Source organism: Aulonocara sp. 'chitande type north' Nkhata Bay, linkage group LG23 (genome assembly GCF_057382095.1).
Source record: "Aulonocara sp. 'chitande type north' Nkhata Bay isolate Kocher_YH1m ecotype deep benthic linkage group LG23, A_spYH_male_GT1.1, whole genome shotgun sequence".
Lineage (NCBI taxonomy): Eukaryota > Metazoa > Chordata > Actinopteri > Cichliformes > Cichlidae > Aulonocara > Aulonocara sp. 'chitande type north' Nkhata Bay.
The window spans coordinates 51,031,080-51,175,258 of record NC_141365.1 but is presented as its reverse complement, the minus strand read 5'-3'; the positions used below and the strand labels follow the sequence as shown (position 1 = coordinate 51,175,258).

At 42.5% G+C, this 144,179-nt stretch overlaps 4 protein-coding genes across 8 annotated transcripts in view; 2 read left to right on the top strand and 2 right to left on the bottom strand.

Annotated features, from left to right (window-relative positions):
* Window positions 1-21,101: 21,101 nt before the first annotated feature.
* Window positions 21,102-49,096, bottom strand: sonb (SON DNA and RNA binding protein b). Of its 4 annotated transcripts, none has more exons than XM_086282958.1 (20): window positions 48,984-49,096; window positions 48,288-48,488; window positions 47,902-47,936; window positions 45,654-45,826; window positions 44,304-44,458; window positions 41,276-41,466; window positions 38,271-38,538; window positions 35,660-35,853; window positions 34,805-34,957; window positions 33,080-33,255; window positions 32,396-32,530; window positions 31,303-31,389; window positions 29,694-29,912; window positions 28,059-28,169; window positions 26,814-26,930; window positions 25,637-25,784; window positions 25,325-25,393; window positions 24,210-24,325; window positions 22,910-23,011; window positions 21,102-22,129 (listed from the first exon to the last, which is right to left on the bottom strand). In XM_086282958.1, exons 1-20 carry the CDS (start codon window positions 49,064-49,066, stop codon window positions 22,052-22,054), a joined length of 2,811 nt encoding a protein of 936 aa, XP_086139084.1. In that variant the 5' UTR covers window positions 49,067-49,096; the 3' UTR covers window positions 21,102-22,051. The 4 variants fall into 4 exon arrangements, with proteins under 4 accessions (XP_086139084.1, XP_086139085.1, XP_086139086.1 ...); XM_086282959.1 differs by lacking the exon at window positions 48,984-49,096 and adding an exon at window positions 48,775-48,877; XM_086282960.1 differs by lacking the exon at window positions 48,984-49,096 and adding an exon at window positions 48,746-48,868.
* A 9,830-nt stretch (window positions 49,097-58,926) lies between these two features.
* hecw2b (HECT, C2 and WW domain containing E3 ubiquitin protein ligase 2b) lies at window positions 58,927-136,676 on the bottom strand. Of its 2 annotated transcripts, none has more exons than XM_086283631.1 (30): window positions 136,168-136,676; window positions 129,828-131,019; window positions 123,518-123,625; window positions 121,275-121,369; window positions 114,948-115,023; window positions 114,706-114,875; window positions 101,905-102,047; window positions 101,291-101,391; window positions 98,490-99,385; window positions 98,162-98,303; window positions 90,044-90,145; window positions 88,195-88,345; window positions 87,945-88,048; window positions 87,727-87,851; window positions 81,014-81,199; window positions 80,644-80,796; window positions 80,391-80,493; window positions 80,131-80,227; window positions 78,402-78,485; window positions 78,091-78,200; window positions 77,371-77,491; window positions 73,626-73,739; window positions 73,398-73,550; window positions 73,202-73,300; window positions 72,018-72,147; window positions 69,413-69,559; window positions 69,170-69,284; window positions 64,887-64,972; window positions 64,631-64,743; window positions 58,927-61,538 (listed from the first exon to the last, which is right to left on the bottom strand). In XM_086283631.1, the coding sequence occupies exons 2-30, from the start codon at window positions 130,207-130,209 to the stop codon at window positions 61,427-61,429; spliced, it is 4,518 nt and encodes a 1,505-aa protein (XP_086139757.1). In that variant the 5' UTR covers window positions 130,210-131,019; window positions 136,168-136,676; the 3' UTR covers window positions 58,927-61,426. The 2 variants fall into 2 exon arrangements, with proteins under 2 accessions (XP_086139757.1, XP_086139758.1); XM_086283632.1 differs by having other exon boundaries at window positions 136,405-136,676.
* On the top strand, window positions 69,965-71,338 carry LOC147302995 (uncharacterized). The gene has a single exon (XM_086283633.1). The coding sequence runs from the start codon at window positions 70,018-70,020 to the stop codon at window positions 70,624-70,626; it is 609 nt and encodes a 202-aa protein (XP_086139759.1). The 5' UTR covers window positions 69,965-70,017; the 3' UTR covers window positions 70,627-71,338.
* A 3,462-nt stretch (window positions 136,677-140,138) lies between the features above and the next one.
* The window catches only part of gtf3c3 (general transcription factor IIIC, polypeptide 3), a 10,666-nt gene continuing 6,625 nt past the window's right edge, over window positions 140,139-144,179 (top strand). Inside the window, exons 1-8 of the mRNA XM_086283200.1 lie at window positions 140,139-140,406; window positions 140,537-140,609; window positions 141,147-141,460; window positions 141,532-141,655; window positions 141,800-141,991; window positions 142,746-142,911; window positions 143,073-143,220; window positions 143,316-143,487. Of these exons, the coding sequence (XP_086139326.1) occupies window positions 140,314-140,406; window positions 140,537-140,609; window positions 141,147-141,460; window positions 141,532-141,655; window positions 141,800-141,991; window positions 142,746-142,911; window positions 143,073-143,220; window positions 143,316-143,487 (1,282 nt within the window). The 5' untranslated portion in view covers window positions 140,139-140,313. The remainder of the gene's footprint in view (window positions 140,407-140,536; window positions 140,610-141,146; window positions 141,461-141,531; window positions 141,656-141,799; window positions 141,992-142,745; window positions 142,912-143,072; window positions 143,221-143,315; window positions 143,488-144,179) is intronic.

Genomic DNA, 144,179 nt, shown 5'->3' with positions numbered 1-144,179 from the left:
TTTCAGCTAAAAAGAAACATGGTCTGACTCCTACCTAACTGTAGAAAGAGTAACTGAAGGTTAAATGCAGCTAACATGCCCTGTTTTAAGCCAGGCACTTACACCTCTGCACCGCTGCGTCTCAGCCACCATCGCTCTGGCAGCCAGAGCGCTAGAGTCAGAGTAGGGGAGAGCTGGAACAAACCATTTTGGGAGGGGGGGTTATCTATACTTTTGTTGTTAAAATATTACGCCTCAAACAAGTACAGTACTGTATGCTTTTTATATTTTTAGTAGTGTGTCACACAAACAGCAAATATTCTCAAAAAAGTAAGAAATCTTTGGGGGTGCTTTGATTAATTTCGCACAATTACACTGTGCTATCAAGTTGCTTGACCATTACACAACTTAAATTTAGTCCCAACTTATCACATATGATTAGGTGGTGTATTTGTGAATCAATACAAGTTTGTGACATGTTCTTTTAAACGACTCAACCTAATAAATTAACAAGACACTGTGCTACATGGAGAAATATAGAAACCAGGTAACCAGGTACTGCTCAACAGTAGCCGGGGGTGGAGCTTAGCAAATGCGTCAGATGCGTTCTGTTCAAATGAATGTTGTCATAGCATTTATGGAAAAAACACATTTTGAAAAATGCTGGCAGAGCTGGTACATGCACTTTGGATTACAGAGGAGAAAAAGAGAGGAGAGGAAAGAAAAAGAGATTATTTTTTAAGGTAAGGACCGCTCGACAAGTGACATTTGCTAAAGTGCAATTATTAAGGGGACATGCAGTGTCCACGTTTATGTTAAACTTTTCTAAACACAGTGTGGAGGGACCTGTACATGTGTTGGTCTTCTAATGCTGGGCAGACACTGTGCGATTTTTTCAGCTCCTGCTCAAACTGTACGGTTGACTCGCAGGGGTCATAGGTCACGATGCAGGGTCTCACACTATACCGCCCGATGCTCTGATGCGACCTGAGTGCTCACACTGTGCGTCCATAAAATGAAGGTTATAACAGACAATCTGTCGCTCGCTCTCTCTGTCTTTCACTCACACAGACACACCACCACCATCAACTTTGCTAAATTGCTAATGAAAAACATTGATCAGCTGTGATTGAGCAGCAGTGTAGATCCAACTATTTTCACGGTTGTTGTGGTCGTGATCATTTTGTGAGGCCACATCGAAAAGGCTCGGATGAGCTTTCCAAAGTTCTACAAGTTGTTCCTCCATCGCTTGTGTCCAGATCACAGCTGCACTGCTGTGCTGCTCCGTCTTTTTCGCTGACATTTGTGTTTGCGCGTGCGCAGTGTGACAAACTGCGGAGGGTCGCTCACGACCAAGCGATTGATGATCGGGAGCTGGTCGTGAGGGGTTAATCGCGTCTCGTTACCCCACGTATACTATACGATGCATGACGCACGATGAAGGCCAAAATCGGGCCGATCGCCAAAACGGTCGCACGACTCAAAAATCGGCTCAAAATGGGCCAAAAATCGCACAGTGTAAGCCCAGCATAAGGCAGCGGTCCCCAAACCACGGACCGGTTTATGCCCGACAATATTTTCACGGACTGGCTGTTCTAAGGCAGGGGTCCCCAACCCCCGGGCCTCGGACCGGTAGCGGTCCGTGAGTCGTTTGGTACCGGGCCGCGAGAGTTGAGGCTCAGGTGTGAAATGTCTGGTTTTCAGGGTTTTTATCGGTTTTCAGCGTTATTTTGTTATGGTTTTTATTGTTAACTCGGTTTTCCTGGGTCTTTTCACATGTGTTATGAATAAATCTTCTTTTTTTCGATACTGATACTAGTTTTATTTTGTTGTATTTATCTGAGACACTGGTCCGTGAAAATATTGTCGGGCATAAACCGGTCCGTGGTGCAAAAAAGGTTGGAGACCGCTGTTCAAAGGTACCTTCTTGCTGCATAAATGCTTTAAAGAGTAGAATTTGATATTCGCTGCATGCATGTACATGGGTGCTCACATTTTGTAATTTCTTTAGTGTGATATAACCAAGCAAGTACTATCTTACAGCCTGTTCTTAGACAAATCATGTTTGTGTTCATTTTCCTGCCTACCGCTAGACTCTGAGTAACTGCTAAAATCTAAGAGGAATGAAAATGTTTGTATCTTAGGATCTGTTATCTTTTGTTTGGCTACAGAAACTATGTGTTGTGTGTGTGTGTGTGTGTGTGTGTGTGTGTGCTTCTCTTTCCTAAAAAAAAAAGTGAGATTTGTGCCATAAATCAGGTCGATTATTTTAATTAGAATGTGTTTTGTTCAAATGAATGTTGTCATATTATTAATAGATTGAAACCTTTTGAAGAGTGCAGTAAGGACCGCTCAGCAGGTGACATTTGCTAAAGTGGAAATGTTAAGGGGACATGCAGTGTCCACGTTAATGTTGAACTTTTCTAAACTCAGTGTGGAGGGGACCGGAGTGTTTTTGTGGCGTGGGTGTGGTGTGATCCTGTGCGCGTGCAGGAGTAGCTCGGAGTGACATAATCTGGTGCGCGTGCGAGAGGTGGCCCGGATTGAGTGGTGGCTGGGTGTGGCCAACTCTCGTGTGCGTGCAGGAGGAGCTCCGAGTGGTGTAATCTGGTGCGTGTTTGAGAGGTGGACTGGATTGCGTGGTGGCGTGGGCGTTGCGCACTCTTGCAGGAAGGGCACAGAGTGGGTAATCTTGTGCAGGAGTAGCTCAGAGTGACATAATCTGGTGCGCGTGCGAGAGGTGGCCCGGATTGAGTGGTGGCTGGGTGTGGCCCCCTCTCGTGCGCGTGTAGGAGGGGCTTGGAAGGGTGTAATCTTGTTGCGAGTGCAAGAGGTTGTCCAGTGTGACACTCTCTTGCGCACGTGCAGGAGTGTGAGGTTCAACGCTGGAACGTTGAGCCTCCTCCCCCCCACTTCCGGACCAGGTTATGGATCGTTCCTCAGTGGGTTTGTGAGAGGTGGCCCAGATTGAGTGGTGGCTGGTTGTGGCGTAATCTTGTGCATGTGCAAGAGGTGTGTAGGAGTAGCTCAGAGTGTGAGGTTCATCTGTAGAACGTTGAACCTCCTGAATCCCTCCTCCCGGACCAGGTTATGGACCTTTCCTAAGTGCATGTGTGAGAGGTGGCCCGGATTGAGTGGTGGCTGGGTGTGGCCCCCTCTCGCACATGTGCAGGAGGAGCTCGGAGTGGTGTAATCTGGTGCGCATGCGAGAGGTGGCACGGATTGAGTGGTGGCTGGGTGTGGCCAACTCTTGTGTGCGTGCAGGAGGAGGTTGGAGTGTTCAATGTTCCAGCGTTGAACCTCCTGAATACCCCCTCCCGACCAGGTTATGGACCTTTCCTCAGTGCACGTGCGAGAGATGCCCCAGATTGAGTGGTGGCTGGGTGTGGCCAACTCTCGTGTGCGTGCAGGAGGAGCTCCGAGTGGTGTAATCTGGTGCGTGTTTGAGAGGTGGACTGGATTGCGTGGTGGCGTGGGCGTTGCGCACTCTTGCAGGAAGGGCACAGAGTGGGTAATCTTGTGCAGGAGTAGCTCAGAGTGACATAATCTGGTGCGCGTGCGAGAGGTGGCCCGGATTGAGTGGTGGCTGGGTGTGGCCCCCTCTCGTGCGCGTGTAGGAGGGGCTTGGAAGGGTGTAATCTTGTTGCGAGTGCAAGAGGTTGTCCAGTGTGACACTCTCTTGCGCACGTGCAGGAGTGTGAGGTTCAACGCTGGAACGTTGAGCCTCCTCCCCCCCACTTCCGGACCAGGTTATGGATCGTTCCTCAGTGGGTTTGTGAGATGAGCCCAGATTGAGTGGTGGCTGGTTGTGGCGACATCTTGCAGGACGAGCTCCGAGTGGCGTAATCTTGTGCATGTGCAAGAGGTGTGCAGGAGTAGCTCAGAGTGTGAGGTTCATCTGTAGAACGTTGAACCTCCTGAATCCCTCCTCCCGGACCAGGTTATGGATCGTTCCTCAGTGGGTTTGTGAGAGGTGGCCCAGATTGAGTGGTGGCTGGTTGTGGCGTAATCTTGTGCATGTGCAAGAGGTGTGCAGGAGTAGCTCAGAGTGTGAGGTTCATCTGTAGAACGCTGAACCTCCTGAATCCCTCCTCCCGGACCAGGTTATGGACCTTTCCTAAGTGCATGTGTGAGAGGTGGCCCGGATTGAGTGGTGGCTGGGTGTGGCCCCCTCTCGCACACGTGCAGGAGGAGCTCGGAGTGGTGTAATCTGGTGCGCATGCGAGAGGTGGCACGGATTGAGTGGTGGCTGGGTGTGGCCAACTCTTGTGTGCGTGCAGGAGGAGGTTGGAGTGTTCAATGTTCCAGCGTTGAACCTCCTGAATACCCCCTCCCGACCAGGTTATGGACCTTTCCTCAGTGCACGTGCGAGAGATGCCCCAGATTGAGTGGTGGCTGGGTGTGGCCAACTCTCGTGTGCGTGCAGGAGGAGCTCCGAGTGGTGTAATCTGGTGCGTGTTTGAGAGGTGGACTGGATTGTGTGGTGGCGTGGGCGTTGCGCACTCTTGCAGGAAGGGCTCAGAGCGGGTAATCTTGTGCGCCCAGATTTTATGTGGGAGCAGCGCCCTTTCGCACATTAGCGAGAGGGCGCTGCTCCCACGCGTTTTTCCTGTCCCTGCAGGAGCAACAGGAACTGAAGGAGGAGCAGGAGCGGCTGGAGATGCGACAGGAGTAGCAGGACCTGCCGGACGAGCATGAGCAGCATTCTTCACCTGATGGAAGAGACAGGAGCAGCAGCCATCATTAATAAATGCAACATCATATCAAAATAATAAAATCAATCAGTGTCATTCATAAAGTTGAAGTTGTGTCACTTCAGTCTTCAGCACTTCCTCAAAACATGAAGAAATCCTTTCTCCTTACAAATATCTCTGCCTCACATGATTCTTTGATTAAAACTCATTGTTTAAGTTTATTGGTAAATATTGACACTGATACACACTGTGAATGTGTATGCCAGTGTTGGTGGTCATCTCAAGTTCACTGTACAGATAAATATATATATACGTATACATAAATATATGTAAATACGTATAAAGTATGCATTTTTAATGTGCCGTGCTCAGTTATGTTGCAGCGCTGACTCAAAACTCAAAATAAACCCTTCAGATTTTTCAGCAATGTCTTCAAACCTGTTTTTTTGCTCTTCAAACATGGGAATTCCATTTAATATCACATATAATTGTGGGAGCCAAACTTAAGGTGCCAATGCTGTAATCCACAAACCTATGGGTGATGTCAGGGTGGCTGCATCGATCGTTTACATACAGTCTGTGGTTAAGATGCAGAAGTGCATCTTTTGTACCACTCTAACATAAACTGCATCAAGAAAAAAACATAAATCTATTTTTAAGTAAACTGAATTCACACATTGATCACACTTTCTGCTTCTTTTACCTGCACTGTTCACTATTGTCTGCAATGGATATTTAATCTCCTTTGTTTCAAGGCTTGAATTAGTCCAGCAGAAACTTCATTTAGATGAGAAAGAGAGAGAAAGTTGAGGGGTGATGATTATCTGGTTGTTCAGTCTGACGTCACTAGCCGTGTCTGGGCCTAAACTCCGCTGCAGGTCCATATATCAAACGATCACTGTGGCATTACTGAGAGTTGAAAAACTGTCTAAAGTCTTTCATCTTTAATAAAATGATCAGCGTTCTGCTCTACCAGGTGTAACAACTGAGTTTAACATCCAGGCATCCATGAAAACGGAATTTATGACATTTAACGGAGTTAGAAGTTAGCAGGGAGTTAGCTCGCTAGCTTCTATCTAAATACAATATAGCATGTCCTGACTGCGGGGTTTTGGAAACAAATTAAAACGTACAGCTCTGCTATCACTTCCAGCATAAATGAAGACAGAAAACTAAACAGCAGTGACGTTTGTAGGGTTACTGAAGTTGGGCTAGCTGGTATATAATGATGTGCTACGTGACCGCTAGCGACACAGCTATGTTAGCATAATATAAACAAGCTAACTTTTTTTCCACTTGATAAAAGTTACCGTGAGTGTTCTCGGTGGTCAGGAACAAATGTAATCGCATGGCAGGATGCTGTAAAAGGACCAAACTTCAGCCAGGAGAACAACTGAGATAATCCATCCACAATACGAGGTTAGTCATTCATATACTGCTGCATGGGCTGGGCTGCAGTTACATCCTAAGGTTTTAAAAACTGAGCTTAGACCATCACAGATTACAAGCCCCCACCACAGACTTGTGACAGCACTATCCCCCTGCTGAACGAGCTGAACACTTTCTTTGCTCGCTTTGAAGTCCGAAACAGCACCACTGCACAGAAGACCCCACCCCCTCCTGGTGACCAGGTGATGACTCTGTCCCCGGACAGCGTGAGGAGATCCCTCAGCAGGATCAATGCACATAAAGCTCCGGGTCCTGACAACATTCCTGGTCGTGCACTGAGAGACTGTGCAGTGGAACTCACTGATGTCTTCACTGACATCTTCAACATATCACTCATCCAGGCTGTCGTCCCCACATGTTTTAAAGCCACCACAATCATTCCGGTTCCAAAAAAGTCATCTCCCTCCTGCTTTAATGACTACCGTCCTGTTGCACTTACTCCCATCCTGATGAAGTGCTTCGAACGACTAGTCATGCAGCACATCAAGACTGTCCTACCCCCCTCCCTGGACCCCTTCCAGTTTGCGTATCGGCCCAATCGCTCAACCGATGATGCCATCTCCACTGCACTCCACTCAGCACTCACACACCTGGACAAAAAAGATTCATATGTTCGAATGCTGTTCATAGACTTCAGTTCAGCATTCAACACTATAATCCCCCAACAGCTCATTCAAAAACTGGTCCAGCTGGGGCTCAACACCTCACTGTGCAACTGGCTGTTGGATTTCCTCACCGGAAGACCTCAAGCAGTACGGGTCGGCAGTAATACATCCAGCACCATCATTTTAAACACGGGGGCCCCGCAGGGATGTGTGCTGAGCCCCCTCCTCTTCACTCTGCTGACCCATGACTGCACTCCATCACACAGCTCCAACCTCTTCATCAAGTTTGCGGACGACACAACGGTGGTGGGTCTCATTAGCAACAGGGATGAGACCGACTACAGAAGTGAGGTGAGACGCCTGGCCACGTGGTGTGCTGACAACAATCTCTCTCTGAATGTGGAGAAGACGAAGGAGATTGTTGTGGACTTCAGGAGAATGCACACCCAACGTGCTCCTCTGACCATTGACGGAGCGTCTGTGGAGAGAGTGAGCAGCACCAAGTTCTTGGGTGTGCACATCACAGAGGATCTCTCCTGGACGTACAACACCACAGCACTGGCCAAGAAATCACAGCAGCGTCTCTTCTTTCTCCGCAAACTAAGAAGAGCAGGAGCTCCAGCCCCCATCATGCACACTTTCTACAGAGGCACCATCGAGAGCATCCTGTCGTGCAGCATCACTGTGTGGTTTGGAGCCTGCAATGCGTCCTGCCATAGAACCCTCCAACGCATAGTGAGAGCTGCAGAGAGGATCATTGGTGTCTCTCTCCCCTCCCTCCAGGACATTTACAGCACCCGTCTCACTAAAAAAGCCCTTTGCATAGCGGCTGATCCCACGCACCCAATGCAAAGCTTCTTCAAGCTGCTGCCGTCAGGGAGGAGACTGCGGAGTCTCCAGGCCAGGACCAGCAGACTGAAGGACAGCTTCATCCATCAGGCTGTCAGGAAGCTTAACTCCCTCCCGATTCTGCCCCCTCTCCCCTCCTCTCCACCACGGTCTCACTGAACTCTGTCACACACACACACACACTCACTCTCTGACGCACTCACTGGCCTGCTCCAGTCACTTTGTGGAGCATTGGACTGCTTAAGCATTGGACCTCATAAGCCTTTGTTGTTACACTATCTCTTACCGTACACTACTAAATCCCCATTTGCACTATTTGCCTATTTTGCACCACTATGCCTTCTTACTTGAATATTGTATATTGTATATTGCATAGCTTTTTTTTGTTATACGTAAAATTGTATTGTATTTATTTAAATTTATTTAAATTTTTACTTTTTAATTATTTTATTTGCATTTTTCTAATCACTAGGATTTGAGAGTAACGCAATTTCTATTCTGTGTATGTCCTGTACATGTGGCAGAATTGACAAATAAAGTTGACTTGACTTGACTTGACTTAAATAAATGATTAGTGGTAATAAAAGCCGAGGGAGGTCAACAGGGATCACTGACTGTTTTAGGAGCTTTTTGAGATCAAATAGAAGAAAATACAAAACATTAAACATGTTAACAACACAAAAGCCAAAGCTCGCTTCTGTCAGACTGCCCCAGGGCAGCTGTGGCTACAACCGTAGCTTGCCTCCACCAGTGTGTGAATGTGAGAGTGAATGAATAGTGGCATTGTAAAGCGCTTTGGGTGCCTTGAAAAGCGCTATAAAAATCCAATCCATTATTATTATAACTCTGCTTCCTGGGGCCCGTTCTTCGTACGTCGCTCACTACATCCAAGATCAAATGACACATCCAAGACCAAATCATCGCGCTAACCGTGAACTCGCTAATCTGGTTCTCCGAACACACCTGCTGTTGACGATTAGTACAGCTAGATGAAGTAATGTGAGATCACTGGGTGTCGTAAAAGGGGCTACGCATCGATAGTAGAAACATTGATCGGCAACCCTCTGATTGGTCGGCGAAAATGTTGAAGGAGCGCGCTCGGTATTTGTCGGCAGCAGAGCAAGAACTCTTGAGAATATCAACAAATTAAATCCATAGTAAAAAAGAAATTTAACCTCAGTCAAGTTGAATTACAAACACCACTAAGTGCGGCACATTTTCTTACTCTTAAATCCCCCAAATTATTATCTAAAATATACAGAACACTTTCTAAATTAGATGAATCAATATCCCTTCCTATTGCAAAGTGGGAAGCAGATTTATCAGTCAACCTAGACCAAAACTTCTGGTCTCAGATTTGCTTAAAAACTTTTAAATTAATTAAAAATCCCAGTCTGCAATTAATACAATACAAAATACTTCATAGAGTGCACTATACAGGTCATCGGATGTTCAAGATGGGCTTTACATCTTCCAACAACTGCTCACACTGTCAAGGCAATACACCAGACAATTACATCCACGCTCTTTGGTTCTGTCCACCAGTGCAAAAGTTTTGGCGCGAGATATGTGAAGACTTATCGAAGTGTCTGAAATGTAACATTCCAACTTCCCCCTTAGTGTGTTTGTTGGGCAGCTTAGATAATGTCACTTCAGAAAAGAATATAGCCCATATGATTTTCACTGCCCTATGCATAGCCAAGAAAACAGTCCTCATGAACTGGAAAAATAAAAATAATCTTAATTCTAACCAATATAGAAATTATCTATTAGATTACATTAGTCTTGACACAGCCTCTGCCACCACATCAGATCAATTGCTCTGGGCCCCTTTTATCAGCTCCATCACCTAGTGGGGGTGGGGGGTCATAGTTTGGTCCCGCCTTCACTGTTGTGATTGGTGAGGGGGTAGGGACAGGCTTAGGGCGTCGGGGGGTTCCCCGGAGGCATCTTCCTTGGGGGGCTCAACCCGGGGTAGCGGTCACGTCCGGTTGGGGGCTCTGTTGGCTCTCAGGTGACTGTTTCCTCGCAGCTGCGTGCAGCGGGGCTAGGGGAGGGTCTGTGCTGACGGACGTGGGTTACTGACCTGGCAACCTGGCTGCCCCTGGGTGGGTCCGGGATGGGCGTGAGGTTCTGGGGGCGCTCCGTCTCTGGGCTTGGGCCCGGGCCGGGCCTCGGGGGCTTGGGTCCTGGTTGGTGTGTTGCCGGGGTTGTGGGCGGGTGGGTGCATGGGGGCCCGGCCCTGGAGCAGGGTGCCGCCGGTGCGTCGAGCCGCCTGGGGGGCTCTTCAACTGGTGGGGGGGATGGTCACATCTTGCAGGAGCTTTCCTCTCTTCAGGAACTCTCTGCAGGAGGGGGAGATACAGGAGAGGTGGAGGAAGATCTCAGCCTGGGCGTTTACCGTCTTATGTAGTCTGGAAGATGAGTGGATGGTGGGGTGGGTGCAGTTTTCTCTGTGGTGGGGTTGGGTGGACTGTCCAGGGCTCTGTGGAGCCGGAGGGCGCTACTGCACTGGGCCCCGGTCTGATGGGCCTGGGCCCCCTTTCCCTGGCGGGTCACGGAGTATGGGGGTGCCTACTGGGGTCAGCGGGGGAGCTGGCCCCAGGGAGGGGTTACCTGCCCCTCCCTTCCTTCCCTCCCCATCTCCAGCTGCCTCCCTCTTCCCGCTCCTCCACAACCACCCACACATGCAGGGCCTTGGAGTAGGGGTATGTCACCAGGGTGCAGAGGAGGCTACCCCCCCCCCCCCCCCCTGTCCCCTTCTGGCTGCCTCTGCCTCAATTTTATCCCACAACTTAGACATTCACATTATTCACACTCTCATTACACATACATATAGGATCTTGGGGGTGGGCACAATCACGGAGTCCATATTACCATCAGGGTGTACACCTCACCCCTGACGTCGTTGCCCACCTCTCAATTTTAAATACACTTAGTCATTGAGGGCTAGCAGGAGGGACTATGCGCTTACCTGCTGCTCCTTGGCAGGTAGCTCCATGCCCTCCTGGGTTTTAATTGCACCTTAGAACACATATGCATCAACACTACAATGAGCGGGTGGAGGGAGGTTTGGAGTCTTCTCCCACCCCCATTCTCTGCGGCCTGCTGGAGCGGGGGGGCTAGTAGGAGGAGTTGGCCGTCCGACTGCGGTCTGGGGTGTGGGGCCTCCCTGCTGCTGCGGAGTCGGGGTGGTCTGCCTCTCCCCACCGCAGGGAAAAGGGAAACACCACCTGGGTCTGGGTGCAATTCCCCCCTCCAGGGGCAAGGGTACCTAGACCCGGTTTGTAGAGTACGCTTGGGGAGTGTGATTGTGTGTACAGCGTCTCTTTATGTCTGTCTCCACGTTGGTTGAGTGTGGAGTGAGTGCATATGAGAGCATGAGGGTGGGAATGGATGTTTGTGTCTGTGTGTGCCTGTATGTCTGTGTCTATATGTCAGGTTGGGTATCAGACGCCACCTCTCTGGGGACATCTCAGGCCCTCCAAGGTTTGGAGGCCTATCTCCACCCACCACCACTTCCCCTGCCGGTGGCGGACTCCCTCAGGTGTTGATGTGTTGGTGGTTCTTTGTGTCTGGGGGTGGGCGTCCGGGTACACACCGGCTCACTCCTTGGCGGCCGCTTGTCGGGGCCTGGGGCCTGGGGCTCGCTCGGGCCCCTTTGGAGGTGGGGTGCCCCCGGCCTCTCGGCCTGGGGCTCGGTCACTCAGGCACAGCTGGGGGCCGGCGGAGCTCACGGGCGCGTCACTGCAACTCCCCCTGACTTCTGCTCCGCGGCTGCTGGGCGAGCCCTCATCTGGGACTCTCCTCAGCTCTTACTGGAACAGTGGCGCGGCTGCCCCTCTGTTGGTCTTCCTTGGTCTCTTGTGTTCTGGGGGCCTCTGGATCTCTGGAGTTTTGATCTCCTCCATACCTGCTTCATACCCTGGAGGACGGGGCTGTGGCCCCCCCACACTCCCTAGCAGATCATTACATGGAGAAACCTTTGGAATGCAAGCATGCTGATCCACACAGGTATGCACACATGGGTATTCACAGACACGGACTAAAGCTTTCTTGGCTGCTGCCTCAAAGCACACTGTGCGCTGTCTATCTTGCGTGCTGCACAATATCGTTTATTATTTAGTAAATATTGATATCTATGACTAGCTAGTTTATTGTGATGGTGCTTTGTTTTCTCTATTATTATGTTGCTCTTTGTTGTTTGCTGTCTCCTCTGTTTGTTTTTTTTGTTTGTTTTTTTTTTTTTTTCTCCATACAGGTGACCCAGGAGTTCTTTTTTTTTTCTCTCTCTTCCCCCCCCCTTCTCACCGTCTCTTCTCCCCTTTGGTTTTCTTTCTTTCTCTCCCCCTCTTTCTCTCATTCATTCCCCCTGTCCTATTTATTAAAAAAAAAAAAAAAAAAATGACAAAGGATGAACTGAAGCTCTGCCATCACGTAATGTCGCATACTGCTGTTTCTGATGTCATTTAAGAAAAAAAAAAAAAAAAAAAAAAAAAAAAAGAACTCTTGAGTGAGGGATTTCAGGAGTTTCAGAGTTTAATCAGAACGCAAGGGAACACTGCAAAGGCTGCAAAAGCAAGGAGCGAGGGCTGGCAGGAAGTTGCTGACAAATTAAACTCGTAAGTAATTTAATAATAACAATAATAATGGAGTGGATTTATATAGCGCTTTTCAAGGCACCCAAAGCGCATGACAATGCCACTATTCAGTCACTCTCACATTCACACACTGGTGGAAGCAGCTACAGTTGTAGCCACAGCTGCCCTGGGGCAGACTGACAGAAGCCAGGCTGCCATATCGCGCCATCGGCCCCTCTGGCCAACACCAGTAGGCGGTAGGGTAGATTTATCATATCACACTAAATATAGTGTGATATGATAAATATATCACAAAAATATAAATATATCCAATATTATATTACATCATAGCTTTGGTCTACAGCAATTGATTCATTTTGCCAACTTACTCCAAGAGCCATATTCTTGATATTATCTGTTGTTCTGGTGTTACTCCTTCAACCTCTCCATATCTGATCTCAAGCTGGTATCTTTTGATGTCAATTTAATATTATCTAAGTCAAATTATTTTCCCTCTGTTTCATATCACAACATAACTCGGGCGTCAGAGGGAGTGCTCGCCCAGGGCGCCAAACAGGCTAGGACCGCCACTGCTTGGAACACCTTTGCACAAAGACTAGTCTGAGGATGTGTCACTAACAGATGTGACAGTATAAGGATGCTCTCTCTGCAGCCAAATCTGAATATTATGCTGTTCTAATCAGGTCTGGTGAAGGAAAGGGTCAGACCCATCGGTCTACTTTAAACTGCATTCTTCAGTCACTTGACAGTTTTCCACCCCGGCTTCACTGGACTGGGCAGTGTAATATTTGTATGACCTTTTTTAATAGTAAGATCAGTAATATCTACTAACAGCTGGCTCTGGCACCTGCAGCGCTGTGCTCTGAAGCCCATTTCATTTCAGTAGTTGGGACAGTTACAAAGCTTTCTTCTTCATGAATAAGCAATACATGTTTGTTTTAATTTATTAAACATAATACAACACAAACTATTGTAGAGGATACAAAGTCAGAAAGATAGAAGGACCCTGTGTATCTAGTGGACTTAGAGCGAACACACAAATGACGTGTAGGCAGGGTGCAGCCTACAAGTTCCTTTGCTCTGCGGTCAGTGCAGCACATGCACCGTCCTTTGTGAAAAGGCCTTTAGGTCCCCTTCTATTTATTATTTATCTTTTACCCTTTGATGACATATTTAGGAAATTTGGCATATATTATCACTCTTATGCTAGTAATACCCAGCTCTGTCTGTCCACTAAGCCTAATTAGGCTCTCCCACCACCTTCTCTCACTTACTGCCTACGCGAGATTAAATCATGGTTGTCTGCTAAACTTCTTAAATTAATAAACACGGACAAAACAGAGGTTCTTCTGGTAGAAACTAAAATCGTTTTAGACAAAAGTGAAAGATTCTCGCTGTGCACTGACAATTTTCAAACGTCTTCCTTCCAGGTTAATAATTTAGGTGTTGTTTTTTAAGCTCCTTAACTTTTGGAGCACATCAATATTATTACTGTCTGCACATTTCCACTTACGTAATAGTTGGCTGTGCCCGTCCCTTACAGCTAACAGTACTGCTCTTCTTGTACATGCTCTGGTTATAACCCGTGTTTATTACTGTCATTCTATCCCCTCTGTCTTTGTATGCAGATTTCTTCACAGACTTGGTCTAAAATGCAGTCGCTTGTGTCATTAACAGAAACCCTTCTAGTACTCCTGTCCTTCAACAGCCTCACTGGCTTCCTTTAAAACATCGCATTCATTTTAAAATTCTGCTTCTTACTTTCAAGCCTCTTCATAATCTCGCACCTCCATGGCTCTGTTTTTTTGCACAGTGTCACTTCTGCCCATACTTTCCCTATCTTTAAAGCCGTTCTTAAAACACATCTTTTCTGTTTGATTTTAGTTTATGATGTTAATTCTATGGCGTCTTGCCACTGTTATTTTATCTATGCTATGATCTTTGTTTATTTGCTTGTAAGGTGTCCCTGAGTTTCTTGAAAGGTGATTATGAATGAAATGTTGTGTCTACATGGGAAACTCTTCACTATCATTCGCCTGCACTCAAAAACCAAGGTCAGGGCGGTCCTCATCCACGAATTGCTGTTGCAAACTGCACAGCAATTCGTGGATGAGGGACATGCGAATTATACTTCTGCCAGGCACGTTGGAGGCATTAGAGCTCCAAACCCACCCACTTCCTCATGCCAGAGGAGACGAGGCTCCGCGAGTAAAATTAAGACTGTGTTCACTGTTCCTGAGTTGGCTGGTAATAAGACTGTGTTTTCTGTTCCGATGTTAAAGACATGAAGACAGTAGTCTCTGCTTGTAAGCTCTCTGTGAGCTGGCTAAGAGACTTTAAGTGTTTCTGAGACGGCTGATCAGGTTACGTTTTGTGTTGCTGGCCGGTATTATAATAAAGAAATGAACTGTGTGTCTGGTTCGCTGAACTTAAAGACTGTTTTTGAAGGCTTAGACACCTCAGTGTGAGTCTAGTCGACATGCTTGTGAACAATGTATGTTACCAAAATGTTCTTGTGTATGAAAGACTCTTAGGTTTGAGGATAAGCCTTCTTTGTCACCAGTTTGTTACGCTCATTCTCAACCATCTCCTTGTGAGCCATTGCTGACCTGATACCTTTTAACGGACTCAAATTTTGCTCACTGTGAGCCAAAGCCAGCTTATTCAGACATTTCATGCATCCAAACCTGTTGCTCCATGCACTGCTTGTGGTCATTCTCTCTGTGTGCAGGCCTTGGCAATAAGTGTTTGTGTCCCAGCCTGCACCTTAAAAACTGATTATGCTACAGGACCAAAACGTCCCAGCTTACTGTGTCTATATGCCTATAATGGCACTATTTATGCACCACAGCCTGCACTCCCAACAACTATTGCTCTTGAGCCCCTTTTCAGTGATTTGCATCCTGAGGACTGTTTTGCTCCACAGCCTGTGACTTCAAAGACTGTTGCCAGTGTCCACCCCTGAGCCTATTACTCAACCTGTTCCAGTTCCCCAGGACAGACTGGCTAGGGCCCAGCTAGTCCCCTGTCTCTATTCCCAGGGAAGGTTGGGTCCAGCTTTTCCCAGCAACCATTTCAGTTCCTGGAGTAAGGTTGGTTAGGGCCCATCTGGTCCCTGTTCCAGTTCTCAGAGCAGCTAGGTCTCCGCCGCTCAGCTGCACCTGTTCCTATTCCCAGGGAGAGAGTGGCCAGTCTTCCTTATCAGCCTCAGCTATCAGTGGATGCAGCTAAGTGCCCTGCGCATCCCCAGTCGCAGCACCCAAAGCAGATTGAGCACCCTGTGTCTGGTCCTGTTCCATCCCAGCTAGAGGTCTTCATTTAGTTCTAAGAATCCTCCTGGGTCCAGTCCTTCCTTGCTTCACACAGCGTACATGACAGTTTGGCCCAGGATCTCTGCCCTAGACAACGTACCTCACCTACCTAACTCTGGCGATTCTCGTACTCTGTCTGAGAATGAGAATCGCCAAAGCTGTAACCATCATGCCAAGACTGAACAAACCCGTGTAGAGCAAGAGCTAGCTGACTTAAGACACCAAGCGGGAACAAGGCTATGGCATACATGGACAAGGGAGAGAATAGGGGACTGCTAGAATGCTGCTACACATGTAGCCTCAGTTAAAGGGGTTACATGAAGAGGATGTGGGAACTATGGGTTCTTTGACACCCAACTTCTACAATAACATCAATACAACTAGTAACTCATTGTTAAACATCCAGCACCCTGAGACTGTAGGCTAAGCTGAAGAACGGGGCACATGGACTAGGCCGTGTAAGAACCACTATAAAGGTCGAGACAACAAAGATCCATGAGTACATCGGAAGATGGCCACAACCACTAATGCGCTTAGTGAATACCTCAGGCGGAAGACACCAGAAAAAAGAATAGGAGCAAAAGGAGGCATTATGGAAGGACAGGCCCCCATATTCAATGTACCACCAGCAGGGAGAAGAAGTGGCTGAATAAAGCTGAACTAAATAACAGCACAGAGGCACTAATCATGGCAGCACAGGAAGAAGCTCTGAGCACAAGATCCATAGAGGCTGGGGTCTATCACACCAGGCAAGACCCCAGGTGCAGTAAAGATGCCCCTGAGACCCTCCGCTATTGATTTGGGACCCCTGGCAGAGTATTTTAAATCTGTTGTTACAAACCTGGGTTTTAAGATGGACAGTGATTTTAAATTAGAAAGTCAAATTAGGGCTACTGTCAAGTCCAGTTTTTATCATCTAAGGCGCTTGGCAAAGATAAGACCTGTTTTATCCAGGCCGCATATTGAAACGGTAATCCATGCTTTTATTTCATGTTGTGTAGATTACTGTAATGCACTATATTGTGGAGTTAGTCAGCATCTTCTCTCTCGTCTGCAGCTGGTCCAAAATTCTGCTGCACGACTTTTAACCAGAACTCGTAAAAGAGAGCAAATAACTCCCGTCCTGGCTTCACTCCATTGGCTGCCTGTATATCTTAGAGTTCATTTTAAAATTCTCATGTTTGTGTTTAAATGGTCTTGCCCCAACTTACCTCTCTGAGCTTCTGCATCCTTACTCACCCCCCAGGTCTCTCAGGTCAGCTGACAAGCTGCTCCTGGAGGTACCCAGGTCCAAGAGGAAGCTCAGAGGGGACAGGACCTTCTCTATTGTTGCTCCTAATCTGTGGAACAATCTTTCCCAGCACATTAGAGAGGCCCCTCACTGTCCACTTTTAAAACACGTCTTAAAACCCATTTTTACTCTTTGGCTTATGACACAGTCTGACCCTGATTTTATTGTTTTAAATGTGTTTTTATATATATATATATATTTTACCTCTCTTATATTATTATTACTATTTTTCTCATTTTTTTAACATGCTCAATGTATCATGTTTGGCATGTCAAGTGTACAGCACTTTGTGCTCAGCTGGTGGCTGATCTGAAAGCGCTATATAAATAAATTGCTTGCTTGCTGAGACAATCCAGCACATAACAGCAGGGTGCAAGATGCCAGCATAACCAAGTGGCCGGCATAGTGTACAGGAACATCTGTGCTGAGTACAGCCTAAAGGTGCGGAGGTTAAAATGGGATATGCCCCCCATGGTGGTTAAAAAAGACCAAGTTAAGATCTTGTGGGACTTCCAGACAAACTCGCAATGGCTAACAAACCGAACAATGCTTGTTGGTTGGCAAACAGTGGAAGAAGGCCTTAGTGATAGATCTAGCTATACCAAGTTAGAACAACATCAGGAAGAAGAGAAGCTGGAGAAAACAGCCACCACCACTCATTCATGTAAGTATCTAATCAGACAGTCAAATGGTAACAACTTACACATGATAAAGATGACGTGATGAAGCAGTGACTTTGAATGTGACAAGCTGTTGGTGTAAGACAGGCTGGCCTCAGAAAATCTGAAACTGCTGATCTACAGGGACACACAGACATCCTCAGGGTTTACAAAGATGGTAAACAAAAGAGAAAATAGGCCGTGAGCGTCGGTTCTGATGAAAATGCATTCTTGATGCTGGATTTAGAGAAGACTGAGTTTGAGCTGATAGGAAGGCAACAGAATCAACCACTCATTACAACCAAGGCATGCAAAGAGAGTATCTATGGATGAACAACACATTGAACCTTGAGGCAGATACACTGCAGCAGCAGAAGACCAAGCTGGGTGCCACTCCTGAAAATCCCTGGATGGTCTAGTGATGAGTCTGGACTCAAGGGTGATGGTGTAATGCTGTGGGAGGATACTTTCTTTCTTTGAATGCATTAGTCCTAATTAAGCGCCGTTCAATTAAGCACTTGTGATTCAGATTAAGGTCGGCTCAAATTACAGTGTCTGTCTCTGCACGTGTACACTGCTCTACAGTTTTTACTGAGGAAATTAGGATTCATATACTTTACAGGTGTTTTTGGATGTAATGCTACAAGAAAAAGTGGAACGAAATGATGCTTCTTGAATTCACTGAATACAGCAGTAAGATGAACTGTGTGCTTGTGTGTGTTTGATACAACAAGCTTACATAAGGAATTCTACTCAACCTCATCTCTGACTTGCACAAAAACACACTGCATGTGTCATTATGAGTTGAAGTGGAGCAATTTTGGCTCAGCCATTATCTGCTTACACAACCCACTACAGTGAGGAGAGTCTTGATGTGTGCTTGTGTGTGCGAGCACTAGCTGGTTTTTGTAGTGTACAAGGACAATGTCCACCACACGTTTTATATTACGAGGACTGGGCCGGTGCCCTCATAACCCACCTCCACGATTTCTCCAGATGTCATCATGGCTCAAAATAACTCAGCTTTTGTTTCAGGAATCTGAAATCTGTGTATTTAAACAGTGCCCCTTTGGTGGGCGTGTATTGGTTTGTAGCTCTTAGTTGGCAGCCTCATCAAGTAACCTCTTCTTTGATCCTCAAGCCCTATGTTGACTGCTTCACTCTAGCCCAGCCAGCTGCTGAGCTATTCAGATGGCATTCATGACTGCTCTTTGTTGTTAAGGTAACATTCTGTGATAGAGCTGAGTAATGAATAGCATCCCTCTCGGGACACAGCCCAGGGTGCAGTTATTAAATATTCTGTGGTTACAGAGAGAAACAGCACAGCCTCTGGCCATTTTCCTGTGTCCATGAAGGCGAAAATAGAAGAGGAACTATGTGCTACATGAAAATAAGGTGTTTCCTGCATGGGAAAAACAGTGTTGAGCATTCGAGAGCTGTGCCACTGCAGATATTACCAGGAAATACAGAAGAAGCCTTACATAAACATGCCTTTGGGACTGTGCAATTAGGGAAGAAGGGAGACCTACTGTGTGCTATTTCAGTAGTACACACAGACTGCATGTTAGTACTTGTGATTTAGTTGTGTGAGAGACGATGTGAAGCACTACTCTCGGTCATATCAAAACCCTGTGACTGCTGGCTTGTTGACTTCTTGTCTGCTAGAGGTCTGTGCTGCCACTGCTGTCCCTGGGATGTGAAATTCTGCCTATTTGTGCATGTTGCCCATTTTCTCACGAGCACATTGTCTAACACAGGCCTATGTCACAAGCACTGACATGCATTATTTCAAACTGGATAAATCTAGCTAGTTACAATGTTACTGTAACCTTTCCTGAGCCTGCTACCCCAGACCTCTGAGGTCATCAAGGGTAACCAGCAAAAATATACATTTCTAATTGGACTGGCATCTAAAATAGCAGTGTTTTTACACTAAAACCCAGTCTCTAAGCAGTTTTATATATAACAGCCCCAACATTAATGCATTGGTTTCACAAGAAATGCTAATATAGATTAACATAGACCTGCATTACAATTCAAAGGTTTGGACACAACTTCTCACTTAAGTTTTACTTTATTTTCATTTTCATTGTAGATTCTCACTGAAGGCATCAAAACTATGAATGAACACATATGGAATTCTGTAGTAAAGAAACATGTGGGGAAAAACTCAAAATATGTTTTATATTTAGATCCTTCAAAATAGCCACCCTTTGCTTTGGTTACTGCTTTGCACACTCTTGGCTCCCTCGATGAACTTCATGAGGTTGTCACCTGAAATTATTTTCCAACAGTCGTGAAGGAGTTCCCAGAGATGTTGGCCCTTTGCCCTCACTCTACGGCCACGGCATGTCACTGCAGGATGCTGTGGTAGCCATGCTGGTTCAGTTTGCCTTCAGTTTTGAATAAATCCCCAACAGTGTCAGCAGCTCCTGCACTGGGGAACACATTGACTGAGAAACTGTCATTTCTCTTTAATTAGCTGATTGGTTCTTGGTATAATATGAATTCAAATAGCTATCAAATAATGCTTTCGGCTGTGCACCAACTTGACTTCTGCACAACACAACTGATGGTCCCAACTCCATGAAGAAGGCAAGAAATTCCACAAATGAACCATGACAGGCTCACCTGTGAAGTGAAATGTATGGTTTTCGGGGTTTTTAACGTGAACTCTGTCTTTTCCCGTGTTGTAGCTGTGCATCTTATTTTGAAAGAAATATTTACGCGTTACCATAGCGACCAGAGAGCATTATGGGGCAGAGAGGAGGATGTTACTCTCTGTCGTTGGTGCATTTCAGGAGGACGCTGCTAACAACGTTGCACAATTACACAGTGAATTTGTGTTTATTATTATATTTACAAAATACCAGTTTCTGTCTCGGCCGTATGGTTTTATTTTGCTGTATTTATCTGCGACAGCTTAAAGGCCGCTCCGTTAAACTGGTCCGAGGCGCAAACAAGGCTGCGGAGCGCTGCACTAAATGTTACTAAATTATATTATAAAGTCCCACATTTCACCTCAAACGAATTCTTTATACAGAAACAGCATTCATATTTAAAGCTTTAAATCACCATTTATCCTCATGATACTGATTTAATTTGTTCAAATACTGACTTAGTTTGGTGAGCAGTGTGTATTTTACAGTGATGTCCTCAGGCTAAAATATCAGCATAATCTGTCTCCATTTAGGTCTATTTTTAGGAGGTATAATACCATGTTTATGCCTCAGCAATACCATTACACAAAGCTCTGATTAAAAAGTGTGTGGAGCACCAGTTTAGGTCCAGGTGTGACTCTGAGCGGAGGTCTCCCCCTCCCCTTTCTCCCTGCTTTCTTGAGTCACTAAAACTATTTAACAAAGGTGACAAAAATCTCCCCCAAATCAAAGCATCTTCTGCCATTTATAGTCCACAGTTTAATATGAACGATCAAACGGTTCTTTGCCTGACTGCATGTAATGTGTTGACATTTAGACAATATGTTGGTGCTCATGTTCACGGCAATTTAGCAGGATAAGTTACACTAAACATCAGGTCGAGACTCCAGAACAACGCCACCCTCATTAAAAATGTTGGTCTGAAGTCAAAAGTGCTAAAGAGTGCTGGTATAGGACTCTGAACAAAGAAAGACAATGCAGTCCGTCTACTAAATAACATAAATATAATCTTTATTTCTGTATACATATGTTTAGAAGGCCAGAATAAAAGTTTAACAGCCTTGTATGAGAAACACTTTTGTTTAAATTTAGGTCATCAATGTAACACAAAGACTAACATTAGCTGTCATTCACAGATACAACTTTTCACTAACAGTCCAGTTTGCTTCTGCTTTTGTGTGACTATGAGAAATGTCCTGCAGACTGTCGGCTGTGTGTTAGACGTAAGTGTTGATCAGCTAATAGAATATAGGGCTAAACTGCTACTAAACTATACATTTGTCATACATATGTACACACACGCATGCACACATCGTCCACTTTTACTATGATCACTTTTTACCACTCCTACCCCTACAAAAACAAACAAGGTGATCATTCAAGTACCTTTAGAAAAGGTGTGATGTCTTATAGGCATAACACTGGTCACGATCAGCACTCTGAACCTGCTTTCATTGTTCTCATGTTATGTGCCAAAGGTGGTAGTTCTTGAAATATAAATGAGCCTCCAGAGTGGAAACACTGGTTAATCACTGGGACTGAAACAAACAAAAAAACAACATTGGTGACAAACTAAAACTATCTAAACCACTCATGGAAGACCTCGTAGCAGTGCTGTGGTAGCTGTCGTTACTTCACAACAGTTGGTTCCCCTTTTTGTGTGGCATTTTCTTCAGGTGTTCTCTAACAGTACAAAGACACCTGAGTCTGTTTTCAGGTACCCTGTGTGATTGGTGTACCTGTGCCTGTTACCCAATGGGTGGGAGGACAGGGCCACATGACCCTGGTTGATTAAGCAATTAAGGAGCCAGGTAGACACTGTGACACTGGGAAAGTAGATGGACCATGGCACAAACCACAGGACCAGCTTCAGAGCTCTGGGCTTTCCTACTGTGACAAATCAAAATGTTTGCCTTGAACAGGGTCCATATTACATTTGTAATGTGTGCATGACTATGTAGAGAAAAGCGGGCCTGTAGAAGCAGCAGTGAAGACAGGGCCAGTGTAGAGTCCTGGTCCATCCACAGGAACCTTTGGATAGAAGAAAATAAAAAATTAATGCAACCTTGCATTTTTATTATTGATTATGCCACCAGGATTTAAAAAGCAATAAAAGCTATTTAAATTCTATGTGTAGTACAACTTTCAGAATGCCTTAATTACATTACAAAAACATTTACGTTAGTCTTCAAAATAAAAGGAATTTGATCATTTTAGTCTATTTTCCTACTGTATCCTATAACGTCTTTAGATTGTTGATTCTGTGCCAAAGGTTTTGGCTCCTTTAACCTCTTAAGCCCCGAGCCTGACTGATCTCCTGCCTTTTGCCCCCGTATCAGGGGGCGTTGGGGCTTAAGAGGTTAAGGACGCAAACAGAAGTGATTACGTTCACGGTTCATACTATCCATCTGTATATGTTTAAATAAAATCTTTTTGATGTGTTTTCTTTGTTGATTTAAGCACATAAAGACATTCAGAAGAAGTGCCCTTCAACTGCACACTATCACTGCTCTGTGAGGCTGAACCTGCACGGTGACATAAAGGTTCTCGATCATTTCAGGGTCACAGCACACAGACTTATGACTAACTACATAAATAAATGCTACATTTATTTATGTAGTTAGTCACAACTACATAAGCAATAGATTCTTTGAATTGTGTCAAAACTTGTTGAGTTATTACAGCAGCCAGTGTAGACTGAAGGCTCTCGCTGAGCAATCAGTTACAGCGGACCCACTCTTTTCTTTGTAGTTACACACTTGCAGGGTGACTTATATTAAAAGTGACGTGACTGTCAGAGCTGTGGGTTACCTCTCCCAGAGCTTGCAGGGCAACTGTGGCTGCCATGGCCTTGGCGTGCTTCTTATTGGGACTGGCTGTCTGGGGTTGGTAGTCCACACCATTCACTGTGACCTGGAGATAACACAACACATAACTCTGTTCACTAACAACATCCAACAAACACAGGTCCAGATTAACAAAATCCACTTTCTGGGATCGTAAACAACATTTATTAAAACACATTTTTAGCAGTTTTTTAAAAGGTTTTTAATTACATGCACTCTCAAGGATTTAGCATGAGGGACAATAACACGAGCTAGGAAGTACACCTGTGTGGTGCTCAATCATCTTTGATCAAATAGATTGAAATAAAAAAGTATCACATATACAAAAACATGTGTTTAAGAGTTGGCAATAGGGTCACAAATGAAGTTAAATAAGGCCAAAATGCATACGAGAGGAATAAAGAGCTGGCTGTATATAACAGAATCAGGTGCTTCCCTTTGTGACATACATTTCTTGGTACATCTTTACAGTCACATTGTACCACTACAGTAACATCTTTGAAACTGACACCACACCACAACAACTGGGAAGCAGCAGAGACTCCAAACTCCCCCTGAGATGCTGGATATTACGAACACAGATCACTATTTATAATTTTCATTTTCTCAGATGCACCTGTAAGTTACCCAAAAGTAATGAGATTACTGTTACTTTCCCATAAGCACGCTGCGTTACTGCGTTACTAAACCGTGGTTTGTTTGTGAGAGCGTCTCATGACAACGACGTACGAGCGTGCGACGCCCGTGGCAGCAACAGACGTGTGCAGATCAACAATGGATAAAATAGTGCAGAGAGAGTACATGCAGCGTTCAACGCTTGGAAGTAATCACATTACTTTGAGTTTGATTCTGTAAAAATCCACTGTTCACTCTGCGTGGGAAGAAAACTTTCTACAGCGAAAAATGAAACTTCAAATGTGAGCGAGCGGCGAGCATGCTGCCACGGGAACGCGACGCTCACAGAGAAACCCCTGAATGCGTAAATGAGTAAACAGTAAACTAATGGGATTACTTTCTTGGAGAAGTAATCAGTAATTAGTAACTAATTACTATTTTCAAGGCCAACACTGTTGGTCATATAAGGTGATTTACCCACCACCAGCAGTAATGTGATTACTATCGTCAGATGATTTTTGTTGCCTCTCGATTATAAAGCCCTGCAGAGCAGGAAGCTCCAGCTGCACAGAGTGACTGTGTGGGGTTTAATGACGTAGTGGAGAAGGTGCAGATTGTCGCCAGCTTCACGCAGAATGAAAATGACCCACCTTGAAAAGAAAATTCTTGCGGTGGTCAGGACCACTGTGATGGACCATAACAAAGTCTGGCTGCATTATCTTTCTCTTGTTACACAACTCAATGAGAGCAGACACCGGGTGCTTCCCTGCACACAGATAAAAGGACATCGTTAGATTTGGACAGCGCTCAGAGGAAGAGATGTTCTACAGAAGCATTGATATTTATGATGAATATTTTTTGTCCTTGTTTATGTTTGACATGCAGCTCAGACCCTTGCAGGAGCTTTTGCGGTTTACTGCAGATTTAGAAGTTACTATTCCTGAAAAAAGATCGACTGCAAAAACAGTTCAGAGAATTCTGTTTATTGTTTATGTGAGATCGCCATCTTGTGGAAAATATCAGTACTGCGGCTTGTTTGTTCTTGTTTTTGCACATTTTATATGTTGGAGTGGCAGAGCTGCGTAAGTATGTTGCACATAATCACGTATATCTGCACCTTTGTTCTGATTCACATCACTTTGCTGAGGATAAATTACACACACTGTTCTGATGCTACCGATACTTTGATCCTGTGGATGAAGGCTGAGAGCCAGACTTACAATGCAAACTGCACGTTGGAAATGAAAAGTTACTTCCTGGATTTACCAAAGACGTGCAGCAGCATGTTTGTAATTGACAGGCATGGTTGTTTATTGTTTATGTATTTGTTGGAATTTTCCTTTTAGAGGTGAATGCCTAAACATGTAAGTGCTGCTGCGTTTATGGACTTAACAGTAACTTCTTTAACATGCAAATTGGTTCGTTTCTGGACACAAATACTGTTTTATCTTCTTCTGTCAATCCTAAATGTCAGCTGATACACACGGATTTCAGATTTGGTGGAGTAATATATTCATTCTGTCAGATTTCTCCAGCTATCACACCCTCACAGATGACACTCACGCAGCAGAAACCTCTAACAGCAGGGTCTGATTCTCTGCCTCTCACTGGTCCTAAGCACCATCGTTATCATAAAGAAATGCATGTAGAACAAGTTTACTCTGTATTTGCTCCTGTGGGTCTGATTGGGTTTTTTTGATGAGCTGCAAGACTAAAGGTCAACAGTATCACCATCTTTAAGGAAACAAATTCAGGTGTATTTTACCCATTAGGTCCTTGGTTACTACCAGTCCACCAGTTTGCTTCTGTAGTTTCTCTCCTTCAGCAACTAGACCTAAAACATTAAAGTCAACATCAATAATGTGGTATTATTTATAATATCACCCATACACTTCCCTAAAGAGTGAAATGTGAGAATCGCACTATAAACTAATATTTGTGGCCAAATAACAGTAAATCCATGCAATATGACACCATATAGATCCCACTGCCTTCACTATCACCGTCTTGCAAAGCTTGTGTGAGCATCTATTGTCGAGACTCAGCAGCAAAAAGTGCATCACTTGGTTTCTCGTACCTTTGCGGTCAACCTTAAAGTCAATAACGATGGGTTCCACGGTACCCTCGCGGTTCCTTCCGAGCCCTTCGCCTGTCTTCCACCCCATCTTTCTCATCAGGAACTCCCCGACACCCCCTGACACTGGAGCTGCCCTGAGAAACTGGTCCTAGTCAGAACACAAACAACACAGTAAAAAGTCAGAAGGGAGAAAAGAAAGAAAACAACATCTACACGAGCGCAGGGATGGACAGGATGTGTTATCACATTTTCATCGCAAACATTTTCTTCTCATGCTCCTTGTCACAGTCGCAATTGTGTGGTGTCTCTTTAAGACAGCCTAAGGTGATGTTTTGTGATGTCACAAGTATGCGCTGCTGCCCATGCTGCACATGAACGCTGACTGAGATGAACCTCGTATCTTTACCTCCCTAACTCAAAGCAACGTTACGGGTTGTGTGAACACTGCTCGCTTCATATATGATGAGACAGCAGCCGTTCAACCGGGCCGTGTAAGGTTGATGAAGAGTGTGTTTATTAACGGACGAGCACTGTGGAATTCCCAGTGTGGTCGTGAGTTTGTGACCGTCCTGCCGAGTGTTTCTGCCGCCTCCTCTCAACCACTGAATACAACCCACGTTGCAGCATGCAGTGAAGTACACGCAGGTTAAATGTAGGTAACACTTAACTCGAACTGAACGTGAACCAGCGATCGATTAGAGCAGGCAGATACGTCTTCTTCATGTTTATGCTTTGAGAACATGCGATTCGATAAGACTCCAAAGGTTTTGATCACGACAGCAGTGATGAGTGCGGCTGCTGTCTTAAAAACACACTGTTTGTATTCCAGCTGTGTCAGACAGGAAGAAGAGGCTGCACAATAACTTACACACTTCTTTGCTGCTGTTGTTGAGAAAAAAAGGGTTGAATCTTGCATCACTTTCTATTTGCACTCAAGCTTTTGGATGTATATTACAGTACGCATGTGATGACACGGCTGCACTACTGCACGTTTTTTCTTTTATATTCTCTAGAAGAGTTATAACCTCTGCTTTCTAACAGCCTCAGATGTGAGGCTCAGTGTGAAAATACTGAGTATAGTATACTAGACGTGGTGCAGAGCTTCACTAGGAGATGACTACCAGGGGGTTAAAACTAAATCAAGCTTGATTTTTGCGTTGAATGCTGTGTACATTACCTTCTTCAGCCATGCTTGTGGTCCACTGGTCGAGAGCTCCTCAGAGCTGAGGACCTGGGCTCCAGTTGAACCAGTGAAAAGACCAGGAACCGTGCTGGATTGGGCCCAAGCATCTACCTATTGAAAAAGGACACTTCTATAAAATAAGAGCGTTTAAGCATGTCTGTATTTGTCTGACACAACTGTCAGTATTCCGAGATTAGCTATCCCCATTCTCTGGGCTTCACGTTTGCTACCATGGGTGGGAATGCAGATTTGATTTGGCAGGTTTTCTGACAGATCCACAGGCCTCTGGCTGCTCTTTTTGATTTTATAGAAGAAACACTGTCACATAAATCATTAAGACTAATTTCATTCACGAAGCGTCTACAAAACATCTGCTTCCAAACAGATCAACTGCAGCTGCTGCAGTCAGTATCAAAGTGGCAGCTCCACCTCACACTCATGACAGCCGCACAGATATTTATGAGGCTCAGTCACCACTTAATCAAAGCCTAATGTTTTCCCAAGTTTACGCTTTTGTGAAATTGTATAAAATACTATAACACTCAGAATTAGCTGTGAACTCACCAGCTACAACATTATACAAGTATTAATATGTGAGTAACGTCTCAGCAGTGGTACACCAGGGACAGATCACCTACTACTAGTGTGTGAATGTGTGTGTGACTGAATGTAGTGTAACGCACTTTGGGGTCCTTATGCACTGAGTAAAGCGCTGTGCAAATACAGGCCATTTACCATTTTTACCATCTACTAATCAGAAGGCTGGTGGTTCGACCCCCATCTGCTCCGGTCTGCATGTCATCCTTGGGCGACATACTGACGCCAAGTTGCTCGAATGTGTGTGACTGTTGGGTAGAAAGCACTTAGAGCGCATGGAACAAAGTGCTTGTGCAAATGTGTTTGAATGGGTGAAGGAGGCAAGTTGTGTAAGCAGCAAAGCACTCTATAAGAACCATTTACACTGAACAGGAAATGCTTTTGTATCTTTTGTCCATTTTCCTGTTTTACAAAATGCTGACCTGACAAAATGAGACAAGCCATGTTTTGTTTTTATTGAAAAAAGATGATATTAGGAGCTGAAACCCAGAACAACATATACATGCTGCACCTAAAACTGAGGCTGCCAGAGTGGTGATACAGTGTGATTATGCTGCTATTATAGCATCTTGCTAATAATATAAAGTTTTTATGGTGAGCACGTTAGCTGCTTTAAACGTTTATTCTTTTGAGACTTATTACCTGCTCTTGTGCTCGGGTGAGCATGCGGATGGCACTGATGTCATAGGGGTTCTCAGCCAATCGCCTCTGAGCTTTGATTCGTTCAGTTACAGCCTGGGTGATGTCTACTTGCTGGAGAGACAGAAAAACAGAGAGAGTCAGACACAGGTTTGAGGGTTAAGAAGGAGAGAAGACCCAAACTAGAGTTGTTTTAAACTCTTACAGTCTGAATAAGTCCGTGATACAAAAATATCTTAAACCATTCAATTGTTTTGCAGCTAGTTTATCCGTTTACCTGTAATTTGGAGAAAAAAGCAAACTGAATAAAAAAACGGAGCTTCCTCCAAAACCCTAAATACAAGCATACTGGGTTCATTGGTAACTCTTAACTGGTCAAAGGTTTGGCAGCTGTGTGGCTGAGACTTTGTGTTAGCCCACTGCTGGCTGGTTCACACTCCAGGGCCCCACTTATCTAGAAATCTCTGCTCACCTGTTTGTTCATAAACACTTCACTTTACTGATGATTACCTCGTTAAAGACTAAAGCATTGGGAAGTGTTTTCAAGAAACTGTTTAAATTCCATTTTCTCATTTTATATGTCAATAACAACATTACAAATTCAGCCACTTTATGTGCAGAATTGTGGTTTCCAAATCAATCCATGCCTGCCACCAAATCTAGTGCTTATAAATCAGAAGGTGTGGAAACACAGCAGTTCAACAATTCAGAGAAGATAAAATCTCGAACCACATAAAAAAATTGCACCCTATGTTTCAATTACATACTTCATTTAACTTTTGTAAAGCATTTAAACAATGTTTCCCACAGACAGGCAGTGTAAAAATAAGAGCTCTCCCACACAGCAAGACAAAATATCCCCAGAGATCCTTCCAGGAAAATTCATGTCAGCTCTGCCTTCACCACACAAAATCTGTTTCAACGCTGATATTGTCAAAGTTGAACATTAATTAGCATCTCATTAAGCCGCATTTTAAAAACAGCGACCTTTCCAGTCCAATAAAAGTAATGTCTCTGTGCCTTCCCTCAGAGCACATCTTTGGTGGGACGGGAGTAATCTTGTCCCATCACTGTAGACAAACACTGTCAAATCACGGTCCAGGCAAATGGCAACAACATACTGTTTGGATCGTTTTGCATTTTATGTTAAACGAAACCTTCTTTGGGGAAACACATGAGGAAGGACGCATGAAGGAAAATGCAACAAAGAACAGAAGCAAACTGAGGGTTTAAATATGGGAAGAGTGAAGAAAGACAGAAACAAACAGCGAGAAAGACACCAGAAGGCACAGGGAATAAAGGGAAGGCATAGTAGGAACAACAAGAGAATATAAACAAACTAGATAATTCAACTAAGGAGAACTAAGAATACAAACACTCCAAAAAACTCAGCCTAAGAATTTTATCTCCAACTTCCTTTCAGATAAGTGGTAAATCCACCTCTTGGAAGAAGAGACCTGGTTGAGCTTGCTAGCATTAGTACAGGATATCCAGTGGATTTTGTCCAACTAAACACTGTAATGCCTGGCATAGTGGAATCACACAATCACATTTACTCCATGCACTGTTCACCAGCATCGCCCAAATCATCTTTAAAAAGGTGAGAGGTGTTCACTTCTGTTGTATCTCATTTCTCACCTGCAGTTGTGGGTCAGGAAAAACTTTGTCACTGTTTGTCACAAACGCTGGCTGTTCAATAACTTCCTGCAAAACCGCTGCCGTTTCCCCTGATGATGATGAGGAGGAGGAGGGTGCTGCTGACAGAACATTTGTTTGGGCCTTTGTTGTAACAGCAGCCTTCTCGGTTGTTTTGTCAACTGGCACCCATTCTCCATAAGCACCCAGTCCCTCTCCTTCCTGTAACACATTACATTAGATAAGTAACTATGGGTTTATATTAAAAGACATTTTCTTTGATAATTACCTGCAATTAATCCGTTTAAAGGGAGACATTTATTCTGTGGAATACAAAGTGCAGCTCAAAGAATAAACTGAAGCTAGAATTGTTTCAATGCTTACTGTTCATATAGATCAGATTCAGATCATTTTATTGATTCTGACAATTCATTTGCAGCTTAGCCACAACCTGCTCATGCAATCACAGGCAAAAATAGAAATGTGTCCACCAACGATCATACAAAGAAGTCAATCTAAGTGTGTCAGAGTTAAGTGATCTAATAGCCAAGGGAATAAAAGATTTGAAGTATCTGTTTGTGTTTCACTGGGAACGAGGTAATGGTGACCTGAGAGGAACTTCCTGAACTCAAATGACGAACATGGTCAGGACAGCTGATTCTTTGGGGGGTATTGAGAGGTGCCCTGCTCCTGTGGATCAATCAGGATGCAAACAGACATATCTAATGCACCACCAGCTACAGGCTGAGACGTCTGCCACCGTGCACCTTTCTTCTCATACAGCATTACCCCATTTTTCTTTTTGTGGTTTTTAAATTTGTAAATGTCTGCATGTGATCGTCCCGAGATGAAGAAACAAACAGAATATTGTTGAGATATTGATGGTGTGAAAAGTGCCTCGACCATGGCCCCAGAAAAAATATTAAATATCCATTAAACTCGAAAGCCCAAAAAGTCTCCTGAGATGGAAACCAATTCCTAATAAGACAAATGGCACAAAAATGTAGGAAATGTAAAAGTTAAATGTTCTCTCGACATCCTGCAAAGTTCCCACCACGACCACAAAGTAAGATCCACAAAGATGTTCATTCATTCAACAACAAAAAGAACAAAATTAAGGAAGAACACCGTCGTAGTCATGGTTACTGCTCCCACAAACTATCCTGCAACACAATTCTTGGGACAGATAAAAATTTGTATTCTTAACTTTTCAACAAAAATGCACAACACATGTTTGGGAGAAAAAAAGATTTTGCACACCAACAACAAAACCTCATATTTACCATAAAGCATGTTGGGGGGGTTCGTGCTTTTATCTCAGCCCCTCAAACCCTTGAAAACTTTGTAAAGAAATCATAAATAAATAAAATTTAAGAAGAAAATTCAAGGCTAGAGTCCGTTACTATGTTGTTTATGCAACAAGACGATGACTTGAAAGCAGCAAAATGGCAGCAAAATCTAAATATTATGGTTTTGAAATGGCCACGCCCCCTGCTGACCTAAAGAAAGGAAGATGCTAACTCAGACATCCCGGTTAAGTGGAACAGAAACGTAGCACTGAGATGCACACTGGAAGTGATTCTATTCAGTCTAATAAAAACGAGTTTCATACCTTCTTACGATGCTGTGTTCCTGAAGACACTGGAAACTCCTTGGCCATGCCTGCATCACTACGGACTGCTGGACGAACTGTTGAGTTCTGATTGGACAAAAATTGGAAATGGTTACTTCTTTTTTCGAAAAAGTTACTTATTACACAACTGCGACTATATCCACCAGAAAAACCCTATGAGGGACCAGGTGACCCCATCATTACATGCCTCTCTGCAGCTTCTCTCCTCCTGTCCCTGCCCACAGAGAATGTGCCAGGCCATCAAAAATAAACCCAAAATGAGCCAAGCAAAAGTCAAACATAAAGACTCACAAAGCTATGACTTTTCAGCTGGTGGAATACATTTGAGGTACTGCTACCTTTTGCAGCAATAGTTTTGCTGCATGTTTTGCAAATTACCGGATGTTTGACATCCTCTTTGTGAAATCCAAACGGCAGCGAGTCTCATTCCCTCGCTCTTCTGAAACTCCCACTTTCACCATATTATTCCCTATCTGGGAATTTGAACTGAGTTATATAATTGACATCAGCTCAAGAACAGAAAAACCACTCAAAACATCTGCCCAGTTTTGGGATAGCATTCTTCAGAAAGTTGAAACTAAGATAATCAGTTCACAGTTCACACCAGAACCACAGGAAGAAAACAGTGTGACAAAGAAACCTGCATGTGATGACAGGGTCATGTGTATAGGGACATACTGTCAGCTCAGATTCAGTTAAGTGAATCGCACAGACAGATGATAACCTTCAGCATACTCCGCAATGAGCCAGTCATGCGAACTTGGCCTGATGAGAAAATGGATTTTAATGCCTGTAAAGAATTCCTAAAATATCCAAGATAAATAAACCTCTGAAATGAAAGGATTGTGTAACAAAATGATTGTAAATCCTAAAAGTTTCACGTAACATTTCAGCTGTATCACTTATATTTAAGTTAAGTCTGCATCTAATTGGTATTTCAGCTCCTGCATTTCAGATGTGTTGTGTTGTGGGTGTACAAAGACTAAGCTATGAAAACTGCGTGTTTGTCCAAATATTTCTGGGTCTAACTGCATTTAAGACAGACACGATGCAGCGCACGTGTGCATATTACATTAACACTGAAGGTGATTGCTTTTGGTTCTCGTAGAGCTGCTCCTCCAAAAGGTTTCTCATCATCCTCTTCATCTGAAACATGAGGCACTGCCACTGGCAGCTCTTCTGTACTGTCTGCAATCATCTTGCATTTCTGCAAACACACACACACATATAAAGAGTAAGCTATGTAACTACGACGCATCGCTCTTGTTTTTCCACATTGCAGGCTGCAGATCTCCATGGCTGTTACAGAACACTGCAGAACTGTACTTTAGAACTGCTATGATCTGAGTAGGATCCTGTATGTAAGCAGACAGAGACCTTTCCACCTATAAAGGTAGAGCGGCAGAGCTTTAACAAAACGTAATGCACTTGTCCTTTAATGTAAGGCTCACTCTATGACATTAACCAAATCTGGAAAAGAAAATCCCACCTGACCCTCTTTGAATCAGCTCATATTTTATACAACAACTGTTGGATGTATGTAAATCCATGCTCTAAATCCAAAATCATTTTTAAGTATCAGGCTCATCGTTGCTATGTGAGCATGCACAAGGGCCTGGATCACAGAGGATCATGGAGTGCTTCAGTGTTTTAACTCATTGCCTGTTCAGCTTGTGACCGTTTTCTTTTGGCATACGATGGCCTGTCCTTTGCACTAACTTTAGTTGTTTTGATACATAGAAAACATGAAACTTACGTCAGTAAATTCTTTAATGCTAATGCTGTTCGCTTGCTTTGCTACTTTCCTTTTCACCTCCTCCAAATTAGCGATGTTGGGTTGGGCAGGGGCAACGGGTGGCTTCTGCATAATGGAAGGCAGTGGAACCAGTGACGACAAAGTGCCAATGTTAGTCAAGGCTGCTGTCACAGTGGCTACAAGTGAGAGGAGACACGGCAAAACACACAAATCGGTGAATAAGAAGCACAACAGCTGACTCAAATAATATTCGAACATTTCAGCTTCAGTCGTGTAATTCTGCTTATAGTACTTATTTTATTGACTCAACACACTCGACACTTCACTTGACCTTCATGGTTATTTTGCTCCAGAAAACTTACTCATCAGCAGTAGAACTACTCACACACAAGAAAAGACATCAGGGATTAAGGTTAGGTGATATTTGAAAAGTTTCCAACCGACAATCGTCAGTCCAATAAATGACAACAGGTGATATATTCACGCAGGTGACTTTTCGATGGGCGGAGCAACGTAATCATGCACGTTTAGAATTTATAAGATTTGTTTGAATATTTTACCTTCTTTTCTTGTTTCAGTATTAATATTGCTACTTTTTGGATTATTCATTCATTTATTTATTTATCTGAGATGAGCCAAAGCACACAAAAAACTCAACATTACATCAGATTTTTTTTTAATGTTCGCAGGAAGAGACATTTGGATTTTTAACTTACTTATTGTTTAATTTTGTATTTGTTGTTTGGTCGAGTGTGTGATAAGATAAACACAGTTATAGTGCTAAAAACAGCGCTATTATGTTTTCCGTTGACTGCTTCTCTTAGTTTCAACCAACATTATTAGCAAACCAACTCATGGGCAAATAAATAAATAAATCGCTCTTGTAAAAAACGACTGGTGAAAGGCTCAGCCTATAGTCAATATAGCCGTCCAATTGCCCAACTTTATTAGAGATGCAGTTTACTGTTGAAGAAAGAAGTCAACTGGATGTCTGTATTTGTACATTTTGATAAATTACAACTTCATTCCAAACAGACAGATTCAAACTAAGTTAAACAGTCCCCTCAAGGAAATGACCAAATCTGTATCGATGGAGCAGCGGTAACTAGGGATGGGTAACGGTATCCAGTGTTCTGACATAAACGGTAGTAACCAGACCGAAAAGCAGCACACATTTCGGTGCTTTTTTTCTGTGCTTTTTTTTTTCTTGACATGTCACACACTTTGGATTTTAGCCAATCATTTTACCTTTCCAAGGATAGTAGGCGGGCCCAGGTACGTACGTTCTTTTAGAGCAGATGGATGATGATGCAGCAGCAGCCGTTCTTCTCTGCGTGAGTAGCTTCATGTTGTTCGTGTGTAATTTACGCTGAGTAGGCTAACCACGTTATTACATTAATGCATGTAAGGTGAACTAGCAAACACCGTCGTAGTTACATGTCTACCTGTCTTCTTGTTTGATAGAGAGATAGCATATATGTCCTATAGCTGCAGAAAAGGCTAACATTGTTATCTTTTTACAAAAAAACAGCTAAACATGAGAGGTTTTAGGACAAAGTTTGTGTTCTCCATTCTCTAAGCACCGGTTCGAGCACCGTTTAAGCACCGGCACCGTTTCAAAAGTACCGGTTTGGCACCGGTATAGGATAAAACCTAAACGGTACCCATCCCTAGTGATAACAGGAGGAAAAAATCATGCAGGAAAGAGGAAAGTCAAATTCCTACCAGCAGTCATACTGGCCATTGCAGCATTCATAGCCATTGTTGGCAGAGCCAGGGGAAGCACTGAGGATCTCAGGCTAGCAGGGATAGGCATACCAGCTTTGGCACACATGGCAGCAGCATTGGCCTTAGCAATTTCCAACAACTGCTCCTTATCTGAGAAACAAAAAAATAAATCTTACATTTTTTAGACATAATACATAATATGAAGTTTCTAACAGCTATATACAGTTTTATTTTCCTTTTTTAAAAATAGAAATCTGAGCATATGATTTTAGCGGTAAAGAAGATAAGAAAATTGTAATCTCAAGTAAATCATCACAACAAAATGAATTAATGGGAATTAGTGTGATGATCACATAGTCAGAAGCAACATATAACCATCATCTTTCAGAGGTAATGGACTCAGACTCAAAGTGCTTTATACTACTTGCCTAATTCATCATTCAGACAAGCACTTTTTCTATTCACACTAACTTGGAGTTCACAGCCACCCCATAACATACAGGATCCCACATATATTTACTGGTACTGACTCATGATAGAGTACAACATTGAATCCCCTGTTGTTCTCACAGTATTTAAACTTGAGCTTTATCATGGGGGGGGGGGGGAAGCATCAAGTTGACAAGGAAAGGTGAGCAACTAAAAAATGAAGTAAACAAGAGGTTTACTTCATTTTTTAGAGGTTTTTTCTAGTAAAAACTGGCACCTAGTAAAAATCAGGCGCTAACTTATTTACAGTTACTTTATGACAGCAGCCTCCTCTTTGTTATATACAATAGCACCAAAATACAAGTAACAAAAAGGAAAAATGGCACGTATTACATTCACACGAGTGACTTCATAATATCTGACCCAGTTCACTGATACGGTGAGGGCTGTTGCTCAAGCTGCCGTGTTTCCGTGAGGGCGACCTGTTTTTGCGTAGGATTAGCACAGGGGAATGGCTCGGCTCACGCTTCCAACGGTCTCTCTGGCTGTATGCAACCCTCCGCCGACTTTGTGACACTGACCGCGAGCGTGACCGCCGTGGCCTGCGGCCCCTTGACCTACAAAGCAACATGCAGTCTCATTTATCTTTCAAAAAACCAACTGCTAAACAACATCTGTATACAAATATTCATAGGTGAAACTTTACAATGTAATAAAAGCACTCACAAACTTTCAAGAACCACTGTGTACAGCTACAACTGTGATAAATATTTTGGGCACCCTCCTCTATGATTCTGTTCCATGGACTGAAAAACTAGATGTGATGAAGACAATGTGGTGATTGCAAAATGGCCAGGAAGCACTAGTTTCATCAGAACACTCTTGCCAACACATAATCAGGCAAACTGCATTTGCAACTGTGGGGAAGCAAGTTGCCACCTCTAAATGAGGCCGTGGTCCTGTGGAACAGGATGACTTTGACGCCATCGTGCACGCACGGGCGTCTGCTTTGCATGCACTGCTACAGTTTCAGGGTCCTGCAGGTACCTCCCTGCACTCAGAGAGAAATCCTGCTCACGTGAATAAACTTACTTTTGACTGTCGGGAGGTAGAGCCCAAAGGAGGATGGGCTCCTGATGTGATTGGCCACTTTGATGGACACTTCAGATTACTGTGTTAAACTGAGTTACACTGTGCCAGCGACAAATGCTGTTCTAAAGCGCATTTGTTTACAATTTGAAAGATAAAGTTTAGTGAATTAAGTATCAACAGCTATTGTTTACTGAGTGGAAATACACACAAGTGTCACTGGATTACTTTAATGCTGAAGAAATATTTGAAACCATTAATCTGTGGTACAGAATAACACAGCTTCTATGATTTAGAAAGAAATCATCATAATGAGGACGCATCATTCCTCAAGTCAACTGAGTAAACTTAATTTTATAAAATGTGAACAAGTATAACATGTTTTATGTTTTTGCCAGTGGGTGGCTTCACTCAGTGAAACAGCTTTACACATCTGGCTCAGAGCTCCACTCACTGTGGGCTCAGAGCTCCACTCACTGTGGGCTCAGAGCTCCACTCACTGTGGGCTCAGGCTCCACTCACTGTGGGCTCAGAGCTCCACTCACTGTGGGCTCAGGCTCCACTCACTGTGGGCTCAGAGCTCCACTCACTGTGGGCTCAGGCTCCACTCACTGTGGGCTCAGAGCTCCACTCACTGTGGGCTCAGAGCTCCACTCACTGTGGGCTCAGGCTCCACTCACTGTGGGCTCAGGCTCCACTCACTGTGGGCTCAGAGCTCCACTCACTGTGGGCTCAGGCTCCACTCACTGTGGGCTCAGGCTCCACTCACTGTGGGCTCAGAGCTCCACTCACTGTGGGCTCAGGCTCCACTCACTGTGGGCTCAGAGCTCCACTCACTGTGGGCTCAGGCTCCACTCACTGTGGGCTCAGAGCTCCACTCACTGTGGGCTCAGGGCTCCACTCACTGTGGGCTCAGGCTCCACTCACTGTGGGCTCAGAGCTCCACTCACTGTGGGCTCAGAGCTGCACTCACTGTGGGCTCAGAGCTGCACTCACTGTGGGCTCAGGCTCCACTCACTGTGGGCTCAGGCTCCACTGTAACAGGTTCTCTGAAAAGACAGTCTGTGGGCTGGACAGGAGAGCAGGACGTGACGAGTTGTCCAAGGTAAGCAGCTAATTTGTCTGACAAGCAGTTCAGGTTGTTCCCAAAAGTTGATTCTGTTGATCTGGATGTTTTGAGTGGGAGAAACGTTTCGTCACTCATTCAAGTGACTTCTTCAGTCTCAGCTGACTGCAGGTTTCCCAGCCTTAAGATACACGTACTGTTTATGTACGACTGAAACTAGCACCAATGGTGAGCAGTGGGATATGGGGTCAGTTCTTGAACTCAAACTCGTGCACTCAATGCTAGTTTTTTAAACGTGTTAAAGATGCCTGGAAAAGGAAGAGTCCAAAGAAACGATTAAAAGCCTAAAATTACTATGACAGTCATTTCTACTGTGATGGGTCTGTATAAACTTTATATAGGGCTTTTTTGTTCACTCAAACCACCACACACACATTCATGCAGCACTATTTTATGCCTTATCTACACACAAATGCACACACTCAATTTCACAAATGTATTTTTGTGTCTATTTTAGCACTAAAAGCTTTGTCCTCTTTCACTGAGTGAAATTAATGCTTTACTTTACCAAACAACAGGATTTTTTCAATGTTTAAATTCTTTGTGCAAGAGCAGTGATAAATTATAAGCAATGGATGAATACTACTGCTAACAATTAAACACAATCTAGCAGTATGCAGACTGGAGGCAGACTCCCGTGTACTAATGAGAGGTGAATGAATAAAGGGAGGGAGGGTCCGTGGGGCTATTTGGTGTATGGATGTCATGTATAGAACAGAACCATAAGGCGTGTGTGAGGTGTGATCATGCTTCTCAAATGCAGATAAATTATCTCCAGGTAAGTAAGCCAGCGCAAACACACTCCACCCCCTGACCTACCTTGAGCGTGATCTCTTCCTAAGTGAAGGGCTCGTGGATCTAGATTCTCTCTTGTAGCCTCTACGTGGTGACTTGGATTTTTTCTGCTTCTTTGATGACTTCTCCTCTTTTTTCTTCTGTGGTGACTTTTTTCTTTTCTTTCCAGCAGATTTCACATTTGCAGGAAAGGACGTTTCTGATGCCTTGCACTGAAGCAAGCCAGGCTCAGTGCTCAGGTGATGTTTAGCAGATATGGACTGGCTTGGCACGGACGTGGATGCACTAGAAGCTGAAGTTTTTAGAAAATCACATGACAAAGACCACAGCTTGAAAAAACCTAAATACATCTAAATTAAAAGCCACACCTATTAATAACACAAAGCACTGATTGGACATTACAAAGTATTTATTTTAGTTTTATTCTAGTATTTTAGAATAAAACTGTGTATGTGTCTGTAAGACTAGAGAGGAAATGACATTTTTCAAGTTATCTCTATTATCACCAGATTTATAGTGTGTATGTGTGGCAAGTTGAGGCTGATGGCTCAGCTGCAGGGGAGGAGTGAAGCAGCAGGTTCAAGGTGTGGTATCAGGGGAGGCTGGTCTTCGCAGTTGGCGAGCATCATCTAATCATGCCTTCCCTATTTCAGTAGCGCCTGGGGCGAGAGAGGGGGGATATCTGATCAGATCTGCTGGAGGTGGAGGAGCTGGCAGCGGAAATCGCAGAGAAAAGAGAGCAGAGCACTGTAAAGTGCAAAACATAAAATAATAGTTTGCACAAGAATCTGGGTGGAGCCGAAACCCAGGACACCAGCATGTCATAGCCCCAACCCCCGCAGCCGGTGGAGGCACTGGCGAAGATTGGGTCTGAGCTGGTGGCAATACACCGGGAGTAGGTGGCGGTAGGGCTGGGCCATGTCAAACCGTTCACGGTAACACCGGTAAAATGTTGGGCAACGATAAGAAAATGAAATATCGCGATAGAATTTGGGTAAAACGCGCATGCGCAGTGCCTTTGTTTTCATACGCACATGACCGATAAAGCATGGCGGTGACGCAGAACGAGAAGAGCGAAAGCGGATCGTTGAATGAAACGATGACCCAGAACTGGTTTGTAAAAATGCTGCAGCTTCACTGGTGTGGAACTGGTTTAGCTTTCGTGCGTCAGATACACAACAAAGCACTATTTTTGGTAGCGCATGCTAGCGGGCCGTCGTTATTACCGAACCGATTTCATGTGCACGGCGCTCAAAAATCTGTTAACAATGTTTCAGTACGACTTTGCTAAGCTACGAACCTGCACCGCTTGATGGATTGTTGGAGCATTACGGCTATCGTAGGCGGAGCCTGGCGGAGTGATACGTACTGTGCTTCAACATAATATTACCGTATTGTGTGTGTTTAACCTCTTTTTAAGTTGTGTGGATATGATACATGGTTATGCTGAGGATGTGTCGGCCAGTTTCCACTGGAAATGCCTTTTGGTTAAACTGTCAGCAACGAATTTGCACTGTTACATGTTTATATAACTTTAATGCAGATAAAAAACAGCTGCTTGTTTAAGTGAAAATACATTGATGGGGTTTTTGCACTAATAAAGTTGTGGAGTTGTAAAGTGTTTTGTCTGGTGTCAATTATATTGTCAGTTATATCGATATTGCAAATTTTCAAATATATATCGTGATAAATAGTTTTGGCCATATTGCCCTGCCCTAAGTGGCAGTGCATCAGAAGCAGAAGCATTGTGTGGACCTCCAAGCTTTCTTGGAGGTGTTCCAGGCGATGGCCGGCAGAGGAGTTGGCTCCCCGGCTGCTCCCGTTGCTCTTAGGGGAAGCCCAAGTGGTAGCGCTGAGTCTTCCCACAAGGCATCCTGGACCAGCTAGGGCTCTCCTCCGAGGACCATCTGCACCACTTTCCAGGAGGGTCGGATAAGGCCGGAGGTCCACGTATGTCAGCCGGCTGCAAGACACCGGGATGGCGAAGTGGGTCTGTTGCCACCAGCCGCCGAGCCTTGAGGCTGCGGTGAGGCTGACTTAGGACCAACTGGCAGCGTGGCAGGAAGGTCCGCAGGAGCAGCTGTGTGCAGCAGTGGCTAACTGACTGTTCCCAGCCGTGCGAACAAGGGTCCAGGTACTGTTTTATACAACACTATTTCCCACACAAATGTGATCAGAGCTAGTTCTTACATTTTCTACTCAAGTCCTTAAAGCCCTTTATACAACATGCCTCATTCAGCCATTCGCACGAGCACTAAGTGCCTTCTATTACACACACTCCAATGAACTCATCAGAGAAAATGTTGGGTTCAGCGTCTTGGCCAAAGATATTTAAGAGTGAAGACGAGAGACTCGAGCACCGACCTTTCAATTAAGTGGAAACTGGCCGACATATCCTGAACATAACCATGTATCATATCCACAAAACTTAAAAAGAGGTTAAACACACACAATATGGTAATATTATGTTGAAGCACAGTACGTATCACTCCGCGAGGCTCCGCCTACGACAGCCGTAATGCTCCAACAATCCATCAAGCGGTGCGGCTTCGTAGCTTAGCAAAGTCGTACTGAAACATTTGACAGATTTTTGAGCGCCGTGCACATAAAATCGTTTCGGTAATAACGACGGCCCGCTAGCATCCTCTACCAAATAATGTGCTTTGTTGTGTATCTGACGCACGAAAGCCAAGCCAGTTCCACACCACTGAAGCTGCAGCATTTTTACAAACCAGTTCTGGGTCATCGTTTCATTCAACGATCCGCTTTCGCTCTTCTACTAAACGACCCTGCTGTTACAGCCACCCCAAATTTGTGTTAATAGCTTTTGAGTAAGATTTACAGTATTATTCCTGGATACATGGTGTTTATACTGTTTGAACAGTGATTTCCTCAAACTTGAAATTTAAGATTTTAATATTCTGAGATCCTGGATATCTGATTCCCATGAACTATGAGCCACAATCATCACAACACACTCAGGACCTGCTCAGTCATGGAAACCAACGTCCATTTCATACAGGTCTTACCTAGTTTTTCTGTTTCCTCTCCTTCACTGTGGTTAGAGGTCTGCCGTTTTATTACTCTTGATTCAGTCAACTCTTCTGCTTGTAAATTACTTTCAGTGTTGCTGAGGTTGCCCTGAGGTGGCTTGGGCCAGTTTGGAGGCCATTGGTGGGAATGAAAGGATTCATCTTCTACATCTTTCTTCTCTGACGAGCTACAAGTAAAAATAGAAATCACATAATTGCAGGATGAAGTAATATCACAGTGAAACATATTTATCAACAGTGCTGTCATCAAGCACAGAGTGTTTCATACAGTTAGTTGCAAAATCTTCCTCCATTTTTTTCACTTCAAGTGGGGCAAAAAAGTATTTGGTCAGCCACCGATTGTGCAAGTTCCCCCACCTAAAATGATGACAGAGGTCAGTAATTTGCACCAGAGGTACACTTCAACTGTGAGACACAGAATGTGAAAAAAAAATCCATGAATCCACATGGTAGGATTTGTAAAGAATTTATTCGTAAATCAGGGTGGAAAATAAGTATTTGGTCACCTCAAACAAGGAAAATCTCTGGCTCTCACAGACCTGTAACGTCTTCTGTAAGAAGCTTTTCTGTCCCCCACTCGTTACCTGTATGAATGGCACCTGTTTGAACTCATCATCTGTATAAAAGACACCTGTCCACAGCCTCAAACAGTCAGACTCCAAACTCCGCCATGGCCAAGACCAAAGAGCTTTCGAAGGACACCAGGAAAAGTATTGTAGACCTGCACCAGACTGGGAAGAGTGAATCTACAATAGGCAAGCAGCTTGGTGTGAAAAAATCAACTGTGGGAGCAATCATCAGAAAATGGAAGACATACAAGACCACTGATAATCTCCCTCGATCTGGGGCTCCACGCAAGATCTCATCCCGTGGGGTCAAAATGATCATGAGAACGGTGAGCAAAGATCCCAGAACCACACGGGGGGACCTGGTGAATGACCTGCAGAGAGCTGGGACCAAAGTAACAAAGGTCACCATCAGTAACACACTACAACGGCAGGGAATCAAATCCCGCAGTGCCAGACGTGTTCCGCTGCTGAAGCCAGTGCATGTCCAGGCCCGTCTGAAGTTTGCCAGAGAGCACATGGATGATACAGCAGAGGATTGGGAGAATGTCATGTGGTCAGATGAAACCAAAGTAGAACTTTTTGGTATAAACTCAACTCGTCGTGTTTGGAGGAAGAAGAATACTGAGTTGCATCCCAAGAACACCATACCTACTGTGAAGCATGGGGGTGGAAACATCATGCTATGGGGCTGTTTTTCTGCCAAGGGGACAGGACGACTGATCCGTGTTAAGGACAGAATGAATGGGGCCATGTATCGTGAGATTTTGAGCCAAAACCTCCTTCCATCAGTGAGAACTTTGAAGATGAAGCGAGGCTGGGTCTTCCAACATGACAATGATCCAAAACACACCGCCCGGGCAACAAAGGAGTGGCTCCGTAAGAAGCATTTGAAAGTCCTGGAGTGGCCTAGCCAGTCTCCAGACCTCAACCCCATAGAAAATCTGTGGCGGGAGTTGAAAGTCCGTGTTGCTCGGCGACAGCCCCAAAACATCACTGCTCTCGAGAAGATCTGCATGGAGGAATGGGCCAAAATACCAGCTACTGTGTGTGCAAACCTGGTAAAGACCTATAGTAAACGTTTGACCTCTGTTATTGCCAACAAAGGTTATGTTACAAAGTACTGAGTTGTATTTTTGTTATTGACCAAATACTTATTTTCCACCCTGATTTACGAATAAATTCTTTACAAATCCTACCATGTGGATTCATGGATTTTTTTTTCACATTCTGTCTCTCACAGTTGAAGTGTACCTCTGGTGCAAATTACTGACCTCTGTCATCATTTTAGGTGGGGGAACTTGCACAATCGGTGGCTGACTAAATACTTTTTTGCCCCACTGTACATTTGCAGCCTGTTGTTCCCCCATCCCATTTTTTTAGACATGTTGCTGCCACCAAAGTCAAAATGAGCCAAATAAAAACCGAATAAAAACGGAACTGCTCTCTCTGCTCTCTTCGCTTCCGCTTATCCTTTTCAGGGTCGCGGGGGGCGCTGGAGCCTATCCCAGCTGTCATAGGGCGAGAGGCGGGGTACACCCTGGACAGGTCGCCAGTCTGTCGCAGGGCCAACACACAGGGACAGACAACCATTCACACTCACATTCACTCGCACATTCACACCTAGTGGCAATTTGAATTATCCAATTAACCTATCCCCACAAGCTGCATGTCTTTGGACGGTGGGAGGAAGCCGGAGTACCCGGAGGGAACCCACGCAAACACGGGGAGAACATGCAAACTCCACACAGAAAGACCCCGGCCTGATGGTGGAATTGAACTCAGGACCTTCTTGCTGTGCGGCAACAGTGCTAACCACCGTGCCACCGTGACTAAAAACGGAACTGTCTTAGTTTAAACATTCAATGTGTTTTCTGTTTTCAAGTGTGAATAAAATGTGTTTATGGGAGTTGCAAATCACCACATTCTGTTTGTGTCTATATTTTACACAGCAGCTTAACTTTTAAATTTAATCTAAAAGCCACAACACGACCTGATTAAAAGCCTAGTAATTTTACTAAGGACTCAATATTTATTATGGAAAAATAAATATTGCCATTATTTTGCAAACATTTATTTTACATTAACTGGGAGATATTGTGTCTGTCTCTTTAACCTTTAAACAGGCAGGTGGAGTCGGTCAACCATTCATCGGAGGACAGCTGAACATAAGAAAGTTGGTAGTAGTTCCTAGATCTTCCAGTTAGCATGTCAAAGTATTGTTGGTTAAGTTCATAAATCCAAATCATGAATGTGGAATGTCAGGTAAAGTCTACAGAGTGGTAGAATAAATACTAAATAAATGCGGTACATTTACTGTTGGCAGCCGTCTTGGCAAATTAGGATCATCAGCCCACAGATTTGAAGGGAAAACAGTTTGTATAACAAAATAAACAGAGGAGGAGCCATCAACATTTCGTTCAAAGTTTGCTTCCCACCTGGAGCGAGTCCTAGACCTCTGACGGTAGTGTCGAGTCCGAGAGTCAGAGTTCTTCACTGGGCAGGAATGTGACTGGGAGTAGGAATGTGAAGGTGAATGGCATCCCTGCCTGTCACGTCTTTCCTCATCTTCTATTCCTTTATTTGAGTTTTCCTGTCAGAGAGCAATAAAAAAGAAACCTTATTTTCATTATTCTTTCGTGAGTGTAGCATGGACTGGTAATGATATAGCACTTTCAACTAACAACTATTTGACCACACAAAGTGCTTTCTTATAACCAGCTTCATTAAACCCCCACACACACTTTCACACCATCACACGGGGCGACTCAGGTTTCACTGTGATGTGCTTATCCAAAGCTGCCCCAGTTACATCAATATGTAATTTATTTGACCCATCTCCCCTCCGAAGTTATTTTCCCATGCACTCTCAGAACGTCTTCAGTGTGACTGTTACACACTTCCACCCTCAGAGTTGCAGTCTCAGTCCATTCACTTGTGCATTTGCAGAGGAAGCTGGATGTGTATAAAATGGAGAGTCTTCAACTTGATTTTGTGGAAGTGGGCGAAGTTGAAGGAAGGAAAATCTGACAAAAAGGGCGGCTTTTAAGCAACAATTGTGTTTTTATAAGCGAAACCCTTTTGACCTCATCGAGAGGTAGAGGCCGTTCTTCCACAGATGCCTCGAGACAGCACACCAGAACCCTGCAGCCACAGTCTCACTCTGGAGGACAAATTCATGGTTGTGCTTCTCATCTCTCCCCATTAGCAGAAATATTCTTAATTATCTCACAATCAAACAGTTGGTTCAAAGTCAGTGGCTGAATCGACCAAATGGCCCAAACTTGAATTTGAAAATTGAAGAATTTTTCATTAAGCCTTATGTATTGGATCTAATGGTAACAGGCAGAAATATATTACTGTATTATTACTATTACCAAGCACAAAAATATCATCACACAGACTTATAATCAACACACTTAAGATTTACAATGAAAAAGATAAAAGCTCGCATGCAGGGGCTAAATCGGGCCCAATGTCCCGCCTCAGACGCTGGCCCAACAAATGCAGGACACTCGCTCCTCCTAAGATAATTAGTCCAACTAAACAGTCCGACGGTGACGACTTTGCAAGAACAGACTAACAAGCTACAGTCGCAGTCAGAAGGACAGCAGTACATAAATTTAACGTGTATTCTACTTGACATAGTTACTTGTGAACACTACAGACAAATCAAACATGAGAAAGGAATTCTCTCCTACTCTTAGTAAAAGCAAAGGGATAAATCTGTATTAGAAACTAAAGCTGATTTATGTATTGGGACCACAATGAAAGTACTTTGTTTTCACCTGTTTTGGGATTATATCAGGCAGCTCCTCCTGTCGTTTTAGTTTAGTATGCTTTAACACAAAAGCAGAGTCAGTATCTGATGAATTCTCATCGTCTTTCCTCCTTTTCTTCTTCTTCCTCTTTCCAATTAAGTGCTTCTTGCGGCATCTGGACTTACTCTCACGATCCCCACCTGGAAAACAGTTTACCAGCTCTGCATATTTTTGCAGCAAAAAATATTGTATGTGACATATACAGGACAACATATGGCAACGTAGACAGAATTTACAAGGAAATGGGAAAGGAGAACCGTGGAGCTCACAGAGTCTGACTGCACTTGGATGATGTGACAGCAGATGCTGTTTATGTGGGTCTGCTGTGGTGAAACGACAACATGCCGAAGATGGACAACAAAGCACGCGTCTTAGATTATAGCCACTTACCAGCAATATTCGTTGTTAGTTTTTATAAATGATCTACCAGTACGTAAACTTTAATGAAGGATGGCCCCCTGTGGACTCGGCTAAAAGACATATGTCTACATCATTAAAGCAGTATTGAAGAAGTTTTTAGAGAATTCCACACTGATAATTGTCACATTACTCAAATAGAAACTACTAATACACTATTGAACCTGGCCCTTGTTTTGCTCTTCAACTTCTCTGAGTTTGGTTATGCAGCATGTCTGTAGGTTCTCAGTCATTCCAGACATCGTAATCTAAGGAGCTTGGAATGAGAAGCAACTTTTAAACAACTGGACTTCTTTCAGTTTCTTGAAAACGTGTGTAGACCTCAGACCTCTGCATTGGAGAAACCAAACAGCCACTCCATAAGCGCACGGCACAACATAGAAGAGCCACCTGGACAGGACAAGACTCAGCTGTACGTCTGCATCTAAAGGTCAAAGGTCGCTCTTTCGAGGACACCAGAGAAGACCGATGGTTTAAAAGAGAGTTGACAGAAGCCATCTATGTCCACTGTGAACGACCATCCTTGAACAGAGCGGATGGCTTACTACACCAACCATCTGCCACCTACAATCCAGTTTTGAAATCCCTTCCCTGGCGTCTTAATTAGGGGTGGGTATCGTTTAGGCTTTATCTGTGCCAAATCTGTACTTTTGAAACGGTGCCGGTGCTTAAAGAATGGAGAACACAAACCTCTCATGTTTTTATTTTTAGCAGTCTCTTTTTTTCTGCAAAATGATAACCACCGTCTAGCCCCACGCACGGGGCGATCCGCGCTAACTCACTAATGGAAATTTACCACACCCGCAGTAGATGTGCTCGGTGTGAGGTCTCGCAGCAAGCTATCAAATACGGCGCATTTCTCGGCTTTTAAAACAACGCTATGCGTCGCCAGGTGTTTCATCAGATTCGAGGTGTTGCCTCCTTTGACAGTATCACAGTATCAGCTTAAAGCACTTGTTGCTGCTGAGTTTGCATCTTTTGCTGTGAAGTACAGCCAGACTTTGACCGCTTCGCCTTGGGCGTTTTTAATCTGTAGCTCTGCTCTAACAGAACGTACGTACCTGGGCCCGCCTACTATCCTTGGAAAGGTAAAATGATTGGCTGGAATCCAGAGTGTATGACAGCTCAGAAAAAAAATGGCACCGGATATCGGTACCCATCCCTAGTCCTAATGCCCACTCACATTTTGCGTCAGTTCATCTACACAGACACATGATAGGGTGAGTCAACTGGCCCACACACTTTTAAACAGCTTGGCTCATGTGATGAGGCACATGATCAATAATAGGTTGAGGAGACTTTTCCTCACCCTATCATGTGACCTATCAGGTCACCTGACGCAAAATGCGAGTGCGTGTTGAGGTACCTGGGAAGGGATATCAAGACTGCTTTGTAGGTGGGTGTCTTAAGCCACCCCCTCTGCTCAATGATGGTCATTCACAGTGGACATACATGGTCTCTGAGAACCTACACAGACATGCTGCCTTCCAGAGCAGACAAAACCTTGAAAAGGGTGCAGTTAAGGACCAGAGTCTTCATGTAGCTAAAGAAGGACATCAAAGACGGGGACAATGTCAAACCAATCAGCTTCTGGGAACATGAGACTGAAAAGGGCCTGGGCCAGCTGGTCAGCAGTGACTTAACTTTTAAATACGAACAAGGGGATTGTCTACTGAAAATATTTTTTAAAAACATATATAAAGATTAGCCACAGAATAGGGCAGCTGTGAATATACCAAGTCTATCTGCGGTAAACACTCGATGCTCAAAAAGTTGACAATATAATAAAGAGCCGTACCTTGCTCTGTTTTTCTTTCCGTTGGTGTTCCTCTTCTATGAAGCAAAGATAAAGCCTGAATTAGGCACATTTAAACAGTCATAATTAACAGTAAAACGGCAGGAAGCTATTGGCTGTTTTTGTACAGTAGTGTTGCCCCCCTGAACGATCTAGGTTGCGGGCTACACGTTATCCCACCGTGTATGTAGTAAACCTTTTTACTCCCTTCATTCACTGACTTTTGAAACTGGACATAATGCACAGGTAAAGTTACAGGTTCCTTTGTGAGCCCAGCCCCTTCCTCTCAGACTATCACATGCTTTCTTTGGAGTTATATTTGCTGGCTGAGCACGTGAGCACACAGGTTTTCTGACTGTGGATGTTGCAGCATGTGCTTTCAGGATCACCTTGACTTGTGTTTATTTTTTCGCTTCAGGTCTGCCCCAGACTCTGAACTACTCTCCTTCTCTCGGTTCCTCTTCTTCCTCTTGCTTTTGTGTTTTTTGTGCTTCTTGTGCGAACTGCTGCTTCTCACGTCTTTGTGTCTCTTTGTAGAGGCATTTTCTGCTCCATCCATGTTACTGCAGTCACCCACTCTTTTAGCATCACTGATGGACAGAGGCAGAGAAAATACGTGTTACTGTTTGACCAGAAAGAGTCAGCCAACGTTTATTAAATGTCTAATATTCTGAAGCCTCTCCCTGCACCGCTTATTGGATAGTAAGATCCAGATGAGGTGTTTAACAGTCATGCCTGTTGAAGATTTAAGAGGTTTCAGGTTTCTTCTATCATTGCTTCGAATTCTTTTCATAGTCTTATCATTAAAACCGGCAGTGACTTAAATAGAAAAATGTCCGCTTCAAACCTAATGAACTGTTTTTAAACTTTACGGACTCTCTCGGCTTTCTTTTCGACCTCCCGCGTCCACGAATGGCCTCGCTCCTAGCGGTACAGTTTAACTGAAAACAAACCTAAGCAACGTTAGCTTTCATCTTTTATTTGGCAACTGGTGCAGCAACCGGTAGCTGCAGCAGCGACTAACATGTCTGTTCAGTGAAATTTCAAATAACGTCTCAATAGAAGAATACAAACAAACAACATACGCTTTGTCCTCATTCTGGTCTTCAATTTCTCTGATTTTATTTAATATGAAATCTTGAAAAATTTGCTCTATGTTGGCCGCCATGTTTTAATGTGCATCGCTTTGCCGTTCCGGGTGGAAAGTGAATATCTGTGGCAATGTTCCGGATGAAAATCTGTTCCTCCTCAGCAGACTACACGCAATCCTATACAGTTCCTCTGTATAGGGTATTGTTTTTTTCAATAATCATTGTCATAATGATGATGATTATTATTATTAATTACTATTGTCTCTGCTCAGTTTATTATTATTATTATTATTATTAGTATTATTATCATCATCATTATTATTATTAGGGCCCGAGCACTGAGGCCCTACTGTATCTTTCATCTTCTTCTTCTTCAGGCGAAACAAGTGCCTTTTTGAGGGCTTTAACATGCTCAAAAACTCATGAAATGTTGCACACGTGTCAGGTCTGGTGACAAATTTCGTATTTTAATGGTTTTACATATGAGCATTGGAAAATGGCTCTGGAGCGCCACCTATGTGTTGTTAAATGCAGTCCTACGAACACATCGTTTGAGCTACATGAATGAAATTTGACCCACATGTGTATCATGCTGACATGAACAAAAAAGTCTGTGGGACCATTGACACAAACCCAACAGGAAGTCCATCATTTTGGACTGAATGTGACATTTTGGCTCAGTTTTTGCTATTTCCAGGCCTTGTACTTTTGCAAACTCCTCATCGGGATTTGATCTTATCAGCTTCATATTTGGTCAGTGCCAGCTGCACACCTGGGCCATGTTAAATTGTGGAGCTGTTGAGTTTTTGGGATAGGGTGTGGCCGTGGCGCCACAACCGATCCAAAATATCAATTACCAGTCTTATGTTGTTAGTTATGTGTCTGCCATTCATAAAACCAGACTGTGTTTCATCAATGATATCATTAAGTGCACATTTTAATTTTTTAGCCAAACACATAGCAATTATTTTATATTCATTATTCAGTAGTGAAATATGTCCAATTTTCTATCAAAGGGGCATCTTTTTGAGGGTTAGGAATCCAAGTAATTAGTCCCTGAGTCAAGGAAGGAGGGAGCTTTTCATTATCAATGCTTTCAATATATACTTTATGTAAAAAGCGTGATAAGTTCTTTGAAAATAATTTGTAAAATTCAGAAGTCAACCCGTCACTCCCTGGACTCTTATTAGGTTTAATTTTATTAATAGCACCTTCAATATCTAGTGTTGTGATGGGGGCATCACACACAGTTTTATTATTGTCACTAATTGTTTTAATATTACCTAAGAAATTATAGAATTTTTCCATGGCTTCTGTAGAAAAATTAGATTTATAAAAAGTTTTATAAAAAAGTTCACAAGTCTTGGAAATCACTTGAGGTCGTGTGTGATGACCCCATCTGAACAAAGTTTAGTCATGCTGCCAAGTGTATTGTCATGCTTTTCTAATTTTAAAAAATAGCTCGAGTTTTGTTCTCCCTCTTCAAGCCATTTATTTCTTGACCGCACAAAGGTGCCTTTGCCTTGTAAATATATATATTATCTCATTTTAATTGTAAAATTTGAAGTCTGTTCCGGTTATCTTCAGATAAATGATCAGGTGATCTAGACAAAGCGATAATTTCAGAAATTATTTCAGACTCTTCTTTTTTTCTATTTTTAACTATTTCAGCTCCTCTTTTCATTAAAAGGGACCTCAATTTAAATTTCATGAACTCCCAATTTTTACAAAAAACTTTTTCAAAACATGCCTTATTCCAATACTCATCTATTTTTGTTTTAATTTCCTTTACCAAAGAATCATTCAGTAGAAGACAATTATTTAATTTCCAATATGAATTCTACGGTGGCCCTGAGAGGCCAAACAGACTGCAACTTCAGAAAACACCAGCAATAAGAAAAATGCTGCAAAAGCACACAAAACACAACGGAAATAGGAAAAAACACAATGGAAGTGTTTCTGGGGAGACAATAACCTGATGGACCAGTTGCAGGAAGCAAAATAAACTCTGGACCCCACGTGACTACCAGTTGTCAGGTGACTAGTGATGGTAAATTCAATTCTTTTTACTAAATCGAGTTTGAATGAGTCACTCGCCAAAGTGAATCGGATTTTTTGAGTAATTTAAGTCAGTTGACCAGAGAGTGCAAAAAATTTACATTTTTCACTCAAACTTAATTTTATTTCTCTTTTCATGTAAATTCTGCTAAGATGAGTGATTGGAAAAGAAAAAAACAATTATTTTTATAGAGCAAAAAAGAGCAAAAAAAATTTCTAAAGGGAACATTTATTTTTATTTTTATTTTATTAGTATTTTCCTCAAATGTGTCAAATATATATTTTCTCATCTAAATGTCCTCTGAGCTGTGAGCCAGGGGGCGGTAATGCTCCTTAACATTGGTTGCCAACCAAGCTGTGAGCCAGGAGGGAGGGGGTGAGTACTCAAATGTGCTGTTAGCATGTTAGCAGAGTGATGCTACTGTGAACTGAGGAGTTATTGTCTTGATGTGAGCTTCTACTCAGGGTTTTTTCCTCCAGTGCAGAGCAGAAATGTTTTTGTTAACAAACTGGCTGTTGCTTTCCCCCCCCACAATTTTAATTATAAGTTAGATATATTTCTACTAATGAGATTAGTTTGCTGTTCTGTTTGGCTCTCAGCGAAGGCGGTCGCACTTTTCTCCTCTCCTCCTTCTCCTTACCTTATCTTCCCTGCTTAGCCTCTTGTGTCCTTGTCTTGTCTCGTGTGTAGTTCACTTCCCTGGAACACTCTCTCACAGTCTGTGTCTAAAAACCTAAAAGAGAATTATGGATTTGATCAACTGGTCTCTGAATGCTTTTGACACCCTTTTCTCAACGAGAAGTCTGGGCTCGGGAGAGCCCGAGTGCCCTGGAGGGACTTTCCCTGCCGGATACACGATGGACGGGTGGCAGACATGGAGGGTCGTGTGCTTGCGGTCTGTCGATCGAGAACACTGAAGATATCGACCTATTCGGAACCATGATAACAGGGTTCTTGCTGATCGGAGCTGGCTTGGCCCTGGCTTATCGGAGAATTAAGAAAGCGGAACCGGCTGTTCAAACCCCCACAAAGCTGCCCGCTGGGATTGGAACGATGGGACGAGGTGCGGCTTCTCAGAAAGGGCTCACTGAATGCAGCAGGTTAAGAGCTTGGAGGCGCTAACGGCTGCAGTGAAGGCTCAGAATAACACCTCTGAGCGTATATTGGATTACATCAGGGAAGAGTCCACTCGGAACAACACCTCTGGGCGGAAGCTGGATTACATCGCGGATCAGTTGGCTGCAGTCGTGAGGTCTCAGAATCTGCTATGTGAGCAAAAGTGTGAAAAGACCACGGAATTGAAGGTAAATAACATCATGGAGAAACTCGCAGCTATCCAACGGGAGATTGAGAGACCAGTGTCGGAGTGTAAAAAACAGCTTGAAATTCTCATGAGTTGTTTGTAAAAGAAAAACCACCATTATAATGCGGATACCCCTTCGGTGCCAGCTGTGGGCTCAAGCTGAACAAAAACTCCCTGATAACGACTGTGTTGAGTCTGTTCCTTCCCATTCCATGCAAGGCCACCTGGGTTGGCTGGTAGACTGTTTACTTAGCCTGATAGGGCGAAGGACACTGTCTCAGCTGAACTATGGACACGCACACACAACCACTTACACTGATGAGCACACACTCATCCCCCTCCCTTTCCAAACGCCTTCGATGCTTGTTTCCTGCGGGGGAACATGGCGGGTCTGTGTGCCGCGCTGGAATGGTAGCGCTGTGCAGGGCGGCTGCTGTGTTCGCTTCGGATTACTCCTCACCCCCCACCCGACCCTGTGGCTTGTCATGTCTTTCACAATGTTGTGCTGTGGACATTTATGCGCTTTTTGTGCAGGGGAGTTTTTTTTTGTTTCCTGTACTCATGCTGTCCCACCATGGAAGCACAGCATGAGTAGAGGTCTCTTTTTTCCTCTTGTACTTTCCCCATTGTAGTGTACATTTCAGTGTTTTTCTGTAACGCTACCGATCTCCGACTTGTATCCCCATGTAATGTCTGTGTTGTGTGTGTAAGGTCGGGGGGGGGGGTCCCATTTCACTGCAGGGCAACCTGCATGTGGCGAATAAAGCTTTGATTGATTGATTGATTGATTGATTGATTGATTGATTGATTGATTGATTGAGTAATAGCAACAGGGATGAGTCAGTGAGTCAGTTGGGTGTCAGTAAAGTGATTCTGGAGTATTGAACGATTCGTTCATTATTCGCACATCACTAAACCGAGCAGATATTTGAAGTTTACACACCCACATTCACAGGCACTGAAAAAATGTTAAAAGTTTCTTTTGTGACCCAGAAAGATTAATAAGAGTTGTTGTGATATTTTGATACCATGGTAGCATTTACAGGATATTGTTTTATAGTGATATTATACAGGAAAACTGTTACTCAATAAGGCCCATTTACTAGTTGTTTTTCTCTTTCTCTGTGACCCAAGAATTAATGTGTAAGAATCACAGGATGGTACCTCAAGGTTGAAAACACCACAGAGATCACTTCCTTACTCCCATCCTCCCTTCCTTATCCTTTAGAAAAGAGTTTGTTAAAGGCCAGGTGGTTTGTTTCAGAATTCACTAATGAAAGAACTCTGTATTCTATGTCTAGGAGTGTATTTTGCTGGAATGATCATAAATTGTAGCTGAACTGATAAACTACACAAAGGATACTTCTTTGCTCAGAAGGCAGGAAGACGTTTCCTTATTTGGTCTGTACCGGTTTGAACTGAGAATCTGCTGACACACGAACCTTTTTTTTCCCTCTATATAAACTGTTGTATGATGAATAAACCTTTGAGTTGATTTTGGAAGAGCAACCTGAAGCAGTTTCTGTGTCATTTTGTTCTCCCAAGCTACTCCCGGCGCTGTAACTAACCTGCTGAACGGCATACCTGAGCTTACTTTGAATAATTAATTTTATACAGAACTCTGCTTATCGGTGCTCACGCCTTGGAGGAAACCCGATCCATGGAGAAACCCGGGACGGAGATTTCTTTCAATTTGGTGTCAGAAGTGGGATCCGCTGACGAAGGTAAATACACGTCTTTAATATTTATATGGGACTGTATTATACCTCTCTCAGTGATTGATCTATAATGAAACGGGATATGCTGACGAAGTTTCACTTAGTGATCCAGAGAGATACACTGACGACTTCCTTAGTCCCCGAATAAAGTAAATTAAAAGCAGAAAGACACAGGAGATTGCCTGTTGTATTGCGAGAAGTTGCTCGTTAAGTGAGAAATTGCTCACCCAAACAAAAATTGCTAGCTAGCGATAAGATTTAAAGTAACCTCAGCTGTGCCGCAGCAAAATACTAACATAAATCCTTCAAGCGTGTAAACCCCTCTGGAAATCACTGAACATGGGTCAGAATAATTCAAAGACCACAGACAGGTCCGATAAAAAATCGAAATTACCTGTAAAACCAAAAAATAATAAAATACCAAAAGCGAAACATCAGCATTTACCACAACCAGATTTTCCATTTCATACATTATGACTCCATCTGCAGCAACCAAATTATCTCCATTTGAAATAAGACTATTTCCAACACCATGGTCAGCTTCCAGAGGGGCACCGCTAGTAGAAGGTGATGTATATTGCATTGTCCGACTATGTTCACAATCTGGTAGAAACACTGAATAATAACTATCAGAAAGTTTGTCTTTCTCAGCCTCTCCCCTCCACAGTTCCACCAGTGGAGACAAGGAGATGCGGTGTTGGTGAAGTCGCTAAAACCAAGGACACTCAGGGAGGCCGCGCGTTTTCCAGCCCCCAGACTGTACTGGCAGTGACGAAGAACCAGCATCCTCACAGACGGACAACCTCAGTGGATTCATGCCAGCAGGGTTAAGACCAGCCCAACCAGACCATCTCAGGCAGACGACGTCTCCGGCGAGCCAACGCCCGGAACCAAAACAAATAAACACACAACGGGTAGATGACATCTCCGGCGAGCCAGCGCCCGGATCCAATACACCTACACACACGCAATCACTGATTAACACACAACGCCTGAAAGAGCCAAGACTCAGAGAGCTCTTTGATGCTTCACCTGAACAACAACAAGGTACTCAACATCCAGCAGGAACAGAAAGCCGAGAGTACCACAGGATGTCTAATCTGATAAAGCTAGACTCATTCCATCCTGATAATGGAGAAAATGAAATGCCCATTGTCATCATACGACGCTTATTCTGTGTCTCTCGAACCTGGGACCAGGCCAGAAGACGACTGAAGAACTGTTTTTCTTATATATTTAGGTTATTTATCATATCTATCGCATTAACTTTAGGATTTTTCTTTGCTATTTTGTATTGTAGACTGCAACCATGTTCACATTTCTGCAGGTCGTATCTTGCTGACAATACCTCATGCTCCATTTGGCAAGACACCAACCTAGTACGCTCCTCACGCTCCCTAAAATCAGTAAATAGCAACATAGACGCCACTAATAAACCATTTTATGCGCCCTCTAGAGCAGGAGTCAACTCCTGGTATGAAAATGCCAGAACAGCCGCTCGTGATTTAGGAAACAGTAACTGTTATGTCTGTTCAAAGGGTAATCCAGAACAGGTTATAGTAGGATACCCCATATCCGGTTTCCCCCTCACTGAGGGACTAGAGAAAATCGGCGGAGATAATGCTCTCCTTAAAGACACTTTACAGTTGACTCTGAGCCCTCTCGACTGCCTACTTAGACACACACACACACCAACTAACCCTGAGACTCCATTAGGCGAATTATTGAAGTTATCTAATGACACCGCAGGGACCTGCGCCCCAATGAAACGCCCTAAGACTAGGTTAAAGCCCTCACTGCCCTTAGGACAGATCCCTTTCCATTTTAATACTAGTATGATATGTCTGCGCAGACTAAAGTTAACTGGCCCAGACACACACATAGATTATACAAAGGATAACTATACATTCTTCTCTGACTCCCCAGGTGCACGCTGTAATGAGACATGGCTAGCTGTCTCTGTGGCTGAAGTTTTATCATATCTGGAGGAACACACACACAGTTCAAGTTTGAGCGGAGAATCGATCATTGTTCCCCCAGACGGTGTATTAAATGATACTGACTGGGGGGAGTTAGATCACACATGGTCACGCGCCTAACTAGAGCAATCCCTAACGGTTATTGGTTGTGCAACAATACTCTTAGACTAGCCTTACCTGTTAATTGGACCGGTACCTGTGGTCTAGTGACCGTTGATGTATGCTGTACTTTCATTCCCAATAATACCGCCCCTAACGGTTCATTCACACAAGCTATGAATAGACTTGAAGCATTGAAGATAGAACTAATTGCCAATACAGGCCACGGTCAGTGGCTAGATAAGTGGCTACAGGACACGTTTGGAAAATGGAAGGAACTAATTGTAGCCTTTGTAACCGTTGCCGCATGTTTTCGATAATTATTGTCTGTTGTGTGATACCATGTATACGCTCTCAGGATTTTTGATATTAAGCTTGCTCGAAGGACCAGTTACATTTATGATTTGTCTTTATATTATGTTATTACATTCTGTCTTTATACTATGTTATCATTTCATGATAAAAGGAGGGAACTGTTGTGATATTTTGATACCATGGTAGCATTTACAGGATATTGTTTTATAGTGATATTATACAGGAAAACTGTTACTCAATAAGGCCCATTTACTAGTTGTTTTTCTCTTTCTCTCTGACCCATGTATTAATGTGTAAGAATCACAGGATGGTACCTCAAGGTCGAAAACACCACAGAGATCACTTCCTTACTCCCATCCTCCCTTCCTTATCCTTTAGAAAAGAGCTTGTTAAAGGCCAGGTGGTTTGTTTCAGAATTCACTAATGAAAGAACTCTGTATTCTATGTCTAGGAGTGTATTTTGCTGGAATGATCATAAATTGTAGCTGAACTGATAAACTACACAAAGGATACTTCTTTGCTCAGAAGGCAGGAAGACGTTTCCTTATTTGGTCTGTACCGGTCTGAACTGAGAATCTGCTGACACACGAACCTTTTTTTTTCCTCTATATAAACTGTTGTATACTGAATAAACCTTTGAGTTGATTTTGGAAGAGCAACCTGAAGCAGTTTCTGTGTCATTTTGTTCTCCCAAGCTACTCCCGGCGCTGTAACTAACCTGCTGAACGGCATACCTGAGCTTACTTTGAATAATTAATTTTATACAGAACTCTGCTTATCGGTGCTCACGCCTTGGAGGAAACCCGATCCATGGAGAAACCCGGGACGGAGATTTCTTTCAAGAGTAATTTTAAAACTTAGTAGCAGCCGCCATTGCTGGAAACTGGAGTTTGGCTGGGCCGCGCTATGAATTCTGGGATATGGTGGGCCACGAAAGGACACACCCGACCCATCCTTCAAATTCAGAGAAAAGGAGGATGCATTTGTCGGCTGCATTCGGAGGAGTCTATGAATTTGGACAGCCTTCGGCGCGTCACTGTGACGTAATTGGTCTACGAATGCGCCCTCAGCAGTGTTGCCAACTCCTCAGTAAGGAAAATCGCTATTGGTTGTCCTAAAAGTCGCTAGAAGTCGCTAAATGACGTCATCGCCTAATTTGCATAATTGATCATGCTAATCTAATTGTAACCTATGTTGTTGGAGAGAGAAATAACATCGTGGAAGAGACATAAAGTGAGTAAAAAACGTCCTAAATGCATTTAGAATTTATTTAGAACTACAAATTAAATTTCTTTTAGCAATTATTGGGATTTTTTAATGTCACAATTCCAACCCTGCTGCTTTACCCGGGCTTGGACCGGCAAAAGTGACCCGAAATAGGCACTCTGGTGGAGTTACTTTGTGTGTGGGTTCCAAGGCACTTGTAGCTATTCTGGTGGTACAATTTCTTCAGTTCTGACTACTTCTCTCTCTCTCGCGCTCTCTGATACCATCTGAGTATGTCCCCCCCAGTCCAAATGACATTCCAATGTTGTTGATGGGCCCTTCCTGTTCGAGCATTACTGTACACCAGTATACAAAGCAAGGTCCATGGATGAGTGGGTTTGGTGTAGAAGAACTTGATGGTCCTGCACAGAGAGCACAAATGCTGCTGGCAGTCCTTATGTCCAAATATATCCCCTCACTTTCCTCTCTTCTCTTTCTCACACCTTTCTCTATCTCTGATTTAAGTTATCTCTTACTCTTTTCTCTCCTTGGGAAATATAGCAGGTGTACCTTTAGCTAGCACAGTGTGACAATGTGTCTTTGGTGATTTTTGTTCCTGCCATCTGAAGGTACTTATGGATATCTGGACCAAAAAGTCTGTTCCAGATGGTTCTGGCCTACTTTAAATATATTTGTATTAAAATGTAAAAAAGTAAAAGGTTGACTGAAGTCGCCTCAGTAAATAGTATTCTAAAACTAGAAAACAACAAATCCTCAAAGTTAATGATGTGTAGCACAGATCAACTATTAGTGATTTTCAATTTATTCAAGATTTATTCAAGCCAAAGGCAAAGATTTATATATTTGTCTTGTACTTAAAAAAAATAGTTTCACTACCACTCAGAGAATGACTGGGAAGTGTTAGCAGAATATCCAAATATCCTCATTTCAGTCTTCATCTCACTTTTGCCATCATTCAGCTAGTTACATATAAGATAAGATTAGGTCCCAGGTGTACAGTAAAACAGCAATAATCTGCCTATGGATGATTCATAATTAACACATTCACATTTGAAATGTAGAAAATATTAAGGATTATATAATCTATTTTATAATAATAACACAATTATATTATTATATAAAATACTTTTATCATTGTGCATCTTGATGTTTGGTTTAATCTGGTATTATTATGAAATTTAAGCCCCGATTCATCGTCATTAGACACAGAGTCTGTCATTAAAAACCAAACAAAAACTTCAATAGAGATGAAACTTTATTTTAGAAGAGAAGTGCTTACAAATATTCATATATTAAAGTACGGTGGACTGGACAGACTGATTGGCTGTCAGATGTGTGGCTGCCACGTAAGGCTCAAAACTTTGGTACATTCTAGCCAGACAGACAAGTGAGAGAACTGACAGAACTGTTTTCAGTACGAGAAGTATTTGAAGTGAATTTGTACATGAAATTTTACTCAGCTTCCTGCCAAAATGTATCTTTAGTCTCTAAAAATATAAAGAAGGAGAATATGTCTGTGAAGGTTCTCAGTCATCCAGGTCATCGTAGACAAAGGAGCTTGCAAAGAAAAGCGTCTGGACTGGACACATCCTGGGCCATCTGACCTCAGGAAATCACATGATAAGGTGGGGCCAGGTTTCACAATGAACACACCCGAAACTCTGGCTGATTGGGACCCACACCCAGTTTCACGCCTTGGCTCAGGCGATTAGAGGATCATCAGGGGGTCCTTTTGTCCCTCTGTGGGGGGAAACTCCCACTGGGTTTATATCTGGGACTCTCCACCATTTGACCTTAGAACTGAAGAAGCTTCTCGGATGAGAGGTGAAACGTCTTCAAGCAACTTAAAGAAGTCCAGACGCTTTTCTTTGCAAGCTCCTTTGAATAAAGAAGGAGAACAGTAGGTCCAAGACAAAATCAATTTCAAATATTTAAAGCAGCAGGAGTGGTTCCAATGTTCTAAATAAATAACTGTGCACTAAATAATTTACACTGTTGAATGCCATCTAACACACATAAACCTCTCTGCACAGTAGCAGTCTGTATGTTGTTACTTCAGGCACACATCCAGTGGTGTAAACCCAGTGGGACACTCATTTCAGCAAGAAAAGAAAGTAGATGAAGAATTAAGCATGTTTACACAACACTCATATTACAAGAAAATAAGTCAGAACTAAAGGGACAGTGAAAAGTGATGAGAATATAGACACATTCAAAGTAAGTAAGTAATTGAGAACTTGTGTCAGCATTAATGATAGTACATCAGAATTACTCAGAAATATTTAGTTTCATTAAGGGCAACTTTTTCATGCACTGCTTTTAGGTTCCTTTTTAGTCTTTAATATTCTGTGCATGAAATAATAATATAAACCAAAGTCCAGGACTAAAGATTTGACTTGTTTTTCTGTGGTAGTGCAGTGCATGCTTAAATTTATACTGCATCCTAAGTGAAGATCTGAATATACAAAAGAGAATAAACTAACTGCAAAGTCCTTCGAACTGGATTTTATGGGTAATGTTCATGCTTCTACCATTACAGAGTTTTTACTGCTGAATGACTGAAGAAGGTCCAGGTGCTTAATTGGCTGACATCTAAGTCTTTCATCAGTGAAAAACATTTGATACATGAGGAAGTGAAAAACACAACAAAGAAGACTTAAGTAACTAGAATCCTATATCAGACAAGGAGATAACATTCCTTTTCCAAAGACTCACTCAATAGTGATAAACATGACACGATCCCGTCTTAATTTTTATGAGATGTGTTTCTGCCATTAAATTCAAATTGACTTTTTTTTCCCTCAAACTCCTCAAATTTTCTGTCTTAATTTATATTTTACATAGCATCCTAATGTTTTGAAGACTGGGGTTGTAAAAGTAAAATGATAAATTGATGATCATATATTGGTTGTCAATATAGTAACTCAGGTAAGTGGTGACCAAATATGTTTTTGCCAACAGATCCAGATCTGGTAGAGATATCACAATCTACACTGTAAAGCTAGCTAGTTAGTTCAGATCACACATGTCACTCCTGCATCATTAGAAAACGAGTTAAACAACAGGGTAGCTGCAATACCAAAAATGTCTGACTACACTCCAGAATTAGCTGAGGACAAAGTCCACTGAAAAAACAAAACAAAATTACCTTAGGTCTACCTCAGCTTTTTAATAAATAAATGCACAACCTACACATAGTGAAGTTACTACATCACAATAACATGCTGTATTACAAGTGCATTGTAGAGACACATAGTCTTGGATGGTCCTTATAGTCCTCCAAGATCCATCCAAACTCAGTTAAAGAAGTAGAATCAGGTCAATATTCGCAGGGAAGGCAGTGGCTGCAGGTTCTTTAATTGGTCTAACCATTTTAACCTCCTTGATTCCCCCCCCCCCCAAAAAAAAATTTTAAAAAACTCAGGCGCCCTTGACCTCTGATTGGTCAGATCTTGGCAGTTCCAGTCAGAGTCCTAAAGCGAGCGCAGGTCTTCATTTGTCATGTCACATAGGTGAAAGCAAGTTATTAAGTAGGTGTGAAGTACATGCAGGTGCAACAAAAAAAGTTTACCTTTGTACACAAAACATTTCAAAGGGTCAGATCCTGTAACAAAACATCCTGTTATAAATTTAAATCAGGAGTTGGACTTCAAAATCTGACTTTTAAACGTCACTATCAGCAGCAGTCTTCCAGGGGCAGACGCAGGGTAAACTGGGATATGGGGGAGACGAGAATCTCATTCCAGTCCAAAGGTGCTGGTCTCTTCCACAGCAGTCAGCAGCTTCTCATACAGCACTGAGAAAGATGGGTACGGTGGTAGGTCCAGCCGGTTGAAGCAGGTGTGAGCTCTGGAGAACAGAGCAGAGACAGTGTTGTTCATCAGCAAATGCTTGAACAGAAGCCACAGTGTGTATTCTGGATGTATTAAAGCACAGGCCACTGACAGGATACATAGAGAAGCTCAAATCTAAGAAAAATCAGGTTTTATTATCATAATTACTACAGTGCATGACCGAAATAAGTGCCTGGAAATGCAGAGAACTTTAATATTTAATATCATAGACACAGAAATAACTAGGATTACCCCAGCAAACTAAATGTGGGGCACAAAGTTTGACTGTGTGAGAATATTACCATTTCTTCTTTTTGCATTAACATTTACAGACGTGACAGACAGACAAAAAACATGTCAACGTTAAGAAACTCAACTGAAAAGAGAGAAAAATAAACAAATTAAAAAACATATTGTTGCACCTGTATGTGTAATCATAGCATGTTTCTGTGAAGACTAAGTATCTTTTCTAGTATAGCACATATATACATAATAATACATTTTTGATTAGAACCAGAAATCCTATCACTATTGTATCATATCAAAATTACCCCTACATGGAGAAAGAAGGAGAGCACCTCTGATTAAAAAAATATTACATTTTGACCACTAATTATCATTTTTATCAGTTAAATGTTTAAAGGAAAATTTCATTCTTTCCATTGCATGTATATGTTATACAGTCTCTATCCTATCTATCCTAACAATCTTCAATAGTCGGACATGTGATATGAAAAATCTTAAAATGCTCTTCCCAATTACTCCTTTGCATGTTTCTGAATTTGAGGTGTAGCAGCATTTCTTATACATATTAAGCCAGTCATTTTTATTTATTTTATATTTGCATCTTTCTCCCTAAATGTACGAGGTAGATAAAAGTAGATCGACGTTTTTTCCTTCTTGCAGAGACTCGAAATAAGTTTCCCCTTTGTGTTGCCTTCATATGAGTTCACAAAAATAGTGATCAGGCCAGATTCTTTACCTTGTGTAATTGTGTCTTTTTTGAAGATGTCTAAAAAACATCCTCTTTTTCTAAATTACATTTATTAGAATGTTTTTGGAAGGAATCCAGGCCTTCTTCAGATGATACATAATGCCATATGAAGTGATTCCATTCTCTACCCATTTTTTTAATCTGCCATCTAATTCTGCTGGAAGCAATTCTGACAATAGTGAAGTCAGGCTGCCTTGTAATAATTTTCTAGGCAATGCAGAGCTATCCCTCTCTCCTCTTTGGTTAACTGCAGAGGTAGGAAGTAATGAAGTACAAATCTTAAGTAGAATTTTCAGATATTTGTACTTTACTTGAGTAGTTTTGTTTTTGCCTACACTGCATGCCAACTGGCTAGAATGTAGGTTTAATTTGCATGTAGGCAATCCTTGATTATTGTCCTTTTGTAAAAAAATAAATAAATAAATAAAAAAAATACAAAAAATACAAAAAATACAAAAATGTGTTTCTGGAAAATTGCCCAATACTTAAAATTACTTGATGTAATTATATCATTGTTTCCTGCAAAAACCTGACTTGTTACCAGTACGTATACACCTTTCTGGATTGAATTGTCATTATTATAATTATTTTTTGCACATATTTTGACCAGCTAATAGTCAATTTCAGGCTTTTATCTTTAATAGTTTTGAGATATTTATATGCAAACAATTTTTTTCAAAGTGCAAACAAAACCATAACATTTTTACGCAAATCTGAGATGGTTGGTATTTACTAGAGATGGCACGATACCACTTTTTTATGTCCGATACCGATATCATAAATTTGAATATCTGCCGATACCGATATGAATCCGATATAGTGTTTTTTAATCAACAAAACTGTTTTTTAAATATCTTGCTGCATTTTGCAAGTCTGCAAGTTCATACTCAAGTTTAAAACAACAACTACACTAAAGCTATTCTGTTATACCTGTATGCAAAAAAAATATTTCATAGTTCAGCAATACTGATCAATCTAATAAACTTAGACCTACACCATCCTCCCTATTCTGGTATTTTAAAGAGTACTTAGCATAAATATTAAGCAACCTAACTAATAGGGTTCCAACTCCCAGCAACAACAAAAATAAATAAATAAAAAATAGGGAACCACCCCTCACGCTCCACCTCATGATGCTTAATCGACGTAATCAACCTTAATTTGATGCAGTGTGAAAAAAAATGCACAGAAATCAATTATTTTTCAAGAAATATTAAATAGATTCAACATCTTTCTTCAACAAAATTGCAGACTGCACAGATGGTACCTTCCCAAAGGAAAAAGTACTATAGCTTACTAGGGTATATATATTAGACTTAATAGTCACTATATACAGTAATTGACTTCTATTTATTTTGCATCAAATTAAAACTTTGGGTGTCAGATAATTATTTATTAAAAGCTAGACATTTTAAATGAGAATAAGAAAGAAAAGTATGTCTTTGTGCCCCCTTTTCCCTGTTCATGCCCTATCGGCCCCCCTGGCTAAACTTTGCTAGATCCGCCCCTGCACAGTTACCAGCGTCAGCTACGTAGAAAAAGATCCTCGAGTAGAAAGTAATATTAAATAAATTCTAACAACAGCTGATCAAGCTTAAACGTTCTGCTGTTGTTCAGCCGCTGGTTTCCTCTTTCTGGTGCAAAGTGGGCCAAAAACAAAGACGGACTCGCGACAGAAAAGCCGATCAGCTGATCATTTAAGCAGTTTCACGATTGAAGTAGCAGCCGGAGAGCGAGAGGCAGTCGCTCGTTAAGCTTAACGCAGGAATGCTTTACAAACATTCAGAGATGGACTTACACACTTGCTTTACTTCTCTCGGGGATAACTTTGTCGGAGATGAAATGCCGGGTTGCTAGCGAAGCTCCACATGCTATCCAGACCACTGACAGGTCCCGCATGCCACAGCCGCTCTATCACGTGATGCATACTGCTCCGACGTGCTAACGTTCTGAGGTGAGTTACGGCGTGTTGCAAGTTTTGTGAGGTGCTTTCGTGATATTTAATGGATCGGATTACATTTTTTATTTTTCTCCGATATCCGATCCAGTAATTTAGGTCAGTATCGGACCGATACCGATACGTAATATCGGATCGGTCCATCTCTAGTATTTACCTGGGTAGGGAGGTGACTTTACCCCACTTCTCCACACAGAACCTACGGGGTCCATTGCTGCCTCGCAGAGAAGCAAAACCCTCATATGGAATGCTGGATGTCCCAGTCACAAACTGAGGATATAAGGTGAGAGACAACAAGTAGAAAAAAGACATGCGGATAAGAACACCAAGAAAGAACTGCAGTGTTACATGTTTGTTTGTTGTTATTGTTGTTTTTAATAAAAAGCCTCTTTAACTAAAACAAAAAAGCCTACCTGTAGGAGCCGCAATCTCTGCTCATTATTGAATCTCTCCACCGCTGCCCAGAACCACCGGATCACAATGTGGTTATCATGGTAACCTAAACACAACATTTCATGTTTTGTCAAAATGTCATGGTAATAGGACTATAATGAAAGCCAAAAAACCAAAGCTCAAGTCTGAGTGAATCAAGGGATGAGCTTTTTGAAACCTTATTCTTAGTAAAAGTCGCCGAAGTTGTTAACGTTTTTTTAAATCCTTTTTTAAGTGATGTATTTATTTTTTCATTTTAAACCACAATGACAAAAAAATCAAAATCAGAAAACCACCACGAAAACAAAACACAGCAAAACAACAAATGTCTTGATGCATGCTGAAGTTGATCCAGTTCATCTGGACGTTTTGACGTTTTTAGTGGGAGAAAAGTTTCATCACTCATCCAAGTGACTTCTTCATTCTCAGCTGAAGGCAGCAGTTGTTGTTGAGATGCAGTTGTTGTCTCTGTGGCTTTCAAATCCCAAAAACTGGTCCACCTGAACGATCCGGTCCCATGGCACAAATAGAGTAATATAGTGTACACTGTTCAGTCGAATGATTTATAAATCGGGGAAACCAAACAACCTCTCGACAGCCCAGGACTCTGCAGTCTACAGGCCAGTGGCCACTCTGTTAATGATGAGGATGTAACATCCTGGACAGGGAGAAACGCAGTTTGAGTGGGGAGTCAAGGAGGCCATTTAGATGAAAAAGGAAAGACCATCTCTGAATCGATGAGGGGGCCTAAGGGTACATCTGTCACCATCTTACAAGGCTGTGATTGCAGCCATTCCCCAACTCTCTGTGAATAGTTCTCATGGCGATTGATCAGTGGTCTTTGATCATCAATGGTCATTACAATTTGCAGTCTTTTGAATATGTGGCTTTACAGCTGAAGGCCTCATCCAGAGTTGTGTTTCTTAATGTTTACAGGCCTCCCAAATACTGCGCAGACTCTTTTAATGACCTTAGTGAACTGCTGTCTGTGATCTGTGTTGATTTTGACTGTGTAATTATTGTTGGGGATTTTAACATCCATGTGGACAACCCTCAGGACAAAGGGACTAAAGACCCTGAAAGTAAAATTTCAGCGCACACAAATACATCAACAGCAGTGATCACAAAACGGTGTATAACTGAAGACAGTAGTCAGATCTTTAACCAGGTCTTCCCATTAACACCTGACCTGTCCAGAGGGTCAGTCAATGAGCTCGTCAATAGCTTCAATGCTAACATGTTAAATGTAATGGACACTATTTCTCCCATTAAGGTGAAGGTTATCTCTGGAAGGAAGAAGTCTCCATGGAGAAACTCCACACTGGTGAAAAATGAAAAAAGAGAGTGTAGGAAAGCTGAGCGCAGATGGAGAAAAACAAACCTCCAGGTTCATTATGACATCTATAAAGAGAAACTTCACAATTATAATTTACAACTGAGGAGTGCAAGGAGGTCCTACTTCTCTGACATCATCACTAAAAACAGCCATAATGCTCGGGTCTTATTTTCTACAGTTGACAGGCTAACAAACCCTCCTGTGTCAGTGGCAGCTGAACTTCATTCGACCATGGCCTGCAATGACTTTGCCAAATTCTTCACAGACAAAATCCAAAAGATTAGACAAGCAATTGGTACATCAACAGCAGATCCAGAATATGTACTGTGTCCACCAAAAAACTGTTTAAACACCATAAAACAGTTTCACCCTATTAACAGCAAAGACCTGGAGGACATCTTAGGTCAACTGAACTCCTCCTCTTGCTGTTTAGATGTCCTGCCAACAAGTTTTTTCAAAAAGGTCTCAAAGACTTTAGAGTCAGACCTGTTACAGATCGCCAACTTTTCTTTATTATCAGGTGTGTTTCCAGAATCACTAAAAACTGCTGTAATCAAACCTATACTGAAAAAGGACAATCTTGACAAGACACAAATGAACAACTAGAGGCCGATCTCAAATCTCCCGTTTTTAAGTAAGATCATTGAAAAAGCAGTTTCTCAACAGCTCAGTTACTTCTTAAAACAGAATAACTGCTACGATGCCTTCCAGTCAGGTTTTAGACAGAACCACAGCACTGAAACCGCTCTGACCAAAGTGTTTAATGACATATGTCTGAATACAGACAGTGGAAAAATGTCAGTCCTAGTTTTACTGGATCTCAGTGCAGCATTTGATACAGTTGACCACAACATATTACTCAAACGACTGGAGAACTGGGCAGGTCTTTCAGGAACTGTACTAAACTGGTTCAAAACATACGTAGAAAACAGGAAATACTTTGTATCAATAGGTAACTTCACATCTGAGCAGACAAGTATCACATGTGGAGTTCCCCAAGGTTCCATCTTGGGACCCCTTCTGTTTAACATTTACATGCTCCCACTGGCACAGATTATAAACAACAACAAAATAAACTATCACAGCTATGCAGATGACACACAAATATATATCACAATGTCACCAGGAGACCGAGGCCCTGTACAGGCTCTTGGTAAATGCATTGAGGAAATCAATGACTGGTTGTGCCACAATTTTCTCCAGCTAAACAAAAACAAAACTGAGATAATAGTCTTTGGAGCCAAAGAAAAACGATTACAGGTCACCAGAGAACTTCAATCTATACATCTAAAAACCACAAACCAGGCAAGAAATTTGGGTGTAGTGATGGATGCAGACCTAAACTTAGAAAAACACATTAAGACAATAACAAAGTCAGCTTACTATCACCTCAAGAATATTTCAAGGATAAAAGATCTGATGTCTCAACAGCACCTGGAAAAACTGACCCAATTTGTCTCAGGGTCACTTTTCTGTTTACACGCAGACAGGCGCGCGCGTGTGTGTGTGTGTGTGTGTGTGTGTGTGTGTGTGTGTGGTGCCACTGGCTGGAGTCGCTATAGCAACCAGGCTCACACCTGCCTGCTTAATGAGCTCTGTCTCTGTGAGCTCATTGTGAAACCTGGCCCCACCTTATCATGTGATTTCCTGAGGTCAGATGGCCCAGGATGTGAGTGGGCGTTAAGGCGTCTGGGAAGGATCTCAAAACTGGATTATAGATGGCAGACAGTTGGTGTGTTAAGCCCCGCCCTCTGTTCAAAGATGGTCGCTCACAGTGGACATAGATGGCTTCTTTCACTCCTCTTTCAATGAACACACCCGAAACTCTGGCTGATTGGGACCCACACCCGCTTTCACACCTTGGCTCAGGCGATTAGAGGATCATCAGGGGTCCTTTTGTCCCTCTGTGGGGGGAAACTCCCACGGGGTTTAAATGTGGGACTCTCCACCATTTGACCTTAGAACTGAAGAAGCTTCTCGGATGAGAGGTGAAACGTCTTCAAGCAACTCAAAGAAGTCCAGATGCTTTTCTCTCCAAGCTCCTTAGACTAGACCTGGATGACTGAGAACCTTCACAGACACAGTATGTCTGTAGTTAGTGCAGGCCATCTGATCAGAGCATTCTGCTTGGCCCGTTAAATTCAAGCTTATTGTTCATCGGTGGATTTGTCTTCTGCACACAGGTGGTTCAGATCTGGGCAGTTGGAGTCAGATGATGACTTTTAGAATCATCTTTTCTGACTGAATGACTAGAACTTGCAGCATTTACCTGTCTGTAGTGAATCCTCCCACATTTCAGTCATTCAGTGATTAAAAGAATATGAACTTTTAATATTCATTCAGATGTTTTCTGACTCTAAATTTCTTTTGTCATTACTCAGCTTTTTCTAATATAAATTTTAAACATGTTCAGCTACTTTTCAACTTCTTCTGTGTGAACGTCAGCTTTCAACAGTTCTGCACTTTAGTTTTCAGGTGAAGAATTCAGAACAACATTCAGCAACATTCAGCTATCAGCATTCACGCTGCAGTGTCTTTAGAAAATGCATTTTTCTAGTTACCTTTTGTTTCCAGCTTCTTATTGGTTGTTACATGAATTTAATGCTAGTATTTCTCAAACATAAAACTGCGACTGTAATAAATAACTAATAGCAGGTAATAGATTCTCTTTCCCCTGGGTCACAGGTTGGCAGTTTGCATAACTCTATTAACACACATGCTATATGTATTCATTTATCCTCCCCCAGTTAGATCTGTGATCCACCTGTCTGTCCCCAGCTGATCCTTTTCTCCTGTTCTTTTGATGTTGAAGTTTGCTGACACCTGCCTTAGTTAATTGTAAGGACAACACTTTATCTTAAACTTTATCTAAAGGTTTAAACAAATCTATCCTGAAAAACAAACATTCATTCTTAGCTTCCTCCACACCTCCTCTGTACTCAGTGTTGTTCCTCCAGTCTGTTAAGTCAATTTCCGCAGTGCCTGCAATTACCAGCTCCAGTTCCCTAGCATCAAACACAGACACCAACCTGGCATCCACCACCTGCAAAAACATTCAAAATGTAAAACAGTGAGATCTTTTTTACACTGTACATTTAGGGGCACTAGAGATAAACTGGGTGATGCATAACATGTGAAATATATATAAAACTCTGTCACACTAAGCCATACCTCATAGAAGCCTCTGACCAAGCTTTCAGTCTGGTGCACCACTCCTCTCTCTATCCTCCACTTTACCATGCGCTCAATGTATTCCTTCTTGTTCTTCTCTGAGACAGGAATGTTGGCTCCACCGGGCTTCAGCTCCCTTTCTGTTATCTATGGCAAAACACAATTATTTGGTGGATATCAGGGATTGTTTCCTTTCTAAATCATGAACGGTTAACGAGATTCAAGCTAGAGTGTCTTTCCTCCTCCTCTGCACCACTGTTCAAACTGCAGGAGAATCACTTTTCGTTCTCAAATCCAATTTCGAGATTTTCTACCCTGTTATTTGCAACAGCGTATATTGGCAGTACATTCTGTATCTTCACATATATCCAACAACATTTTTCTAAGTGTTTCGATGATGAAAGTAAATCTAGTATCTTTATTTTTCAATTATCTTACATTGGCTCTTTCTTACTTGGCTCTCGGTGAAGGCGGTCACACTTTTCTCCTCTCCTCCTTCCCCTTATCTTCCCTGCTTAGCCTCTTGTGTCCTGTCTTGTCTTGCGTGCACTACTTTTCCCTTGAACAGTCTCTCACTGTCGTTCTCTAAAACCTAACAGAGAATTATGGATTTGATCAACTGGTCTCTGAACGCTATTGACACCCTCTTCTCAACGAGAAGTCTGGGCTCGGGAGAGCCCGAGTGCCCTGGAGGGACTTTCCCTGCCGGATACACGATGGATGGGTGGCAGACCTGGAGGATCTTGTGCCTGGCGGGACTGTCTATCGAGGACGCTGAGGATATTTACCTATTCGGAACCATGATAACAGGGTTCTTGCTGATCGGAGCTGGCTTGGCCCTGACTTATCGGAGAAATAAGAGAGCGGAACCGGCTGTTCAAACCCCCCCTAAGCTGACCGCTGGAATTGAAGCGATGGGACGAGGCGCGGCCTCCCACACCGAACGCAGCATGGTTAACACCTTGGAGACGCTTACAGCTGCCGTGAAGACTCAAACTAACACCATTGAGCGTATGATGGGAAACATCAGAGAGGGGCCTGCTCACAATAACACCCTTGAGCGAAAGTTGGATAACATCGCAGAACGGCTCACTGCAGCTGTGGGGTCTCAGAACCAAAAGAATGACAACACCACGGAACAGAAGCTTGATACCATCATGGGGAGGCTCGCAGCGCTCCAACGGGAAATCGAGGCCCCAGTGTCAGAGTGCTAAATTCGCTGCTCGCATAAAGGAGAAATCAACAATATTCTACATTTGGACACCACGGCGCCAGCTGCTAGGCCCAAGGCTGGAGCCCACCAAAACAACTCCCTGATAACGACTGTGTGATGACTATTCTTCCCATCCCATGAAGGACACCTGGATCGGCTGGAGGACTGTTTACTTAGCCTGATACGGCGAAGGACACTGTCTCAGCTGAACTATGGACACGCACACACATACACTTACACTGATAAGCACGCACTCATCCCCCTCCCTTCCAAACGCCTTCGATGCTTGTTCCTGCGGGGGAAGGCAGCGGGTCTGCGCGCCGCGCTGAAATGGTAGCATGGTGCAGGACGACTGCTGTGTTCCTTCGAATCACCCCCCACCCCCCTATCCATCCCCTGTGGCTTGTCATGTGCTTTGATGTTGTGATGTGGACATTAATGTGCTCTCTGTGCAGAGGAGTTTTTTTTTGTTTCCTGTTCTCATGCTGTCCTCCCATAGGTTGCCCAGCGTGTGAAGAGGTCTCTTTTTTTTCCTCTTGTACTTTTCCCAATGTTGTGTACTTTTTTCAGTGTTATTCTCCCAACGCTGCCGATCTCCGACTGTATTCCCTTGTGTTGTCTTGTTGTTGTGTGTGTAAGTCGGGGGGGGTCCTATTCCTCTGTGGGGCAACCTGCATATGGCCAATAAAGCATTCATTCATTCATTCATTCATTCATTCATTATATTCACTTACAGACGTGAACAGCATGCTACCTGACTGGACAGTGCTGTGCAACACCCACATTACCAAACTTGGTGTTGGTGACAGCATGTGATGTTGTCTGGTGTTGCAGATTGCCCACCCTTGGTTGGTCAAGTTTGTTTATTTGTTGGTCAGAATTGTTTAGGCCCCATGAAGACCTCTAGTGAATAAAGTTAACAAAAACTCAAAGTAAATGAAACGACTGTAAAATAATGAAAAAGGATTGATAAAACTGGCAAATCACTCGGTAACCTTCATCCACTGGAGAGACGGGTGAGACTCCTTACACTGCCAAGGCATCTGGGATGTTGGCTTGGTGTGAGGCCAGGATTGTACCCAAGTTGTGTATTTTAATTTGGTAATTGGACTGGTGCTTTTCTACTCTACCTGAGCACTCAAAGCCCTCAATACAATTTGCCTCAGTCACCAACTCACACAAGCACTCTGCTTTCTCTAAGTCACGTTGAACTATCTAACATTCACACATAAGTATCGTATTTGGCATGTCGACCGAAGCAGCCAGGGAACCACCAACCATCCGATTAATAGATGGCCTGCTCTACGTCCTGAGCAACAGCCACCCCCATTTGTTGAAAGTATAGTTGGTGTACACACACACACAAGCACGCACACACCTACATACACTGACCTGTCCAAAAACTTCTTCATTGACAGTGAAGGAGAGGTCCAGCATATCGTCTATGTCGTTGTCCTTCATCCACTGAAGAGACTGGTGAAACTCTTCATCCAAATACTCCAGATCACTCAGGTCACAGGGACTACAAGTTGGGAAAGGCAGATAATGTGTGTCTGCTGTCTTAGACCCACATACAGATTAACTTATCCTCACACTGGCTCTTGTTCACAGTTAAAATCTGTTTAAAAATGTACATATATATATTTCAGCAAACTGTGTATACATTAGTCACTTTGTTAAGTACGTATTTCTAGTACTGAGGTGGACCCCTGTTGCATTCAGAACTGCCATAATTCTTGATGCCAGACATTCAACAAGATGCTAGAAACATTCCTCACAGATTTTGACAGGAGTGGCACCTGGTGTAGTGCACCAAGCTCCTCTGCCTGCTTTGGTTGGTTGGTTATTTTCACATTACTATCAGCTTGAAGTGCTCTGGCCATTGTCCTTTGACCTCTGGCATCAACACATGTTCAGAGAACAGCCACTCACAGGATATTCTATATTTGTCATACTATTCTCTGTAAATCCTAGATTCCCAGCTTTTGAAATAGCAGACCAGCCGGTGTGACACTAAAAACAATGACACTTCAAAGTAACTTAATCACCTCTCTTGTCCATTCTGATGGTTGTTGCGACCATGTCTACAAGCATTAAGTTGCTGTCATATTATTGGCTCAATAGGTGCGCTGGACAGCTGTCAGAAGACTGCTGTGGCTGGTGTGGTTTGGGGTTCAGCTGCAGGGGAAGGGGACAGCGTCAGGGCAGAAACAGCTGATTCTGATTGGACTGATTGTTTTTTCCTCTCCTTATTTTAGTATCTGCTGGGGCCTGGAGAGTAGGGATCGGCCCAAGGCTGAAGAAATGCCAAGAGGGCTGGAGATGGGCTGGGTTGGCGTGTGCTGTAAACACACACTGACCCAGAACACACTTCTATAGCAGCTATAGTTATAGCTGCAGTATGTTGGCCCACAAAATATTAAACCCTGGATTAAGAATGTGATATCACTCAAGACGAGCGAAAACATAGAATATATGTGTTAACGAGCAGCTGCTCAGGCGTACCTAACAAAATGGCAGGTGGGCGTATACATACAGACATTTCATGTGCATTTGAGTATTGTGTGTCAACATACATCCGAAGTAGGCCTTTATAAAAGGGTCTGGTGAAGAAGGCATCCAGCAGGTACTGATGGATCAGAGCCATTCCCAAAATGCGACCACTGAATCGGAACCTGAGGCACACACAAACACAAAAGTTAAATACTGTGTGTGTGTGTGTGTGTGTGTGTGTGTGTGTGTGTTTGGGCGGGGTTTCAAATTGACTTTTACCACTCATGGTGATTGTCAACGAAGGCAGACATGGGACTGATCTGAACGGTGTAGGTGTCATTGGCAGAGTACTCAAACAGACCATAATAAGGGTTAAACAGTTCTCTGGAAACCAAGAAGAAAAATTCTCTCGAGGGCCCGCTGTAGTCCAACCTGAAACACACACATTTAGACTTTAGATTTCCTTTCTTTCTTTTCTTCCCTTCCTTGCCCCTCCCAGACACTCACCCCTCCTCCCCGACAAAGCTAACATAGAGCTTGCTCCGCTGTAGGTCTTTCCGGGAGTAACACATGATTTGGTTGAAGGCATCTTCCAGGAGTTGGTCGCGACGGATGATCAGTCTAAGACAGACAGACAAGAGTGAAGACAGACAACTCCCAGCAGACAAAGAGTGCTGTATTTATCGGAACATAAGGCGCATTAAGCGAAACAAAACAGTCAGATAAGTCAAACTTTACTCAGTTCATTTTTTTTGCTTGCTTCATTTTCGTACCATTGACTCATTAATGTCATATTCTCTCCAGCTGCTCTATTCCCCTGTTGTTGCAGTATATTAATGACTAACCTCGTATTGTGGATGGATTATCTCAGTTGTTCTCCTGACTGAAGTTTGGTCCTTTTACAGCATCCTGCCATGTGATTACATTTGTCCCTAACCATCAGGAACCCTCACGTTAACTTTCATCGAGTGGAAAAAGGTTAGCGTTCTTCCTCTAACTTCACTGTGTTTATGTTATAATAATGATAATAATAATGATACATTTTATTTGAGGGCGCCTTTCTAAAACCCAAGGTCACCTTACAAGAGAAAAAGACATCAAATAAAATAGTAGATTAAAATAGATTCTAATAAATTAAAATACAGAAAACCACAAACAACAAATTAAAAACAAACAAACAAAAAACAAAAAAACATGATTTGACAGCAAGTAAAATCTGTATTAAAGCGAGTAAGCCAGTTCAAACAAGTAGGTTTTGAGTTGTGATTTAAATAAGGGAAGGGGATCCATATTTCTTAAGGCTGAAGGAAGTGAGTTCCAGAGCCGAGGAGCAGGGCGACTGAAAGCTCTGAGCCCCACAGTGGTGAGGCGAGCAGAAGGAACAACAAGATGAGTGGCAGATGAAGATCTGAGAGAGCGGGAAACTGTGGTGATATGAAGCAGATCACAGAGATGACGAGGGGCAAGGTTATGAATACACTTAAACGTGAGAGCTAAGATTTTTATCCTGGCTTCTATGGGCAACCAGTGAAGCTGTTGAAGAATTGGGGTCATCTGGTCTCTTAAGGGAGTGCGAGTTATGACCCAGGCAGCAGAATTCTGAAGAAGTTGAAGTTTATGGAGGGACTTATTGGGGAGACCAAATAGGAGGGAGTTGCAATAATCGATCCGGGAAGTAATAAGACTGTGGACGAGGACGGCAGCAGCATGGAGAGTAAGGAAGGGACGGAGTCGGCTAATGTTACGTAAGTGGAAGTAAGCAGACCGGGTTATGTAATTCATGTGAGACTGGAATGAGAGAGTATTATCAAGTATGACACCCAAACTCTTAACCTGAGGGGAGGGGAGGGTGGGAGAACTTTCAATGTTAATGGAACAACTGTGGTTAAGGTAGAGGCCGTGCCAACAAGTAAAACTTCTGTTTTATTACTGTTAAGGTTGAGAAAATTGGAGGAGAACCAGGATCTAATCTCCATAAGACAGTTTGAGAGGGAGGTAGGTGGGAGGGATGAATTGGGTTTGGAGGAAATGTAGAGCTGGGTGTCATCAGAATAGCAATGAAAATTGGTATTATATTTTCAGAACATATGACCAAGAGGGAGCATGTAGATAATGAATAAAAGAGGCCCTAATACTGAACCCTGGGGCACACCAGCAGAAACAGGATAGAGACTTGAAGAATGGGATTTAACTCATTCACTGCCATTGACGTCTATAGCCGTCAATTGCAGTGAATGAGTCAATGGGTTTAACTCATTCACTGCCAATGGCTGGCAGTGAATGAGTTAAATTGGATAAACGGAGTGCGGTCTGAGAGATAGGAGGTGAACCAGGCAAGGGGGGTGTGACTAATGCCAGTGGATGCTAATCTGCTCAGGAGGATATTATGACAAATTGTGTCAAACGCTGCACTAAGATCCAGAAGGATGAGGATGGTAAAAGACCAGAATCAGCTGCCATCAGAAGGTCATTGGTAATCCTTAACAAGGCAGTTTCTGTACTATGATGGGGCGGAAACCAGATTGAAATTGTTCGTAGAGATTATGGTTATTGAGGTATGAGTGAAGCTGAGAGGCAACAACTTTCTCAAGGATCTTTGAAATAAAGGGGAGCTTGGATATAGGACGGAGGTTATCAAACCTATTGGGATCTGCACCAGGCTTTTTGAGAATTGGAGTGACAGAAGCAGTTTTCAGGGATGGAGGAATAACTCCAGTGTTAAGGGAGTTATGCTAACTTAGCGATCACATAGCACAGGGGTCGGCAAGCTGCAACTCCGGGGCCACATGCGGCTCTTTAGTCCTTATAGTGCGGCTCTGCGTGGTTTGGGAAAATAAATTAGAAGCTATTAGCTGAAGTGTATTTTATTTATATTCTTTTTTAACTTGTAGTTCTAAATTGGAAGATTATTGTGATATTGAAATATAAAAATGAAATTATATTATATTATTTTTTCATCGCTCAAAATAAGCGTCACACTCGTGGAAGCCGGTGTACCCGCCGAAACGCTGTGCATTTATCGAGACTTTCAGCCCCAGGTAGGTCAGTTATGGATCTTCAGATCCACATTATGTCAGCAGCTGTTCTCCACCGTGAACATGAGAGGTTTTTGGACCAATTGTGTGTTCTCCATTCTTTAAGCACCGTTTAAGCACCGGCACCGTTTCAAAAGTACCGGTTTGGTACTGGTATCGGATAAGACCTAAACGATACCCATCCCCAGGTAAAATACATATTTAGGCAGAATTTTGCAAATATCTATTTTTCGTTTTTTAGCAGCATAGTGCTTTTTTTCCAATTATTTTTTAAAAGTCAGGTCAAGGCTCCAAAAGCACAAAGGCGATATAAGGGTGGCTCACAGCAGTTTTTGTTTGCTGGATCATTTTAGTTCAGCTGGGTGTCTTTCCTTTGGTTATATTTCTTTAAGAGTTCAAATGTGTTCATTACATAAATAAAATGTAATTTTCTCTGTAGCACTTCATGGATTTCATAAGCAACACACCTTAGTTGTTCACACAAAGCATAAAGGTAAAACAACAATACATACAGTGTTATCTTCATTTTAGATGTCAGAAAGTATTCGCGGCTCCCAGTGTTTTCTTTTGCGTGGAAACTGGGTCCAAATGGCTCTTTGGGTCTTAAAGGCTGCTGACCCCTGGGTTAGCACATCATTATATACCAGCTAGCCCAACTTCAGTAACCCTACAAACGTCACTGCTGTTTAGTTTTCTGTCTTCATTTATGTTTTAAGTGACAGCAGAGCTGTACGTTTGAATTTTTCAGAAATCTCTCAGTCAGAACATGCTCATGTTTAGGTGGAAGCTAGCGAGCTAACTTCCTGCTAACTTCTAACTCCGTTAATTGTAATAAATACTTGTAATTGTTACACCTGGTAAAGCAGCAACACTGATCATTTTATTAAAGATGAAAGAATTTAGACAGAATTTGGACCTGAAGCCGACGGCGTTTTGGACCCAGATTCCTCCGCGAGGCTCCTGACTACAGTAGCCATAATGCTCCAACAATCCATCCAGTGGTGCGGCTTTGTAGCTTTGCAAAGTCCTGCTAAAACATTTTCTAACAGATTTCTGAGCGCCGTGTACTGCAATAAATCGGTTTCGTTGTCAGTAAGCACAACCAGAATTCATACATAAGCGCACCCGATGTGTAAGTGTGCCTTACAGTGCTGAAAATACGGTAAATAAAAAATGATGAGAAAGGATGCCTTCTACAGTCAAAGCTGCTGACTTACTTTAGCTTCCCTGGTCCTTGTCCATAGCCCTTAGTTTCCAGTTTCCTGTAGAAGTTTCGCAGTTTTGCCTCAAAGTCTCTCTTGTAGGGTGCTGGTGCTCTGGCATTAGCTCTCTGAGTACCTACGCACACACTTAAATGTTTACTTTGATGGGTTATGTCAACAAGCTGACAGATAAAGCAGAAATTTCATTTATATGTGCAGAATTCTACCAAGCAAGAATATGCCAATTAATTTTGTCACATGCACAACAACAGTGGTGCAGCTGTCATACAAGGGTGTTTATTTGTAACCTGGGTTGCAGGTTCAGCTTCTGCACTTTACAGACAATGAACTGATCAGTTAAATCTGTGATTAGTGAACAACCTGCTCTAACATGACTAGCTGTGTTCTGATTTTACCAATGGTTGTCAGAAACATTAAGTCTTTATTGTTGGTGTGAAAAGTCATTCATTTTAGCTCAGAGCTCAATTTCTTTCTGTTGAACTGGAGTTCTGAGTTCAGTTCAAGGTCAACATTTCCTAGTTGGCCAATCCAGATATTCTACATGAATCAGCTGTACAGCAATGTGAAGTGCACTTAACGAAAATATCAGCAAAGTACTCTGCAGGGCTCAAACACAGTAAAAGGTTCCATATGAATTTGTGAGAGAGGGTTTGTGGATAATATTTTTTGCATGTGTTGGGTTTTTTCACAATGACTTTTCTGTTGATCTTTTACCAGGTGAATTCTGTGGGGAAGAGACAGGTGACCCCCGAGGTGACTGGCAGTAGCTGGGGTGAAGTAAGGCATGAGGAGGCACATAGGACATCACTTCTTCTTCAAAGAGACTGCAGATGGAAGGTTGGAGAGGGGATGAAGGGACATAAAAAAGAAACCAATTCACTAAATGCAATTACTTCAGCAGAGCAGCGAGAAAATGAAAAAAAAAAGGTAATAACAAGAAGGGGATACACAACTAGTCCGATTAGAAAAAGGAAAGCCAAGAAAAAAAAGAATAAGACAGAGGAGGTAAAGCAGAAATATGTCACCTTAGCAACATGACAAGGTCGGCAGATCCCGACAGCCTGGCCAATCCTGACACTCCATCTGTGCGGATCAGCTGCACTTTCTCCCTGTTGTCACAGCAACATTACAATGGCAATGCTGTTCATTAATGTATCCTATGCATGTATTTCACTTTGACTTTGGCTACTTGAGGGACAACTGGAGCAGATCCCAGTCTGCTCCAGTCTCTGTACGAACCCCATGCTCTCCGATGCAACCACTGGAGTATGAATGTGTGCGTTAGACAGAAAGCACTCAGAAAATAGTCCTGCATGAGGCTGTGTAAAGCGCTTTGAGTGCTCAGAGAGAGTAGATTAAGCGCTATATAAGAATCAGTCCATATTATTTGTGTGTTGTGACTGCTTCTTGCAGACAAAAGCAGTTTCTGCTGGAAAGTCTTGGTTTGCAGTTGCAGTATGGTCTCCAGAAAATTGCAATTTTTATTTTTGTGTTTGCAACGACAGATTTATCATAGTCAGGACATTTTGCATTCATCTTTTCACATTTCCAGGCGTATTTGAAGGTTATGATCAGATTTTAGGGCTAGTGTTTTCAGCTTGTATCAATTTATAGTTTAAATATTCATTTAACAATAATCTTAATTAATTTCTAATATGTTTTTGTAAATGTTTCATCATTTTATTATTGATTTTTATTTCCATTTTCATTTTTTGGCACTTGCTGTTTGTGCATGTCTTTGATTATGTTGTAAAACTTCAAAAATTAATGGAAAAAAAATGTAGCAGTAGCACAATGAACTTTGCTTCCTGCTTTGATGATTTTCTCTTCTGACAATTAGGTTTTCTTGCAATACTTAAATGTTTCTAAATATGATACCAAGGCACAGCAATATTTTTCATCTTGTCTAAGGTCTCTAATATATGAAGTTGATTCTTGTAGTTTGTTTCCTGCAAGCTGAATCGTGTTCCTCATCAAAGCTACTTAAAACACGTTTAAGTTCTAACTGGGTTTTTCCTAATGAGCCACATTCAACATGTCTTCATAAAGTTTAGCTCAAAAATAATATTTCAGTAAAAATCTGTCAAGATCACCACCGCTTTTAGGAAGTCAATCTCTATACCATGAAACAGAAAACAAATTATGCCCAATTGGACTGAAATATCTACCAACTTGGATTTTTCATTTTTATTCTTTTTATCATTTGAGACCCGTGGAGCAATCATAAGGTCTATGTGGAGTTTTCTGAAAACTCTTGCACTTAAACTCGACTTAAACCGTGGGAACAGACGACAGGTCTGAGGGTTAAGGCGGTGGAGATGTGGATCAGAGGGATTGGATAGTGAAGATGATTTCAAATAATGTTTGTGTACCAGACATTTCATCTAGAAAAGCTGTTTTTCCTCCCATATTGGTGCGGCAGCAAAGCTCTGCATCAATGACACATAGTGGTGTTGTTTGTGGAGTTTGTGGAGTCCTGGCACGAGAAATGTCTTTTGAATATATTTTAAGCATGAAAAATAGCACTCTTAAACTTTTACAACCCGGGGTTCGTGCTTGAAAATGACATGCCCAAAATGAAGTGATTATTTCTCTGCTATTACAAACACTTGCAAGACTTAAGGGGCCATTATGTGTAAGTATCACAGCAGATGCCATTGCATCAAAGTAACTGAGAACAAAGAAAAAATCTAGTCACCAGATTAAGGAAAGCATTATATAAACGCCAAGCTGTGCATTTCTGTATGTGTGTACCTGAGTGCATGGTTCCGGTTAAAGTCAGGCTGCCTCTCCTGCAAAATCTCAAAGATGTTTGGTTGTCGTAGAAATGCCACAATCTTCTCATTGTAAGCTAGAAAAAAGTGAACAGAAATTTTTTGTCAAATGTATTCATCTCTTCCTCTCAGATTCTTGTGTGTGTGTGTGTGTGTGTGTGTGTGTGTGTGTGTGTGTGTGTGTGTGTGTGTGTGTGTGTGTGTGTGTGTGTGTGTGTGTGTGCTTGTGCATGCACTAACCCACTGGTATTAAGTCTTGGCATGGCCCTCTGTTGGCAGATGTGAAGGTGCTGGAAGGTCGTGGAAGAACAGGTGGGCTAACATGGCGAGGGTCCTCACCCAGCTATAAAAACAGGATGTCAATAAACATGCTGCCCAGGTTTACATGATATGTAAGTGGAGGAAGAAAACATGTAACTGTTCCTGTTATGATTAGAGGACCAATTTAAGTAGCTGTACTTTCTGTTGTCCATGATCGTTACGTGTCCCTTACCAGTCGCCGAGTGGTCACCTCTCCAGCACTGTGGCTGCGCTGGCGAGTCAGGTGTTGGCGGTGAGCGAGGAGGCTCAGCGGCCGAGAGCTTTGGAGAGGCAGCCGGGGGTCAATGAACGTAGTGGCACGGCAGTTATGGTCTACAAAGAAAGGCTAGATGGGTGTGCACACAGATACACATACAAGCTGTCAAGTGTTAATCATTTTTAATTTGATTACAGTTTTTAAAAAGTAAGAAATACTTGACAGAATAAGTGTAGAACAGTTAGATACTATTGAGGATCTGAATACAGTTTAACTGTATTCAGACCCTCAAAAAGTCATGAAATGTAGACATTGGGGCACTGACTGATTACAGTGTCAGCCCTACCTTGCCGGTCTGGTCGTGCTTCATCTCCCAACCCCTGGGCAGCTCCAGCTGTTTGTTAGCAAACATGTTGAGGAAGGCCACCAGGTCCCTGTTGTGCTGGTAGCGCTCAAAGTGATGAGCATCCCGACGAACCTTACTGATCATATGCTTCAGACATGTGTTGGTGGTGAACATGTGGTAGGCACTCTAGAACCAGGAAATAGATTCCAGTAGACAGGAAGGAGATTCAGCACAGAGGAAACACATCAAGAAAAGAGTAAGTTTTAATCAGAATCAGAATCAGAATCAGAATGGGTTTATTGCCAGATGTTGAGGTTTACAACATTAGGAAATTGCTGCGGTGCTTCAGTGCAGACAATAAGAATTAAAGTGCTATGTAGAAAGAAAGATATGTGCATGCGATATACATGAGATATATACATGAGAATAAGAATTATGAGTGCTACGTAGAAAGATATATACATGAGTGCAGGTGGTGATCAGTGCCAAACATGAAATGATGCAGTGACACAGCGTAGGGTCATGTGTTAGTGGCGGGGACAGTCATGTGGTTATTGTTCATGTGTCCAACAGCAGAGGGGAAGAAACTGTTCTTGTGGCGAGAGGTTTAAGTGCCTTGTGCTACTATTACACTATGTAGTCACTATCGTATGCACACATTTCAGAGGGAAAGCAAAGGGCATGGCTGTTGTGCTTACTACTCACAACCACTACACAATATAGGTGCTGTTTTGTATGAGCTGAAGCTTTGAGTCTGGGATTTGAGTCTTTTGCATGTTACGAAAATACACTATGGAGCCTCTGCAGTTACTACAGTATGTGTGTGAGGCTTTTCTAATGCTGTTAATAACCTAGTAAACACCTTCAGTATGCACCATCAAGTATTTCAAAAGATTACAATTTATTCTATCTATCGCATACATACAACGTTAAATATTTTGTCCATTTTATTTGTATGGCAATGTCAGTCTGTCAGTAAGCCTCAAGTTTGGTCAAATTAAACATGAGAATTCTGCTGAATTCTACTTTTATGCCTCTTAAAGTTTTCAGTTGCAAAATTGTGATTTTTCACAAAATACATGCGTTGTTATGGTTGCTATGCTCTTGGCTTCCAGTGTGCCACTGAAGGTTTTGCAGTCTTCTCTTCATGTCCGAACAACTTCTTGCTACTTGCTCAATTTTCACTCAACTTCCACAAATTATACATCAAAACGTAGGTATTTTTGCTGGCTTTCCGAAAATGTCACTATCATTGTTATGGGATTTATAGAATTTTGGCAAATCTCCTCAGACCAACACAAAGTTGCAAAACTCTCTATAGAAAGTCAATGGAGAGCTTGTTCAAAATCACCGCTTGATTTCTGTAATGAGAGGCATATTCGAATCGTCATATCTCCTTAACGAAGCAAAGTTAAGACATAAGGCTTGTCCCAGTATATCTTCAGACACTCCTGACGCTCACAATTCAAGAATTATTTTCTCACCTATTGCCGTTCTGAAATGAGTTAGACTTGTTTGAGGGTAGGAAATTCGTCCTTCGCTCAGATTTCTTCAGATTTCAAACTCTGGAAATGAACCACTTTTTTCTCTCGTCATATCTTTTCAATGGATTTCCACAGAGACCTGAAAATTTCCATGATTGTTCGCCTGCTGTCTCTTACGGTGAAAGAATGATATTGATACTCCAAATAGATTTAGAGTTAGAAAGCGTTGTTTGAGGGCAAGTCAAGGCAGTTTTTGCTTTGCTCTACTCAGTTATGGTGCATTAGAAATCAAATATCTTTAATAATTCATATTTTAATGATAAATTGTCAACACTGGAAGATTCCCCCATCTCTTCTGAACAAAACGGTGTAAGAATGACCGTTCTAGCCCTTACGGTTAGGAAATTATGGTCATTTGTTTGAGGGGAGTCCTCACTATGAGAAATACACTGCAAAAATCCTGTCTCTCTGTGCTGCATGCACCTGTTTTGGCGGGAAAAAGTACACAGCCTCTCTGATTGGTGGATTCAAATTCAGCAGCTCCCAGGCTGCTTGACTGAGCTAGAAACTTGCTTCTCTCTCCGTGTGTGTGTGTGTGTGTGTGTGTGTGTGTGTGTGTGTGTGTGTGTGTGTGTGTGTGTGACAGAGAGAGAGCGAGAGCCTTTTAATGGGATGATCTCATTGTAAGATTCAAATTCAATATATTTAGACTGGGTGACTGAATTGGATCTTGTGTGTGTGTCTCTCTGTGCATGTGTGTTTCCTTATGTGTACATATTTCTGATTGTGTGGCTGTTATATATTTTTTTGCTGATTTTTTTCATTTAACAAGTATATTTGAGGGACCCTCAGCATGTTCAGCATTTTTTCAGCTTTCCATTTTGCTTTTCCAATTTTTCTGTTTAAGTTATTACTATTGTGCTAAATCATACTATTTCTGCTATTTTATAAGATTTGTGCAAAATATAGTATTTCTGCCAAATATAGTATTTCTGATTAATTATAGTTTTTCTACCAAATCATAGTACAGTATTTCTGCTTTTTATAGGATTTTTGCTCAAACATAGTATTTCTACTAAATGTAGTATTTATGCTTAATCATACTATTTCTGCTTTTTATAGGATTTGTGCTTAATATAGTATTTTTCCTAAATTATAGTATTTATGCTTTTTATAGTATTTGTGCTAAAACATAGTATTTCTAGTAAATGTAGTATTTATGCTTAATCATAGCATTTCTGCTATTTTATAAGATTTGTGCTAAATATAGTATTTCTGATTAATTATAGTTTTTCTACCAAATCATAGTATAGTATTTTTGCTTTTTATAGGATTTTTATAGGATATTTATATTGCTTAATATAGTATTTCTGCTTTTTATAGGATTTGTGCTTAATATAGTATTTCTGCTAAATGTAGTATTTATGCTTAATCATAGTATTTCTATATATTTCTGCCAGGTCCCCAGGCAGCCAATCCTCTGTGAGGACTGAGGCATTCAAATTTACATATCAGGGCCTGCACGGCTTCCCAGCCAGCCAATCATATCTGAGGTCTGCCGTTTCTTCTCTCGTCATATCTCAGCGACGGATGTACAGAGAGCAATGAAAATCGTGGTCAAAGTACACCAGAGTCCGCTGATTCACCCAGTACAAGAATTATGCTTCTAGTCCACCTAGTTTTTGAGTTACACAACGTTTTGTAACTCCAAAATACAGCGTTTTTCTCCTCTCACCGCGATCTAATTCTGACTGCTCATCACCCTGTTTTTCCAAGTACCTGCTCTCTTTCCCAGTGGGGCAGTTGGTAATGACACGGGTCTGCAAGCCAAAGATTGTGGGTTCGATTCCACCTTAGTCAACATGTTTTTTTCCCTACAAATTAATACACTATCACAGACCAGTAATTCATATTCATCATTTATTACAATTCTGCAAACTTTTATGATTTTACCAGCTTTTCTAATATGGACCTCACATTCTTGTTAACACTCCATGGCACAAATACTCTTCCCTTTAGGCTCTGTGTATGTATCAATATTTCTCCCATTTTAAAGTATTACTCCTCCATAATTGTATTTCTGTTAAATCAAAGTACTTTTACTACATCTTAGTACTTCTGCTCAATCATAGTATTCCTGCTACTTTTTGGTACTTGTGCTAAATACAGTATTTCTGCTAAATCATACCATTTCTACTTTAATATATTTTTCTTTCTAAATATAGCATTTCTGCTATATAATTGTATTTCTGCTATGTTATAATATTTGTGCTAAACCAGAGTATTTGTGCTAAAACATAGTATTAATTTAAAATGACAATATTCATAGTTCATCACAGTGTCTCTGGTAAATCACAGTATTTCTGCTATGTTGTACTATTTTTCTAAATCATAGTGTTTCTGTAATGCTTAAGTATTTTTGGCTAAATATATTCTTTCTGTTATCTTATACTATTTCACCTAAATTCTTGTATTTTTGAGAAGTTATCATGTTTCTGGTAAGTTACAATATTTCTGCAAAGTTCTGCTATGCTATTGTATTTCTGCCAAGTATTATGTTTCCTCTAAGATATTGCAGTTCTGCTAAGTTATTCCATTTTAGCAAAGTTCCTTTGCTTCTGCAAAGTTTTTACAATTTCTGCAACTTTTCAGCTTTTTCAGCTAGTTTTTGCAGACAGCTTCAGCTTTAAAGCATCCACACTGCATTTTCGCAAGAAATGCAAATTTTTCTAGTTATTATTAATCTCCGATTCTCTTCCACAGAGTGTCTTTGTCGTTTCTTCCCAACCGGTTGCATCAGGTGTCCAGCCCCTCCCAGGTTTCTTCCTATTAAAAGGGAGTTTCTTTCCCACTCTCACCAAAACACTTCCTCAGAGGGGATCATATGATATTGGAGTTATCTATGTTTTCTTTGTATTATTGTAGGTTCTTTGCCTTACAATATAAAGCACCTTGAGGCAACTGTTTTTGTGTTTTCTTGGCTTTATATAAATAAAATTGAATTGAATTGAACAAATATAAGCAAACTCACAAACTGTGTGCAGTTTATTGCATATTGCATCTGCTAGGTGCAGCTGCTGTATTTCACAGGGAGATAAAAGAATTCAAGATAACTTGAAATGATGATGTATGAAGACAGGATACGACAGGATGAAGAGGTAAGGAGTGCTCAGTGGTATTTGATAAACTGCAAATTTAAGGCTTACATGTAATGTCATCATTTTAATTAGCTATTCGTTCTGTATATGTTGCTTTGACAAATTATGTATTTTCATATAGTAAAATGTTCTGCAAAACAAACTAAGGTATTGTACAATGTTGTACTATGGTGAGTTTGAAGTTTTACCGGTTTACAGTGGTTGAGGCGTTCGAGAGTCAGATCAAGTTTTGCAGATATTAGTTTGTATTAAGTTGGTGATACTTAAGAGTTACTCCCTAAATTCAGTATTTATACTACCTGTATTTATTTATACACTGTCCAGTATTAAGACAGTATAAACTGTATAGTGTCAGTGTAGGGGATGGACATCAGCCAGGAGGCATGAAACATCTGCTTGCATCTTGTTGAATTCAGTTGTATGAATCCACAAAAAGCAATAAACCTCAAGCAGCAGCAGGTCAGCTGATCACAGGCTGTACGCCGTGAAAATCTAGTTCACATTAGAAATTATTCATTCATATTGAAATGTTTTAGATTGATCATCAAACAAATTTTAACATGTCTTAAAATGCAGTTTTTAAATGATTTTATTTATTAAGGGAAAACATACACGTCCCTATGTGAAAAAAATGATCTCCCTCTCTAATAACTGCAGGATCGCTGTCCTGCTGCATAACCTAAGTGTATTTGAGCTTCTGATCAATCAGTCTGAAGCCCAAATACTTCTTTAGAGTGTGGCATGATGCATTGCTTTTTAAGATTTTTAAGCTGCTTTACTTTGTCAGCCAGGATCTATTTGAGTGACTTATTGATTCAACAACAACAATAATAATAATAACAATAATAATAATAATTTATTTGAGAGTGTTGATGTGGAAGTATAAAAAAAGGTCAAAAAGAGTTGTGCCATGTCTCTGTGGATCTAGAGAAAGCACATGCTGGGGTGCTGTGGAGGTGATTGAAAGAGGATTTCACGATGCTGGGTCTTTTGACTCAGCGTTTTGAGTTTTAGTTTATTTTGATGTTTATGGTTTATGTTTAAGTTCATTGGGTTTTCTGAGTTCATTTGTTTATTACTTTCCCCGTATGTTTTCAACGCCTCTGTTAAGTCTCCTTTGTCCTTTATGTGTTTCATGGCTGCATGTCTTTTGTTGTCACATCTTTGTTTCATTATGTTTCCTATTTTATTTTGAAGAGGTTCTGTGTTCCTGTGTTTAGCTTTACGTTTCCCCTGTGACGTTGTTATGCTCACTTATCCTCATTATCCTCCTGTGTGTATTAAGTCCGTGTGTTTTCAGTCATTCCTTGTCAGGTCGTCTGCTTTGTTCACGTCATGCATCCAGTTTTTGTCCATGTCTCCATGTCAGGTCCCACGTGCACGGTTTTTTCATGCTTTAATCTTAGTTCACCCAGTTTAATTTATTGTTTAGTTTCACCTTTGCCTTTTGTTTTGTACTTCTTGGCCAGCCTTAATAAACGGCTCATTTTTTGTTATTCCACGTCACGTTTCACATTCTGTTTTGATCTGCATTTGAGTCCTTTTTTGCAATACATACAGTCTGCCTCAGCCAGACTGTGACAGAGGAACTGGACGTCAGGAGTGGCAGAGAGTATGAGGATAGTGGTGAGGTGTCAAGTAAGAGTGACATGGTTTGGGGGGGTTTGGGGGTGGGATTACATCAGGTATTCGCTTTGAGCCCCTTAACTATCCGTGGTTAGAATCATAAACTATGGCAAGCCAAAAGCTGATTCTATTCTTTTGCTTTTATTCAAAATGTTTTTTGAATTTCTGCCAATGAGGAAACAAGGAAAACACTTCTGACTGTCACAGATCACAATCTATTTACATTTTTCTTAAAAAAAACAACTACATTTTCTTTTCTTTTTTTAAATATAACAGTAGAGTAAGGTTAGGGTTATCATCTTTGATGACCTCAAAGGGTTAATAAGTGCGTTGTTTAAAATCCCTTTCTTGAAACAAATAGAATGTGGTCTGTTATAAAAGAAAGACACATGAATGGAAGTAAAAGAATAACAAGAGATAGAAAGGAAGTAAAAAGTGTCCATACAGGGTTGGAATGCAGCACAGTGAAGAATTCAGGGCTGGTGAGGAACTTGGCGCTAGGGGACTGAAGCAGCAGGGTTAGGCGAGACCTGGGACTGGACTGTGGCAAATTGCTGTCCCTACGTAGCTCTGCAAAATATACCAGAATCGTCAAAATAAAAAAAAGAAAATCACAGGGGAAGAACATGGATCAGGATTTTGTGCCGTGTAGAAGGGGGCTACCTGGGAATGAGGGTTGCATATCAGTCTCATCAGCTGAAAGCTCATTGGGTAGCTGCTCTTCTGGTCTACTGTCGTTGGTCATTGTCCTACGTATACTTTGATACCTGCAAATTTATGTGTACAGTAACAATTAATGATAATGTTACTAAAAACAAAAAAATGGGAAGTGGCAAATTCATTTCCATTTTTAACTGAAACTTTGGACGAACATCTAGTTTGCGAATCTTCATGTGCATGTTTGTTTTCTGACCTGCGATTTAGCTGTTCCATCTGCTGTATGGAGTTAGACCTCTGAAGAGTTTGTGGGGCCGGGGGTGCGGTTGGACGTTGCCATGTTGTTGTTCTGTTCACGTGGTCCACATAGAAAATGCGACCATGGCTGTCTATGCGAGCCTCCCAATCTGGATCACACACAATGCAACAGAAGAACACATATAGTAGTTCTCCAAAAGATTCTGTTCCTCTGGACGTAGCGTTTTGTGGGAGAAACGTTTCGTCACTCATCCAAGTGATTTCTTCAGTCTGCATCAAGACATATAGTAGCTGTTTTTCATGAAAGAATATAGGTTTCTAAACTAAGGTTTTATGAACAAAAATGACACAGTAGATTATATATAATTATAATCATATATGTATAAAATTTTGGCCTTAAAGTTGCATAACTACTGACTACAATCTACAATCTAGCTGTTTTTAAGATTAAAATACAAAACTGAATCTGTGGCTTATGGGTTTATTACAAATGAGAAATTCTAGCATTTAAAGCTAAGGTTGCAAATTCAAATTCAGTAGCAAATTACACATCTGGAAAATAGTAACACACATTTGTGTCAACTTGTCTAGTCATACATACATGTAATTGGAAAGGCCTATTACAGTATTTTCCACACTGTAAGGTGCACTTAAAATCCTTTAATTTTCTCAAAAATCGACAGCGTGACTTATGTATAAATTCTGGTTGTGCTTACTGACCTCGAACTGATTTTATGTGCTACACGGTGCTCAAATATCTGTCAAAAAATGTTCTAGTACAACTTCGGTAAGCTACGAAGCCGCACTGCTTGATGGATTGCTGGAGCATTACGGCTGCCATAGTCAAGAGCCTTGCGGAAGAATCTGGGTCCAAAACTCCGTCCGCTTCAAGTCCCAAAGTCAAACGAACACTGCAGCATCACTGAGAGTTTAAAACTGTCTGAATTCTTTCATCTTTAATAAAATGATCAGCGTTGCTGCTTTACCAGGTGTAACAATTAAGTTTAACATCCAGGCATCCAGGAAAACAGCATTTATTAACAGAGTTACCAGTTAGCAGGAAGTTAGCTCGCTAGTTTCCACCTAAACATGATATAGCATGTTCTGACTGAGAGATTTCTGAAAATATTAAAACATACAGCTCTGCTATCACTTCCAACATAAATGAAGAGCGAAAACTAAACAGCAGTGACGTTTGTAGGGTTACTGAAGTTGGGCTAGCTGGTATATAATGATGTGCTACGTGACCGTAGCGACACAGCTATGTTAGCATAGCATAAACACAGTGAAGCTGGAGGATGAACGCTAACTTTTTTCCACTCGTTAATGGGAGGGTTCCCGATGGTTAGGGATAAATTGCAACGCAGGATGCTGTAAAAGGACCAAACTTCAGTCAGGAGAACAACTGAGACAATCCATCCACAATACGAGGTTAGTCATTAATATACTGCAACAACATGGGAATAGAGCAGCTACCAGAGCATTTAACATTAATGAATCAATAGTACGGAAGTGGAGGAAGCAAAAAGAATGAGTTGAGTAAAGTTTGACTTATCTGACTGCTTTGTTTCACTTTATGCACCTTATAATCCGGTGCGCCTTATGGTCTGAAAGATACGGTATCTAAATTCCTTATCACAGCTCCTGTGCTATATCTTAATAGTTCCTCAAACTGCTTAATCCAGAAGACTTCTAGGGACCCTAGTACCCTATGCATAAACCCTGACTGCTATACTCAATCTTCAAACTTGAAGATATCTGGTAAAGAAAATATGTGTATGCAGTTTCTGTGCTGTATTGTGTACTTTAATGTTCTTTAAAACAGACATATACACACACACACTCACCAGGGGGCAGTGGTTCATCTACTCTCTGGTAGCGACTGATGTCATGGCGAACAGATGGCAGGGAGTGAACAGACTGGTGGCCATTGACCTGTTCTGTGGCACCTGGATAAAAACACATAAACAAGCATCAAAATGAATATAAGAAATCCAAAAAAATGATAATTTTTTTTATAGTCATGGTTCATAACAGCTCTGCTGCTTAATATAATTCAATAACATGAAAAGGTTAAATAAACAAAATTGTTCCCTTTAAAGCCAGTGCATTATTTGTTTTGAATTAAGTGCCACTACAGTCTTTCATTAATACTTCCTGATCGCTCGGTTATTTTTTTTTTAACAAGGTTATTCATCTTTTGCTGGACTGGACCCCAAATGGCACAGCCATACCAGGCTTGGCACAGAGAAAAACCTATTGACACTTGAAGCACCCATCTGTAGGCAAAGAGCTGAAAGGGGGGTCACTGGTCACCAGTCTGCCCTCCTGTGTGTCTTTACAAATTTCATGTGCATGAATCTCAGGATTTTGTTGAAATGTTTAATAAGCCTATCCATGCACTGCATGAAAAGTTTAGTTTTTGTCAGTGAGCAACACTGTAAGCTGCTATGGAATTACAAGTTAACTCTATACAAAGGTTTTGAGGCAATAGAAGAGAGCTTAGTGTGTAAATCAGGGGTGCCCAATCCCGGTCCTCGAGAGCTACCGTCCTGCAGCTTTTAGATGCATCCTTGTTCCCACACACCCGAATCAAATGAATGGCTTGTTCAGAATCAGAATCAGAATCAGAATCAGAATACTTTATTGATCCCTGGGGGAAATTATTTTTTGTTACAGTGCTCCATTTTAAACCAACATTAAGACAAGACAGACAATACGCTAACTAAGAATAGTACAATATATACATATATATACATACATACATACATAAGTCACTTATAAATAAATAGTTGGAAAAGAAACATGTGTAGTTGTAGCAGCAAACAGTGTGTTAAGTGGATGCGTTGTACAGGGAGATGGCCACAGGCAGGAATGATTTCCTGTGTCGTTCAGTGGTGCTTTTCGGTAATCTCAGTCTCTCACTGAACGAGCTCCTGTGACTGACCAACATGTCATGGAGTGGGTGGGAGGTGTTATCCAACATTGTCTTTATCTTGGACAGCATCCGCCTCTCCGACACCACCTTGAGGGAGTCCAGCTCCATCCCCACAACATTGCTGGCCTTACGGATCAGTTTATTAAGTCTGTTGGCATCTGCGACCCTCAGCCTGCTCCCCCAGCATGCAACAAGCATAGAGGATCGCACTGGCCACCACAGACTCATAGAAAATCCTCAGCATTTTCTGGCAGATGTTGAAGGACCTCAGTCGCCTCAAAAAATAGAGACGACTCTGGCCCTTCCTGTAAAGTGCTGTGGTGTTTTTAGCCCAGTCCAGTTTATTGTCAATGTGTACTCCAAGGTATTTATAGTCCTCCACAATGTCAACACTGACCCCCTGGATTGAAACAGGGGTCAAGTGTTTCCTGGTCTTCCTGAAGTCCACGATCAGTTCCTTGGTCTTTGCCACGTTGAGCTGCAGATGATTCTGCTCACACCACGTGACAAAGGAGTCGACCACAGCCCGGTACTCTGTCTCATCATCCCTGCTGATGCATCCAACCACCGCAGAGTCATCAGAAAACTTCTGAAGATGGCAGGTCTCTGTGCAGTGGCTGAAGTCTGTGGTGTAGAGGGTGAAGAGGAAGGGGGAGAGGACAGTCCCCTGTGGTGCCCCTGTGTTGCTAATCACCTTGTCAGACACACACTGTGGGAGACGTACATATTGTGGTCTTCCTGTCAGGTAATCAACAATCCAGGACACCAGAGAAGCATCCACCTGCATCGCTGCTAACTTATCACCCAGGAGGGTCGGCCTGATGGTGTTGAAAGCACTGGAAAAGTCAAAAAACATGACCCTCACAGTGCTCGCCGGCTGGTCCAGATGGGTGTAGACACGATTGAGCAGGTAGATGATGGCGTCCTCTGTTCCGAGACGAGGCTGATAAGCGAACTGAAGGGGATCCAGATGTGGTCTTACTATGGGTCGCAGCTGGTCCAGGATGAGCCTTTCCAGGGTCTTCATGATGTGGGAGGTCAGTGCCACGGGCCTGTAATCCTGGGGGCCACTGGGACGAGGCGTCTTTGGTACAGGGACGAGGCATGATGTCTTCCACATCACCGGGACCCTCTGCAGACTCAGACTCAGCATAAACAGTTTATGAAAGACTCCACACAGCTGGGGGGCACAGGCCTTGAGGACAAGGGGACTCACTCCGTCTGGTCCAGCAGACTTGCCTGAGTGAAGTCTCCTCATTTGCATCTCAACCTGGTATTGAGTGAAGGTGATGGGTGGGGGAGGGGTGTCAGGAATCTCACAGGAGGCAACATGTGAAGAGAGAGGCTGGCACAGTGGTGTGGCTCTGGATTCCAGGCTGACTGCAGGTGAGGTTGTGGGGGTGGGAGCAGACACTGTGGTGTCGAATCTATTGAAAAACAGATTCAACTCGTCGGCTCTATTCTCACCTCCCTCAGCTCCCCTGCTGTTGGTTGGCCTGAATCCAGTGATGGTCTTCATGCCCCTCCACACCTCTCTCATGCTGTTCTGCTGGAGTTTCCACTCCAGCTTCCTCCTGTAATTGTCCTTAGCCTCTCTGATCTTGTCCTTTAGTAACACCTGGACCTTCCTCACCTCCTCTTTGTTGCCCCCTCTGAAAGCCCTCTTCTTGTTGTTGAGGAGGGCTTTGATGTCCTTAGTCACCCACGGCTTGTTATTTGGGTAACAATGAACAGTCTGAGCTGGAACAATGGAGTCGGTGCAGAAAGTTATGTAGTCTGTGATACACTCAGTAAGCCCATTGATGTCCTCGGCGTGAGGCTCACAGAGTGTTTCCCAGTCGGTCACCTCGAAACAGCCCTGTAGTTCCGCTATTGCCTCCTCTGACCACCTCCTAACAGTCCTGGTGGTCACAGGTTCCCTCCTCACAATTGGCACATAGCGGGGGGTGAGGTGAATCAGGTTATGATCTGACCTACCAAGTGGGGGGAGGGAGGAGGAGCTGTATGCATCCTTGACGTTAGCATACAGTAAGTCTAAAGTTTTCTCTCCCCTGGTGGGACAGTCCACATATTGTTTGAATGTTGGTAGTGTATTGTCCAGTGATACATGGTTGAAGTCACCCGAGATCACAATAAAGGCACTCGGGTGCTGAGTCTGTAGCCGAGCTATGGCAGAGTGGATAGTGTCACATGCAGCTGTGGGGTTAGCAGAGGGGGGAACATAAACAGCCACCAAGATGACGTGAGAGAATTCCCTGGGTAAATAATACGGCCCGAGTCCAACAGCACACAGTTCAGTGTCCGGGCAACAAATCCTTTCTTTGATTGTTATGTTGGCAGGGTTACACCACCGGTTGTTAACTAAAACAGCAAGCCCACCTCCTTTACGCTTACCGCTAGCGATGCTGTCCCTGTCCGCCCGAACAGTGTGGAAGCCTTCCACGGAAGCATTCTCATCGGGAATGACCTGGTGCAGCCATGATTCGGTGAAACACATCAGGCTACACTCTCGGTATTCCCTCTGACTCCGTACCAGTGCTGAGAGCTCGTCGATTTTACTTGCCAACGATCGCACATTTCCCATCACGATAGACGGCAGACACGGTTTAAACCTCCTCCTTGCTTCGAGCCTCCGCTGTCTCACCGTCACCTTTTTTCTTCTCTTCTGTCCTTGACCTCTGCATCCCCGATGTGTTTTCCTCCAAATTTCAGCTGGTACTTCTGCGGGCACTTCTGCGGGCCTGGCCAGCGAGCCGGCCGGCATCAGGGCGATCAGCTGATCTCTGGAGTAAACAGTCCGTGCGTGTAGGAGATGTGCCGCGGTCCCGTTCCATGATAAAAGTAACAGTTCCACGGCCACCAGAAGAACAAAAACTCTCTCAATCCACATGATTGAGTAAGAGATAGAAAACGGAGGAAAATACAAGTCAGAAAAAAAAAGAATACGTAAGAAAAAAGAGCTAAACTAAGAGAAAAGCAGGAGCGACTGTAACAGGCTGCACGCTGGTTGGCGCATGCGCACTGTTATCAGGCCTTTGCCAAACATGATGGCATGCTGAAGAGGTAATCAAACCATTTGATTCAGCTGTGTTGGAGTAGGGATGCATCTAAAAGCTGCAGGATAGTAGCTCTCGAGGACTGGGATTGGGCAGCCCTGGTGTAAATGAATGAATATCATGATAGTATGGAAGGGCCAACACAGAAACACAATTAAAGTAACACTTTGAAAACATCAGATCGCTACAAGAGAAAACATATTAGGTTCCGTTGAGTGAACGCTGGCGCGCCTGGCTGCTGCTGCCAACCGGTTATTGTTATTATTTTTATTATAATTTCTTCAGATGCTGACAACAATTTGAATCGTACGTTCACACTGCAGGCGAAAGCGCATCAAATCCGACTTTTCCGACCCTATGCGACCCATATCCGATCATGGTATGACAGTGTGAACGGCACAAATCCGATATTTTCAAATCCGACCTGGGACACTTTCGTATGTGGTTCTGAATCCGATACATATCTGATGTTTCAGAAAGCGACTGCTGTTTGCAGTTAGCTCCTAGCATTTCTCGACAGCTCTGCCTCCTTTTTGACTATACGAGTCTGCTCCTTCCTATTTGTGTGACCTGCTCCATATCACCACTGTTTCCAGGCCTCTCAGATCCTCATATTCATCTTACTGTTCTGCCCACGCGTCTCATCACTGTGGGGAACAGAGCCTTCAGTCACTCTGCTCCTCGGCTCTGGAACTCTCTTCCTCCAGCCATAAGAAATATAGACTCTCTTCCCGCATTATTTATATTATATCATTATTATTATTTTTATATCATGCTGGATACTGATGTGGACCGGACAATGTGTTAGGACTGAAAGGATGCCACATTCTTTTAAAGAAAATGATCCACTTATGGAGGGCTGAATTTAAAGACACTCCAAAAGTCCAAGTGAAAAACTGATGCGGCAAGTTAGTTCATTTTGCTGAAATCTTATTGCAGCAACTCAGAAAGGTACCTGACAATGTTGGGGCATGCTCCTAATGAGACGACAGATGGTGTCCTGGGGAATCCCTTCCCAGATCTGGACCAGGGAATCACTGAGCTCCTGAACAGACTGAGGTGCAACCTGATAGCGTCAGATGGATTGAAACATAATGTCCCAATGGTGCTCTGTTGTATTTAGGACAGGTTAACATGTGGGCTGGTCAATGGTAACAGTTCCTTTATCCTCCAGGAACTGCCAGCATACTCTCACCACATTATCCCAGGTATTATCATACAACAAGAGGAACATAGGACCCACTCCACCAGTGTAGGCACTTAGAATGGTTCCAAGGATTTCATCGTGATGTCAAATGGCAGTTGGGGTCCCGTTGTCTGACTTTTAGAGGTCTGTGCGTCTCTCCATGGACATGCCTCCCCAAACCACCACTGACCCATCATCAAACTGATCATGCTGAACAATGCTACAGGTAGCATCATATTTGGAAATCATGTATCGGTATTTCAGGAGCAGGACCACGCCTCCTAACATGCTCCTTCCAGTTGTCATCTATAAATGTTCCTCAAGTTTGGCAAGCTGTTCATTCTCGTTTACTTGCCCCACCCTCCCTCCTTCCTTGTTCTCAATTCTTTAACTTCTTCACTTCTATTTAGTGCATGAGGATCTGCCAGGCCCGGGAGCCGTCGCCAGTCCCCTTCGAGGCCTTCCCCAAACCGCAGCTCAATACATGTCCAAGCATCACCTTTACCTACCAAAACACTGTCAAACCTAAAATGAGGACGTGGGCCCAGCTAGTGAAGTATAAATATACTCCATGGCTTCTACTGAAGAGAGTTCAGTAGACGACGTGGGCTCTCATGCCACCCTCATAAAGTCTGTTTCTGATTGTTGTCACTGAAATTCACACCAATGACTTGCTGGAAATCCTTTTGTAGGGCTCTGGCAGTGCTCATCCTGTTCCTCCTTGCACAAAAGAGCAGACGCTGGTATTGCCAATGGGTTAGGAACCTTGTATCAGCTGGTTCAGCTCTCCTAGAGTAACTATCTTCCTGGAATCACTTCCATGCTGTTGAGACCATGCTAGGAGCAAGCCTTCTGGCAATGGCACATATTGATGTGCCATCCTGGACTGGATGGCAATTTAATACGTCCGTTTCTGTCAGTATGGAATTGACGTATTGATTTCGTATTGAATATGTCATTCCTTTATTGGACTACCTTTGCAAAGTCTGTAGGGTCCAGACATCGACCCTAGCCAAATGCATAACCAGTGAAAAACGGTCCAAAAAGAAATGAGGATGTGGAGACGCAGATAATCGACAAGTAGTTTGATGGTGTCGTACCCTTGTGGGGAGATTAGGACTGTTCTGCCCTGTGTCAGTCTGGATGAATACCTGCTGTTAGTAGCTCCTTTACTTGTCCTGCCAGGTCATTGAGTGCTGTTAGTATAGAGGTAGAGGCAGTAGAGGGGCACTATTTGTGATCAACTATGAAAAGGTCACTATTGTGACCTTTAACTTTTGTGATAATTAGACCAATTAAAGTAAAAAGATGAGTTTTGGTGCAGTTTTTGGTGCATAAATACTACATGCAATAGTGAGCAGACTGTTGTGTATTGAAATGTATAATATAATGCCCTGTATACTCATAATGGTAATAGGGGTAGCATGAGGATTGGGTTGGGGCCTTTCTGTATGGAGTGTGTATGTTTTCGTCATGGCTCCTCCCACAGTCCAAACATATGCAGTAAGTGGAGTTAGTCTGTCTTCATGCATGCTCAATCATCCAGTTAAGGAAATCAGTTAGTCGGTGGTGCTGGTGTCATTCTGCAGATGTTTATAAGGTTGGGGAAACCTTCAGTCAGCTGAAACTGAAGAACCGATGATTCTAAATTGTCCATAGGTGTGAATGTGGAACATGACTACGGATGATGTCTGTCTGTGTTGACCCTGCGACAGACTGGCGATCTGTCTTGGGTGTACCCCACCTGTAATCTTATCACAACTTGGATAGCCCTCCCATAGCCCCAAAGTTTGATAAGTGGAAAGAGAATGCATGGATGGATGGAAGCTTAATAATTATAAAAATAAGAAGAAGAAGAAGAAAATATTTGTGTCTGGAGTTGAAATGGTCAAAAGAACATTTGGTTAAACTTTTGCTCAGTGCCTTGGATATGGGTTTTTACATATGGATTTGTTGATCTGGTTAGATGTGCAAAGGTTATGTTAAACTTTCACATTGTTACACATGAAACCACTCACATTTAATGTAAAAAATATAATTACTATAATCATTAAAAGATCAGGCTGAAAATCTGAAATGTCCTGATATACATGGCCAAGGTTTTTATTTTTAAAAATGCATTTCTTACACTCTACATACTTGAATAATATGTAATGCCTGGATGAATTAAACTCCTCTGGTATGGACAGATCTATTGCTCAAGATAGTTGCATTACAGAAGCAGAAAAATTATTCAATATGTTGTTAAAGAATTAGGTTTGTTACACATGAGGATAAAACTACAGCAGAATGTTAAGACTTGTATTCTTGTTCTTACAGTATGTGAACAATGTGGACCCAAAACAGTACAAACAGAAAACTGCGTAACATGATGACGAGCAGACAAAAGCTGAGGGTACAAATAAACATGGAGACACTTGCAGAAAGTGAACATACAGGTGCAAGCAACTGGGAGATCGTGGCTGAGGAAAGTAGAGCTGAATAAAACACATAAAAAAAAACTATCAAAATAAAACAGCAAATAACATACGAAGGAACAGTTATAACTATAAAACCTGAAGACTAAACAGAGTATAAAAAGCAGACAAAACCTGCAACCGGAGATTTGCACAATCAAATGAAAAACTATGAGTGAAAACAAAAGGAGTCCTTTGAATGTATTTGGTACTCCTGTATTTTTTCTGTTTCTTTTTGTATACTTTATATAATAAAAAATGAAATCGTGTTTGAAACTTTTTTTCAGTGCCTTTAGCAAAACTTTGAAACTTTTTGTGACAGAACCTACCAGCTTTAGATGTCATGCTTCTTCCTTGCTCAGCCATGCAGGTGGATAGCGAAGGTGGTGCTGGCCCATTTGCCTCACTGCTTGATGGCTCCCCCGGTTCCTCCTCTGCCTTTGGAACAACTGCTTTTCTTGTTCTCACTTCCTGAAAAAAAATGAGAGAGGAAACATGCAGGGGTGAAGCTTTGTCAAAGCTCTTGTCAAGATGACAGTGATTGTCAGCAATGAACTATTGATAATTTATAGTTTCACTTCAGCTTTTAAAGGTAATCTGCCACATGTAGAACCAATATTAAAGAGGGATGATGCTCCTAAAGTCACAGTGCCTCACCTGAATGGGTGAAAGAGGACCAAGTGAGGGATTGCAGTGTACTTCTGGGTTTTTCCCAGTCCTGATGCTGTGCTCCTGACTTGGACATTCCCCTGGAGATTCTCCAGATCTGACTTCAGCTGCCTCAGCCCTTGATACCTGAGATGAGTTGGAAGCTGTAGCAGTTTCTCCAACAACCTGTGCAGCCATTGTTCTGGCAGCTTCTTCAATTCTATCTGCTGATTGTCGTGTCTGTATTGGGAGTGCAGCAGCACCTTCTTGTGCTCCTGCTCCAGCTTCAGGCCCTGCAGTGTTGGCTCCAGACTGAGCACCAGCAGAAGAACCTGCCTCTCCCGTGGCCTGAACTCCAGGCCCTGCCTCACATGAGCCCTGTGACTCGCCTTTTGAACCACTGCTCCCCTGTGGAGACTCAGGTGTAGCTGAGTTGGTATTCTGCTGTGTCTTTGTTTCCAGCGATTGATCCCAGTGCTGCCCAGCTCCTTCCTCATCCTCATCTGAGTCAATGTGTAGCATGGCACTGAGCCGTGTGTCTGTGGGAAAGCTGGAGCTGAGCTTTGGTAATGGCCCTGCTGCAGGTCGGTCCCCAATGCTCCTGGGACCTTCGAGAGAATCTAGGTAGTCATTAAGTGACACCTGCCTTTGGGTGAAGCTGCCAAGAGCCACAGGAAGCAGATTCACCTCTCCCACTTGCCCAGGCTCCTGCCACACACTGTCATCGCCATAGTAACATGAACCATTAACATATAAGGAGCCCTCATCAGAACCAATGCGAGAAGGTCCACATGTAGCACCTAAAGACGAGGAGAGCTGATGGAGATCTTCGTCGTCAGAGGGACTCCCAGGGTCACCATTCATCACACCACCCAGGATCGTCCCCAGAGGGTCTGGCGAAGCTTCTAGAGCAGAAAAGAGGATGGATGAGAAGGACAGGATGTGACAACTGAGAGATAAATAACGTGTGCTTTCATGACATGTTAGCAGAACAAAAACAACACCTCCCACTTCCTCGTCTTCTTCTGGCTGTTTCTGTTAGGGGTTGCCACGGGGGAACATCTTATTCCATCTCGCTCCATCTCTAGCATCCTCCTCTGTCACACCAATTGTTTGCATGTGCTCCTTCACAACATCCATGAATCTTCTCTGTGGTCTCTGTGGGTGCTGGTCACGCCCAGAGAAAACCTTAGCATCTTCAGCTCTGTCACCTCCAGCTCGGCCTCGTGTCTTTTTGTCACTGTCTCCAAACCACTCACCGTGTAGACCAGGTTTCGCTACAATCTTCTAAACGTACTCTTTCATTCTTGCTGCTATTGTAACAAATCACACCGTGACACCCATCTCTATACACTCCACTCTGCTTGCCCCTATCTTGTTCACCGCTCTTGTGTACTGTCCGTGGCTTTGGAAGGTTGACCACAGGTACTTGAACACACCCTGCTCCTCACTATTACGCCTTTCTTATTTACACACATGTATTTTATCTTGTTTTCACTGACTTTCATTCCTCTTCTCTCCATAGCATGCCTCCACATGCATGTGGCATGTGGATCTTGGTCATTTTTTTGGCATGTTTTTATGGCCCTCGCAGTGCTTTTGTTTTTACATTTTGCAACACACCGCTGCTGCCCAGAGTTCCACAGGAACTCAAGAGGAGACATCAGGCCAGAGCAAGAGTTAAAACAAGGAGAAGGGAATATAAATCCCCTGTTCCATCAGTCATCATAGGGAATGTGAGGTCTCTGACTAATAAGATGGAGTTGATAAAACATCAGAGGCAGTATTGGGAGGCAGCTTATTATGCATGGAGGCATGGCTGCACTCAGTGCCACCGGCTTCGTCATCTGGCTTTTTCACTGCTCGGGCCAACAGAGAGGCCAAGCTGAGCAGTTAGAGGAAAGGTGGAGGGATTGCAGTGTTTATTAATGAAAGGTGGTGTATTCCAGGATATGTTACTGTGAAGGAACATCTCTCCTCACCTAACGTTAAACTTTTAGCTGTCAGTGTGCGCCCATATTATTTATCGCAGGAATTCTCCTCCACTATATTAACTTTTTTTTGTACCACCATCAGCTAATGGTGCAGCAGCGTGTAACATCATACATGCAACTGTTGATGGCCTATAGTGTAAACACACAGAGGCATTGATCACCATCAGTGGTTATTTTAACCATGTCAGTCTAGACTCCACTCTGCCAACTTTCCAGCTGCATGTGGACTGTAAAACACAGGACAAACGAACAGTTCTCTCTACAACTTCTGTTCCCTTTCAGTCGATTCACTCGGTACAACACATAAGGCTGGGACATATATACACGTCCCGCAGAGCAGCCACTGAACTGGAATCGGACCACCACCACCTTAGTGTGCAGCAGACCAAGCAGACAGGACAGTATGAGCCACCGAAGGGGCTGTAACATCCAATCGATAAAACCAAAGCAAACCAAAGTGTGCGAGTGAAAGTTCATATCCACAGACTCAATGGGTTCAAACGGGGGCTACAAACGGCCTCCAGCACCAAAGATAAGTCCCAAGCAGGGACACTGGACTTAAGCACAGGTCTCAGCCAGCGAACCCCTTTCAGAAAACATATGGCAAGGGGATGTGCACCTGGTGTCACCCCATCAAAGCCAACATGACAAGCAAATATAGCCGCTAGACAGACCTTAACTGTTGAAAATGAAAGGCCCGTATTCAGCAGCTCCTGCAGGAATGTCAAAACATCCACAATAGAGCACTGAAATGAGTATGGAGGTCCTGGCACCATTGCTCGAAGGCTCACCATTTGTAAGCGTACACATACACACCTTCTTGTCCAGCTGAAGTGATGTCCACTCTGAACATAAGCTGCCCGCTCACATGGTCCATAGGAAGACGACGACACAGGCTGTAGCTGACTGTCTGATCACTGCACACACATAAACAATTGTTTTGTCCCTACTGACAAACACCTACTAGCATTTCAATACGGTACAGAAAACAAGCTCTCTTTCCTCAGCACACTGATCTCAATTCAATCAACAATCTGCATCAACTACATTCTGCTGATTTATATGCAGTTTTCCACAATGGGGAATTTATTGGTAATTTCTGTGCAACTTGCCTGGAGACTGACAATTGTTGTTAACACTGCACAAACTGTATGCCATCATTGCTTACTTAAATTAATGCCTGACCAGCAAGCTGGTTGGGAATTATGGATAGGTACTGACTGAACTACATAACTACTACCCTCCAGAGAAGGTTGCTCTTTCTGTCTTAAAGAACAACCTTCTATGAAAGAAACGTAAAAAAAAAGTACAACACACGTGACACCGTCACTGACACTGAGTCTGACTGACTTTCCTTGCACAGTTGTTTTGTCCTTTACCTGTTTTTGGTTCTGAACCCATCTCATGTTTGGCTCTGCGTGCCAACTTACTCAGCAGCTGGCCGTTCCAGAAGTCTCCGGATGGGGATGATCAGCTGGCCCAGGAAGCGCTTGATGATTGGCCGGCTCTTGGCAAACTTGTCCTTCACCTCAATCTCCAGCACATCAGTTATCAAAGCCACAAATGTATATTTCTAAAGAAAGAGTAAATAGCAAAATGCTGGAAAGTTTAGTATATTTATACAGTTTTGCTTGCATTACATAAAGTTAATTATTGACTCTGCCCAGTGACTCTACCTGGCCTACCACTTCTCAGTTGCTGTCGTTCCTAATCATTTCTACTAACAGTTGACTGCAGAATATTTACAGTGGGGCAAAAAAGTATTTAGTCAGCCACCGATTGTGCAAGTTCCCCCACTTAAAATGATGACAGAGGTCAGTAATTTGCACCAGAGGTACACTTCAACTGTGAGACACAGAATGTGAAAAAAAAAATCCATGAATCCACATGGTAGGATTTGTAAAGAATTTATTCTGGTCGATTCTAGCACCAGTTTTCTACAGAACGTTGTTGGAAATTAAAGAAAAGGGCAGACTTCCATCAAATATGAATTCTGCAAACATTAATCTCCTGCTAAAACCAGGCAAAGACCCTGTATATCCCTCAAGCTATCGTCCAATATCCCTTATAAATGTAGACCTTAAAATAATCTGCAAAGCTCTCTCAAAGAGACTGGAGAAAATAACCCCCCTCTTAATTCATCCTGACCAAACTGGTTTCATAAAAGGTAGGCACTCATCAACAAATACACGTAGATTACTTAATTTGATAGACTACTCATACAGTAAAAACCTAGAAACTACAATATTCTCTTTAGACGCAGAAAAAGCATTTGACAGAGTTAACTGGAAATTTCTATTTGCAACTTTACACAAATTTGGTTTTGGATCCTCTTTCATAAACTGGTTAAAAATATTATATAATTCCCCAACAGCTTGTGTTAGAACAAATGACCAGACATCCTCCAGCTTCTGTCTCTTGAGGGGCACCAGGCAGGGATGCCCACTCTCCCCTTCACTATTTGCAATTTTTATTGAACCACTAGCAGCAGCAATTAGACAGAATTCAGTAATTAAGGGCATAAAATGCAAGAACGTGGAACATAAAATCAGCCTTTATGCGGATGATGTGTTACTCTTTCTCCAAAATTCACAAACCAATATCTCTGGGGTGATTGAATTGATAAACTCTTTTGCAAGAATATCAGATTACTCAATTAACTGGTCAAAATCTACAGTCCTACCGATTAATTGCTCCTTCCATAATTCCTCTTCTACACCACTGCAATCGGGAAATATAAAATATTTAGGTATTAATGTTTCTCCCAAGCTTGCAGATCTAACTAAATTAAACCATATCCCACTTTTAAAGAAGGTAGAAGATGATCTGGCTAGATGGAAATGTCTACCCATATCACTCATGGGAAGGGTTGCCGCTATAAAAATGATGGTCTTACCAAAAATAAATTATTTATTCTCAATGATCCCAACTAAACCGCCACAAGATTGGTTCAGATCTCTAGATTCATGTATGTCCAAATTCCTTTGGAAAAATAAACCCCCACGTATAAGCTTAAAAACACTACAAAAGACCAAGGATAAAGGAGGACTAGAACTGCCTAACTTTCAGCACTACTTCTTAGCCAACAGGCTTCAGTTTATCTCAGGATGGCTAAAACACACCCTCTTAGATGAACCTTGGCTAGATGTAGAACAAGCACTCTGCAATAATCTAGAGATCTCAGACCTACCATTTATCAGCTCAAACATCCAACGACATGAATGCTTTAAAAGCATCAACATCAGCTCTTCTCTGACAGCATGGTGGGAGTTTCTAAAATTGACGGCGTCTTCATTAATCCCATGCAAACGTACACCTATCTGGAACAACCCTGACATATTACAAAACAATAATATGATAAATTTTTCAGATTGGAGTGGTAAAGGAATCAAATATTTAGAACATATACTAGAAGGAACAGAATTTATTTCATTTGACGGACTAGTTACACAATATGGGATCAACAAGAAAAGACTTAGAATATCAACAAATTAAATCCATAGTAAAAAAGAAATTTAAACCGGGTCAAGTTGAACTACAAACACCACCAAGTGTGGTTCAATTTCTTACTCTTAAACTCCCCAAATTACTATCCAAAATATACAGAACACTTTCTAAAACAGATGAATCAATATCACTTCCTATTGCAAAATGGGAAGCGGATTTATCAGTTAACTTAGACCTAAACTTCTGGTCTCAGATTTGCTTAAAAACCTTTCATCTAATTAGAAATCCCAGTCTTCAATTAATTCAATACAAAATATTACATAGAGTGCACTATACAGGTCATCGGATGTTCAAGATGGGCTTTACGTCTACCAACAACTGCTCACACTGCCAAACCAATTCACCGGACAATTATATCCACGCTCTTTGGTTCTGTCCACCAGTTCAGAAGTTTTGGCGCGAGATATGTGAAGACTTATCGAAGTGTCTGAAATGTAACATTCCAACTTCCCCCTTAGTGTGTTTGTTGGGCAGCTTAGATAATGTCACTTCAGAAAAGAATATCGCCCATATGGTTTTCACTGCCCTATGCATAGCCAAGAAAACAGTCCTCATGAACTGGAAAAATAAAAATAATCTTAATTCTAACCAATATAGAAATTATCTATTAGATTACATTAGTCTTGATACAGCCTCTGCCACCACATCAGATCAATTGCTCTGGGCTCCTTTGATCAGCTCCATCACCTAGTGGGGGTGGGGGGTCATAGTTTGGTCCCGCCTTCACTGTTGTGATTGGTGTGGGGGTAGGGACAGGCTTAGGGCGTCGGGGGGTTCCCCGGAGGCATCTTCCTTGGGGGGCTCAACCCGGGGTAGCGGTCATGTCCGGTTAGGGGCTCTGTTGGCTCTCAGGTGACTGTTTCCTCGCGGCTGCGTGCAGCGGGGCTAGGGGAGGGTCTGTGCTGACGGACGTGGGTTACTGACCTGGTAGCCTGGCTGCCCCTGGGTGGGTCCGGGATGGGCGTGAGGTTCTGGGGGCGCTCCGTCTCTGGGCTGGGACCCGGACCGGGCCTCGGGGGCTTGGGTCCTGGTTGGTGTGTTGCCGGGGTTGTGGGCGGGTGGGTGCATGGGGGCCCAGCCCTGGAGCAGGGTGCCGCCGGTGCATCGAGCCACCTGGGGGGCTCTTCAACTGGTGGGGGAGATTGTCACATCTTGCAGGAGCTTTCCTCTCCTCAGGAGCTCCCTCTGCAGGAGGGGGAGATACAGGAGAGGTGGAGGAAGATCTCAGCCTGGGTGTTTATTGTCTTATGTAGTCTGGAAGAGGAGTGGATGGTGGGGTGGGTGCAGTTTTCTCTGTGGTGGGGTTGGGTGGACTATCCCGGGCTCTGTGGGGCCGGGCGGCGCTGCTGCGCTGGGCCCCGGTCTGGATGGGCCTGGGCCCCCTTTCCCTGGCGGGTCGCGGAGTGTGGGGGTGCCTACTGGGGTCAGCGGGGGAGCTGGCCCCAGGGAGGGGTCACTTGCCCCTCCCTTCCTTCCCTCCCCATCTCCAGCTGCCTCCCTCTTCCCGCTCCTCCACAACCACCCACACATGCAGGGCCTTGGAGTAGGGGTATGTCACCAGGGTGCAGAGGAGGCTACCCCCCCCCCTCTGTCCCCTTCTGGCTGCCTCTGCCTCAATTTTATCCCACAACTTAGACATTCACATTACTCACACTCTCATTACACATACATATAGGATCTTGGGGGTGGGCACGATACACGGAGTCCAAAGTACCATCAGGGTGTACACCCCACCCCTGGCATCGTTGCCCACCTCTCAATTTTAAATACACGTAGACATTGAGGGCTAGCAGGAGGGACCATGCGCTTACCTGCTGCTCTCTGGCAGGTAGCTCCAAGCCCTCCTGGGTTTTAAATGCACCTTAGAACACACATGCATCAACATTACAATGAGCGGGTGGAGGGAGGTTTGGAGTCTTCTCTCACCCCCATTCTCTGCGACCTGCTGGAGCAGGGGGGGCTAGGAGGAGGAGTTGGCCGTCCGACTGCGGTCTGGAGTGTGGAGCCTTCCTGCTGCTGCGGAGTCGGGGCGGTCTGCCTCCCCCCACCGCAGGGAAAAGGGAAACACCACCTGGGTCTGGGTGCAGTTCCCCCCTCCAGGGGCGGGGGCACCTAGACCCGGTTTGTAGAGTACGCTTGGGGAGTGTGATCGTGTGTACAACGTCTCTTTATGTCTGTCTCCACGTTGGTTGAGTGTGGAGTAAGTGCATATGAGCGCATGAGGGTGGGAATGGATGTTTGTATCTGTGTGTGCCTGTATGTCTGTATCTATATGTCAGGTTGGGTGTCAGGCGCCACCTCTCTGGGGACATCTCAGGCCCTCCAAGGTTTGGAGGCCTATCTCCCCCTACCACCACTTCCCCTGCCAGTGGCGGACCCCCTCAGACATCGGTGCGTTGGTGGTTCTTTGTGTCCGGGGATGGGCGTCCAGGTACACACCGGCTCACTCCTTGGCGGCCGGGGCTTGCTCGGGCCACTTCGGAGGTGGGGTGCCCCCGGCCTCTCGGCCTGGGGCTAGGTCACTCAGGCGCAGCTGGCTGCCGGCGGAGCTCACGGGCGCGTCACTGCAACTCCCCCTGGCTTCTGCTCCGCGGCTGCTGAGTGAGCCCTCATCTGGGACTCTCCTCAGCTCTTTCCGGGACAGTGGCGCAGCTGCCCCTCTGTTGGTCTTCCTTGGTCTCTTGTGTTCTGGGGGCCTCTGGATGTCTGGAGTTTTGATCTCCTCCACACCTGCTTCATGCCCTGGAGGACAGGGCTGTGGCCCCCCCCACACCCTCTAGCAGATTATTACATGAAGGAACCTTTTAAAAAACAAAAAACAAACGCGTCCATGCTCACAGGTGTACACACGGGTGATCACACCCACAAACTACACCCTTTTTGGCTCCTACCTCAAAGCACACTGTGTTCTGTTGATCTTATGTGCTGCACAATAATGTTTAACATTTAGTATTTACTGTCATATTCCCATATATCATTGTGATGCTGTTTATTCTATTACTCTTGTTCTCTTCTGCTTGCTTTCTTTTTTCTTTCTCAGCAGGTGATCCAGGTGATTGATATATGCATTTTTTTTTCTCTGCCCGTTCTTTTGGTTTTTGTCTTTTGCCCTTCTCCCCCGTCCCTCTTCTCAGCTGTTTCTCTTTCCCTCTTTCTTTCTCCCCTTCTTTCCCCCAGTCAAGTCTGTCCCGTATTCAGTAAGTGAAAATAAAATAAACAATAAAAGGTGAATCAAATGGACCATTACGGCAAGGCTGGGATGGTCAGTTTGGTAAAGTAAATCCGTTGGGCATCTTTCTTTGCCTTTAGACAACAATTCTGAGGGCAAAAGAGCCAAACGGGACAGGCCAAAAAAAAAAAGGAAAAAAAAAAAAAATTTATTGGTAAATCAGGGTGGAAAATAAGTATTTGGTCAATAACAAAAATACAACTCAATACTTTGTAACATAACCTTTGTTGGCAATAACAGAGGTCAAACGTTTACTATAGGTCTTTACCAGGTTTGCACACACAGTAGCTGGTATTTTGGCCCATTCCTCCATGCAGATCTTCTCGAGAGCAGTGATGTTTTGGGGCTGTCGCCGAGCAACACGGACTTTCAACTCCCGCCACAGATTTTCTATGGGGTTGAGGTCTGGAGACTGGCTAGGCCACTCCAGGACTTTCAAATGCTTCTTACGGAGCCACTCCTTTGTTGCCCGGGCGGTGTGTTTTGGATCATTGTCATGTTGGAAGACCCAGCCTCGTTTCATCTTCAAAGTTCTCACTGATGGAAGGAGGTTTTGGCTCAAAATCTCACGATACATGGCCCCATTCATTCTGTCCTTAACACGGATCAGTCGTCCTGTCCCCTTGGCAGAAAAACAGCCCCATAGCATGATGTTTCCACCCCCATGCTTCACAGTAGGTATGGTGTTCTTGGGATGCAACTCAGTATTCTTCTTCCTCCAAACACGACGAGTTGAGTTTATACCAAAAAGTTCTACTTTGGTTTCATCTGACCACATGACATTCTCCCAATTTTTTCACACCAAGCTGCTTGCCTATTGTAGATTCACTCTTCCCAGTCTGGTGCAGGTCTACAATACTTTTCCTGGTGTCCTTCGAAAGCTCTTTGGTCTTGGCCATGGCGGAGTTTGGAGTCTGACTGTTTGAGGCTGTGGACAGGTGTCTTTTATACAGATGATGAGTTCAAACAGGTGCCATTCATACAGGTAACGAGTGGGGGACAGAAAAGCTTCTTACAGAAGACGTTACAGGTCTGTGAGAGCCAGAGATTTTCCTTGTTTGAGGTGACCAAATACTTATTTTCCACCCTAATTTACGAATAAATTCTTTACAAATCCTACCATGTGGATTCATGGATTTTTTTTTCACATTCTGTGTCTCACAGTTGAAGTGTACCTCTGGTGCAAATTACTGACCTCTGTCATCATTTTAAGTGGGGGAACTTGCACAATCGGTGGCTGACTAAATACTTTTTTGCCCCACTGTAGTAGCAAGTAAATTTCTCAACTGAAATATTGCACAGGTGCCATTCTATCACAGTACCACACTGGAATTTACTGGAATGACAGTATTACATAGCTGGCATGGTGGATTCAAACAGAACAAAGTAAAAAAGCTGCTTCAAAATGAAAACAGTGAAGGGAGAAAAGAAGAGGACAAAGCAAGGATTAACCTGGGACAAGGATTTACAGAGTTTTAGGATTTAAGGGGCTTAAAAACAGAAACCCAGGAGTTATCATCTAACTGATGGCTAAGTAACAAACCATGCCATATATATATATATATATATATATATATATTAGGGGTGCAACGATACACAAAATTCACGGTTCGGTTCGGTTCGATACTTTGGTGTCACGGTTCGATATTTTTTCGATACAAAAAAATGTTCAAGCATTTTTAATTTGTCATTTATTAAAATTATAAATATATATTTTAACTTAAAAGTACAGTTTTTAAATTTAACCCTAACCCTTGTGCGTGTTTTTTATTTTGACAGCGAATGCGCACCTGCGGACCACTTATGTGCAGCCCTGGTTATTTAGCTCGTCATATCGCAGCCACAGAAATTATTTTGTCCATGAAACCATAAAGCTGCACTTTCTTTTTGCCTTATAGTCTGATTTGTCATAACTTCTCCGTTTTGTGGTAAGCTTTTCTTTGGCTGTCACTTCTTCACCCTGACCTGTCTTATTTGGCTCAGCAGAACTGAAATGCTTTTACACACACACTCATATAAGCTCAGCGATTCTCTGCGCGATCAACCTCTCACATGTTTAAGCTGCGGGAGATTTCACTTGTCATGTTTGCATAGTAAGCTAACGATTAATAAGACGATGTCAGAGGAATTGGTGCACAAATTATCATCACTCACAGATCAGTGCTGTCGCTCTCTATACACAGTTCGCAGGATTGCAAAGTGAAAGCAAAAAAACAAGCGCAAATTCAAACGCGACTTCAATATGTCACATATTGACAGTGGCTCACCGATGCCAATGACATAATTACCCAGCTACATTTCTGAAAGAATGCAAAAGCATTGACATATATTTTTCCTACAATAGCCCGACGGGCAGGGCAGAGATAGATTTTGGTAGCCCGACTGAAAAAATCGCTAGCTCCGGGACGTCGGACTAGCGATATTGCAAGCCCTGTATCTGATTGAGGAATCACTCATCTTTGGAAAAGAGAGTTTATTACAGAGAAATGGCTCTTTCCAAAATAAAAGCTATACTATCCGCTTCTTCTGGGCTATATTCTCAGCAGCATAAGGAGAATCATGTGCTAACAGCTGTCTAAATGACTCGGCTAAAGTTTGTAGCATGCTTGCTTTTTTTTGTCTGCTTCCACTTGTCTTTGCACTAGGATGATGTCGGCGTAAATGTGCAGTCATATTCGTTGTGTTCCCACTAGTGCTTTCAGGTTAATCTCGTTGAAATGACCTTAACGCCACAACACGGAAAATCTCCGTTAACGAGCTACCGCCGATCACTCCGTGCATGGGGCTAGACGGCCAACACGTTAACGAGCTAACTGCGCTAACACACTAGTTCACACCAATGTAATTGAGCATTGCATGGCACATCCAACATACTGTTTTACTTTAGTCCATGACTCGCTTACCTTCAGGGTCATATGTCACATGAAAACCAAAATAATTCCAAACGCCAGATCTGAATGAGGGTGGGGGAGGTCCATGTTAAAAGGAGAGCTTAACTTCTGTCTCGCTAGCTTGCCCTGCGCTCTTCCTTCTGACTATGCTGTCTGTGTTGAGCGCTCAGTGGATCTGCGCTCGACAGTGCAGCCTAGGCGGAGTAGTCGAACACAGATTCACTGAGCGCTCAACACAGACAGCATCGTCAGAAGGAAAATTGATAAAATAAATTACAAATGTTGTATTGTTCGATACATATGCGTACCGAACCGAAAGCACTGTATCGAACGGTTCAATATCGATACGAATATCGTTGCACCCCTAATATATATATATATATATATATATATATATATATATATATATAGGGAGAGAGAGAGAGAAATATAGATAGATAGATAGATAGATAGATAGATAGATAGATAGATAGATAGATAGACAGCTAGATATAGATATAGATATAGATATATATATATAAGACCCTAGAACACTTCTAAAATTTTTCTGTTGTTTTTATGGTTGCAACGCTGCAGCTATCCATTAACCCATGTTGTTCTGCTTATAAAATTCAGGGTCACAAGTATTGTTTTATGTGGTTGCATGTGGTGTGCTGACCTTTGTTAAGCTGATAGAAACGATGCTTTTGAAAGTACCTGCCACTTAAAAAACTCATGTCATGCTTGCACTTCTTTTGTAGTGCTAGCTAGATGCTGAAGTACCTCAACTGCCACTTGTGGATATTAACACTCGTTACCATGTTGTGCCAATGAAAAACACCGGCCCATGTTAACCCCTGACCTTGGCATACAGTTCTGTCTCTTTCATCTCTTTCTATGCGACATCCCTTACTGATTGATACACCATTAGGATGTATGATTAGGAACATAAAATAACTCCTCTCAGATGTGTTCAACCGAAAGTAACAAGCCTGTTTTGAAAATGTAAGGAGTACAGATATTTACTTCAAAACGTAGGGAGCCTCCCTTTTTTCCGCTTCATCACACCAAGACACATGCCGGGCCTTGGGTACAGGTGTGTCAGTGAGGTGCAAGGGGGCATTCCTCCTCTGTCTCCTTCTGGCCAACTGTGCCTTAATTTTATTCCACAGCTTAGACATCCACATTACTTACACACTCATAACACATACATGAAGGGCCTTGGGGGTGGGCACGCTAAACAGCATCCAAAGGACGTCACCTCTGGTGTCAGTGCCCACCTCTCAATTTTAAATACATGTAGACATTGAGGGCTCTTGGTAGGGGCGGTGCTGACAGCAGCTGCTTCCTGGCAGAGAGTACCATGCCCCTCCCATGTTTTTAAAATGCATTTTAGGTATGGGGTCTTCACACCCCGGTTCTCTGTTCGCCATCGGGGGTCTGGGATGCTGGGCTTCCGTGCTGCTGCAGGACCGGGCGCGGTCTGCTTGTCTCCACCCCAGACCAAAGGGAAACATCTCCTGGGTCTGGGGGCGGATTGGCCCTCTGGGTTTGCCCCTCTGGATCTGGAGGTATAGAGTACGTTTGGGGAGTGTGAGTGTGTGTACAGTGTTCATTTCTGTTTGTCTCCATGTTGGGCGAGTGATGAGTATTTGTATATGTGTGCATGAGGGTGTGAATGCATGTTTGTGTCTTAGTGTGACTGTTTGTTTATGTTTATGTGTCAGGTCGGGTCTCCATCTCTCTGGGAACATCTTAGGCCAACCCAGGTGTGGCAGCCCATCTCCCCTCACCACACTCCCTGCCAGTTGCTGATGCCCTCACCTTTCGGACACTAAGAACCACCAATGGGTGGTTCTTAGTGTCCGGGGCTGGGTGCCTGGGTGTGTATTGGCTCACTCCCGGCGCCTGCTTGGTGGGGCCTAGCACCCGTGGCTCAGTCGGGCCCCTTCCGAGGGGTGGAGGGCCCTCAGGCCTCTGGGCCTGGGGCTCAGTCTGCGCTTCCCAGAGTTGTCTCTATTTTCTGAGGCAACTGAGGTAGTTTGCGTTGGTGTCTGTTGTGTAGGTGACATTCACCATGCTGTTGCATGCTGGGGCAGCAGGCTGACGATGCCAACAGACTCAATAAACGTATCTGCCAGTGACATTGTGGAGAAGGAGCTGAACATATATTGTCCAAAATAAGCAGAATGTTGGACAACACCTCCGACCCAGTCGTTTAGCACCACTGAACAACAGGAAATATTTTTGTTTAATTAATTTAGGTTAGTTAGTTGCTGTTCTTACTGTCTTGGAGAAACTATGCCCACAATAATGTCTTCTGTGATTAATAAAGTACTACCACTGAGAATATACCTTGGAAGGTTTATTCTCCTGCCTTCTGTCTCTTGTGTATACCTCTTCTAGCGGCTAGTCAAGGCTGTGGTTCTTTGTTGGCAGTATCCAAGGCCACAAGTATAGGCAGCTTTCTGTACTTCTTAGACATCCCCTTCTACGTCTGCAACTCCGACATTTGGCTAACTGCTCTCCATGCTGCTTTGATTTTGGTCTCTAGTCTCCTTCTCCATCAAGGGTACTGCTCCTTGTGGCTGTTCATCTTGTAGCCAAGCATGTCACTGATCACTGCTGCTGTGGTGTACATAGGCTGGCTGGTTTTGCTGATGGTCACAGTAGAGATTCTCCATAATGCATCTTTCTATAGACCTTCAGAGTATACTTCATGTAGTCTTGATAAATGGCCAAAGGGGGTCCAGGTTTCCAGCTGCCAGCTGCTCTAGCACTCAACGCCTCCAATTTGCTAATGCAAGTTAGCCACACTGTCCCATGTAAGGAGGACTCTGATTGGTTAGAGAGAGACACACTGGCTGCCTGGATCTTTCTGCAGAGCTGTGCAGATAGCTTTGCACTGCTAAGAAGTATCTGTGCTTATACAAATACAGCCTCTGTATTTACACTCTGCCCAACAAAGACATACGTGAAGAATATGAAAGGATTCTGCAGTGAGATAAAGAGCTGAACCTTGTGTCTGTGGACAGCCTGACCCCCTGTTGAAAGTAATGTGCTAAACATGGCTAATGCTATTATTACTGCCTTAAAGCTCATGATTAAAATGCTGATTGTAAATACATCAGTCCATATGTTGCCACATAACTATAGTTGTCTCTTCTATCTTTCCTTTTATTACTCTGCCAAGGCAAAGAGTAGAGTCAACACTATTGCTGTAAGTTCATTTATTTTAACTACACGAGTATACAAATTCATCCTCAGCTGGACATAGATGATCATCAAGGACCATCTTTACCTAATCCCAGCCTCTAGGGCTACGCTCAAACTGCAGGTCTTAATGCTCAATTCTGAGTTTTTGAACAAATCCGATTTTTTTGTCTGCTCGTTCACACTACAAATAAAATGCGACAGCAAATGCGCTCTAGTGTGAACGCTCAAAGCGGCCGCATGCGCAAAAGAAGACGTCACGCACAACGCGCTCTGTTTAGACCCAGAGCAAACAGTATTGTTTGACTGATGGCCTTAATATAAAGACTTGTTTCTGACTTTACGTTTCCCAATTTTGCTTCAAGTTATTTTGTTATTGACATAATAATGTAGATAACCTAATAATGATCCTTATTGCTGTTTTAGAGGAGCAGTGCTTCAAAGGATAGCTGCAGATTTCTGTCAGAATCTGCAGATTATACAGTACAAATAAAATGTTCACGTTTCTCCAACGTTGTCTTCCCAACAGTTTCACTGATATCTACACTGGATGGACAGGAAGCGTTCGCGATGTCTTCTCCGGAGCTGATAATTGGCGTCTGTCTTGTGTCAGTGATGTAAAAGACGGATTTAATGCGACATGACCATCAAACAGCAGTCGCTTTCTAAAACATCGGATATGTATCGGATTCAGTGCCACATACGAAAGTGACCCAGAATATCGGATTTGTGCCGTTCACACTGTCACACCATGATCGGATAGATGGGTCGCAGAGGGTCAAAAAAGTCGGATTTAATGCGCTTTCGCCTGCAGTGTGAACGTAGCCTAATACGGTATGTTCAATCTTATCAGTGAATGCCCAGCATATTGCAATGAGTATCATTTAACCATTTACTGCACCTACAGTACCTGTATGTAGTCAAATGTGTGGTAAAGATGTAGATAATTGAATTTAATTATTAATAAACTGCATGCAATGAAAACCAAAACTGAAATTGATTCAGTTTATACATTTCTTCTGTATGCCCTCTAGAATATATACAGACATCCATGTTTACAGTGATACAAAGCATTAGAACAGTTTATCTATATGTACTTTTGCTAATAACAAATCATCTTTATTTTTAATCAAAAACATAAAGTACAAGTCTAATTAGTACCATGAATAAGAAATTTGAGTAGTGAAATGGTTCAAATAAAAATGGATGTTCATGTGACAGTGAGCTAATGATAATTCTATTAGAAGTAAAAGAACTGGCATGGCCAGGGCATGCAAGACTACTTAGGGCTGCCAGTTTATTATTAGAATAGGTGTCACAGATAGAGTGCCCTCACCCATCGGCTCCATCCAAGCTCTGTAGTGCCTGCTGGGTAAGGTAATCTTATTGAGTCAGTGTGAAGTTATGCTAACCTCCCCAAGCCACACAGGGTTGATGGTGTTGGATATGATGGAGGAGCGTCTCTCCTGGCCATGGTGGGTAAACTTTGGGAGGCCGCTCCTCTTCCCGGGCTGGATCGACATTTTCAGGTAGGGGTCCGGGTTGAAGAACATCCCTTTCTTTAGGTTCACTGCTCGGAAGTCTGAATTGGAATACTTCATGAGTATTTTTGTATTCATTCTCCAGCACATTTCCACTGACTCATTCATCTCACCTGACAGGGTGAAGCTGACAAGTTTCCGACAGTGCTCATACTCTGACTGCTCCTCCACCTGGCCTTCACCCCTCACCTGATGACAAAAAAAAAGAAAAACAAAAAAATGAACATGTTTTCAGCCCTGACTCTAACAGATAAAAGTTTAACCAGGAAGACTTAAGTGGGTGGAGTTAAGACTGTTTCTCACATCTCTTCACATGAGAGAGGTTAGTGCCATTCACCCTCACTACAATCACACCTCATTGAATCTCACTGTTTAAATTCAGTTTATGGCTTCCCAAAGCCACAAACTATCCAAAATATATTATTCTTTTCACAAAGCTCCATGTATTAATGCTTGAATTTATTAGCCATTATTTTATCAGGATGAGTCAGTAAGAGTGAAAAATAATTTTGTGAGCTCTTGAACTCTTGAACAGTTCCTCGTGTAACCTGGATTTATTATCCATCCATTTTCTTCCACTTATCCAATTCTGAGTCACGGTGTGGCTGGAGCCTATCCTAGCTGTCTTAGGGCAGAGGGTCGGGGTACCCCTGGACCTGTCCAGGGTGTACTAACGCATAGAGACAGACAACCATTCATACTCCAATTCACACCTATGGGCATTATAGAATTACCAATTCACCCCACTAACTGCAGGTCTTTGGACGGTGTGAGGAAGCCAGAGTACCCAGAGAGAACCATACAAACACAGGGAGAACATGCAAACTCCACAGAGAAAGGCCCTGGCCTCACAGCAAGAAGGTCCTGAGTTTAGTTCCACACTGAACCTTCTTGCTGTGAGGCAACAGTGCTGACTAGGGCTGGGCCATATCACACCGTTCACAATAACACCGGTATAATGTTGGGCAACGATAACAAAATGAAATATCGCAATAGAATATGGGTAAAACGCGCATGTGCAGTGCCTTTGTTTACATACGGCGACGCAGAATGAGAAGGGCGAAAGCAGATCGTTGAATGAAACATGAACCAGAACTGGTTTGTAAAAATGCTGCAGCTTCAGTGGTGTGGAACTGGTTTAGCTTTCGTCCGTCAGATACACAACAAAGCACTATTTTTGGTAGCGCATGCTAGCGGGCCGTCGTTATTACCGTGTTGTTTGGAAAACACGGCACACTTCAAATCAATCCTTAGATTTTTCTCAAAAATCAACAGAGCCCCTTATAATCCCGTGTGCCTTATGTATGAACTCTGGTTGTGTTTACTGACCTCGAAACGATTTTATGTGCACGGCGCTCGAAAATCTGTCAAATGTTTCAGTACGACTTTGCTAAGCTACGAAGCCGCACCGCTTGATGGATTGTCGGAGCATTACGGCTATTGTAGGCGGAGCCTCGCGGAGTGATATGTACTGTGCTTCAACATAATGTTACCGTATTGTGTGTATAACCTCTTTTTAAGTTTTGTGGATATTATACATGGTTATGCTGAGGATATGTCGGCCAATTTCCACTGGAAATGCCCTTTGGTTAAACTGTCAGCAAGGAATTGCATTTGCACTGTTACATTTGTATATAACTTTAATGCACATAAAAACAGCTGCTTGTTTAAGTTAAAATACATTGATGGGGTTTTTTTTTTGCACTAATAAAGTTGTGGAGTTGTAAAGTATTTTGTCTAGTGTCAATTATATCGTCAATTATATCGTCAGTTATATCGTTATCGCAAATTTTCAAATGTATATCGTGATAAATATTTTTGGTCATATCGCCCTGCTCTAGTGCTGACCACTGTGAGATTGCAGAACACTGGTCAACTGTTCTGCAGGTCAAGTTAAAGTCCGACATCACAAAGGAAAGTCCTACAACACAAGGCACACTGTCCTTTTTTAGTCACTAGTGACTAAAAGATTCTCACCTTTCCACGCACTGAGCACATACTGCTTTGCCTTTACAGTATGGCCCAGATAAACCTCAAATTCACACTGTACAAGATCTATCGTAAAACATTGTTAGATCCCAGGAGGTCTGGACTCCATCTACATTAAACTTTTCTATAGCATTGAAGGTCTCAGTGAGCACCATGGCCTCTATCATCTTAGTCAGGAAGCTGAGTGTTAGGGTACCTGGGTCGTCCACCCAGTGTTTGTGTTTTTGTTTCTCTGAGTCTTGTTAATTTATTCGGTTCTCTGTGTATTTTAGATTTCTTTGCCCAGTATGATTTTACTCCTGAGTTTATTCTCTATTTCTAGTCTTGGTTTGCCTTCGTGATTCCTCCCCTGTTAGGTCAGTCTTGTCTTCATGTGCATCTGTCTGTTCCCTTAGTCTGTGTCTCTGCGTACTTCCTGTTTTACTTTGATAGTCTCCCGTCGGTGTGCGTCAGGTTCTGTTTTGCGTCTCCCCGGTCTCATCTGTTTAATTAGGGTCAGCTGTGTTTCCTTTCTGGTTCTTGTTCCCTTATTTAACCCTTGTATCTATTGTCTGTGTTTTCCTCTGTTCAGTGTTGTGTGTTTCTAGTTTAGTTTCTAGCGTTCCCCAGTTTATTTCCTGTATTGACTCATGCCAGCAATAAAGCTGAGGTTTTTGAGTTTATGTTCGCATGCTGGAGTCTGCATTTGGGTCCTCCATTCCTGCCTGCCGCACACAGACCATGACACGAAAAACCTGACAGTGCTCCGGCGCTGCTCTGAGGATAACCTTCCAATGAGACAACCATTTCTGCAACAGTTACGCCTGTCTGGCCTGACAAAAGCCACTCCTCAGTAAAAGGCACACAACAGCCTGCATGGAGTTTGCCAAAAGGCACCTGCCAGGCAACCTATCAGATAATGACAAAACAAAATTCTCCAGTCAGATGAAACAAAGATTTAAGTCTTTGAGGGTCATGTCTGGAGCACTGCTCATCACCTGGCCAATATAATCCCTAAAGTGAAGCATGGGGGTGGTAGCATCATCCTTTAGGACGGGTACTCTGGCTAGTCTTCCCAGTTTCTGAGGAAAAAAATGAATCTAGCAACACAGAGACATCTTTGATCACGTTCTAAGCTGAGTTCAAGGTTATGGCACGGTGGTTAGCACTGTTGCCGCACAGCAAGAAGGTCCTGAGTTCAATTCCACCATCAGGCCGGGGTCTTTCTGTGTGGAGTTTGCATGTTCTCCCCGTGTTTGCGTGGGTTCTCTCCGGGTACTCCGGCTTCCTCCCAAAGACATGCAGCTTGTGGGGATAGGTTAATTGATTAATCTAAATTGTCACTAGGTGTGAATGTGAGTGCGAATGGTTGTCTGTCCCTGTGTGTTGGCCCTGCGACAGACTGGCGACCTGTCCAGGGTGTACCCCGCCTTTCGCCCTATGACAGCTGGGATAGGCTCCAGCGCCCCCCGCGACCCTGAAAAGGATAAGCGAATGGATGGATGGATTCTTGTGTATTGGTTTGAATAACTGTGTCCACCTTTTGCTGTTCTGGCTTGGCTGGTAGGTACTAGACCTTCTGTTCTGGTCATGCTTCACCTTTTCAGGTGAAGATGGCTATTAGAGTCCTCTACTATAACTGAGTCGGCTGGGTCCATGATCAACCCAATATCACGGCAAAGGATGTTATAGACAGGCCAGTCCACTGTGTCCATTTCATGTTTTAGAAAGCTAAAACATGAAATGGACACAGTGGAGGGGAGTTGCCATGATGGTCACATTCTTTTGTCAGGCGGCAATTTGATCCATAATAAAGGACTTTGAAAACCACACAAAAACTGAAATTTCAGTTTCATTGTTGAGTTCTTACAAAACACTAAATAAAACACATCACAAGGAGGAAGCCAGTGGAAGAAAGTGGCATTGAATAGACTGTGACAACACAAGATAACGGGGGGATAGGAAACAGGTGGGAACACAGTTTGTTAATAATAATAATAATAATAGTAATAATAATAATAATAATAATAATAATAATAATAATAATAATAAACTTTATTTATAAAGCACACTTAAAAACCAAGGGTATGCCCAGGTGCTTAACAAGTAACATAGAGAATAGGAGGAGGATAATAGAAATAGGACCAAAGCAAGTACTAAGTATGCAAGCAGGTAGCTGTCACTGATACACAGGAAAGCAACAGGTACAGAGCAAGCAAGAATTTAAATGAGCATAAAAGTGCATCATATAAAATCATAAAAGAAATATTAACTAGAGGGAAAGGCAAGATTGAATAAGTGGGTTTTTAGTCGTGATTTGAACAGTGCAATGGAGTCAGATGCGCGGAGGTCGAGAGGAAGGTTATTCCACAGTCCCGGGGCAGCCAGAGCAAACGCACGGTCACCCCGGGACTTCAGCCGAGATCTGGGTCGGGTCAGAAGTAGTTGAGTGGCAGATCTGAGTGTTCTAGCAGGAGTATGTGGTTTGAGAAGTTCACTAAGATAACTTGGCGCTAATTTATTAATAGTTTTGAATGTAAGGAGTAATATTTTAAATTGAATACGGTACTTTATGGGCAGCCAGTGCAAGCTAGCTAGAACAGGAGTAATATGGCAAAATTTCCTGGCACCAGTCAAGAGGCGGGCTGCTGGATTTTGGACTGTTTGCAGTCTACGAAGAAGAGAAGAAGGAAGACCGTAGTACAAGGAGTTACAATAATCCAACCTGGAGGTCACAAAAGCGTGAATAAGCTTCTCCAGGTCCTCGTGTGGAACATAATGCCTAGCCTTAGAGATAAGGCGCAGTTGGTGGAAGCTAGATCTCACTACAGCAGACACTTGCTTATCGAGTTTGAGCGAGCTATCCAGCAGTACACCCAAGTTACTGACATAGTCACAGGAAGAGCTAGCAAAGGAACCCAGGGCAGCACAGAGTTGGGCACGAGGGATTTTACTGTTGAACACCACAATCTCAGTCTTCTTATCGTTTAAAACGAGGGAATTACTCAGGAACCATTCTTTGACCTCCCGCATGCATTCTTGAAAGTAGTGCAGGGACACAGCAAGGTCGTCAGTAAGGTCAAAATAGATCTGTATGTCGTCGGCGTAACAGTGGAAGGCGATGTTGTATTTTTCAAAGATTGCGCCCAGAGGGAGCAAATACAATGAGAAGAGAATAGGGCCTAAAACTGATCCTTGAGGCACACCACAACAGACCAGAGCGGAGGAAGAGGAGAAGGTGCCTAAGTTAACTGATAAGGATCTATCAGCGAGGTATGATTTGAACCAGTCGAGGGCAGTGCCTCTAATACCCACAGTGTGCTCAAGTCTTAGTAATAAAATGTTATGGTCCACCATATCAAAGGCCGAAGAGAGGTCCAGTAAAACTAGGTTTATATGTTGAATTGTCATTTATGCTTAGAAATATGTACTCATATATACTTTGATTTTTATAATCGATTGCATAATGATAGAGGTCTGATCCTTAGTAGTCTGCAAAGACTGTGTGTGCCTCCCAGAGTGTTCTGGCACACACATCCTAAGGTCATGAGAGAGGTCGTACCTTCTCTTACTGTTTTATGGTACGGTAAATACATCTATGTCTGCTTAGGTATAAGTGTCTTTTGTTTAGATGAACTGCTGGACTTCCAGGTCCAGCAGATCTAGGGGAGTCATTCACGGGGTCACATGCTTTTTGCCATTGTAGCAGATCCATCTGCTTCCGCTTATCCTTTTCAGGGTCGCGGGGGGGTGCTGGAGCCTATCCCAGAGGTCATAGAGCGAAAGGCGGGGTACACCCTGGACAGGTCGCCAGTCTGTCGCAGGACTAACACACAGAGACAGACAACCATTCACTCCCGCATTCACACCTATGGGCAATTTGGATTACTCAATTGGGAGGAAGCCGGAGTACCCGGAGGGAACCCACGCAAACTCCACACAGAATGACCCCGGCCTGATGGTGGAACTGAACTCAGGACCTTCTTGCTGTGCGGCAACAGTGCTCACCACCGTGCCACCGTGCTGTAGTAGAATTGTCTCTAAATGTTCCAGCAATAGGCCTGTGCGAGACAGACCTATCACAGTTCTAGGTTAACCAATCACTCTGGGGGACGGTAACAACTGTTTTCCTTTAATATAGCTGGTGTGTTTTTCTTTCATTTTATGGAAGAGATCAGCAGAGTGTGATGTAGGAGTGCGTTTAAGTTTTAAGGAGTTTGTAGAGCTGAGCTGCCTTTTATTTTGAAAGGTTTTCTCATGTCTGATATATTAGACGGCCAAGTAAAAGCCTGTATTTTGGTCAAGTTTTGGCTTGTCCTCACTGTGACGCTGATTTAAACTCCTTTATTTATTGACAGATACAAAACATATACATTTGTAACAAATCGCAGCTGCTTGGGCCCACACCTGGACAGAGGACACAACAATCACTGGGAGAAAAGAAGGTGGGACACACAGACAGCTATACATACTGGTACTGCAGGATTCTTGACGGTGATACAAGGTGTTGTTGCTCTTAATGCTCCACTTATACCATGATAATATTTAAAGCAGATCTTTGTCTCAGCTGTGGAGAGAGAAAACACAACACTCTACCTTTATGATCATAATTCCATGTATTAAAAAACATTTTCATAAGAGTTATGTAACTTGGTAAAATATGTGCCAACAACAGAAAGCATTGATTCCAAAATCACCTTATTTAAATAAAATTGAAACATAAATCTGCTACTACATTATATTACACACTGTGTAAAAGTCTTGAGTTACCCCAACCATTCATTATAATTTGCTAGAAAAATGGGAAATGTAGTGATTTATTGAAAGACATGCAAACACACATGGAAATACAGTTTGTAAAGAAAAAAAAGTCTGTACAATTTTCAATGTAAGTCAGTATTTTGTATGAGCACGCTGAACAATCTCAGACACGCATCTTTGTCATTTCTTTAAGCAGTCTTCGCAGATAGCTCTCCAGGCTCGGTGAAAGACATTCCAATGCTCTTCTTTGGATGTTGCAGATCAAAATCTGACCATACTTTTCTGTGCTTGTAATGCCATCAATTCTGACAAGATCCGTAACAGCACTGGCTGAAATTGTTACTCAGATGCCAGAAGAGAACGGATGTTGTCGCGACCTCCTGAAAATACTTTTAGGATTTAATCCACCATATACACTACTGGTTAAACACCTTCTCATTTAATGTTTTTTCTTTATTTTCATAACTATTTTCATTGTAGATTCTAACTGAAGGCATCAAAACTATGAATGAACACATATGGAATTGAATTATTCCAGGGTTTACCTTCCAATATAAAGCGCCTTGAGGCAACTGTTGTTGTGATTTGGAGCTATATAAATAAAATTGGATTGAACTGAATTTAATTATGTATATCTGCTACTGGAACTCTGTGTGGCATTTAAATGGACTCTAATCTGAGGTGCTGTTAACTTGCGATTTCTAAGGCTGGTGACTCGGATGAATTTATCGTCAGCAGCAGAGGGGACTCTTGGTTTTCCTTTCCTGAGGCGGTCCTCGTGTGAGCCATAGCACTTGATGGTTTTTGCAACTGCACTTGGGGACACATTCAAAGTTTTAGCAAGATCTGAAAACTGCTGTTCACAAACGCTGCCCATCTAATCTGACTGAGCTGGAGCTGTTCTGCAAAGAAGAATGGGCAAAGATTTCAGTCTGTAGATGTGCAAAGCTGGTAGAGACAGACCCTAAAAGTCTGGCAGCTGGAACTGCAGCAAAAGCTGGTTCTACAAAGTGTTGACTCAGGGGGCTGAATAATTACGCACACCCCACTTTGCAGTTATTTATTTGTAAAAATGTTTGGAATCATGTCTGATGTTCGTTCCACTTCTCACGTGTGCACCACTTTGTGTTGGTCTTTCACCTGGAAGTCCAATAAAACTGATTCATGTTTGTGGCTGTAATGTGACAAAATGTGGAAAAGTTCAAGGGGGCCGAATACTTTTGCATCCACTGTAGTTTTACTAGTGTTGTGAAACTGGCTCTAGATTTCAATATGCTAGATTTTAAAATGGCATGGAAGTGGGTTGATGACTTTTTAAAAACTATTTAAAAGCTAAGTATTTGAAGTTAAAAATATAAGGAATTATATACTGTATGTTTAAATTTTGTATCAAGTTAAAATAAAATAATTATTTTTTTAAATACAAATAGAAATTTGATCATTTGAGACTGGAGTAAACCAGGTCTTTAAATCTGTCCCACATTACTAATTCAAGTTTATTTTGATGGTAAGAAAGACCAGTGAAAATTGAACCTTCAACAATTTGTGAGATATTCATATATAAACATCACCTCAAATTTCAATGTGCAACAAAATGGCCTGAAATGAATATCTATGTATCTTGAAACATATTTAATACATGAAGCTAAAATTTCACAGTAACCACGATATATGTTCAAACTTTGTTCCATAACATTTCATGCAAACCATGCAAACCAGATGGATTCACCCACTGATATAACCTTGTTGTCCTTTGCATCTCCAACTCAGAAACGGAGACTGAGACTTTAATGCACTTGTTCAAGCCCTGCACAGACCCCGGTGAAGCCTGGCCTCCACAGCATATCATTAGGTTTGTATCACCAAACTCAACAAAGCTATGCAGCATTAACGGGAAGTATGCATCGCATAAATACAGGATCATTTGTAATTAACAAGAACACAAGACACTCACGCTCCATAAAATAGGGTCCCGGCTCCAGTCTCCACACAATCTGTCCTCTCTGGGTGCCGTTCACACCGCGGTTCTTGGATTCCCACACATTGGCCACACAGTTCTCATCTGTGAAACATTTATATGTAAATATACATAAATATGTTTAAGTAAATATACATTTCTAAATGTGTTCTTTACCTCTGCACAGATGCTTACAGACATAGAAGGATGCCAACAGTTATTGATACAAGAAGAACACAAAACTAAGTTTTTAAACAGTGAAATTACAACTCACACAACTACACTTAATTTTCTATTTGTTTGTTTAATTGTTACATTATTTCAATATCTTACATTTTATGTATTTACCTTCTTATTCTTAAGATCTTTTGTACTTACATTTTTCCATATCATTGGTTTATTTTAAGTTTTTCTTCTTCATTGTCTGTCTGGTGTGTAACATTGTTGTTAATGCACAATTTGCACAGTTAAGCAGCATGATTCATTATTGAAGAATTAGGGGTGCAACGATACTCGTATCGATATTGAACCGTTCGATACAGTGCTTTCGGTTCGGTACGCATATGTATCGAACAATACAACATTTGTAATTTATTTTATAAATTTTCCTTCTGACGATGCTGTCTGTGTTGAGCGCTCAGTGAATCTGCGTTCGACTACTCCGCCTAGGCTGCACTTTCGAGCGCAGATCCACTGAGCGCTCAACACAGACAGCATAGTCAGAAGGAAGAGCGCAGGGCAAGCTAGTGAGACAGAAGTTAAGCTCTCCTTGCAACATGGACCTCCCCCACTCTCAGATCTGGCGTTTGGAATTATTTTGGTTTTCATGTGACGTATGACCCTGAAGGTAAGCGAGTCATGGACTAAAGTAAAACAGTATGTTGGATGTGCCATGCAATGCTTAATTACATTGGTGTGAACTAGTGTGTTAGCGCAGTTAGCTCGTTAACGTGTTGGCCGTCTAGCCCCACGCACGGGGCGATCGGCGGTAGCTCGTTAACGGAGATTTGCCGTGTTGTGGCGTTAAGGTCATTTCAACGAGATTAACCTGAAAGCACTAGTGGGAACACAACGAATATGACTGCACATTTACGGTGACATCATCCTAGTGCAAAGACAAAAACAACAAGCATGCTACTAACTTTAGCCGAGTCATTTAGACAGCTGTTAGCACATGATTCTCCTTATGCTGCTGAGAATATAGCCCAGAAGAAGCGGATAGTATAGCTTTTATTTTGGAAAGAGACATTTCTCTGTAATAAACTCTCTTTTCCAAAGATGAGTGATTCCTCAATCAGATACAGGGCTCGCAATATCGCTAGCCCGACGTCCTGGGGCTAGTGATTTTTTCAGTCGGGCTACCAAAGTCTATCTCTTCCCTGCCCGTCGGGCTATTGTAGGAAAAATATATGTCAATGCTTTTGCATTCTTTCAGAAATGTAGCTGGGTAATTATGTCATTGGCATCGGTGAGCCACTGTCAATATGTGACATATTGAAGTCGCGTTTGAATTTGCGCTTGTTTTTTTGCTTTCACTTTGCAATCGTGCGAACTGTGTATAGAGAGCGACAGCACTGATCTGTGAGTGATGATAATTTGTGCACCAATTCCTCTGACATCGTCTTATTAATCGTTAGCTTATTATGGAAACATGACAAGTGAAATCTCCCGCAGCTTAAACATGTGAGAGGTTGATCGCGCAGAGAATCGCTGAGCTTATGTGAGTGCGCGTGTAAAAGCAGCAGGATATATATTTTAGTTCTGCTGAGCCAAATAAGACAGGTCAGGGTGAAGAAGTGACAGCCAAAGAAAAGCTTACCACAAAACGGAGAAGTTATGACAAATCAGACTATAAGGCAAAAAGAAAGTGCAGCTTTATGGTTTCATGGACAAAAGAATTTCTGTGGCTGCAATATGACGAGCTAAATAACCAGGGCTGCACATAAGTGGTCCGCAGGTGCACATTCGCTGTCAAAATAAAAAACACGCACAAGGGTTAGGGTTAAATTTAAAAACTGTACTTTTGAGTTAAAATATATATTTATAATTTTAATAAATGACAAATTAAAAAGGCATGAACATTTTTTTGTATCGAAAAAATATCGAACCGTGACACCAAAGTATCGAACCCAACCGTGAATTTTGTGTATCGTTGCACCCCTATGAAGAATGTCATAAACGGTTTAAAGTGCCTTTATTATTAGATTTTTTTCAGTCTTCACTAAACGGTTCTCAAATTTAACTTAATATCTGAGTGTCTCTTAGCTTTCAACCAGTTGGTTAGTCCATTTTTTTCCTCACTAAGTTGACTAAGAAATTGGTTGCCCTGAACATCCATAATAGCCATTTATTTACAGGCAGCGCCTGCTAGTCCATATCTGATGATCCCCAGTTCAGTTCTGAATTGGCCTTTTCCTGCTCCTATTTTTAAGCATATTAAAGGACAAAATCAGCAGTGTCATCCAAACTGAGTTATGATCTGCACCCAGTTTTACTCACTTTACTTAAATTCACCATCTCATATTTGCTGGATGATGCACATTTGACGATGAAATTAGCCCACTATGGTTGGGCTAATTTCTGACGGAGATGAGACAGCATACAGGGTAGAGAATTTAAAACATAACTTATGGACTTGGCACAGACAGGTCCGCTCCCCTCTCATTATAAATGGAGAACGGCTGGCCTCTGCCACCCCTGAGGCTATTGCCAGTTCATCCTGTCTCAAGAAATCAGGACAATCACAGGCGACCCCTTGCACCTTGCCCACCACTTGACTCACTGCCCTCTGGTCGGCACCTCAGGTCAATGAGGTCCCACTCCAGCCTCAAAAACACCCCACCCACCAATCTGAGCCGTGGTCTGAGTAACCCTCAGGTCACTCACACACAGACTCTATACTCAGACCAGGTCCAATGCACTACTTTCAAGCACTTTGCAACCTGCCCTCTAATGTGTGCCTTCATCCTGCTTTGTATCCGTGCTGTCCTACTATTTACATTTTTATTCCATGCACATCGTACATGTACAATGACAATAAACGTCTATTCTATTCTAAGATGTGCAGACACACACATGGAGTAAAGAAGCAAAATGCACACTCACATGCAGGGGTGGTTAAACACAAGGCGAGGCATTTATTTTGGCCAGAGAGAATAATAGAAAACACAATAGAAAAAGATGGAACAAAAGCCAATAGTGGGAAATAACACTAGGAAAACAGTAATACTAAAGCTGGCAGACCCAAGGAGAAGATGACTGATGTTCTGAGAAGAGACAATACATACACAAGGAGGTGATTAGGAAAAGTGGAGACACATGGGAAAAGACACAGCAGAATGGAATTAAGCTAATGAGGCAGGAACAGGAAGCATAAACAATGAGATCCAGACTAAGACACAAACTTGACAAAGAAAATGTAAATGGACATGACTGACTTCACAAAGGTGATGCTGGGGAGAAGACTCTTAGATGAGACCAAGACCGACTGGACGCAAAAGGGAAGAAATCTTCCCGTTGTTTTCATGGCATCGCTGGAAAAAGGCTGAAGTTAACCTTGCAAACCACATTTTCGACATGGTGTATACGGGGTACAGTGGTCACTCAGCATTAGCATGATTTTATTTTTTCTAAGTAAACACACCTGTTTGACATTTGACCACTGTTAAAAATAAATGTATTCATATAGCACTTTTCACAGATAAATGTCACAAAGTCTTCACAATAAAACGAAAAAAACTCAGATTAATTAAAACATAAAACAACAAATGAATTGTTGTCTGTATAGAAGTGTCTTCAGCTGCTTTTTAAAAGAGTCAATGGAGTCTGTACAACTTAAAGACAACTGAAGAGAACTGTATAGCCTTGGTGCCTGAAAAGCCCAAACCTGGCGTGTTTTGAACCTTGTACCAACCAAGCATGAGGTTTCAACAGCTCAGAGTTTTACTGGGGAGCTTCACCACGTACAGCCCTAAAACTTAAAACTAAAATTTTAACATTTATCAGCAAACAATGAAGAGAAGCCGAAAGGCAATATGCAATCTCTTGTTAGGGCCAGTTAAAAGTCTTGTCGCAGCATCATGTCGCAGTCCAAAATCCAGAGTTGATTTGGAGAATCACTGAACTGTCAAATATGACGCCCAAATTTGAGACTCGACTGAACAGAAGAGCCAGAAAACCCACTGATATTCCAACTTACCCAAAAGGAATATAAAAGGAGCCCGATATCGACCGCCCACTTACCCCACGTCATAATAAGACACCGAAGAAGAAGGAAGCATCCAGGGTAGCAATTCTTGTTTCTGTTACACTGTCATCGACTTTAAACTGGTGTAATTTTGCAATTGAAACTATGATATATCCCATGATATTGATGGACAAAGTTGTAGAAAATAGTTCAACTAAGATAAATTACCTATCATTACAAAAGTACAGCAGACTGAATGCACAGTCTAAACAAACACTGTTACTGTAGAGCTGCAGAAGGAAGAATATTTCAAGAATCCAATAGAAATTCAGAACTTGTAACAGCTTGTAATAAAAAATGTAATTATGATAAAGATAAACAAAGATTAAGCAAGCTTTGAAAGTAAAGTATAAACAGTATTTATTTATTTTTTAAAGTGTTTTATGCAAATCTAAATGTGTTGTTCATATGTTTGAGCTTAAAAATTTTTTAGTTTGAAATATATACTGGTCAAATAATCCGAATACCTTAATAATCCCTAAGTATATGTATGTATTATGTAAATAAATAAATATAGGAACACTTTGGAAAACACATCTGATCTCCATCCATCCATTCTCTTCCCTGTATCTTTATCCAGCTCACAGTAGGTGCATGAACCTATCCCAGCTACCACAGGGTGAGAGGCAGAGTACACCCTGAGAAATGTGCCAGCAACAAAAGAGTCCAACGTCTTGAAATGAAAAATGTACCCACAGAACGCCTGAAAAAGTAGTGAAAAAATAATGTGGCAGACTAGTCCATTTTTCAGAAATGGAACTGCAACAACCCAAAATGGCACTTTGTATGGCCACCACATGCTTTGATGCATGCCTGACAGCAGCAGAGCATGCTCCTAATCAGATGATGAATAGTGTCCAGGGGCATTTTTTTCCCCAGGGTATCACTGACCTTCTAGACCAGGGCTGTCAAACTCAAATACACAGTGGGCCAAAATTCAAAACTGGAACAAAGTCGCGGGCTAACATTAATATTTATTGAAATATATTTATTCCTCCAGATACAAGAATGAATCTTATGGACTCAAACATGTTTTGCTGAAAAACTGAATATGGAACAAGCAAAGCTTAATACTAAACAATATATATATTAGCTGTATAATACCAGTAGGCCAGCTCTAATAGTAATTTGGTATGGCTTCACGGGCCAAATGTAATTAGGCTGCGGGCCAAATTTGGCCCGCAGGCCAGAGTTTGACACCTATGTTCTAGACAGTGCGTTTCTGATCCGTTAGACATTTACACCAGTCGATCACTGGAGGTCGATTTGTAGGCTCTGCTACTGTTTATTCTGTTTCTTGCTGCACAAAGAAGCAGATACTGCTGAAATCTTACCAGCCACTTTAACCAGATTACCAGGTTTGGTCTTACTGGTTAAGAACAGATTACCGTACCAAGCTATGATACAAGACATTCAAACAGATTCAACAGGTATCACCTCCACTGTAACTGTAGGTTGTGGTCCTGAGTGTGATTACTGTGTTAGACTCTGCACAAATGAACCACACCACGAGTAAAACGAGCCAGAGTTACATTTAAAAGGGCCGAACACCAAAGGTTTGGAAACATCCTGAGAAACTTGGATCATTGTGCCAAAACCACAACACAGTCATCTGCTGTCCCATTTAAGAAAGCGAGCTATCTACATAGTCACAAAAATACAAAAAGAATTGTTAATAATTAGTAAAATTATATAAGTGTAATAAGTATAAAAGCAATAATAATAATAATAATACCTGTGCTAAAGTCATTAAAAGCTGTTGTAATTTTTCCCAACAGAACGGGGAGCATCTGATTAAAAATTAAGAAGCTTTTGTCTATTAAATCTTTCAAAAGTAATCCATGAAATCAATCTGGCATGTTGTCACAGTTACCAGCTACCTGTGCCAGAGAAACGCCCACCATCTTGTTCTGTACCTACGGGCCAGCTCTATGAGGTTACCTTGGATTGATACTAAGCTAACTTCAGCTTTGTTCTACTAGTTCACGAGTAACAAATAAGAGATTTATGCAGAGTAACTGCTGATAAAGTAGTAATTAAATTTGTTTTCCAGTTTCTCACCAATGTGGTATAAGCCGATCCAGTCAGTTGCATCCACTTCCTCCTTTATGTCCCAGGAGATCACCAGGTGGCTGTGACCCAGAGTCACCTGGTATGTAGAAGCTGTGAGCGATGACCGACTTTCTGAAGTCACCAGGTCTGTGTCACTATTGGCCCGCTGAAGCCCCAGTCCTGTTTCTGGCTGATTCCCTGATGACATTGTAGAGGAGGCCGAGGCCGAGGCTCCGATTGGTTCCTGCACTGACAAGCTGCAGACGCTGTCAGGCCCGATCGTGTAGGGTCGGGTATGTGGAGTGCGTCGACGCACCGCCAGCAGGTGTTCCCTGGCACTGCCACTAGGTGATGATGAGGATGATGAAGAGGCAGTGGCAGCTGTTGCCATGGTAACAGTAGAGAGAGGTGAAGGGAGGGGATGAGAAGTTAGGGGGTTAGGTGATTAGCTAGTGGTGCTGGTAGTGGTGAGTGTGGGATGTAAAGGTGGAGATGGTGATGATGATGATGGTGGTGGTGGGGGGGGTGACTATGGACAGGGGCGAGGGGGAAGGACAGCAGATGCAACAGAAAGGCGAACGGTGGTGACAAAACAAATGGACTGAAAAAAGAAAACAAATAAGGAAGTGGAAACGATGAAATCAGAGTATGAATAGCAAGAGATAAGACCAGCGACCTTACAGGAGAAAAGAGACGAAGAGGTGGAGGCAACTCTTCATCAGAACTGAATATTTGGAGCAGTGCAACTGCAGTATAAAGTAAAGGGAACTGCTTGGATCATATTTCCACTGAAAGAAATCTTCTGCTCGGTGGCAACATTTAGGACAAGGCACTTGAGAGTTCGCAGTTTCCACAAGCTATCATTGAGAAGAACGTAAAGTGTTGGTGGCTGAAGCTTCTGTAAGCAGTCATTTATATCCTGTCATGTGACACCAGTCCATTTTAACACACACTTAAGTGCCAACAGTACAGCAGCCTCTTGCTTAAGAATTAGTTTGCTTGAAAGGTTGAAAGGTTGAAAGTCATCCAGCCACACATTATAAAAAGAGAACCATGGAGGTGGGACAGGGGCAAAAAAGACGCAGGAGGAAGGATAAAGACGAAGCCAAGATGCTGCCACTTGTATGTCCAGGTAGGAGGAAGTGACGGGGGTGGTCCTACAATCCACAAGGACTGTCAGGGATGAAAGGAGGCTGGAAACCTAAAGGAGAGAAAAAGAAGCAGCTGATTAAACAGGAAGAAAACAGGAGTGAATTATCTTTTGTCATAATCTTTTGTGTGCTTAACAGTGGCTGATGTCACCTGAGACGACTGTCTGGATAATAATCCGTCAGTTTAAAATCATTTAAACGTTACTAGAGCCACTTGCAACACATGCAGAGCTTCGATAACAACAAACATGCAGCAATTAGCACAAATGTAACGTCTAAGGGTGCTTAGCGATCAGGGGCGGGGGGGTCATTTCACCATACACTGGCTGTGACCAGTCGCTCCCTGCAAGATTTCAGACAGAGGAGGTAAAGGAATTATAAGAAGAGTCGTCCAAGAGCCAAGGAACACTTGTGGAGAGCTACAGAAGGAGCTGGAATCAGCAGGTACATGTTTACAAGAAAACTATAATTAATGCACTCTTACAAACAACTTAATGAACATCTGCTGTTTGATTTCTTTGGATGTGATTGGATGAGTTATTACTGACGTGTGGTGAGAGTTTAATTTCAATAGTACCTTTGAGAAATACATCTACTTAAAAAAAGTGGTGACATATTCAGTACTTATTATTATCTACATGATACATTAATGGGAAGAAAAGCCGAAAACCATCCTGACACTGGCAAAGGCATCAACTACAGGCCACCACTACAGCATCATCTGCCCCTAAATGAAGGAAAATATCAATTATATATGAAGCAGCTGGAAGTGCTTTCAGCCTGCAGGTAAAATAAGTATTGTGTTGTGGTGTAATTTTCTGGCAGCAGGGACATCACAGTTAAATTATTAACTCTAAATTATTAAAAACTGTGTTTATCTTGAAGAGTTTCTGGTTAACCCAAAGTTAATAGCTAATTTTTTATAAATCTGGAGCAAGTGTGTAGAAAAAGAGCCGAGCTCTTCAACAGCACCAGTCACAGGGACGCTACATAAATAGCTGCAGCATGATTAGAGAACAATAGAGGGGCCAAAGGGAACAGCTTCCTGTTCCCAGCACACCCACCACATTCCTCCATGCCACTTTGTGTCTGTTTGTTTTTCCATGCATTGCTCTGCTCGAGCTTAGAAGCACAACAAAGTGACTGAGTGTGACAGACTCCAATTATTTAATTAACTGTCTGCACATAATTGAGACAACACTATCAATCTGAGAGATGTCAGGACAAACTAGAAATGCAGACAACAAATGCTTTAGTCTGAAGCAGTGCACTGATTGCTTTGCTTTTTTAAGTCATATAGCAGCTGCAGCACTGTATCCAGGACACAATGGCAACTTAACGTACCCTTCCAATAATTAAAAGAGATGCAAATAAAGTCTAGAAAGATGCATTCTGGACACATACGTACATGTTTACATTGACACTGAAATGCATTTGAAATAATTCAAATGTAACTCATATTGTACACAAACAGGCCGGATTTGTAGTTCAGATTCTGTAAACTTACCTAAACAACAACATTGTCCAGCCATAAATATTGCCAGTGTAAATTTGGCTATTATAGGATTTGCTCCTATATGAATGAAATTGTCCAAAATGTCTTGATATGTTGAAGGATTAAAACTTTTAACTAAAAACAGCCCCACACCATAATCCCCCCTCCACCAAACTTCACACTTGGCACAGTGGGGTCAGACCAGTACGTTTCTCCTGGTGACCACGAAACCCAGACTCCTCCATCAGACTGCCAGATGGGAAAAGTGTGATCCGTCACTCCACTGCTCTAGAGTATAGTGGCGGCATGTTTACACCACTGCATCCAACGCTTGCATTGCACTTGATGATGTAATGCTTGGATGCAGCTGCTTGGTCATGAGGCTCTCTACACACTGTTATTGAGCTAAAGCTCCAGAGCTCTATAGCATGCATGTCACTTGCATTTGCCACTAAAACAGACCTGGAGTAAAACATATTAAGCCCAAGCAGCCCATAGTTCTCTCTGAATATGCTATCATCCTTCAGTGTGGAGTCTGTCTACTCACAAATGCCAGGAAACAAAGAGGCAGAGCTGCCACAGAGATGCTGAGCATCCACTAGCATCCAAAACAGAAGCGCTTGTTACTGTAATCAAAATCCTTTACTTGGAAAAAGCAGGTGGGAGTTCTTAATTAAACCAGCTTTTCGAAAACTTAAATATGAAGAAAAGTTACTTTGAAGCTCCTCCCATCCACTGCAGTTCATGTTACACAGTGAAAAGTCTACAGTAACACTACAGACGTTAAATTAAACCATACGTACGCCGATGAACTATTAACTTAGTGTGACATAATGTTTAAAATGGGCATCTTTTCTGTCATAGTGATACCTGCAGTAACCAGGTCTGCTTGACCATCTATATTTCAAGGCTTTAGTAACATTGTTTTGTGGAGTTATAGAAATATAAATATATAAAAATTACATTTGAGTTGTGTTAATGTTTTAAAATATAAAAATTAAATCCCACACCGTCCCAACATGCCCGTAAAAATATACATGGGAGAGTAAAACGCCACTGACCTGGTGCTGTTAGGCAGGACAATAAATTATTAACATTTAAACCTAATGTTGCATCAAAGCACAGCGTGTTTTCTTTCTTGTTGCCACCACAGTAAAGGCTTAGAGCCACACATACTCATTCAAAAACACACAGGCGCGCACACACACACACACACACACACAAAAAGCATATACCCATGAACATACACCCACTTTATCTCATCCAGGAGCCACAACACTCTCAGAACTGCTTCTGGCTCCTCAGTATTTAAGGAAGCATTTCATGAAGAGTAAAGGCTATTTTATTTTATGCTTTAGTTTAAATGATATGTAAAACTTATTTTATTTGACATTAATGTGTTTGCGAATATTTGTTTTTGCATTTAGGGAAATGATTTCTACAAAAAAAATCTAATTTTTAATCAAAGGAAGGGTTTTTGCTTTTTTGGCAGATATTGTATCCTGTTAAACTGTTACAACACTTGAATTCTAAACTGGAACCAATGAGCAGTTATATTTTAAAAGACATGTAGGGCTAACCCTTTTGAATATTCACTGTTACTTGCTTAGGACGTATTTCTTATGTGATTACTTGACAGAGTAATAAACAGAAAACTCGCTAAAATAACCAACAGCTGCAACATAATACAAGATTTGAACTGCAGCCAGTTTGATTGGCTGGATGTAACTGGAAATAAAAACTACTCACAGTTTTAATATTACCCACAGACTAGAATCAGCCGTTTACTGAGGTTTGTGTTTAAAATCAAAAAAGCAAGTTAGAAAAGACAGTCAGGAATTTAATTCAAGTAACAACAGGGCAGGATGTCCTGCAAAGGAAGTGGTATCAAGTATCAAGTCAATAGCCCCAGCTGTCCAAGGTAGGCTTAGTACACCACAGAACAGTGCTGCCAGTTTGCTAGTGAAAAAGTCACACATTCACCCAAGGAGAGAAAAACAAGTTGCCCCTCAACCTACAAACCTACAGACCCTTGGTTTATACTACAGTTTACTGTATACAGATTACACAGTCAGGCTCAGACCCTGAGTAGACGAGTGGACACGGTGAACAAATCAGAACTGCAGTGCACATTCAGGTCAACCTCAGAATAAGCCCTGATCCCCTGCTGAGTTTGTAAATGTGTACACAAAGTCATTCTCTCTCTTTAGGACAATTTCATTTTAATGACAGAGTCAAGAAAGGAAATCATTGCATAAAAGTTATAAACTGATCTGCAAGTCACTGAGTGACCTAAGTGATGGTGAAGCACACCTGTCGACAGATTCAGTTTCATCTATTTCAACTTCTCCAAAACCACAACAAGACCAAACAGCTGTGTCAGGGACAAGCTTCTATTCAATTCACTTTTATTTATATAGCGCCAAATCACAACAAAAGTCGCCTCAAGGCGCTTCATAGATACAGAGAAAAACCCAACAATCATATGACCCCCTGTGAGCAGCACTTTGGCGACAGTGGGAAGGAAAAACTCCCTTTTAACAGGAAGAAACCTCCGGCAGAACCAGGCTCAGGGAGGGGCGGGGCCATCTGCTGTGATTGGTTGGGGTTCTAGACATGCACAAGGCTAAAACAAACTACAAGACCACCAGCAAAACATTTGGTGAGGTGGTGATCACTGTTTTTTTAGGATTATTAGAAAATGTTAGAAATATAAAATGACCATCAATCTCCAGACCATCGTTGGGTCTGGAATGATCATGAGAAATGTGCAACTTCAACGCAAAACTACACTGAAGGAGCTTGTTGATGATCTAACGGAAGCTGGGTCTCCAGTCACCAAGAACACTGCTGGTAACACACTTTGCTGTAACAGACTGCAGCACCTGCGAGGGCCCTGCTCAAGAAGGTACATGTACAGACCCATTTAAAGTTTGCCAGTTAACCTTTAAATGATTCAGAGGTTTGGGACAAAGTGCTGTGGTCAGATGAAATCGGGCGCTTTGGCATCAACTGTGTTTGGAGGCAAAGAAATACTGAGTATGACCCAAAGAACAACATCCCCACCATCAAGCATGGAGGTGGAACCATTATGTTCTGGGGCTGTTTTCCTGCTAAGGGGACAGGATGGCTTCACTGTCCCATGTACTGTAAAGTACAAGAACTTCCAAAACAGTAAGAACAGTGAAGCGATGGGTCTCCAGCATGACGATGACAAGAGTCAAAGTGGAAAGACAATATGTGGAGGGGCTAAAGCTTTGAGGTGCTGAGCAGCAGCCCATAAGCCCAAAGGATTTAGTTTCTGTAGAGACAAGTGGACCAAAACCTGTCTGCATATGTGCAAGAACGTCGTTATTGCAGAGAATGGTTCTGATAACAGGTTTAACTCTTTGCTCCTGCAGCTTTTCCTCCTGACAGCAATAAATGAAGCTGATACTCGAGGCTAAAGCGTGTGCTGTGTGTGCTGTGGCTAATTACAGATTTATTTGTTGCTGCTGCTACAAATGGATCAAAGAATGACTTCATCCGCTCACAATAGCAAGCTCGTCAGAGTCAGGCTGTTGCCTAAAGAAAATGGGATCATGCAGCGTTAACGGGAACAAAAACAACAGTTAAACCCAGCTGTTGAGGTTCTTCTCATAAACGCATACTCTGTTGTGCTACAAGAAGTGTGTTATTGCATATATAGAGGCGCCTTCCGTACCTTTGCTTTGAAAAACAAAAACAACCCGTCGTTTACACGCTGAGAGCGGCGAAAACACGTCGCGCACTGAAGGACAACAGGCCTCCTCACGGCCCTGACACAACAGATCCCTCATCAGCGGAATCCGCCGTCCAGAACCAGGCGCAACCCCGCCGCCTGCTCGTAACCCAACAAGGGAAGCAGCACCTCTTAAAACGTTTGCTTCTTACGGCTCCCGTTTATAAATCATGGTCCAACCTCGTTCTGTCTGCTGCTCGGCGAGGTTTCCGATTTAAAAGATCGACTTTGCCCGGACCGCTTCAAATCCCATCTCCTCGTTTCCTCGCATCCCTGCTCTTCATCCTTAGTTGGTACAGACGCCAACTACGCTGCGTGATCGAAAACAAACAGTACTCCGAACATGGAGCTGTGCTCCTGCTCAGGAACTTTTGTTTGTAACCAAACCAGTTCTTCCTGTGGGGAACCATGCAGCCCGTTCAGCGTCGAAATCACTGATTTGACTGACACCTCCCACCTCCATCCCCTCCTTACGCCAAACATGAGGGTCGGGGACCTTCAGGGGTCGCTTAGAAGTATTTCAATTACAGGAGGAGAATTACTGTGTTAATCACAGAATTCAGTATGCTGTTTATATTTTTTAAATGAAAAGTTGAGAATGTGAAAAGCATTGATATGAGGGGGGCAAGGTCTGAATTAATAAAGAATAACTGCTTGAAGAAGGAAAATATACTAACAAAGGCTGAAACAAAAGCAAAAACATTCATGCCGTAGCAGCGCTATAGCTCGTAACCATGTAATGTGTGCCTGAAGAGTAGCGACAGCACCCGGTCAGGATGACACTGTCACATTTCAAAAGCTATTTTTTTAAAAGAAAAAAAAAAAAGCATAAAGATGTCTTTTGCTAAGCTATGTTGCTGTATAGCTACAGCAGGGCTGTCAAACTCAAATACACAGTGGGCCAAAATTCAAAACTGGATCAAAGTCGCGGGCTAACATTAATATTCATTGAAAAAAAACTTCCTCTAAATATAACAAGGAATCTTTTCTTATGGACTCAAACAAGTTTTGCTGAAAAACTGAGTATGGAACAAGCAAAGCTTAATAAATGTATATATAACTTAATATTGCACACATGCAAAATCAAAGTTCCAATTAAATAACACATCAGTGGAATTCATTTCTTAAATAAAAACTGTATTTGCAGCCTTCTGAATTAAATTGTATCATTTTATCATTTGTCAAATTTTCATCATATTCTCCCACCTGCTCCTTTTTTTTATTCTTTTAGCCATTTTGGGATCGGTAGCATGGCAGTATTTGCATGGTTGCTATGACTATAGTCAACAGAGGAGAGGGAGCTAATAAGTCCTGTCGTGACTGACAGGCCAAAACACCAACAGAGCATTCTAGGAATTGTAGTATTAGCAGTACATGACCTGTATAATAATGGCAGGCCAGCTCTAATAGCAATTTTGTATGGCTTCGTGGGCCAAATGTAATTAGGCTGCGGGCCAAATTTGGCCCGCGGGCCAGAGTTTGACACCTATGAGCTACAGCTAACTGCCACATCTAGCATAGCAACATATACAACACTGAAAGTGAAGTTGCTGAGGTTAATATTTTTCCTTCTTCCAGTTACTACTCAAGCCGTGCATTGTTGGCTTTGGGACCTCAGCTACATGTTTCTCCCAAGCTGGAAAGCACCACAGTAAAGTGCTTCCATTCACGACCAGTTTATACGTATCACCTAGTAAGGACATTTGTGTTTGATCGATTTGTTGTAACAGTGGTTCTTATTAAGAATTATAACAATAAATCAATAAATGCAATAAATTGATAAATCTGAAAGCCTTTTTTTGTTTGTGTGGGTTTTTTTTATTTTTGTCCACCTTTAAATAGTGTGACATTTGTAAAGAAATATGTGGGTTGTGCCCATGAAAAACCTTAAAAATCTTCTCTGCCAATGCCAAACACCTTTCTGCTTTTATCTTCTATTAACTCCTGTCTGCAGTCCTGACCTGAACCCCACTGAATACTTGCAGGATCAGCTTAGGCCACAGGTGTCGAACTCCAGATGCATTACTAATGGTTTTCATCACACTTATTTGTGTTCAAAGTCTCCTTTCTCATAAGTTTGATTCTAATTTCTCGCTTGATGCTGTAAAATTGGGTTGCAGCGCTTTAACTGCAGCTGCAGCAGTCACGCAGAAACTTGAATGCAGTGTCGTATTGTAAAAATGCAAGTCGAGCAGGTACGTTATATAACTTTAAGTATTAAAGATAAATATATAAAAGATTTAAAAAAAAATACAAAATTGAAAAAAGAAAAGGAAAGAAAAAAAGATGCAGAGCGATTTTTAAAAATAAAAAAATTTTAATTTTGGTGTTCTAAACCAATTCCAAATCTTCAAGGATATAATGCCTTTTAACCTGATTAGGGGGAAAAAATCTTTGACTAAAGTCATTCTAATAAATTTGGAGATTTTTCAGTCACTAAAGTCAATATATTGAATGCTGAGTTTGCTCAAACTAGGGACAGTGCAGCAGATCTTCTCTAACCGTTTTAGAGGAACTGGCATTGCTTTTATCACCGTGTATATTTTAGGATCTGTTCTTCACACAGTAACACATCACAAATATGATTCATGAAATGTGATATTTCCCAAAAACCTTTGGAAAACTCCCTTTTCATTCAAATTTTCTATTAATAATAACACATCTATAGTCCATACTGGTCTGTTATGTGAACTTCTGTTTATGAATCTCAGTAGAGAAGAGCCTGTTGATCAAACTGACTGCTTGTTATTAAGAAAAGATTAAACAGTTTTAGCTTTAAAGCAACATTCATGACACCAAAATCAATCACATTTCCCTCTTTATAAATGTGTGTGTCTGTACATACATGTATATATATTATTTTTAACGAGGTCCAAGTTGTGTGCGTGGGAGTTCGAAGCAGCCACTCCACCTAATGTCACTACTGTGCAGGATCCAAAAGCACAACGTGACAGCTCCTAAAGGGAAACAAGTCCAATTTAAAATCTTGAATAAAATTTACCCGACAAATAGACTCCTTGGTGATAGATTCAAAATAGAAACTGGTAATTGTGTATTTTGTGAAACAGAAGAGGAGGATTTGGACCATCTATTCTTTTTGTGCAATTTTATACAAATAATTTGGTTGGATTTTCATACCTGGCTTTATTCCAGTGGGATTCAAATTACCCCATTTACCTTAAATATGATATTGTTTGGAGTGTTTTTGAAAGAAAAGAAAGCTAACTAGAAAAATTTGCATTTCCTGCGAAAATGCAGTGTGGATGCTTAAAGCATCCACACAATTATGGTGTTAATGTGTTATTAATCTTGTGCAAGCAATTTATACATAAATGTCGTTTTTTAAGACTAAACCAACACTAGCTTACTGGAAAAACGACTTAAACCTGTTGGTTAAATCTTTGACCTTAGTTAAAAAGAAAAAGGCTGCTTTTTTTGTTTCCTTTGTGGAAGATTTTGATTTAGTGAGTTAATAATCTGTATATTTTCTTTTCCCCATGTATGGAAGTTGCTAATATGTAAGGAATGTTTATTCTCTCAATCTGTAATATATGGTGCATTTTGTTTGTATGTTAATATTACTAAAAAAAAATAAATAAAAAACAACAACGTGACAGCCCCACACAAACGGGAAATGTTTCGTTTTCTACAATGGGACGGAGTGCAGCCACAACAGGGAACACAAATACTGACAAATCATCTGACCACAAAGAAACAGAAACAGTTAGTTTTACAGTTATTTTAGATTAATAATACTGAACATTTGTGCTTTGTATTTTAAGCACAACTGCAATTCAGAAACAAAAGAAAAGAAACATAATTTAAAATGAATTATTTAATTATCCTCCCCATGACAAAGCTGCACTTGGTATGGCCCAATCAGCACTTCCTGTGCTGTTATTTTGAGAGCGCTAACCCGGAAGTTTTTGAAGGATCACGTGGTTGCCGTTTCACGTTAGTTAATGTTGACTTTTGCTACAGTCTGAGTTTAGAGTGCTAGCGGACGTCACGTATCGGATGTACAGCGTCGTACACATGATTTATGTGTCCGTAAACTGATGTGACAGCTTGTTTGAAGTGGCGGGAAACATGTCTGGATTCAGTAATGAGCTCATAGATTACCTCGAGGGTAGAATAACTTTTGAAGAGTTCGACAGAAGGAGAGACGAGCGGAAAGCCAAGGTAAGTTATGTTGTTAGTTCGGTAACTGTTAGCTGTCTAGCTGAGGCAGTATCACTCCTCAGCATCACTTGGACTTGTGCTCCACTTGTGTGACATAAAATTATATACTTCCTTCATTCTGACCTCTCAGTCAGGGCAGGTAGCTGAAGATGTGGAAGACGCTGAGCTCCCGTCGACGTCCGGACTCATCTCAACGAAGATCGGTAATCTCTCTCTGTCAGTGGCTCTGGAAATGTAAATAATGGACCCTTCTTTCAATAGATAGCGACACTGAATCCCATGAGCGAGTGTGTTGTAATTGTCATGGTTTTAGGAATATAACAAAGTTTTAAAAATAACTGGAACAACAAAACTGGATGAACATATTCACCAAATGTAAATTCCAACCTGCCATCATCTTTCCTCTAATGGAAAAACTAATAGATTTCAGTTCTGGACTATTTAGCCTTTATCATGCTTCTTGAACAGGTCAGAATTTCTCTTAATGGAACTCTTGTGATTTTCCTACTTTGACAAGTTAAAATGTCTGAAACTGCCTTTTATTTGATATCAACATCAATAAAAATGACAGATAATAACTACTGTTCTTAAGGGTCCACAAAGTACTGAGTGTTGCTCATAAAGCTATTGTTTTGGTCAGAGACTGCTTATAAAAACTGGGTCAGCTTACTTTGATTCCCATCCTGGATTGCATGCAAAGTATGGTAATGTTACTCAAGCCAGCTTTCCTGTCTTCTCAGAGGATGGAGTTAGCCCAGGAGTCCAGCTGGCCTTTGCCTCCATGCTGGGAGAAACTGCTGAACCACAGTCTTCAGAGGAGGAGGAGGAGGAGGAAGAGCAGGACAGCCTGAGCTATGTTGATGATGCACATGATAAGGATTACATTGCAGACAAAGAAGAGTTGCAGGCAGAGGAGATAGGGAAGAGGCCAAGACAAGTGGGGAGACAACAGGGAAAGAAGAGTGAAGCTAAAGAAATGGCAGAAGATGTGACTGTAGGAGATGTGTTTGCACTGGAGATGGAGCTGAATCGAGAAAACAAGAAGATGATGAAGGTGAGACGGGCGAACGGTCATGCCTAGGTGAGTTTTTGCAGTTCTTAGTTAATATATAACTATGTGAACAGGGGCGTCGTCATGGCAGCAAGCTGCCCCGGGCTCTGAGAGGCTTGATGGGAGAAGCCAACATTCGCTATGCAAGAGGAGAGAAAGAGGACGCCATCCTGATGTGTATGGAGATCATAAGACAGGGTACGAAGTGGGTTTGCGTGACCTTACAGGCATATATTCACTCGCTGTTTGTGTCGACACTAACTTTGGTTTGTCTGTGTGCCAGTTAGTGTTCAAACACTATGAAAAGTTAAAAACAAAATCTCTTCTCCCTTTGTCCCTCAGCTCCTCTGGCATATGAGCCTTTCTCCACGTTGGCTATGATCTATGAGGATGAAGAGGACATGAGCAAAGCGCTGCAGTTTGGCCTGATCGCCGCCCACCTCAACCCCTCGGACTGCGAGGAGTGGATCAGACTGGCTGAAATGTCTCTGGAGCAGGACAACATCCAGCAAGCCATCATCTGCTACAGCAAAGGTCAGTCTGACACGGACCGGCACGCATCACTTCCCACTGGAACTTCACATCTGTTTATTGTCTGTTGGTGGGCCTGTTGAACAACACAGTCCCTACCTGTTGTGTTAAAGTGGATGTTCATTACTGCAGGGCCAGTACTTCAATCCCATGGTCCTATAGCTATATTTATGCTGCAGTAATAAGCCCTGTAATTTCCTCAGTCTGTAGTTGGGGTGATTGCTGCAGCATATTTAAAACTCTCAGACTGAATTTACTTACTGGGATAAACTGGCTTAAGGCTGCAGTTGGAAGAGCCATGCAAAGTAACAAATCACCCGAGGGGCTGAGAAATGAACTAATAAAAGTAACGCACATCAAGTGTGTTTGTCTTTACAGTTTCTGATCAAACAGCACAAGAACAATGGATTTTCTGATGTAAGAGCAAAGTCAGAAGGTGTCAGGGATTGTGTGGGGTCTTAAATATGGGACAGGTGTTCCTCTGGATGAGTCCTGCGTACCACTTGAGCTGTCGAATCTATCCAGAGACGAGCTGTTTTAGTGCAGACAAGTCCAACGTGTAAATCTGAAACGTGTCTGTGAACTTTGACAAATCTGCGGTTTAAAAATGACTGCTGCTGCGCCTTCTATCGTTGGTGCTTCTCATACCGTTGAATTGTGGAATATGAGCCACCACTGCAAAACAAACAGGGACCAGGGAAACACTGGTTATCATTTATATACTTCTCTAGGTTCAAGCCTTGCTCCATTTCCACAGCTATCAAGTACGATCCTACCAATGTGCGCTATCTGTGGGAGCGCTGCAGCCTGCAGATGCGCCTGGGAGAGCACAAACAGTGCATGGACGGCTACCGCAGGATCCTGTCACTTCTGCCGCTGGAGGATGGAGAGCACTTCATACAGCTCTCCAAAGACATGGCCAAGTAAGGGACACACACTGACATGCTATGGTATGTGTTTTTATATACACATAAACTATGTTCTCGTTTTCCCCCCTAAAATACCGTCACCTCAAACCATCTGATCTTGGATTATCACCTTGACAGTTCAGTTATCGGTATTTGCTTGTGTGGGTCGTGTTTAGGAGTTACTATGAAAGCAGTGACCTGCCCTCAGCTCTGAGTGTGATTGAGGAAGCTTTGGCACGACACCCCGACCTGGTCAGTGATGACTTTATCAACATGGCCGCTGAGCTTTATATCACCAACCGGCAGTACAACAAGGCCCTGCAGGTGGGTCTCTGTGGAAAAACCTTTATTGCCGTTTAGACTGAGAACAAATGTTTTCGGTTTAAATGGATAAACATTCCACGTGTTTGCTCTCCTAGGTCTTGGTGCAGTTTGTAGGCATCGTTTTGGTCAGAAGTGAATCCACTTCAGATGTTATTCCACCAACACAAGAAGAGAAGATTAAAGAGGAGAGCACCGAAGACCAGGAGAAGCAACCTGCAGACGGGACACAGTTACAGAAGGAAGAACAAGCTGCAGCAGAGGAGAGCGGTAAGTTGCAACGACATGAGGCGCTACACATTTACATCCTTACAAGAGGATTCAAACTCATCGTGGCTGTTCTTCATCATATGAAGAACTCTCATAGCCTTCATGACGTCTTATAGGAAGTGCAGAAAGATGAGGACACAAAGTGAGCGTTCGTTGTGGCTTCTTTAGTGGTGCCTCTGTGACGACGTTTAGATGTTGTTGTTTTTCAAAATGTTTTCCACACTCGAGCACTCAGTGATCTCAAAAGACACTTCAACAGATGCATGCAGCGATCGCTTTATATCAGCAAAATCACCTGTAACTCGTGATTGTGTGTTTAACACTTGCAACATACTCGATAACATTTCTTATATTCAGAATTATTTAATGAGGGGTGGAATCACATTTTCTGTCTTTCCTCAGTGTTTCATGTCCACGCACAGAAAATCCAGACATTAAAACATTTCTTTACTCAAACTTTTCATTCCACATATTAAACAAACGTATGCTTTCATTTTATCTTTGATTAAGAATAAAGGTGATTTACTGTTAACACAAATAGATAAACTCTGTTTAGCACCATCTATCATTTTAACATAAGGCTGGATGCTACCTTTGGCAGCAATCCTGCTGAGACACGTTGGCATGGCTTCAAATAGGATATTCAGTCTCAAAACCCTCTAAGTAGAGTGGGCCAAACATCCTCCAATGAC

Excerpts from the sequence above, each read along its gene's own strand:
- hecw2b (XM_086283631.1), bottom strand. The coding sequence starts at position 130,209 with ATGGCAACAGCTGCCACTGCCTCTTCATCATCCTCATCATCACCTAGT. Across the intron at positions 64,744-64,886 it reads AGAGATTGCGGCTCCTACAG|TTTGTGACTGGGACATCCAG; the intron begins GTAGGCTTTTTT and ends TTATATCCTCAG. Across the intron at positions 61,539-64,630 it reads AAAGTCACCTCCCTACCCAG|AGCTCACACCTGCTTCAACC; the intron begins GTAAATACTAGA and ends TCTGTTCTCCAG.
- sonb (XM_086282957.1), bottom strand. The coding sequence starts at position 48,691 with ATGAAAAGAATTCGAAGCAATGATAGAAGAAACCTGAAACCTCTTAAA. Across the intron at positions 34,958-35,659 it reads TCACCGTATCAGTGAACTGG|ATAAGGAGCAGTTGTTGGAA; the intron begins GTCAGATATTAT and ends TTTGTTTCTCAG. Across the intron at positions 23,012-24,209 it reads GCAAGAATTTTCTTTTCAAG|GTCACAGTGAATGGTGTGGA; the intron begins GTGGGTCATTTT and ends TGTTATCTCCAG.
- LOC147302995 (XM_086283633.1), top strand. The coding sequence starts at position 70,018 with ATGGATTTGATCAACTGGTCTCTGAACGCTATTGACACCCTCTTCTCA.